Source organism: Telmatherina bonti, assembly GCF_933228915.1.
Source record: "Telmatherina bonti genome assembly, chromosome: 9".
In the NCBI taxonomy this organism is placed as follows: domain Eukaryota; kingdom Metazoa; phylum Chordata; class Actinopteri; order Atheriniformes; family Telmatherinidae; genus Telmatherina; species Telmatherina bonti.
Window position 1 is genome coordinate 33,889,562 of NC_136627.1, and position 127,837 is coordinate 34,017,398.

The window sequence follows — 127,837 nt, forward strand, 5'->3', positions numbered from 1 at the left end:
AGAATATAGAGAAACTTTATGGCGGATTCAGCTAAAGCTCACAGCAGCATATCCTTTGTAATGATTTCAGTTACTGTTTGATCAACTATTCTTATGAACTAATTACTGATAATTTGCTTTATAGACATAAAACAGGGAAATAAGTAAAATCAACTAGAATTACATGACGTTCTGTTTTATAAAGTAAATCCAAGAAATTAGTTTTATAATGTAAAACAGTGGAAACATAGCAAATTGATTGGGAAGTTGTGGATTTTAAAGTTAAAATGATATAATAAATAACAAACGCATTATAAAACAACCCATCTCAGCTTGGCTTTGCACCAAGCATGGATATCATGAAGATTAAAACAATATCAGATCAGACAGCTAATCCTGAAAAGTCGAGCTGCTTTTTTATCATTTAATTTGGATCTGACGTCCCTCAGCTGGATCTCCAACACCACTGACCATCTGGCCTCAGCTCTGCAACAGGCCGGCGTCCTGAGTGCAAAGAAAATATTGCATAAAGTTTCAATGCTACCATGGACATCATCATCAACCACATAAATCCCTGAACACATCCTCATACAATCCTCACAAGTTAGACTCAATATTACTGCATACTACTGAGTGGTTTTGGCGTATAAGATGCAACATGTCAACACCAGGAAACTGCAGTGTCTTTATGTCAGTGGCTGAATGGTAATGCTTCAGTGTTTCCCTCTGCCTTAATTTGAAGTAGGTCTTTCAAAAGCAAACTTTGTCTTTCTGGTTTCCACGCAGGTTTTATTACCTTGGATGTGTTTAAAGAACCGTCTTCAAAGCAGAAGAAATGCTGATCAAATCTGAAACATTTCCAGCAACAAAGCTCTACATTAATTTCCGGTGAGGAAAGAAAACTGTAAAGACAGGAAAGACAAACCCAAAGGTGTTTTTATTCATTTCATCTGGGCTGACAGGCTGAGGCTGATGTCAACAGACACACACACAGACAGGCAGGGCACCTGAACACTAATCCTAACGATCAAGTTTTAGGTTTTTCTACCCAAATCTGAAAACGGAGGCTCCCTTGGTTCAGATGTCAACACTGTAAAATGGTTTAGTTCGGCCATCAGTTAGGTTTACCCTGCTGTTGTCTTTTGTGTATTGAAACAGGAGGAAAAAGTGTTTGTTTATTATGCTGTTTGACTAATCCACCCATAGAGTTCTGCTCTGTGTCACTTTCTATATTAAATTTAAGCTCATTCAGAATTCAGGCTGTGTTTGTGTCCAGCATGCATGGAAACGATTGCATTGATCTGGCATTCGCACCCAAGCAGATGCATAAAATGGCATTTAAAAAAGGGAAATAAACCAATAAAAAGTTCTAAATACATTTTCCGTGATAGAGATTTAAAGAAAGAATTTTAAAATGTTAATAGCCAACAGTGTTAGCTGATAACTGTATTATTGCAATAATAAACTTTCCATTTCCAAGAAGAGTTACTTGTGAAATTCTGAGAGAGATTTGGGCTCCATAGATTTAGATCAGAAAGTGAAAATTGAATATCATAAATAATACATTTAAATTAAAATGGAAATCATGTTTTGGGTTGCAACTGAAAATAATTTCTGTATGTTATGATTCACAGATGTGTGAATTTTCACCCTGTTCCTGTCAGCAGGACAACGAAGGGAACAGAAACATCACAGAGCTGTGATTGTTTTACTTAAAATCACATTGAACCATAAAAAGGATTCATTCTGATGCTCTATGAAGCAGCTGGGCCTTGTGGTTAAATAGAAGTAGACGTTTTAACGGTTAACCCCTTACTAAGAGGATACAGGAGCCCAGTTTCCCAGAACTTCCTAAAACTCTCTCCGGGACTTTGTGGACTGCCTCCCATGCGCCACATGAGACTGCAAATAAATACAAAGCTACTACAAAATTAAAAAATTCATGTCCAACCATTTTGTTTTCTGATTATTTTACAAAATAGTGAAAAAAGGAGATATTGAGAGCAGACATTTATGCAAACCAATTCATTTATGTTGGATGTTAACGGGGGAAAAAAATCCAAAATACCAGAACTGCAATGATCACACAGCAGCTGCAAGCTTTCATTCCTGAAATGTAATAAAAATCTATTTTTAATGTCGTAGGAGCAGATTAGACCACAGCTTCACAATATTCCCCAACACAATGTACCTGCTGAGACTCAGACAGTTCTTTTTCATGTTGCTTATGGCTTTGTGACGAGTAAACAGGAAATGAAACATAAGCTGGCGCGTAGATGCAGAATCAGTGGGCTGCAAAGACAAGCTTCAAGTCAAGTGATTCCTCTCCAAGCAAGACATGCAATCTCACAACTTACAGCTTTACCCAAATATTTCATCTTTCTGGCTTTTTTTTTTTTTTTTAAATTAAATTATGACCCTTTCCACTCATTTAGCATGTTTAAAACCTCCAACATCTTAAACCGGATGAGTTTTGTGTTAGTTTGTGTTAAACTGTATGTTTATCTTGTTTTGTTTAGGACAGACCCTCAAGGAGCTGTCTGAAGGTTGGGATTTGGTTTTAGGGTTTCTGTAAGAATCAGTTTAAAAGTCGAGATAAGAGCATTTATTCAAAATGTTTATGGGGTACAATAATGATGTTCAAAAAGATAAAGGTAAAAATGAGACACCTGTGTGTTATGGACTGAATGCATCTGGAAGACTGAGGTGACATCTGAGGGGACAAACATTATATGTGCAGCACATGATAAGCACACACCAACATAAATAACCTGAGAGCTATGGAGACCCTGGGAGCAGAGAGCAGCAGCGCACACACTCACACACTCGTATCCACATTCACAAGGTTTTCTGGATTCTGTAGAAAACACAGATGCAACAGATTTGTGTGAATAAATCAAAGAGAATATCCAACCAGTAGTTTGATGTTGCAAGAGAATAAAAGAGTAGAGGAGGCCTGTTTCCAGCCCCGAAGGCCTCATTCATTAAAAGCATGCCAGATGCTGATTTTGTGCTTATGACCAAAGCCAAACATGATTAATGCTAAACTGATTTTATGGTAAAATAAGCAGGTGATGTTATTTCAAGTACTTAGTTCGTGATATCGAGTGTAAATCTTCGTGTTTAGTTTCTTAATCAAAGAAAAACAAACAATTTAATGAATAAGGCCCTGGGAACTAGAGTTTTTATCTCTTATCACTGATCCATAAGCACAGCTGTCACAGACATCTGCTACAAGAACGGAACATCTGTCTCACATAGAAATCACCAACCTGCAGAAATCTACTAAATACGTCCTACAGAAAGGAAGGAAAGCCACTCTGTTTGCATGAATTTCAACATAAAATGCATTTAAATGTCAGATTTATCATGGTTCCTTATAAAGTTTAGATGCTGAACTTTTAAATTTGACAATTTCCTCATTTGCATTGAATTCAGAAGCTCCTCTTCTCCTCTCCTCTTATTAAACCATCAACTTCCAAGATCGATTCAACCACAGACTTTAAATGAATGCATTGATGGTGCTGCTTGGCAATGTTGGAAATAAAGGTTAAATTCCACATTTTTTCATGGCAGGACCTCAAGACAGATGGGGTAAAGTGGAGAGAACAGTTAGAAAAAATGGTACATTTTCTGTAAAACATTTTGGCATTTTTCCTTCTCTTTTGATTTCTGATGAGTAATAACACATAGTGCAGGATGTCTCGACTTACAGACAGACAGATAAATACAGCTGATAGGACAGACAGACAAGAATTACATACAGATATAGCTCATCTCATAGAAAACCCCCCCCAACATGGAACAGTATGAGCTACGGTTTATCGCGCTACCAGCAATCAGTAACAGCCTTTGAATTAACATGAAACGCGTCCCTCTGGCGTCAACGCTGCTTCAAGTTCAGCAGCACTAAACTCCACCCTCTGCTGTTGTCTGGAGGGGGCGGGAGGGTCGCCAATGTGTTGTAACAGAGACACATAAGAGAGAGGAAGAATGATGTCTCCGGCTCCAAAACCCAACCCGTCCTGTGAGAAAGCCAGGGTCAGTCCGTTGCATCTTATCCAAACACAGCCAGCTGTTTGGTTGATGGTGTTGGAGGGGGCTGTTCACCACTTGTCTGCAGCCCCGCCTCCCGTCCAGAGTTCCAGCGCTTCAGTTCCAACCAATCCATCAATTGGCTCACTTTTTCTTGCTGGATTTTTCAGAGCGTTTTGCGTCCGATTTTCCACCCTTGTCTGATTTCTCTGACCGTTCTCCCCTCTCTTTTTCCTTCTCCTTATCTGCACGCTCGATTCGATCAGCTCTGTCTGAGCGTTCGCCACCTCGTTCTGACCTGTTGTCTGCCTTGCTGCCGTCTCGCCGCGTCCCATCGTCAGTGGATGAGGTAGTTGGTTGGGGTTGACCCCATTTGGCAATCTCCTCGTGCTCTGAAATACTTGTGGTGATGCTGGTCACCCACGCTTTGAGGTCCTCCTGAGAAAAGTCACGTGTGTTATAAAGTCATTAATACGTGCTGTTGCATCGAAAATAACTACCTCAAGCTATGATTTGGAACAAAAAGTGTCTCACCTCGTCTTTTGCATGAAATAGAAACTCACTGCCATCCTTCGTTCTGCAAAGGTAGAAAAGAAGTTTCTCTTTTTTAATAGTGTGATGCCAAATGTGACCAAACGGCACATGGGGTAACTTTTGGTCAGATTTGACTCAACACTTTATTTCCCATTTCTACTAGTAAACACTGCACTCATCCTTTGAATGATGCTTCCAACAATTCTGACTTCTTTTGGTGAAATGCAGTAGAGCTTTTTAAACCCTGAACAGAGCATCTCTGACTCATGTCAATGTGATTTAAATACTTCCTGGTTGCGTTTACACCCACATGTCCACTTATAATTAGATCACTAACGAAAGATGATAAAAGTAGGTGTGAAATTAATCTGGTTGTCCCCATCAGTCCATAAAGATCCAACTGGTCCCTTCGAAGCTGATGACTATGCATGCTCCTAAAAATGTCTCCATTTAAACAAACATAGCAGATAAAGAAGACAAAGAGAAATATAATGACTTTTCACACCTTCACAAAGCACTGCAGACTGATTACATACCCATACATGAGAAGCGTCAGCACAACTGACCCAAAAGGTAGTCCAAATGCCAGTCTGCAATTATTTCCAGAGCTAGAAAACCACACCAGAAGCCATGTTGCAAGCCAGACAATTAACCCCTGCAAATTCTGTCAGATTGCAAGCTACACCACAAGACTTAACATCACACGGCTCTTACTGTTGCTGGTTTATATCAGTTCAAGAGTTAAAGATCACACACGTTAACTACACATGATCTGGGTTTGGGGTCATGAACAAATAAAGTAAATTCAAACTAAAACTGGCACCAAATTATGTTCCATTGCTGTGAAAAAAAGATGCCAAAACATTTCTAAAATCTTAAACCAAACATTTAAAAGTTAATGTGAACATGACGCCAGCTTCTCACTTCAGTGTGAAGACATTCTTCTTCTTCTTGTAGCCATTGGTGACGTCGCAGTGGCAGTGGGAGAGGTTGAGCAGCGGTTCGTTGTTGTAGGGCGTGGTGGTGTTCTTGGCGTCCTTGTAGAAACCCAGCTCCCCTTTGTTCAGCACGCAGTACAGGTTGACCCATGACCTGCTGTGGTGTGGGTAGGCAGGAGGGGGCACGGAGAGTGGAAATGGAAGAGAGGGGGGTGAAAGTGGGGATCAGGGGGAAGGTGGGGAAGTGGAGGTTGGGGAGGGGAGATTGGGGGGAGTCAGGAAAAGCTGCAGAGACACTGCTGCTAAGCTAACACCTCACTCACCTGACCAGAGCAGACAGGTAGGTAGGCGGGATGGACCAGCCCCAAGAAGGGAGGAGGAAACACACTGCTGAACAAACACAGATGATCGGACGAACACATGGATGACCAGACGGAGGAGGTGGAGATGGAGGGATGGGAAGGGACTCTACGCTCTATGTACGGTTTGTGTGCTTCTGTGTGCGTCTTATGTGTGACTTACCTTGGAGGAGAGACAAGAAGAGCAGCCGGAAGCACAGAGGAAGAGAGAAAAGAAGGAGAATAGTTTGGTTAAAGGCCATTTTAGCACCAACACTCGTTTAAGTCTAATCATGCAGTTTTTCTCTCTGTGAGCGACTGCATGCACACAACATCTCACTTAGCAGTGTGCAAAACTTTCAGACATCCCATATGTTTACATTTTCAGCCATTAGGCCCTGAATTTATTCTACAGCATCACATGAAATATGTGCAAGTAACTGCACATTTTCTACAGCCAGCTGCAGTTACATAACTTCTTCCAGGATAAGAACAAGGAGCTCTGCAGTAGATGGTGTGTCCCACAGAACTCATCTCAACATTATGGAGTCAGTCTGAGGCAGAATAAAGACAGAAGACATTGAAGCAATTTGTCAAACAAACGGAGCAGGTTATTCAGTAACTTCCTTCAAAGAAAACTATGTGCTTCTGTTTATGAGAGAAACAAACTGTGTTCTTTCTTTCCCATATATCTGAGAAATCAACACATTCAGCTAATTACTTTTGAAGCATCCTCAGTTTTTATGTAGAGCCTGAAACATTTGCACAATACTGCTGGTATAATTCAGGGAGATCCATGTGTGCACTTTAATACTCTGGTTAAAAAAACATTAGTACAAACTCTGCAGAAGAACAGTGCATGTCATAAAGCGTCTACACTGTGAACGTTGCATTTATGTCTTCTTAGTGAGAGATGGATCTAGTTAAGAGCTGCAGGGTATTGATTTGTCGATCACAGACTAACCCCGCCCCAAAGCAGCAACTCCTTATTCTTTTATCTACTATTAGTCTAAATTTGAGCCTGATTTGTCAGTGTGAGCTTCCTTTTTTTGATGCTCTATAATGTATCTTACAGCATAGAAAGAAAGCTTCAGAATTATTCCTGAGCTTTTGAAAATACAAGACTGCAAAAACAAACTAAAATGGGTAAACATAATCAGCTTTCACTATATCCAAATGTTTGGATGCAAGTGCGACCAGAATATTAATGTGCACAACAGCTTACTCAGTCTTGTCAGGAAGATGCAACAGAGATGGTTGAATCTCAGTTTTTCCCTAAACGGCGAACTGTACGAGATCACACCATCAGCCTGACAAGGAGCAGTCTGGAGATTCACACCTTTCAAGCCATTCAGGATCAAGCTTTACCTTGCTATGTACATAACAGGACATGTACATATGACACACTCATCCATTGCCTTGAGTGGGCGCGTGTGCGTGGGACTCATCCATTGCTGGACCTGGATGAGCTTTTAGCTGTGCGTGGTCAGCCCAGCCACCGGAGGGCAGTGAAGAGAGACTTTGTTCCTGACATCTCTCTGCGGGAAGCGGGGTGTTCATCTGTGGAGGTCAAGTGGTGTGTGTGTCTGTGTGTGTGTGTCTGTGTGTGTGTGTGTGTGTGTGTGTGTGTGTGTGAGTGAGTGAGTGAGACAGAAAATGACCAGCAGCTCAGCTTTCACACCCACTGCATTCATCAGCCAGCCAGCCAGTCTGCAAGTGAGCCAACCACCTCTGCAGTGTTTATTTTGTGGGACTGTGTTAGATCAGGAGGAATCATGCACAAAGACTTCTCATGCGGTGGGGTTCCCACATTCAGATAATAATAATAATAATAATAATAATAATAATAATAATAATAATAATAAAGAAATGACTACTGTAAAATAATCCCTGGTTGTTCTAAGTAAATATTCTGAGTGCTGCTGTAAAATGGAAACTGCTCATGTTTTTGCATCATTAAGAAACTGCTTAGATAAAAAGAAAAGTATTGAACAGCCAGATTAGGGCTGTCCTGCCTAATAAGCAATATACTGAGGAAGTTTGAAAGACAGTTACAAGGGATTAGAATGAATCAATATGTCTAATTACTAGTTGCCAAACATGGTTGCTTAACTTTATTTCGATAGCAACTGTAAAGGATTGTGTATTAACGGGATCAGTGTCTGTCATGCATCACTTCAGCAGACAGTCTCAGTTCAGTGTGTTAGCTTCATAGTTTAGCATGCTAAAATCATGCCCCTGCTTCCATTTCCTTATTGATAAATGGAACGGGCAATGATGTCATGAGATACAGACAGCACTGGGAAACTCCAACCATGTAGTAAACAATAAGTTTCCCATAAACGTAACTCCAAATTAAACTTTAACCATGCACTTTTTGTTCTATTCTATCATTTTGATACACATGACACCAGGGTCCATTCTCTTTCCCATCTCCAGTTAACCATTATGACCCTGAACACCCACCTATTAGTGCTCTTCTTCAGGCTCTCGATGTCCAGCTTGCGGAAAAGGAAGCCCTCGTGGTGTGCCGTATGTGTTGGTGGCTGCGGGACTGCCGGGCTGCTCTGGGCTGGGGCAGATCTGGACCTGCGCGTGGTCTCTCCTGGTTCTTTGGGACGTGGCCTGCGTCGTGGTTTGGGTCTGTCTCGAGCTCGAGGTCGGTCGGGACGGGAAGACTTTTCAGGTAACCCATTGGGCAGACGGGGGACCTCACCATGAGCCTAAGAGGGGGAAGGGTTGATGGTTCCCGTTTTAAAACTGGTAGGTCTTTGTTTTCCTTTGCATTCGTCAGCAGGCTGTCATGGATTAATTCCAACTATTTAAACCCTTTAACTGGGCTAACTTACACACCAGTCAAGTTCATATACAGTCTACATCTATCAGCCATCACACTACGAACCCCTGCCTAATATGGAGTAGTTTAGCAGCAACACAGCCCTCATCTGTTCAGACATGGATTATACTGGACCGCTGAAGGTCTGGTGTGCTGTCAGACCCTTCAAGTCCTACAACCTGCATGTGGATCTTCATACAAATTGTAGGCAGTTTTAGCAGTGGACACAGTTCAGCATGTGCACACTGATCAGTGTATGGCTGCAGATTCCCATGCATGACAAACTGTGACGCACAGTATGATTTGATACCTTATAATGGGAACCAGCATTAACTCTGTGACATCCCACAAGGTCTGCATTTGTAAAGATGCAGATGAATGCCAGTAAGATTATCCATGTTTTCACTCACCTGTCAGTGGTCGTAATGTTATGTTTGTTTTATTCATCTGAAAACAAAAAAATATTTGCAAACTCTGAATGTCCACACCTGTGCTGCTTCTCTTTCCCGCAGCTGCTCTACAATATCTGCCATGGTGGCTCTTTTTTCTCTGTAAAAGAAAATCAGAATAAGAGTGGACAAACAAAGTTTTTATTCTCAAGTTATTTCTTATGCGTGTAAAATAAAAAAAGTCTCACCCTCCTGCAGAGCGTCGGTCTGATTGCTCCCTCCCAGTGTCGTGCTCACTGGACTCTTGTCTCTCCAGCCGGTGTCTGTCCCTCTCTCTCCGCCGGCCTTCGTGACCCCCATGGCCCTCCTGTTCGCTAGACGTTTGCCTCTCCAATGTCCGTCTCTCCCGCCTCTCTGCCTGTTCCTTCCACACCTCCTGAGGCAGCTCATCCCTGCGTGCCTGGATCAGCTGCTCACTGGACAGCTGCCGTTCTATCCTGTGGTCCCGGTGATGTGTGTGTGTCTGGACCTGAGGCTCAGCATGGCCCAACATGTCAGTCCTGGATCCTCGAGGCCCTCTGGTGGGCTCGCTGTGAAGACGCTCCCGGCCCGGCTCCTGGAGCACCACCTCAGCCATCACAGCTACCTCTGCTCTCTCTGTTCCTATCTCCCCCATCAATGTGTCCCTGTCCCTCCCCTTCTCCCTCACCTTCTCTAGCCGGCTGGCCACAAGCAACGGCGTCACAGCATCATCCAAGTGTTTGATTTTGGGCTGCCGTAGATACGGAGATGATTTCACCTCCAGTTCCCTGACTGCTTGGACTGGTTGGAGGTGACTCATAGCTTTTGTGGCCTGTTCTCTCGCTGTGCTGGCACTTTCTCGCATTTGGTTGGCTGATACTAACATGGCTGCCGTGGCAATAGATGCAATTGATGAAGGTGCAGGCTGGCCAAGCCCTGCAGCCACACCCACAACACCCCCATGCCGCGCCTCCAGGGTGTGACGATAACTGGAGCCGTTCATCACAGGGGTGTAGTTGGCAACTGTTGAGCCCAGCCGCCGAGTCACAGATGATGGAGATGGTGTCGGTGTGACGGGGGATGGAGAGGGAGGAGAGCTGGCTTCATTCTGTTCATAGATAGTTTGTCTTATGACAGGAGAGATCGGGAGGCGGGGGAGAGTAGCTGCAGTGTTAGCGGCATCTAAGGGATCCAGGAAGACTTTACGACCGAGGAGAGGAGTTGGGGGTAGTTTACTTTGCTCAGCTCTTAACTTTTCCACCTGCACAAAATAAAAAGTTTGATCTCAGGCATCACTTACAATCATCCACTGTGTAAATCAGCAGCTTTTACTATATATATATATATATATATATATATGTATATATGTATATATATATATGTATATATGTATATATATATATATATATATATATATATATATATATATATATATATATATATATTACCGTGCATATATATTACCGTGGTGAGCCGTCGCAGCGAGCTGAATCGCTCTTCCCAGGTAGCAGCAGCTTTCCGAAAGGCTTCGTGTCGACGAATGAGTTGCTCCACCTCGTCTACGCTCCCGCCCAGCTCCTGGCTGCTGAGGAAGGGCTCCTGGGCAGTTAACCATGCCTCTGCCACCACCGCCTCCTGAGCAAACTGATGAACCTCCAACACTAACAGGCAGGACAGCAGAGAGTCGAGGTGCTTTCAGTAGGAGTCATGTTACCTCTTTTCTCAATAACCTTCCGCCATTTGGGTCATATCTGTATTTATGTATAGCTCAATGCAGATTTTTTGATTAATCATTTCTTTTGGCTTCTTTCAGGGCTTCACTAAATTTAGATGTTTATGTTTTTATGTAATAAATTAATTAAACCTATAACGTATTTGATAACATATTCATGTATTTATTTCAGTTTCAATAAATGAAGAACTCATTTGATTCATTATTTAATGATGTAGTTATGTATTTCATTGCTACACTTTTCTCCCCATAATAAGCAACCAGACTTTCTTGTCATTAGCAATAGTTCTTCAGCTTTCTGAAAGATATTCAGCATCTTATAGGACATTGGCTGCTTTTTCAATAATTCTTTCAACCTGGTCATTTGTGTGTTTGATTAACCACTTTACTCCAAGGGATGAACTTGTGTTGTGTCAACACTGAACAGACAACTTAGTGAATAAGTCATGTTAAACTGCATCTTTAGGCTCTATGTTCTGAGCAGCCTGTTGCAAAGACACGACACAAGAGGAAGAAGAAGCGGAAACATGTCTGATGGAGGGATGGATCCTTCCCAGAGCTTTGCAAGGTTCTTCAAAAAGCCTGAAGGATTCCTGTAGACCACTTACAGAGAAGACTAGAGCTTGTCTAACAGGGTTCAGACTGTAGCAGAATAAAGCTGCTCAGACCAGTATGAACTTTCAGGCTCATTTCTGGAAACTCTTTTTGCTGTATCTGCTGTATTTCTGTTTATATTCGCACATTTTAATGAACTCTGCCTCCACTTCCTGCTTATTTCCCAATATTTACATAAAAAGTAGTGATTTAAGACTTTTTCTCAGTGGTGTACATGTATATTTACTAGTGAAAGATGGCAGACTTTGGGGATATGTGCGTACTCACGTTGTTGTAGGACTTCCCAGTGTTTATCCCACTTCTCAGAAAGCTCATGTTGCTTAGCAATCACCTTGTCCAGCTTCACTTTTATCTAAGATTCACAACCAGCAACCACAGACTCAGAACAGAACAGAAATCCTTCTTCCCACTTTAAAAGGTTCAACTAAGAAAATCTTATGTAATTGCTGTTGCCATTACAATGCAAGGATGTAAGTTTAGAGTTTTGGTTTTATTCCCTCAACTAACCTCCTCAAAGGCAGGGTTTCTAGCAGCCAGCAGAGTTTTTCCCGTCTCGATACACTCCCGTGTGCTCCGACTGCGAGCCTCCACTTCGCTCTTCAGGCTCTGGTGATAGTTCATCAACACCTCAACCGAGGACACGTCCCTGCAGGCGACAATGAAAGTTAGTCCTCCATGGACAAACACTGACAAGTCACTGGCCTCAAAACATAAAACAACATATGGGAGATTTTCCTCCTTTAAATGAAAGAAAAACGTTTTGAAATCTCATCTCAGGAATAAATTAGATTCATTATGCTTCATATTGGCAGGAGAAACCTCAGTCCCAGTGGTCAATATCACATTGAAACAGCTGTACGCACTGACACATATTCTGTGTGTTCATTCTTGCAGAGTAACTACCTGGGTTTTTCTCCTGTGCCTATCTGACAGATGATGGAGTCCATCCACATGATCTGATCTCGGACCATGCTGAAGAACCTCAGCTTGTCTGTCTCCGTGGTAATCTGTACTCGGCACTCCTCGCAGGATGTCAGCAGCTCTTTCCAGCACTGCATCACCTCGTGTTCCCGACACGCGATGGCTTCAGCCTTCTCACCAGCATACACCGTCCTCAGCTGGGCCGCGCTTTCCTGCAGCTGACGCACCTGGCACAGCAGAAGAAGAGATTTTCAGGAAAAAGCTACTCAAAGCAGAAGCTAAATATTTAAAAAAAAAAAAAAAGACCAAAGGTTTGTGCTCCCAGTGACGCACAAAACACAGCTGCTCGGGCTGCAGTGTTTACTCCGAGCAGAATGACACAGGCCCCACCACCACAGCGACACAGTGAACAGCTATGGCTTTGCATCACTTTTCGATAAAAATGTACAACTTCTTCTGTTTTCCAGGTGCATCACAGTCTAGATAAAGCAACATATGAGGCAGCAGTTCTGCCATGATAGTGATAAACTTAGTTTCACACTATCTCTACTGACAGAAGTGCTTCAGAGTTTTCTGGATGCACATGTGGCTGTTAACCCCGAGTTTATCCTTCAGCAGACCTGAGTTTATCCTACAGCAGACCTGAGTTTAGTCTTCAGCAGACCTGAGTTTAGCCTTCAGCAGACCTGAGTTTATCCTTCAGCTGACCTGAGTTTAGCCTTCAGCAGACCTGAGTTTAGCCTTCAGCAGACCTGAGTTTATCCTTCAGCAGACCTGAGTTTATCTTTCAGCAGACCTGAGTTTAGCCTTCAGCAGACCTGAGTTTAGTCTTCAGCAGACCTGAGTTTATCTTTCAGCAGACCTGAGTTTAGCCTACAGCAGACCTGAGTTTACCCTTCAGCAGACCTGAGTTTAGCCTTCAGCAGACCTGAGTTTAGCCTTCAGCTGACCTGAGTTTAGTCTTCAGCAGACCTGAGTTTAGTCTTCAGCAGACCTGAGTTTAGTCTTCAGCAGACCTGAGTTTAGCCTACAGCAGACCTGAGTTTAGTCTTCAGCAGACCTGAGTTTAGTCTTCAGCAGACCTGAGTTTAGTCTTCAGCTGACCTGAGTTTAGCCTTCAGCAGACCTGAGTTTAGTCTTCAGCAGACCTGAGTTTAGTCTTCAGCAGACCTGAGTTTAGTCTTCAGCTGACCTGAGTTTAGCCTTCAGCAGACCTGAGTTTAGCCTTCAGCAGACCTGAGTTTAGTCTTCAGCAGACCTGAGTTTAGTCTTCAGCAGACCTGAGTTTAGCCTTCAGCAGACCTGAGTTTAGTCTTCAGCTGACCTGAGTTTATCCTTCAGCAGACCTGAGTTTAGCCTTCAGCAGACCTGAGTTTAGTCTTCAGCAGACCTGAGTTTAGCCTTCAGCAGACCTGAGTTTAGTCTTCAGCAGACCTGAGTTTAGTCTTCAGCTGACCTGAGTTTAGCCTTCAGCAGACCTGAGTTTAGCCTTCAGCAGACCTGAGTTTAGTCTTCAGCAGACCTGAGTTTAGTCTTCAGCTGACCTGAGTTTAGTCTTCAGCTGACCTGAGTTTAGTCTTCAGCAGACCTGAGTTTAGTCTTCAGCAGACCTGAGTTTAGTCTTCAGCTGACCTGAGTTTATCCTTCAGCAGACCTGAGTTTAGCCTTCAGCAGACCTGAGTTTAGTCTTCAGCAGACCTGAGTTTAGTCTTCAGCTGACCTGAGTTTAGTCTTCAGCTGACCTGAGTTTAGTCTTCAGCAGACCTGAGTTTAGTCTTCAGCAGACCTGAGTTTAGTCTTCAGCTGACCTGAGTTTAGTCTTCAGCTGACCTGAGTTTAGTCTTCAGCAGACCTGAGTTTAGCCTTCAGCAGACCTGAGTTTAGTCTTCAGCAGACCTGAGTTTAGTCTTCAGCTGACCTGAGTTTAGTCTTCAGCTGACCTGAGTTTATCCTTCAGCAGACCTGAGTTTAGCCTTCAGCAGACCTGAGTTTAGTCTTCAGCTGACCTGAGTTTAGCCTTCAGCAGACCTGAGTTTAGCCTTCAGCAGACCTGAGTTTAGCCTTCAGCAGACCTGAGTTTAGTCTTCAGCTGACCTGAGTTTAGCCTTCAGCAGACCTGAGTTTAGCCTACAGCAGACCTGAGTTTAGTCTTCAGCTGACCTGAGTTTAGTCATCAGCAGACCTGAGTTTAGCCTTCAGCAGACCTGAGTTTATCCTTCAGCAGACCTGAGTTTAGTCTTCAGCAGACCTGAGTTTAGTCTTCAGCTGACCTGAGTTTATCCTTCAGCAGACCTGAGTTTATCCTACAGCAGACCTGAGTTTAGCCTTCAGCAGACCTGAGTTTATCCTTCAGCAGACCTGAGTTTATCCTTCAGCAGACCTGAGTTTAGTCTTCAGCTGACCTGAGTTTAGCCTTCAGCAGACCTGAGTTTAGCCTTCAGCAGACCTGAGTTTAGCCTTCAGCAGACCTGAGTTTAGCCTTCAGCAGACCTGAGTTTAGTCTTCAGCTGACCTGAGTTTAGCCTTCAGCAGACCTGAGTTTATCTTTCAGCAGACCTGAGTTTAGCCTTCAGCAGACCTGAGTTTATCCTTCAGCAGACCTGAGTTTAGCCTTCAGCTGACCTGAGTTTAGCCTTCAGCAGACCTGAGTTTAGTCTTCAGCTGACCTGAGTTTATCCTTCAGCAGACCTGAGTTTAGCCTTCAGCTGACCTGAGTTTAGCCTTCAGCAGACCTGAGTTTAGCCTTCAGCTGACCTGAGTTTAGCCTTCAGCAGACCTGAGTTTAGCCTTCAGCAGACCTGAGTTTAGCCTTCAGCAGACCTGAGTTTAGTCTTCAGCTGACCTGAGTTTAGCCTTCAGCAGACCTGAGTTTATCCTTCAGCAGACCTGAGTTTAGTCTTCAGCAGACCTGAGTTTAGTCTTCAGCTGACCTGAGTTTAGCCTTCAGCAGACCTGAGTTTATCCTTCAGCAGACCTGAGTTTAGCCTTCAGCAGACCTGAGTTTAGTCTTCAGCTGACCTGAGTTTAGCCTTCAGCAGACCTGAGTTTATCTTTCAGCAGACCTGAGTTTAGCCTTCAGCAGACCTGAGTTTATCCTTCAGCTGACCTGAGTTTAGCCTTCAGCAGACCTGAGTTTAGCCTTCAGCAGACCTGAGTTTAGCCTTCAGCAGACCTGAGTTTAGTCTTCAGCTGACCTGAGTTTATCCTTCAGCAGACCTGAGTTTATCTTTCAGCAGACCTGAGTTTAGCCTTCAGCAGACCTGAGTTTAGCCTTCAGCTGACCTGAGTTTAGCCTTCAGCAGACCTGAGTTTAGCCTTCAGCAGACCTGAGTTTAGCCTTCAGCAGACCTGAGTTTAGTCTTCAGCTGACCTGAGTTTAGCCTTCAGCAGACCTGAGTTTATCCTTCAGCAGACCTGAGTTTAGCCTTCAGCAGACCTGAGTTTAGCCTTCAGCAGACCTGAGTTTAGCCTTCAGCAGACCTGAGTTTAGTCTTCAGCTGACCTGAGTTTAGCCTTCAGCAGACCTGAGTTTATCTTTCAGCAGACCTGAGTTTAGCCTTCAGCAGACCTGAGTTTAGCCTTCAGCTGACCTGAGTTTAGCCTTCAGCAGACCTGAGTTTAGCCTTCAGCAGACCTGAGTTTAGCCTTCAGCAGACCTGAGTTTAGTCTTCAGCTGACCTGAGTTTAGCCTTCAGCAGACCTGAGTTTATCCTTCAGCAGACCTGAGTTTAGTCTTCAGCAGACCTGAGTTTAGTCTTCAGCTGACCTGAGTTTAGTCTTCAGCAGACCTGAGTTTATCCTTCAGCAGACCTGAGTTTAGCCTTCAGCAGACCTGAGTTTAGTCTTCAGCAGACCTGAGTTTATCCTTCAGCAGACCTGAGTTTAGCCTTCAGCAGACCTGAGTTTAGCCTTCAGCAGACCTGAGTTTAGTCTTCAGCAGACCTGAGTTTATCCTTCAGCAGACCTGAGTTTATCCTTCAGCAGACCTGAGTTTAGCCTTCAGCAGACCTGAGTTTAGTCTTCAGCAGACCTGAGTTTAGCCTTCAGCTGACCTGAGTTTAGTCTTCAGCTGACCTGAGTTTAGCCTTCAGCAGACCTGAGTTTAGTCTTCAGCAGACCTGAGTTTAGTCTTCAGCAGACCTGAGTTTAGTCTTCAGCAGACCTGAGTTTAGTCTTCACCAGACCTGAGTTTAGTCTTCAGCAGACCTGAGTTTAGTCTTCAGCAGACCTGAGTTTAGTCTTCAGCAGACCTGAGTTTAGTCTTCACCAGACCTGAGTTTAGTCTTCAGCAGACCTGAGTTTAGTCTTCAGCAGACCTGAGTTTAATCTTCAGCTGACCTGAGTTTAGCCTTCAGCAGACCTGAGTTTAGCCTTCAGCAGACCTGAGTTTATCCTTCAGCAGACCTGAGTTTATCCTTCAGCAGACCTGAGTTTAGTCTTCAGCTGACCTGAGTTTAGCCTACAGCAGACCTGAGTTTAGTCTTCAGCAGACCTGAGTTTAGTCTTCAGCAGACCTGAGTTTAGCCTTCAGCAGACCTGAGTTTAGCCTTCAGCAGACCTGAGTTTAGTCTTCAGCAGACCTGAGTTTAGTCTTCAGCAGACCTGAGTTTAGCCTTCAGCAGACCTGAGTTTAGCCTACAGCAGACCTGAGTTTAGCCTACAGCAGACCTGAGTTTAGCCTACAGCAGACCTGAGTTTAGTCTTCAGCAGACATGAGTTTAGTCTTCAGCAGACCTGAGTTTAGCCTTCAGCAGACCTGAGTTTAGCCTTCAGCAGACCTGAGTTTAGCCTTCAGCAGACCTGAGTTTAGTCTTCAGCAGACCTGAGTTTAGTCTTCAGCAGACCTGAGTTTAGCCTTCAGCAGACCTGAGTTTAGCCTACAGCAGACCTGAGTTTAGCCTACAGCAGACCTGAGTTTAGTCTTCAGCAGACATGAGTTTAGCCTACAGCAGACCTGAGTTTAGCCTTCAGCAGACCTGAGTTTAGTCTTCAGCAGACCTGAGTTTAGTCTTCAGCTGACCTGAGTTTAGTCTTCAGCTGACCTGAGTTTAGCCTACAGCAGACCTGAGTTTAGTCTTCAGCAGACCTGAGTTTAGTTGCCACCGTTTGCTGCAACACAGGTAATTTCACAGATGATTTTTAATGCGAGTATTACTCTACCTGTGTAACAAGCAGCTGTATGTCCTGTTCGAAGCTGTGGAGGAGTCTCTGCAGGGTGCTGGTGTTGGCGGTGCTGCCTTGCCGAGCCCGTACTTCTGGCAACCTTCGATGTTTGTCTTCAATCTGGGCCAAAACCTGAAACGAAAGCAAGGCAGTACAGACGTTTTATGTGGATCTGCTGAGAGGGAAAACATAGGAAGCAAACATATTGTTTTATAAAATGTCTGAGTGATTTACAAGAGAGAGTCTTTCATGCACACATAACATCATAACTTCTATTTTATTATATTCATCCATCATAATTCTGCATTTTATTGTGTCACCAGCTGTGCTCTGCAGCTCACCTCTCTGCAGTCGGAGAAGAACTTGTGCAGCTGGTGGGAAGCAGCAAGCATCTGGCCTCGTGTCTCCATGAGCTCCAGCAGGTCAGCCCATGCCTCATTCACCCCATCCTTCCATTCAGCTATGGTGGCGGCCTCTGAGTGCCCGTAGTCTATGAGTTCATCCACCATCTGATTGACGGCTGTCACACGTTCCTGTCCCACACTTCCTGTCTCGGATGCAAACTCTGTAAACTTCTCCTGCAGGATCTGGAGGAGTAGCAGGAGTTGATGTAGAACTAGTTTCCGAGGCATTTTACATTTTGTTAGTTAACTTTTTTTCCTAACAGAGATAATTTGACATTAAAATAATTTTAAAGTGGTGTTGTAATATTAATATGTGACCTTAAAGAACAAAAATATCCCCTTTAGGTGTTTCTACCATCTGTCAGTCAGAACACTTACAGTGACATGCTCAAAGTCTTGACCCAGTTCTGGTGAGCTGGCGACCACTTCCCTCTGAGCGATCCACTGCTCCAGTTCATCCACCTCCCTGTTAAGCTGATAGAGCCAGTACTGCTGCTCCAGGCGGCTCTTTCTCTCCTCCACCAGGTCCTTCAGAGACACGTACAGACGGTCTATCTGCGACTGTCGCTTGCTAATGTGTTCACTGTGGAGGAGAAGATAAAGAAAGGCGGATGAAGAAGAAAAAATGGGTGTATTTGATTCTGACAAATGTAGAGCTGATGTGATGCTGTTGACTCATTTATTGACATAAAGGTTAAAAAATGGCTTACTCAGATTTTAATATAACAAAAAAGCATTTTTACTGATAATTTTGCTGATGGACTTAAAAAAAAGTGTGATCATAATGGAGAAAATGAAGTGAATCTCTGTTAGATCGGGTGTGTTTGCATACTTACCAGTCTGGATGGCCCATCTCCAGCAGCTGTCGGCACTGCTGCGACAACAGGCCGATGGTCTCGGCGTAGTCCTCAATCGTTTGTTCCAGGACCAGGTGCTTCTTCAGTAACTGCAGTGTGCTGGGCTCGTCCTGGTGGCAGGAGGAAACAACATCCATGGAGGAGTTACGCTTTACCTGCCGTATATTGCAGAGAAGTTCTTATAATAGCATGTCCTTTAGCGAAAACTAAAATGACCTTTCCCTTCTCCTCATTCATCATGTGCAGCTCCTGCTCGCTCAGCCAGGCTTCAACCTCAGCTGTGTCGAAGTAGTACTGCTGGGCCTGGTACATGGCATCCAGGACCAGTTGCCTCCTCTCTGTTTCAGTCCAGAGAAGAGCCCACAGCTGGGCCAGCTGGTCATGACCAGCTCTGACGCAGTCTGCCTCGGGGCTGCGTATGGAAGCAATGATCCCTGCCCTCTCCAGGACATCTTCGATTCTGCTCCTGTGGCCCTGCAGCTCCCTCTGAAGCGTCTGCAAGCAAAGAAACAGGAAAGACCAGGTTACGGGTCACTGGCCATGTAAAACAGTACAATGTTTATTGTTTCATGTCAAGAAGAAGAGATAGAAGGAGAGGACATGTGAAGAGATTAAAACCTAGACATTTAGCTTGTCAAGTATTATTTGCATTTTTTTATGCCTCCAAGATAAAAAAAAAAAAAAGATTTATTCTGTTAACAGTAGCCAGCTTTTAGTTTTGTTTTGTTTAACCTGGTCTCATTTGCTTACCTGGTTTTTCTTCATGAGCTGTTGTACAGCCTGCAGAGTGGAGCCGTGCTCCTGAGACATCGCCAACGGAAGGCGTTCCTGCACCCACAGCTACAACACGACAGGACGACACGTGGAAGTAAACATTTTCAGCTTCATGAATCATTCTTCATTTTTATATTTAACTCAGTTGATATTTAGCATCCTCTTCAGCAGCTGTCTGCCTCTGTTTCCTGGTTAGTTCTCTACATAGTGAACATTTCATAGCAAGAACCCATTCAACTCACGATCTCGTCCTCCAGGTCTCGTCCAACTTGGTGAACTTCCTTAGACGCCAGAAGAATGCGTCGTCTTTCTTTCAGCGGCTCGATCAAACGCACCATCCTGGCCTCCACAGCAGTCTGTCGCTCGGCAACCGTCTCCTTGACCTGTGTCTGCTGCGGGATGGAGGCTGCCTGCACCTGGAGTTGTCCAACCTCCTTATACCACTCCTCCATCTGGGTTTCCATGGTCTAAGATGAGGAGGAGCAGGGCAGTGGCATAAAAAGTGGAAGTTATCAAAACTCAAAGGCAGGGATCGAGGCAGGTGAGTGGTAGTAAGGCATAAACAGGGTGAAGGCAAAGAAATTTGTTCAGGGACAGGATTTAGGAAAACGGCATCATGAAAGATTTATTACTGAGATCTATTACTGAGATTTATTTTTGTTTAAGAATATTTTGATAAATTATTCACCATTTGGTTCACCCCCACCCCCCTTTTCTTTTAAAAGCTGAAAATAACTAAAAAACAACACATTTTTAAAACTTACAATAAGAATATTATGTATACATCAATAAAGCATTATTGATTAAGGAATAGTTTTTTTTTTTTTTTTTAGAATATATTCAATAAATCTTTTAAATTTAAAGTTTAGTATTTTTTAACCAAAAGATGGACATGGAAGCAAAAAAAAAAGAAAAAAAAGAAACAGAAAACAACCAAAAACTGCAAAATAATATCTGTCTGACAAACATGAAGTGTAGTAAAGGTTACTGTATCCCTGAAAGCCAAGATGGATGCTGGTTAGTGGCGTTTGGAGTTAGGATGATGTGGTAAAGCAGTGCTAATGGCGGCCTGTTAAAGGAAGCAGTAAGCAGCATGCTGTGGGAGAGGAGAGCGAAAGATGTCTGGTGAAAGGATGAAGTAATGAAAGGATAAAGCTGTGTGCCAACTCAGCTTAAATCTGAGTCTTCCAAACCATCACTGTGTGAGGAAAAGAGTTTCATCCCAGCATCACATGGAAAAACACCAAACTGCGCCAAAACTACAAAAATACTTTAAAGCTAAAGCATCTGTACTGGAAAATATATTATCTGTACCATTGTAACACATATGGCTGTTGTTTGTAATAATGTACGCATCATGGTGTGTTAGCAAACAGTAGCGAGGTCAAATAGCAGAAATGCTTTTTGAGTAACTGAGCACCACATGATTCAGCAGCTTGTTGAAGCATCTTTAGCAACAATGAACTGAAATATTAATTCTCTGTGTGATGAAATCAGTATTTTCCAAAGGTTGTGGAGGAATTTTAGTTCACTCTTCTTTCCAGCTTTGGTTCAGTTCATGGAGGCGTGCAACTTTTCTTATGCACAGCCCTTTTGGTCTCACCACAGCTTATCAGTCAGATGCTGCTGTATATTCTGATAAAATATCTATTTTAGGTAGGCTTGTGCAAAGGAGATTGTTCCAGAAAACATGTAGTTTATTCAGGTGTAGCATTGGAAACTTAAGCCACGCTCCATGAAGAGATTTACTCCTGCAACCGTTCCAGTCAGGCCATACTTGTTCAGTCTATTTCCAGTTGAATTAACTTAAGCATTTATCATACCAAGTGAGGCCTGGAAACCAGCTGGCTGGGTTGGCGTGAAAGCTGACGACTGCAACACAAACTGTCAACACAACTTAAAAATGAATGTTTGTGTGAAGAAAGAAGAGCCTGGTTGAAGTGAGATGAGATGAAAAGCTGAACAGAAAGCTTTAGGCACACAGCCATGGCAGAGAGGTGATAATAATGCAAACAGTTGATCAATGTGAGACAAACCTCAGAGTCATACTTTAATATCAAATTGTAGGTTTTATGTTTAAAATGCTCAAAAATTCTTTCCAGTACACTTACAATTAAATATTTATGTTTATTTTAGTAAAAAAAAAAAAAGTCTGAACTAAATATTAAATCATAGCATAACTGCTTAAGTGATATTTCAGGGCTTTTTTGGTAACGATGCACAATCAGTCATCCATATTATGAGAGCACAAGCATGCAGATATTAGCCCAAATATGACTTAAGCAATCATACTGTGAGGCCATCGACATGAGAGGGAAATCCGATCCTTACATAAGACATCACAGCTCACAACGTTTCTGATGTCAGAGAAGCAGCATCTTTAAGCAGAGTTTCTGGGTCAAAAGGCTGCAGGAAGTTTCAAACTCTACACACCTGCAGTTTTTTGAGCTGCTTGTTAACAGTGGTGAGGTCCTGTCCCGGGTCCACGTAGACCAGCTGACCCTCCAGCTGGCCCAGTCTCTGGTCAAGGCTTTCATAACTCTGCACCAGTAGGTCTGCCTTGTTGGCTTCAAAAAGCTGGCGGGCTCTGGCCTGAGTGGTACTCTCAAGATCCTGCCAGCACTCCCGGATCTCCTCCAGCTTCTTCCGGACCACCGGGCTGAGCTCTGGCTTCTCCTGTATGAGCTGCTGGCCCTCCTGGATGGACAAGACAAGAGAAGTAACATGTCAACTGTGTACAATCAGAGAAGAGTTCAATTTGTAACATAAAAAGTCGCTAAACGTCACTTTCCTAACCTCTGGTTCAGTTTCAGCATAAAGAACATTTGGTAAAATACTAAAAAAAATAATGAAAAATAAATAAAATCCTCATACTGTGATCACTTCCCACAGTAACAATGAGTACCAGTAGTAACCGTCACATATAAGAAACCGCATCAGTGAAACATTTTGGGTTTGTTTACATATAAAAAAAATGAATGAACACCAAAATATTTAACTTAATGTGCAGAAAAGGAATCACAGCAACACACACAAACATAAAATTGTCATTTTAGACAAAAATATTTTCTTATGTTTCAGATCATGAATGTAAATTTAGCTTAAATCAATCCTAATTAGGATTTTAGAGAAAGTCATATGTTTGGGGGGTTTTGGGGGTTGGGGGTTTACTCTGCCATGACCAGCTGAGGTCGAGTCATAAAGGAAGCATAAACCAGAGAAATTTCAGTTTCACCTCATCAACAAAAATTCCCTGGATGTCATTTTGGTGTAAAGATGTGCAGATGTGGAATTGTATTACAATGTGTGTGTGAGTGTGTGATGGAAGAGAATAAACCATACCAACTCAAACAGCCCCATAAATTACCTCCCACTCCCCTCCTCCCTCTCTATGCTCCCCACCCATTTCAACAAACACACATGAGCCACCATTCTCCCCCTCTCTTCTCCCCCCCATCCCCAACAGTGAAGTCCTTCTTTTGTCTTGTTGTGGTATTTCATATTGATTTAGCTTAGCTTGCATGTTTGTATATGAGGCGCGAGAAAAATATTAAATCCAAAGAAAAGAGATGAAAACTATTAAAACCAGGAATAAAAGACGTCTCTATTCTCCCAGCAAACATCTGAGACTGGTCTTAGAAAACAAGATCTTAAAACCAGTCTGTTCAACACACTTACATGCTAATAACATACGATAAATCATTCATTCATTTTCTGAACCGCTTAATCCAATTCAGGGTTGCGGGGAAGCTGGAGCCTATCACAGCTGGCTTTGGGCGACAGGCAGGGTACACCCTGGACAGCTCGCCAGTCCATCGCAGGGCCACACAGAGAGACGAACAACCACTCACGCTCACACTCATTCCTAGGGGCAATTTAGAGTAACCAATTAACCTAGCATGCATGTCTTTGGATGGTGGGAGGAAGCCGGAGAACCCAGAGAGAACCCACGCATGCACGGGGAGAACATGCAAACTCCACACAGAAAGGCCACTGACCAAACCCCTCCCCAGCCAAGGATCAAACCAGTGACCCTCTTGCTGTGAGGCCACAGTGCTAACCACTGTGCCACCGTGCAGCTCATTACGATAAATCAATCAATTCTAAATATTTTCACGTGTGGCCCAGAACCAGCCTCTATGTGGCCCAGCTTATGTAAAAGAATAAAGATATTAATCAAGAGTCATCCCTTCGCTGATTAAGTAGCCTACGATCCTACAGTTGTGCAGACCATCAATGCAACACCTGGTTGCCTAGCAACCTCACAGCTGCATGTTGTGTTTTGAAGTTGTAAGAGTAGCGCTAGCAAGCATGTCGCTCTCTGTCCCAAAATGCAAAATTGACAACGAAAACTGCAGATTTAACCCCGCCTGGGCTGATAAGTATTTGTTTATTTTGCCGTCACATTCGAGCACCAAACCGATGTGTTTAATATGCAATGAGTGTGTGGCGGTGTTTATAGATTATGATGTGAGGAGGCACCACATCGAGAAGTTTAGTTTAAAATGACCTTTTTATGTTAAAAGTTAGAAAAAAAGGCTCTCACTGGAATTTTCATTATTTTATTTTGTGAATTTGCTCTTGTCATGTGGGACTGAATTTGAAATAGAAAAATGTATAAACTACTTATTTTTCAAATGTAAATGTGTCTGTTTTTATTTATTTATTTTTACTTATTTATTATCCCTTACTTTATTTACTGGCTCTGATCACTTTTTCATTTGAAAATCTGGCCCACCTGAATATATAATTGAGTAGCCCTGACCTATACCAGGCAGCTGATAATAACATTCTAGCTAGCCGCTGTATTACCCGATGCTAGCGACTATTCAAAGAGCACGTTTTACTCTGACACATTTCACCAAGACAATGTGTGTCTTCCCACTTATTCAAGTATATGCTGTTTGTGTTTCAACCACTTTAAATGCATGACTTTATAGTTTGTTTTCTCCATGACTTATATGAACAATTAACAATGTCATTCTATTGATGAGTTCAATCATAAAGAGTAAAAGTAGCCAAGCTCGCTCGTGCTAAGATGCTAACATATTTATGTCCTTCCTGCATCATCTGGAAAAGCCAGATGATGCATGTTGCTGTAATGTTATTTTCTTATATGTTTTTAATGACTATTGAAGGCTTTTTTTTTTCATGTACTTGTGACATTATTGTACTTTGACAGTTCACCTTGTTGACTGAGATATATCCAGGAAAACTTACGGTTGGACCAACTTCATGCTAGATTAAACAGAAAAGTAAATTCAAGATTACAGAAATCGGACATAATTTTTAAGTGTGGATGTTGAGGATTTATTGACCAGTAAGATCACCGTTTGTGGAGCCACACTGTTTGCATGGCAAAAACATTAAATAGAGTAATTTTTAAGAAGAAGGATGAAACTGGACTAATAGATAACAATGTATAAACCGTTTACTTTTTAACGGACTACACTGTATAACAGAATTTGACATTTTAGAGATTTTAAGCAAATAAATCAGACTGTACACTGAATGTCTGTTTTATTGCCAAAGACAAAGATTTTCCGACATTTGGTGCGTGGCAGGGGGTAATTTTAGACACTATGAGGACATTTTACCAGGAAAGCAAAGGATCTAAGAGCAATGAGTCATCGTTTATACAGGACAACAACCAACCTGAATCAGTCTGGTTTTAAAATCTACATGCATGAGGCGCTGACTCATGACTGGAAAGCGGATGGGACTGATATTGGTTCTAATACCAATATGGGTCAAAAATACTCTGGTTCCAAAAATTAGCTTCACAATGTAAATGTTTGTTAGACTAGAAAAGTTTAGCTATTTTTCCCAATTTTTCGCAAATATTACTGCACAAACGGAGAGAAAAAAGGACAATAAATTGTTGCTTTTTGTCTAAAATTAGAGCATAAATATCCACACAGACCTTCAGTGACATTATGTGAGCACACACACTCAGAGTGGAACTACGAGCAGCCCACTCTTGCTGTAATTTCCAGTGCGAGAGGGTCACGTCAGCTTTCATTCTGGTGCTGTGCTGATGCGCACAATCCTTTGCGGGAGTGGGAGGGCTGCGTGGGCCCAGGCGGATTCACCCACCAGCTCTTAGCTGCTTCTCCCTACACATATACTCAGTCTGCACTTCAAAGAGGACCGTGATCATCCACTACTCATACAAATAGCATCTGCAGAAATCCCACAGCAGACAGGAAAACCCATGTCCCACTTTCTTTTTAAATTCAAAGTGCCTATCGAGCCCTGGAGAAGTAATCAAGCTTTTTCTTCCATATGTTATCTAAGCTTGGAAAGATTTTAAGGAGAAAGCTTAATGGATTTAAACAGACACAAGTATTCAACAGAAAGGAGGATCACATGAAAGATGTGTCATTATTGAATAAAAAGATTTTTTTTTTTATAATTAAGATGGATGATTTAGTGAAGTAAACGTTCAGAGACATGTATCCACAATAATTAGCCCATTTTAGTGTTGGGATGCAAAGTTTGCATTAAATATGTAAGTTCAGTGAGTGACCTTTAATGTTCGTAACAGAAGCAACAAATAAAAACTAAGAGCATGTATGAACCAAAATAAAAGGTAAAATGTGGAAGGTGACGATGAAAAGGAGGAAGAAGAGTCATGAAGGACAAAGAGAGACGGCTCCTGACAGAGTGCTGATGCTAACAGTACCAGATGGGTTGTCCTCATTCTGCTGTCTGGTGTGTATTTCACAGCGGACATCTGCTCCTCAGCGTCGCTGCTGACACTCTACTGGTCAGTGGGTCTGTCACGATCAGGCCGCAGCAGCTACTGTGTCAATATTTACTCCATGTGTAAAAAATCTGCTTCTTTGCCCAAACAACAACAACAAAACTGTATATTCTGGGAAAAAATGGGCAGTTTTTATGTAAATAACTAAGTATCCTTAAGATTAATATAATATTTTCATACTTTACGAATCTTTGAAAACAACAAAAAGAAAAGGAGGATTTCTTTCTTTCTTTTCTTTCTAAACATTTTAAAGTTTTCGATGCTTGAAAGCTGCAGTTTGATTGTTGTTGTTTAGTGCAGAAATTTCTTAAAAGGTTTACATCAGTGAATCATGTCTGTAATATGTACTGTCTTAATTTGCATATTGTAAGGAACTGGTACGCATATAAACAAAATCATCCTTGTGTTTAACTTGTAATGTGATATGTAGCTTAACTTTTTTTACGTGCAATTTCTATATTTTTGAAAACAGAATCGATAATGGAAACAAGAGAAGGAGCAAATTATGTGATAAACTTTGGGAAATGAGTAATCAAAATATGTGGTCACATTCAACTAAAACTGTTTTTATGTAGTGGACAAATTTTTTTTTTAAATTTAAAAAAAAAAAATCTAAATACATAGTAACAATAGTGAACTTCAAACACATGCACATCTCAGTGCTAACTGTCTGCTTCTAACTTTATGCCCAGAAAGACTAAAATAAACATTCATTAGCTGCTACCCACAGGTGTGTTGTCATGTAAGAGTTAAGTTAGAAAGACGGGCAGGTATTGGCCAAAACTCCTTAAAATTGACATATTTTCTAGAAAGTACCAAACCACAAGCAGAGAGGACAGCAGTTGCCCCATCTACCTTTAAAGTCCCCCCCTCTCCTCCTCTGTGCTGTAAAAACACAGCTTTCACTACAGGGAAAGCAAAATTGAGTCCTTGTTTTTTCCTAAATCCTGAGTGTATCTTTTACAACTAAAAGCTTTGAAAGCTTGGAGTGCCACAGGATTGGCAGGCTAAAACCTCTGATGGGCTTCTATGATGCCACTGAACTTCCATTCAATATCTTAGCATAAGTAAATATCCCCAAGTATAGACAAACAAATCATCGAGAAGTGGAATGTTAAAAGCAAAGACGAGGCTACATACTGTTACATTAAAAGCTAAGAATCAGAGGTTTGCAGATCATTTAGGGAACAACTGCTTGGAATTGCAGTTAAAACGTGCAGATACCAGTAATATAGAGACTGATCTGCAGAAATAAAGAGTTAAACTATGAGTGTATAAAGCAGGAATGTCCCGTCCTGGTCCCTGAGGGCCGATGTCATGTAGGTTTTAACAGTGTCCCTGCTTTAACAGACCTGATAGAAACTAATGCAGCTTGTGCAGAACTTGACGAGCTTTATGGAAGCTGAATTTCCTTTGTATCAGGCATGTTGAAGAAGTGAAACATTTGTATTTCGGTTTATTTGTATGTCCTACATGTGCAGTGAATTGACAATAAAAGTCTTTAGAGTCTTAAATCTTAAAATCTGCAGGAGAGCAGCCCTTCAGGGGTTTAATGAGTCATCCTTGGAGTAAAATACATTATTGTTTTGCAAAAGCAGTAACACACCTACTTTAGAAACAATATGAACAGTAAAGTGTGTATAAAATGGTGAATGGATTGTGGAATAAAGATCCACAGTTTGAGACGTCAGGAGATGAATTTTATGATTGACTCGAAATGCGTGTAAAATACAACAATATGAAAAAGTCTGCAGCATCCCAGTCACCTGACCTCAAACATTTAAAGAAGTGATGCTGGCAACGACCTTTTAAACACATCAATGGTAAAGATTTTCAGCGAAGTGTGAAGACCCTGCAACTCTTATCAAAGTTAGAGCCAGTAAATGTTCAACCAGATTTAATATTAAATTTAAAAATCACATTTCTCTGCAATCTTCTAAAACTTTCAATGACAAGCTGGCGAGAACATTTCCACAAGAGGTTTAGAGATAATGTCGGGAACATCTGCGTTCTGAAATATCATCCCTCTGCAAAATCTCAGGAAAACTTAAGAACCGGATCATATTTGAGAACAGCTCATTAATACATGACATTCATGAATATCGACTGGTATCAAAATACCCGGAACAAAGGTCACAATAACACTGCCAAACATAAAACACAAAAAGTGAACAAAGATGGAAAAAGCACAAAAGATAACCTGGATTAATTAGATGCACGATGAAGGTTAATAATTACCTGATTTATTTCATGTAAAGACCTAAAATTACAAAAAATATAGTGAAAAGTGGGTCAGTGAAGGGTGTAGAAAACATTCAGCTGAGGTGTTTTTCAGGAGGTGACAACTAGAGCGGTCAAAACAGAGCGCAGCAGCACACCCATAACTCTTTGTTAGGAATGGGGAAGTCACATGGGTCATGGAGCTGCTGCTACTTCCAAACAGCAGCAGTTCCAGAGCTGAAGTTTCCACAATAAGTTGATGAAACGAAGTCCTTTTTGGGCATTGTGAGCCATTATCTGACTGTTCTGTAACAAATGAAGTCAACTGTGTTATTTTATGTAGCCAGTTTAATTTAATTCTATTTTCCAGTTAACCAGCTAGTTGTAGATTAACTTCGGTTAGCCGACATGGTCTCACTAGCTGGGTTTTCCACTACTCAGAAAATAAAAGCAACATTTGTATTTTTCAACAAACAACAATTGCGATTTGCAGGTTTTTTCATTGAACGGTGTTTAGCGAATAAGCCTCAACTCTCATAAGACCTCGTTTTTCTCATGAGATTTTATGAGAACTGGTACCCTCATAATGTTATTTTGGGGTTTTCTGTTTGCTGCAAAGAATTTGCTAGAGCTTTTCAAAACGTTTCTCTCCCATTTTCTTTTCAAAAACTCTGAAATTCGCTGTTGTTTGTTCCCCACCGCGCCATCTTTACTGGAAAAGAACTGGTCATGACCTTCCACGTCATGTCCGGGACATGTAACTGCAAAACGAATGTTTCCATTAGACTTTTGCAATATATTTTTTATATCAAAACGTCTGAAAAACCACCTCATGAGAGCGTAAAAACCTTTCAGTAATATTTGAGACTTTTTTTTTTTTTTTTTTAAATGTAGGTGTTTCCATTATTGTTTTTTATTGTGATATTTTTGTACATTTCTAGGTGTAATGGGAATACAACTATTGTAGATATTGTCAGTGAGTTTGTTTTCATTTAAAATGAATTGCAATTATTTTCATGTAAAGATTTTCTGATTTCTATTTTAGATGGAATCAAAATCCCTGGTACTCAACTATCTCAACAAGAAAATATTTAGCCTTTGTTCTGCACAATTCATAAGTTTATTTAATTCAGAAAACACCAGTTAATCCCATCAAAGCAGGACAGATCTTCCACGTTTTCCCCATCAATTTGTGGTCACTGTAATGCTGCCAAAAGATGAACCCTCATTAGGACTTCAACACATTTCCACAATCTCCAAACCCTTTCATTTGGTCAAGTACACTTCATTGTTACTAATAAAGCTATTTAAACAGAGTATTAGTTAAAGTAGTTCTTTATTATGGCTTAAACTCACATTATCATCTAATATTGTTTTCAGCAACAGTAACAGAAAACCAAGCTAAGAAGTAGGCCAGAATCAAGACTGCACAGCACACAAAACACATCAGAGAAATGTTCAACAAGAACTGAAGTACAGAAGTACGAGCCGACCAAAAAACTTTACAGCAAAAACTGCTGTACTTCAAAAGAAATACCAAAGAACCAGCTCCAAATCTTATTATATCAGCTGAAAAGTAAGTAAGAAAACTCCGGTTCCTTCCTTCCATATGATTCCTGACTTTCACCATTTCAGTAATCACTAAAATGCACCACTTAACCTGCCCTGGCCCATTGTACGCACAGCACTCATAGTACTTACTGGACATTTCTGGAAGAAGCAAAGGCTTAATTTAGTGCAGCTCTGTAGGATTTACTGACTCCTCAAACACTTCTGCTGCAGAATCTAAATAAAAGTAAAGTGATGGAAAAGAATGAGAATATAACAACAGATCTATCTCGTCTCATTTGCTATGAGAGAGAGAGAGAACCCCTTTGATGGTCTCTCTGCACCAGCCTACTCACCCACCTACATACATACACCCCTCGTTCACATGCAGACTTCTAACATCCTGCAGCAACAGCACAAAACCGCAGGTCAAAGCTTAATGCACATGGGCATTTGTCTGGAATGCCGTTGCACTCAGTATGTACAGAAAGGGAGAGGAAACGGGTGCATTAACGTGCGTGAAATTTTGGTTCTGGTTGTGCTTTCTACAGATTTACTGACTGGGTGCAAATAACTCAAGTTGTCAGTAATGAGAGCGGCAAATCTGCAACTTTTACAAACACAAAACTACACAATCGCAACACTTGTGGAAAAAACATTCTGGGTTAACATAAAATATTTGTTTTATTATTTTTATTCACTGTAGACTGCTCACATTCTCAGTAAGTGATGATATGACAGAGAAAGTGTGTGACAGTGGGATCAGCAGGCTGAGACTGACCTTCTTAAAGCGTTAATGAGGTCAATTAATTATCAAGCATAATGGGAATAAAGGAGGCTGGAATCAAAAGCTCAGTGGATTTCACAGAGATGAAGCTACGTCCACTGTGCTCACACACTCCTCATGCTCACACACTGCTCATGCTCACACACTCCTCATGCTCACACACTGCTCATGCTCACACACTCCTCATGCTCACACACTCCTCATGCTCACACACTTCTCATGCTCACACACTCCTCATGCTCACACACTTCTCATGCTCACACACTCCTCATGCTCACACACTCCTCATGCTCACACACTCCTCATGCTCACACACTTCTCATGCTCACACACTCCTCATGCTCACACACTCCTCATGCTCACACACTCCTCATGCTCACACACTTTTCATGCTCACACACTCCTCATGCTCACACACTCCTCATGCTCACACACTCCTCATGCTCACACACTTCTCATGCTCACACACTTCTCATGCTCACACACTCCTCATGCTCACACACTTCTCATGCTCACACACTCCTCATGCTCACACACTCCTCATGCTCACACACTCCTCATGCTCACACACTCCTCATGCTCACACACTTCTCATGCTCACACACTCCTCATGCTCACACACTCCTCATGCTCACACACTCCTCATGCTCACACACTCCTCATGCTCACACACTTTTCATGCTCACACACTCCTCATGCTCACACACTTCTCATGCTCACACACTCCTCATGCTCACACACTCCTCATGCTCACACACTTCTCATACTCACACACTTCTCATGCTCACACACTTCTCATGCTCACACACTCCTCATGCTCACACACTTCTCATGCTCACACACTTCTCATGCTCACACACTCCTCATGCTCACACACTCCTCATGCTCACACACTTTTCATGCTCACACACTCCTCATGCTCACACACTCCTCATGCTCACACACTTTTCATGCTCACACACTCCTCATGCTCACACACTTTTCATGCTCACACACTTCTCATGCTCACACACTCCTCATGCTCACACACTCCTCATGCTCACACACTTTTCATGCTCACACACTCCTCATGCTCACACACTCCTCATGCTCACACACTCCTCATGCTCACACACTTTTCATGCTCACACACTCCTCATGCTCACACACTTTTCATGCTCACACACTTCTCATGCTCACACACTCCTCATGCTCACACACTTTTCATGCTCACACACTCCTCATGCTCACACACTCCTCATGCTCACACACTCCTCATGCTCACACACTTCTCATGCTCACACACTTCTCATGCTCACACACTCCTCATGCTCACACACTTCTCATGCTCACACACTTCTCATGCTCACACACTCCTCATGCTCACACACTTTTCATGCTCACACACTTCTCATGCTCACACACTCCTCATGCTCACACACTCCTCATGCTCACACACTTTTCATGCTCACACACTTCTCATGCTCACACACTTTTCATGCTCACACACTCCTCATGCTCACACACTCCTCATGCTCACACACTCCTCATGCTCACACACTTTTCATGCTCACACACTCCTCATGCTCACACACTTTTCATGCTCACACACTCCTCATGCTCACACACTTTTCATGCTCACACACTCCTCATGCTCACACACTTTTCATGCTCACACACTCCTCATGCTCACACACTTTTCATGCTCACACACTCCTCATGCTCACACACTCCTCATGCTCACACACTTTTCATGCTCACACACTCCTCATGCTCACACACTTTTCATGCTCACACACTCCTCATGCTCACACACTTTTCATGCTCACACACTCCTCATGCTCACACACTTCTCATGCTCACACACTCCTCATGCTCACACACTCCTCATGCTCACACACTCCTCATGCTCACACACTCCTCATGCTCACACACTTTTCATGCTCACACACTCCTCATGCTCACACACTCCTCATGCTCACACACTCCTCATGCTCACACACTTCTCATGCTCACACACTCCTCATGCTCACACACTCCTCATGCTCACACACTTTTCATGCTCACACACTCCTCATGCTCACACACTCCTCATGCTCACACACTTCTCATGCTCACACACTCCTCATGCTCACACACTGCTCATGCTCACACACTTGTCATGCTCACACACTCCTCATGCTCACACACTTCTCATGCTCACACACTCCTCATGCTCACACACTCCTCATGCTCACACACTTTTCATGCTCACACACTCCTCATGCTCACACACTCCTCATGCTCACACACTTCTCATGCTCACACACTCCTCATGCTCACACACTGCTCATGCTCACACACTTGTCATGCTCACACACTCCTCATGCTCACACACTCCTCATGCTCACACACTCCTCATGCTGAGACACTTCTCATGCTCACACACTCCTCATTCTCACACACTCCTCATGCTCACACACTCCTCATGCTCACACACTCCTCATGCTCACACACTCCTCATGCTCACACACTCCTCATGCTCACACACTCCTCATGCTCACACACTTCTCATGCTCACACACTCCTCATGCTCACACACTCCTCATGCTCACACACTTCTCATGCTCACACACTTTTCATGCTCACACACTCCTCATGCTCACACACTCCTCATGCTCACACACTCCTCATGCTCACACACTTCTCATGCTCACACACTTCTCATGCTCACACACTCCTCATGCTCACACACTTCTCATGCTCACACACTCCTCATGCTCACACACTCCTCATGCTCACACACTCCTCATGCTCACACACTTTTCATCCTCACACACTCCTCATGCTCACACACTCCTCATGCTCACACACTCCTCATGCTCACACACTTTTCATGCTCACACACTCCTCATGCTCACACACTCCTCATGCTCACACACTTCTCATGCTCACACACTCCTCATGCTCACACACTGCTCATGCTCACACACTCCTCATGCTCACACACTTTTCATGCTCACACACTCCTCATGCTCACACACTCCTCATGCTCACACACTCCTTCATGCTCACACACTTTTCATGCTCACACACTCCTCATGCTCACACACTCCTCATGCTCACACACTTCTCATGCTCACACACTCCTCATGCTCACACACTTCTCATGCTCACACACTCCTCATGTTCACACACTCCTCATGCTCACACACTCTTCATGTTCACACACTCCTCATGTTCACACACTCCTCATGCTCACACACTTCTCATGCTCACACACTCTTCATGTTCACACACTCCTCATGTTCACACACTCCTCATGCTCACACACTTCTCATGCTCACACACTTCTCATGCTCACACACTCTTCATGTTCACACACTCCTCATGTTCACACACTCCTCATGCTCACACACTTCTCATGCTCACACACAAACCAACAAACTTCTGACTATAATGAAATGAAAAAATACTTTATTAATCCCCAAAGGGAAATTACTATGACAGCAGAAGCTTCTTCTTGTCATCTGTCATCACCACCTCATCTTAAAGATGTGAAACCTTTATGACCTTCCCCTGATGTAGAAACATTTAGACAACTGTAAACTTTTAGCTCTGCAAACATGAAACTTTGATTTTTTTGTTGGACTTGCACCAGTGGCTCAACAAACATTTGAGCAAAAGGTTTTATTTGACTCTTTCACTGAAGTCCTTTGTGCATAAACTGTCCCACTTCACACTGGAGACGTGATTCTGGTTTGTTTGACTGGCTAGTAAAGGAAGGAAGTCATTTTGCAGCGACAGCATCGTTATTGATTAAACATTACATTACACATTGTGAACAGTGCAAACCTCAGCACATTAGATTCAGACTTCTGTATTGCTCCACATTAACAGCCACAGCTGTTAATGTTAATGTTAGTTTAACATTCTTCTCTTCCTTTCCTGCATCTAAACTCTTTCCAGCTGATGTGTGAGAGCGATCCAGAAATACTGTACATATAAGGATGAAGAAAACATGACACTAAGCATAAATATATGCAACAATATAAGGAATGATGCATTAAAGATAAACTGATATTTCCTGATTATCCTACTTTTCACTGCTTTGACTGAGATAAATTCTGGTTGTTTGTAAAGAGCACAGAAAGTTTCAGGTTGACGTTATCGGACTACTAATAATGACCGTGACTATTTTAACCTGAACTAGCATGGGATGAACAAGAGAAGAAGAAGAAGAAAGAAAAGCATTTTGGATCATGGAGAAAAAAAGGACAAAGTTGCACAACTCATCCACTGCTTGTGTGCTGCAAAGATTTACCACAGCTGATTTCAGCTGACACTGTGAAGAGACAGGATTCTCCCAGGACAGGCTGCCAGTCCAATACGGGGCTAAAACAGAGGCACACATCCCTCAGGCTGACAGCGTAACTCAACAAGCATGTTTCCACATAGTTTATCAAACATACCTTATAGAATATTATGCAGCATCAACTTACAGTAAATATGTTTCCACATCAACTGAACAATCAATAAAATGAATAAACGTTTATTACTGTCTGGTGAAAGACTTCTTCCAATGATGCACTAAAAGCTCCTCCTTTGCACTCAAGGAGATTGGAAAATATGATGGTGGATCTTGATCAGTTTCTGAGTCACAGGGCAGAACAGGAGAGCAGGAGGCAGCAGAATGGGAAGAAAGAGAGTAACATGGAACAGGAGGGGATGGAGGAATGACCTTCACACATGAGCCGAACGAGGAGAGGAAGGAGGACAAGGAGGAGGGAGAGACGGTTGGGCAGCTGTTGCCTGGCAACCAATACAAGCATAAGAACCAGGAGACACTTTGCTCCAGTTGCGGCCGGTTGGTTGACGTCATGACATGCAGACACAGCGAACAAGGTGCATCATGATCATCAACTCTGCAGGAGTGTCCTCCAACTTCTTTAGCATGCTTTTCTTGCACACAGTTACATGCTTTGATACCACCACAATGTGCACAGATGAGCTCAACTGGCTGAACCGGTGCAGCTAAGGATGCCTTGCTCAAGGGCAAATGCTGCAGAGCAAAGAGAGCTTGAATCTGGGATTTCCCAGAATCTCCGAGGACCAGTTACTTTTACAGACCATGAAATGGAACTGGTTTATCTTATATATGTTCTTAATGGAAATCTCTTTTAGCCAACAGAATTCTGTGATAAATCTTTATGTGGTGCTTATTTGGAGAAAATCCTCCTTGTGCAGGAATGATTCTCCCAGCTGGAGTCAGAGAACACAGAAATCTTCAGCACAGCGTTGTGTTTCACAAAGGATTAGAAAATGCTTCCAGAAATTAAACCTAAATCCTAAGTTAAAAGTCTTCATTTTCAGTCAGATGCCAAGTAGTTTAACTATGTGTGTTTTTCCAGGCTTTAGGAGTGTTGGGGATTTATTCTGCAGTGCAAGCAACTACTAATATTATGTATCAATACTTAATAATGTATGAGATGTCTGTAATATTGTATGAGAGACAAATAATTGGATTAAACTTTTAATTTATTATCTGCATTTATTTTGAAAACAAACCATTTTATTAAATGTTGAATCTAATATGTTTGAAAAGAAGGATTTCAGAAAACATCTTTCACTTTAACTTGATGCTTGTGGGTGTAAAAACTGCATAAAAACAACTGACTTGTTTATAGGCAAGCATACATGCAACATGCACTGAGAAACCCACACAACATAAAAACAATTACACATGAAGGACACCAGTGGGTGGACATGCTAATCTATAACAAACCGCACTGTTATAGTGATCGGAAAGTTGTTTAAACAGACAGAAAGAAGATGATTGGGTAACTTGAAGCTGACAGGAAATGTTCAGTGTGTAGGAAAAGTTAGTTTGGCTATTAAAAATATAACTTCAAGTTTATTTAATAAATAATTCCAGCTGTAAGGACTTGCACTCAGCCATTTACAAACAAACACTTAATAGTACTAACTGCTTTATTATACTGAACCATGAAAACTGTAAAGATATAATCTACTCTGTTTAATCGCTTCAGATTATTGGTTAGAGTTTTTTTTGCTATTGTAGTTATGTCTTTATAACTACAACTATATGTGTAAGTTTATCACAAAATTTTCAACTATGTCTACAATTATTTATCAGCACAGTTATATTCATAGATGTTCAGTCTTAAAAACAAATACAGAACAATGTAAATAAATAAATGATAAACAAATGAATAAAAATAAATAAATCAATGTAAACAACATTTTAGGAAAGGAAAACATCTAATTCAATCACATTCATACATATTAATAAAATGAGCTGAGCTAAAGAAAAATATTTGAAGAAAAATTATAAAATGATGAAAGATTAATTTCAAATGACCATCAGAGGTCATAAGTGCTGTTAAAATTCAGTAAAAATATTTATATCTTGACATTTCTGTTAGCAAATTACATAAAGAGGCTTTAAATGCAGATAGCTGCATCCGCTTCTTGCAGCTTATTCAAAGTACAGGCTGTAACATCCTTAACATCCTTTTCCCTGTTCAGTAGACGATCCGGGAGGTCAGAAATAAACCCTGAGAGAGAACAAGGTAACTTCCTTTACTTTCAGCTAATCACTCAACAATAATTTTAGCTACAACTTGACACTGCAGCTGAATGAGCAACTAAAGAACAGTTTGGCTGGACGTAGTAGTGTGTACAGTACTCAGAGATTGAATATCTGAAATAATAAGACTTTAATGCAGCATCACTGGGATGTTGCTTGATTATAAACATTTATTTGTATCATTCCCTCCATCACACAGACCGGAAACCTGCTAACTAAACAGTCACATGTTTGATTCTCAATCCATACATGTCCATTGTGTTCTGTCAAAACTAAATAACCTCTCGGTGTTACCTTGGCAAGTCAGCACATTCTATATCTGCCCATTAAGGCTGCTGAATATAGTACATGATCTGCTGATGCAGATTTACTTCATCATAAATTCATAAATCTGCATAAGAATTACGTTTAGCTTTAATGTCAGTTAGCCTCTCCTAGCTTCATGAACATGTCAACCATGGAAACATCATTTCTGTCTCGTGTCTTTTCATGCATTTAAGCAATCTGCTGGGAGGAAAACACGTGCACTACGGAACATGCAACGTTTAAAAAAGGTCTCAGGCAAGTGAAAAGCATGTATCAGGGTGGATTTAAAGATACCTGATGACATAAGGCGTTGCACTACATTTCTGCTGACCAGTGATGATTTTACACATCCAGCGTCCACTCAGAGGTATGAGTGAAACTGCCCACAATCAGGCTTATGCAAGCTGGGGAAACACTGGCTAATCCAGTTACATATGTACTGACTGCAGCTTTAAATAAATCTCTTTCATAGGAAACCGATCAAATCAGGATGCAGCACTTCAGTGGGGGTTTACAGTCGATCTTCCCCCATTTAAAAGGCTGTTCTTATGTTTTCTGCCTTTGTAATTGGCTTCGTTGTGTTTTAGCATGTTCAGTACTTGATTATTTCTGCAAAAACTTGTGTATATAAATAAAAATTGAGCTCTAATGGTCTTAGTGTAGCATATACTTGACTGATTTACTGCTCTCCGCCTCTGTAAATGGCCATTTTTCCCTTTAGGTGGATAGACGTGCAGTCTTACAGTCATAACATTGAAGATGGAAGTACATAAAACCATAAACAGCAAAGAATCTGAGATATAAAATATGTTTTGCTCCATCTTAAAGCAGATTTTTCTAAAGCAAAGCGAAGCTAAAGCACCAACATCAGAACCAACAGCACATATTCCACATATTCCTGATGCTGCCTCCAAAGTGGCGCAAAATGCTAAAACATAGGAAGGCGCATGTGCTTGAGTTGTATGTCTAGCAGTATGATTGCAAGAATAAAGTTTGATCAGCACTTGTTATATCTATTATTTTATTTAGAGTGCAGTTAACTAGCTGGCATCAAACACATTTCTATCAACATGAACACAGACATCTCTACATCTGTTCACCTTTCATTCTTGTCATGAGAAACTCCAGTGGAAAATAATAATATTCACTTTTATACCTGAGCTTATAAAGAATGATGCTAAATGACAAGAGAATATAAACAAACTGAGGCAACAACAGTTTTTACTGCCATCATCACATCAAATAAAATCATTTTAGATCCATGAGATTGTACTTTGTTGACTAAGAACGGTCTGTCATATCATCAAACAACATTTGATGGGTTTCTCTAATAAAACACAGAACCAAACGCCAAATATAAAACTCCTCAACAAAATGTAATATTACTCAATCACGACTCCTGTCAAGAATCACACACTTCATTAAACATTTAGCAAAGATTTCTCTGCAGTCCAGAGTTAAATCTCATCTTCTTTCAATGAGCTACAAATTCTGAGGACCTACTTGAAAAGCAGAATGACCCAGTAAAGCTCCACGCCAGAGAAATGCATCTGCAAGGCAGGAAAACGTCCTGCAGCGCTCACCTTTTCAATCTTGTCCAGCCATTCCTTATTCTGGGCCAACTCAGCCATGAAAGCCTGGTGCTTCAGCCATTTCTTGTGAAGCTTCTGGGTCTCGTCTCTGCTGCTGTCCCTCGCCATCAGCATCTTCTCATACACCCAGTCCCCCAGCTGACAGAGAAAGGCAGGGAGGCTTGTTATTGTTGGACAAATACTGTACAAAGCTGTTGCTGTTGGGTTCAGAAAGTGACTCTAAAACATTAAGATGCACAAATACAGACTCTCACACCTCAATGTGGAAGCATTATCTACATTTATGTACATTTACACGATCATAATTCAAATATGTGCTCTAAGTATAACTTATGCGAAAAAACTAAAACATAAGAGTTTTATGTTGATAATCAGACAACATATATATATATGTATATATATATATATATATATATATATATATATATATATATATATATATATATATATATGTGTGTGTGTGTGTGTGTGTGTGTGTGTGTGTGTGTGTGTGTGTGTGTGTATATACACAGTGGGAAATACAAGGTCAAACACACAGATTTTAATGGTTATGATGACGCACAACAGTCACATGTAGACAGACACACGTGTACCAACAAGCATGGCACCAGATATTCACATGTACACATAACATACTGCATCCACTACCTCCACACACACCCACACACCGAGCAACCCCGACACAAACACTCCTCCACTTGCCATCAGAGTAAATTCTGCATCTTTTCCACGCCAGTCGCCTGTGTGAAGCAAGCACACGCCAAAACATTTCACGCCTGCGCTATGAGGGGCACCAAAATATATTTAGGTCAGCGTCAGCACCCTCCTTCACCAACATAACCGTGCCTGCATGCAGTTTCTCCACCTGCACCTCCATCCCCCTTCTCCCAACCCAAACAGTGGAGTTAATGACTCATTTACCGGCTGAATTTAATGGGAGCCCGCGGGGTTGTGGCAGCTGCACGCTGCCGCTGATGTCCGCATCCTCGCTTATCTGCCGTCACACACATGCAAAGATGCTCTTCACCGCAGAGCCAGAAGGGGAGGAAATTAGAAGAAAAGAGGGAAAACAAAAAAAGATACGACTTTTGGAGAGCCAAGCGGGAGCCAGGGATGCAAAGGTGAAAGGAAAATATCAGGCCGAAAGGTAAATAACAATACTGGAGGGAAGAGACAGACTGAGGACTTCAGAGTGAGGCTGCGCTCGCCGCTCTCCTCTTCCCTTCCTCGGTCTGTTGCTGAGGATTCACTGTAAGCTCAACCAGGAGAGGAAGGAGGGGCGTGGGTGGACCAGTGACGAGTGCGAGGGAGAGAAGGCTAAGAGAGGAGGAAGAAAAAAATCCTTCTGCCCAAAACAATAAAATGGCAGGCAGCCCAGCCGGTGCACAGCTTCCCTCCCCTGCCTCGCACCTTCAATGACTGAACATGCCCAGCTGATTGGAGCAGAGATGGAGAGGGGGAGGAAGAGAAGGAAAAGGAGGAGCGAAAGCCTCTTTGACTGGGATTTTTGGGGGGCAGGGATGTAGGCAACGCCTACAGGCTCACCGGTCATGGCTAATGATGCTGAGCTGAGGAGGGTGGAGGGGGAGGTCGGCTTTAAATGCTGCCAAAGCAGGAGTACGGAAGAATGTGAGGAGATGAAAGACTTCAAAAACAAATGATTTTCTCTCTTTGTTTTACAAGCTTTCTTCTTCTTAAAGACCAGCTGAAAACTCGCCTACATCTGTTTCTGCTTCATCTTTCCCCTCCTGCTCCCGTCCTCTCTGCAGCAGCACCCGGCAGCGGCGCTCTGTCTCCAGCTCGCCTGATGCTGCTGCAGTGGTGAAGCAGAGAGAGAAGAGAGAGAGAACAGCAGAGGTTTGGACGGTTCACAGTGAGACGAGACGAGCTGGATAGAACGGCAATTTATCCCGCAGGACGGATGTGCAGTTTGACAGATTTCTGTCCTTTTATAGATCAGGGCTGGATTTCAGGGAAGCACTCGTAATGAGGAGTAAACACGTCTCACACGGTGAAAAGCAGACATGTAAGAGCGTCACACGTAAAGATTACACACATATGGCCGGGCTTCATGACTGCTGAGGTCATGGAGGTTCACAGTCTTCATGCCGCCCCCAAGACTGGAAATGAATGAGGGGAGAGGAGGCGGAGCGAGGAGGCGCGCGTGGCTGGATGAATGAGAATGAACAGCGATGTGGAGGAGCAGAATCTGCTCTCTTCTTAAACCTAGATCATGTTTCAGTTCATTTTTGTCCTGAAAAAAGAATTTTTAAAATAAATAGATGCTTTATTTTTTTCAGGCTTTTCCTCGCAGAATCTAAAACTGTATTTATAAGCTTTAACTCGACTAACAGCGTGATGTCTTGCCATCATTTGGTTTGTTTGCTACACACCTGAGTCCCAGTTCAGCCACTTCTCTGTCCTCCTAAAGCCTCTTATTCATTTATCCATTCAATGTGTGTGTCCAGCCCTCCCGTCATGCCTCTTCACATGGAGAAATAGTCCTTTAACCTTATTGTCCCCCGAGTCTCACGGCACACATCAAAACAATTGTTTTTATTTAGAAACAACTCCATGTCACTTTAGTTGGCTGAGTCTACTTTAGTTTTTAATGCTAACAATCATCTGAATTTTTCTTTTTTTTGCCCTTGACTTTCTGAAACCATTTGCCTTTTAAAAAGACTATAAAAAGATCAAATCAGCTCATGGTTACAGGGAGAAAAGAAAAGAACCACAGAGGCTCCTGGAGGACAAAATGTGTTGGGTGGCACATGTTATTGATGCAAACAGACGCAAAGAAAACATAAAACTATTCTGTCTGGGATAAAATATCAAGGTCAGAACTGTTAGTATACCCAACCACCGCATGCCCAGATAATAATCCACTTCAGGTTCCACAGAGGCAGCCAGATTTACGGCAACTGAAGAACGAATAAAATGAATAATCTGTGAATCTTTTTTCTGCTATTAAACTTAAACTTATATGAATGATAATGAGACTTTTCTTTAAAAATGTTGTTACCCTACCAATAACCAATATCTGAATGAATATAGAAATTATTGAGTTTTTTATATGCATCTTGGCTATTTTACAAATTTCATTGAAATTTATGGATATCACTTAATTCTAAAATAAAATAACACAAAAAGCCTGTTCCCTTTCTGACATTTAAGACACCACATGCTTTATCTTTATCTTCCTCTGTGACTGACAGATATATTCAATCATTAACTTTTTAGGCAGCTTTGAAAAAACTGTAAAAGACCCTCAAAAACAGTTATTTAGTGATGAATGTGTATATGATAATGCTTGCACTCCTTGCTTGCACCATCTTTTGTATTGTGTTCCTACACTTTAACACCAGTTCTCTTTGCTCTTCTGTGCTTCTGTGGCAAATACACTCCCGAAAAATCTATCAAAAGTTTTTTTTTCCATATGTATTTTAAAATTTTACAGAAGAAACATAAATGGAAACAATTCAATGTGGGAAAACCTCCTCAGATTAGCAAATGGAATTTTAAAACTTTATTTATGTGCTCTTCAGGGTTTATATACATACGTATATATATATATATATATATATATATATATATATAAATTAATTAATTTAATCTAAATTTAATCTAAAAACTCACAAAGTGAGAACAACACTAAGGGGATTTTGTGTTTCAATACAGGGAGTAAAGTTATGGAATAGGTTAGCACAAGGGCTGACGCAATGTCCAAATATCATACCATTTTAAAAATTGTATAAAAACATGATATTCACCAGGTACAGGGTTGCAGAAGAGATTTAATCTTCAGTAAGAGTCACTAAACGCGCTTTATTCTTTTCTTTAAATCTGTATCCTTATATATAGATATAAGAACATTTCTGAATTTGGAAATATTGTTTAATGCACATGTGTGTCTGGGTATATGAATATGCACAGTTTATGTATGTGTGTATAATATGTGTATATATGTGTGTATATATATATATATATATATATATATATATATATATATATATATATATATATATATGTGTGTATACGTGTTCTCTAGAATCATATTGAATTCTATGTATTTGAACAAAGGAAGAGTTGTGCTATATCATGAGCTGATGGCAAGGGGTGGGGTTTAATAATAATACTTTTACCCACTCCTTTTAGAGTATGTCTGGTTTTGTTTTTTTGTTTTTTCTTTATTACTTTTTTTGTGGCATGTCCTTTATTGGTAATATAACAAAATAAACTTAAATCAACCAATCAAATGGAATAGCTTGGCCTTTGGAGCACATACACACCCACTCTCACTTCACTTGATTGATAACTTTGTTTTAAATATCTGTTCAGCAAAAACGAAACTAATTTTCTGAGAAAAAAAGAAGCTATGAGACTTGTCTCACACTGGACCAAGGAGGATATATAAACTGTAGTTTTTAGATTGCTGATAACAGAAACATCTGAACAGGGTGTTGACATGTTTGTGGATAGCGAGCAGCAGTGAATAGCAGGAGACACAAGAGTGCAGTCTTGCCTGAACAGGGTAACACACCCTGCCAGCTGAGAGCTCAGGTTCCAGAAAACTGACGCAGTCTCACACACCCACTATGCAACACACACACACACACACAATCATATACAAACATAAAGAATAAAAGACTCCTCATGCGTGTAATTCTTCTGATCTGCCCAAAAAGAAAGGCAGATACATTCAGTTTGGTTGATGCACACTCGTGTACACGCGCACACACCCTCGTGTACGCAGTGAGATACACTCTTCCTCCTTTGAATTAGTGATGAGCTACTGTGCTGCTGAATTATTCAAGACAGCCAAAGAGAGAAAGTTGCTGAAACTAAACAAGGTTTTAGCCCAGAGAAGTCAATGACTCTGCAGGCTGAGAGAGCGAAAGCTGCAGGGCAGAGCAGAGGTGAGCTGCGTGCCGCGCACTGGACACGCATCGGTGACACAGAAAAAGTAACATTATGATTAAAACGATTGGATAAAAGATCCAGTTTTAGCTTTTCCTGTGTACTAGCACGGTCTAACTTTGATTACAGAGTAGAAATAAAACTGATATCACTACATAACATATCAATTTAGTGCTAAAGTGGTAAAAACATAAAGTTATTCTCAAGCTTACACACAAAAATTGTCATACTGTGAAGAAAAATGATTCTCTGTTAGATAGAAGTCAGTCAGCTTTATATTGTAACATCATAAGCAACGTTGATGTGCATGGAGCTGTGTGGTCCGTCTTTCAGCAGGGTGCGTCCTTCACCACTTTGAGACCAGCTACTTCCAGTTTTCCTTGTAGGAACTATAACCGGTATAAAATTATTTTAACTTTATTCACTTTAATATTTCTAATTTTGTTGTTATCTCATTTTAAACTATAGAAATGATGTAGAAGTTTAGCATCATCAGGAAATAAAAGAAAGTTAAATAATCCAGGTCCCTGGATAGGGGTCTTTGTCTAAAATCTACCAAAAGGAGACACAGTGCATCGCCAAGGTCCCAAAAAAAGACCAAATCACAGACATAAAGAGCGCAGAAGATGGGAAAATGCTTTGTTTGCTTAGAGGATAGACTTCTTGTTTTTTTGGTGTTAATAATCCCTTTGTTTCTCTACTGGAAAAAACATAAATAAATCAAATTCTTCACTGCCGTACATATGCTAGTTAACTAGAACAGAAAGAGCTACCTAGCTAGAGTGGGAAAAGGAGGAAGAAAACAAAAATCTTTCTCTTTCCTTGCTTTTAAGCTACCTGTTAAATCCCATCCTGTCTCAACGTTAGCATCCTACCTCATGACAGTCCTGAAGAAACGTCTGAAGTTCCCACTGGTCATTCAGCTTTTCCAGCCACTGCTGGGCCAGCTCCCGGTTCTGGTTTCCCCTGAGACAGCAAGGGAATGATGGTTCAGTTATAAAGTACAATATCTTTAACTCTGATAAGATGTTGTACAAGTTAATGGTGTTTTCTGACTAAATTTGGCTTCAGAACAACGATTATAGAAACATGAATATGAGCAAAGACTCTCCTGTTCTCTTTATTGCTACAAATCAGAGAACGCACATCGGTGCCGACTTTTAAAACTAAAGACCCATTTTTATTATCAGGCATTTTATCCAGTTTGAGATTCTGCTTTTTATTCTCTCTTATGTACTACTTTATTGTTTTTGTTTTAATGTTTTTATTTCTTTTACTTTTGATTGCTTTTATTGTTTTATCTTTTATTCCTTTAACTTCTATTGTTATAATCTCACTGCATGTCTTTAATGTTCAGCCCTTTGTTGCAGCTGGCGTTGTATGAAAGTGCTATATAAATAAAGTTGAGTTGAGACAAGATGAGCTGGAAAAGCATGTTCTCAGAAAACACACCACTAACGGTAAACACTGGTTAAGTACATGTAAAGACTGTGTAATACTTTCATCAGTACAAGTACAACACTATCCTTTGTTTACTGAAGACATTAAGCTAAAATATTTTGAAGTTTCACTCGCAAAAATGTTACAAATATAGAATTTAATTTCATATAAATACACAAATATATTCAACAAACATAAAAACAAACTAATGATGAAAAAAATCTAATGAATTAAGTTTCACGTTGTTCATTTATCAGTTTCTATGAGAGAAAAACAAACACGCAGAGTGTTAATTCATGCTAATTTGATACAAAAACCATATGGATGCTCCTCCCCCACATCCCTGTTCACAGAGAACACACCACGTCTGCCATCACACTGATTTCATGGTCAGGTGTCAGTTCTGATCAGGATCTCCTCTTTGTCTTTTGTTTCTCTCATACTTGTGAGGCTCGATGTCTTCAACGCTTCACTGCTATTTTTTTTCTCCTTTGTTGCTGTAATATTGTGTTTGGACAGCTGCTATAATCAGCTCACAGCTGGGACACTGGGAAAACCATCTCATCTTAAATAAAAAGCTCCGATATTTAATAATATCAGACTCTTCCAGCCTGTAAGGGTCAGAAAAGGTCCATGAGCAATAAGCCTCATATGTTGTATCAAATGCTCTTCTAACTTGTGTCCATACATTACATATATGTATGGTTTTTCTGTACATGTTCATATATCTCTAATACAATATCCCTTCAATGTGTGTATAGCTTTATGTTTGTATACATATTTACTATACACTTGTACATATATCAATTTACTTAAATTTCTAAACTACATTAACACACATATTCATTATATTCATTATATACTATATAATAAACATGAAATGCACATATTCATGTTTACAGCCAGTGTGGAAATGAAAGTGCAATATTCCTGATGCCTCTTTAAGGTGTGGACATATATTCCTGTATATGTCTTTTATTACACCTTTTATTTTGTTCATATTGTATTTTATTATGATTGAATTTTACTTTATTAGATTTTTATATCATTATTAAATTTTCTTACTAACACTAAAGGATCTGCCCCTTATATTTTTAATGTGCAGTACTGCATGGCAACAATAACAATAAAGATTCTGATTCTGAATAAAGGTTATGAAAAACTTGCCATTTTAAAACTTACTTCAGGTACATACAGTTGTAAGATGTGTATTTGTACTCATAACAGCTTTTTACTGAGCACTAACCTCTTAAAACCTGACCAGAAAGATAATGGGCAGACAGTTCTATCTTTTTTATGTACTTATCGGCCCCATTAACAAATTGTAAACTAAATAAACAGATTAATAATTCTTATTTGGGTTTGGTTTCCTCCACCAAAGCAAAGGTAACATAGTCAGCTTTGCTCTGTGTTTTTGTCAGAAACATAACTCAAAAAGGTTTGGATAAATTTAGATGATTTTTTTTAGGGAATCTGAGAAATGGAATGAGGAAAAAGTAATCAGATTTTAGGAGTAATCCAGATCACCACCTGGATCCTTTACTATAGGAATATAGAAATAATGTTGCATTTAGAGCAAAGGTGCCTAGGGTTGGTCCTCGAGGGCCGCTGTCCTGCAGGACTTCGATGCATACCTGCTTCAACACACCTGGCTTACATTGATTAAATTGATCCAGCAGCCTGTGAGGCTCTGCACAATGACTGATTAGAGTCAGCTGTGCTGGAGTAGGGAAACATAGACAACCTGCAGGACTGTGGCCCTAGAGGACCAGAGCTGGACATAATAAGACGTAAGAGCTTCTAGCTAAAAAAATAATGTAGAGAAATACTGGCAAAAAGCTCTCTGAGTGCCTCTGGCTCAATGTCAGAGTTATTTTTGCTGTGCAAAAGGTATCAGTCAGGGGGTAGAGGACAGCATGAGGTTGTTACCAACAAGGTTTTAAATAAAGTTTTCACTATGAGGTGATGTAACAGCTCTCTGAATATGTTGCACAATAGCTTAAAAACCTGCTTGTATACCTGTTAGCGAGGCTGTCGATACGTTCTCTGATGCGTTCAGAGTAGATGTTGTTCTGGCTGATCAGGCTTTCTCCTGCCTCTATCACAGCTTTGATCCGGTGCAGGTTCAGCTCCATGGTGGTGGTGAAGTCTTTGTGTTTCTTTATGGCTGCTTCCACTGTTTCCACTGTGGTGGGCAGCTCCACGTGAGCAAGGGCCGACTCCTGGAACACAAAGATGGGAGCCTTGAAGAGACTTTTCTGCTTCAAATGATAATCCATAACAAGCACAGCATCATGTGAAGCTTTCACAACACAGAAAATAAAAGAAGTGCTTCAAGATTCTTGTGATTCTTGGAATTTACGACCAGGAATCAGTCAGAAAAATACAGATGGGAAGGACATAAATCAGGCTATACAGCTGCCTCACCATTTTTAATACTTTAATAAGAATAAAAAATGTTGACAGTTATTAAAGAAAATTATTCTGCTGTCACATAATTGGCCACAAAGCCAGGAGAGACCGCTGACCTGTCTAAACCAAATCTAAAAGATCTAAAAGATCACCTGATGGCAAAAAAATGTCCCTGCCCTGCAAAAACTGAAATCTAAGTAAGATTAAAAATCTTAAATTGAGTACACATATGCTTATTTTTTTAAAGGTTAGATAATTCTTAGTTTTTATGCCAGAGAATTCCTCTTGTTTTAAAAGTATTTTTACTTGTTTTGGGAAGTCTTGACAAGCCAAATTTTCTTGTTCTGTTGGCAGATAATTTATCTTATTTTAAGCAACATTTACCTAGTTTTTGTATATTTTTTTCTTGTTTTTTAAGGCTGAGTTTTTGCACTGTAGAGATGCAAATGTGCAAAAATAAAGTAAAAAGATCTAAAAAAGGAAAACTGTGCTCAGAGAAACTTACACAAATCCATTAATACAAGCACAGAATTTCAAAACAGACATATTAATACATATTACAGCTTTAAAAGTCTCATAAACCTCGAGAAGCCAAATTCTAGAAGAGGAATCATGAGAAGCTGCAGCAACACATTCTTTTCACAAATTTCTTTCAGCAGATCTATAAATTAACATCCAGTCGATACCATAAGAAGAGTTTAAAACCAGAGTTAATATAATTTACTTTTTTACTTACTTTAGTAAGCTATAATAGACTCTTAATACGACATTTAATAGACACCCCTATTTTATATATAAATACACACTATTTTTGGATGGTGGTGTCTATCCATCTGACTTTAGAACACCTCTGATGTTTTAGCATCACTACAACTTGCACTATAGAGCAGATGCTCCCTCTGATATCATCGTTTGCTGCTGAATAATGACAAGAAATATCTCTTCTATTGCATCATAAGTCCTGCTGTAGCTGACTGTGCTGAACAGCAGGCAATCAGAAAATACTGAACATCCAACACTAAGGCTTTAATACGTGGAGCCCCTCTGCCTCACGTGGAAGCAAGCAGGCGTGAAAAAGCTGGAGGCTTTTATTTCCTATTAGACTGATAAGTTACATGTCGCCATGTTAACCAGGAGACCCAGGAGGGGATTTCCTGTTGTTGAGCATCGTTGTGTCTCACCTGGTTGTTCAGAAAGGATTCTGCCTGTTTGACGTCTCGTAGGAACAGATGAAAAATGTGAGCCTGCACCAGAACTTCCCTCCTACTTTCCCACATCTCGAGGAGCTTGTTCCAGCCCACATCCAGCTTCTGGAGCCACTGCTGCAGGGCGGCCTGAGGCAGAGGAGCCTCCTCGGACTCTAGCAGCTCATTCATGGCTTGTAGGCGCTCGTAGTCTTCTTCATACCTGCATCGCCCACATCAGAGACAGCAGTAGTTATGTTCTGGTGAACTGATGTGTTTTTATAGAAAGGCAATAAATAAAAGCAAAAAGAGTGGAAGAAATGTGTTCATCTTAAGGTACCTACCGTCCAATCTCCTCCTTAAGAGCAGCATGTTTGTTGATGAGTTTCTCTGCCTCTTCCAGATCGTTGGGCAGCTGGTCTGAAGCAGCCGCCGTCTGCGTCTGGACCAGCCAGGTGAGGAACGAGTCCAGGTCCTGAAGGGCAAAGAGATGAACATGAGCTACTGCTTTATTTAAGAGTCTAAGATGTGGAAACTAATTCCATCTCTTATCTGTGTATAAATGTCACTTGTATTATTGTATTATTGTATTTACCAGTGTGACAACCTGTTTCTGCACCCTTTCAATGTCTGTTTCTTGATACATAATTAGGATTTCTGCTTCCATGCAACATCAAAAAGTATGAAACACCCCGAGTCTTCATGGGTTGCTGATCAATACAGGTACCAACATTTCAGAGTTTCAGCCAGGAATGAAAAATGCCTCGTCTTTTCACAGTGATGGCTGAGGGTGGTCTAACTCATGTCACATAAAAGTGAAAAATACTTTTATCGACTCATCAGTATGAGTCGATAAAAGTGGATTTGTGTCTGATGTGTACCTGAATGAAGCTCTGCAGCCTGCTTGCTACCATCAGTGAGTCTTCACATCCCTGCAGGGTCCGCTTCAGCTCCTCCCACTCGACACTGATGCCATCAAACGGCACCAGAATCTCCATGGCTTGACCCGGGTGAGCCGTGGCAAGATGCTCCGCCTCCTCCTACATCACCAAACAGATGAAATTCTGATCATTCGGTCCCATCACATTGCTACATAACAAGGTTTCTTAAACATGCATTTTTAGAGGTCACATTCAGGGAAATTTTTAAAAGATCATTTCCCATCTAAATGAAGAGGAAAAAGGTGAAACCGATGAAGTTACAGTTTCTGTTTTGCACCTGTAGATGTAGGAGTTTGGGCTCCAGGACAGATAGGGCCCCCTCCATGGTAGAGAGGCGTCTCTGCAGAGCGAGGACTCCTCCCAAATCACTGCCCATGTACTGGGTGGCGTCAATGGCCTTCCTCTTCTCCTGGATCTGGGACTTGATCTCAGCACACTCCAGCAGGTAATTCTGCAGGCGCAACATGGAGTCGAGCTGATCTTTCTTCTGTTCCACCAGCTCTACGATGCTGTTCCACCTGGAACAGAGACATTAAAAACACAATACGATTAGAAGGGACATTTATTTCAGAAGTAAAATTTCCATAACAGTCGATTTGGATGACAGCCTTAATTAAGCATTAATTTTTCTTTTCTTTTTCAAAGTGTGAGACGTTGATTTAAAGAAAATGCAGATGATATGTCAAAGACAAAAACTTCAAGTATTCCATCACTGGCCGGATTTATTGTAAGAGACATAGAAACATATTGAAACATTTAGATCTGATTATTGTAATTCATTTCAACTTTAAACACAAACAAGTCTAAAGAGATTATTTTCAGCATCTTCACTGATCAATTCATTGTATTTAGAAAGTATAAAATCTATAATGTGATGACAGTGAAAATAAAAAACAAAAAACAACATACAAAGAAAAATAAATTTCTTGAACATACAGTTAAATTATTCTGGAATATTTTTCAATCAGCAGATTAACTGGTGAAAGGTGAGGGTGTCAGGATCGGGTATAAAAACAGCAACTTTTCAAAAGCTAGAATTTTCATAAACTATTCAAGGAATCTAGGAAAATCTCAGCACGCTGAGATGACAGACTTTCTTATTTTCCAGCACTGCAGGAAAAACCATAATGACATCATGATCAGTGCAACCACATGAGCTTGGGAAGTTCTTAGAAAACCATTTTTACCTCAGCAAACTCAACTGCTGCATTACTAAATAAAACCTGAAACCTTTATTACCCAATGAGGAATCCATATGTCAACTGTTGACTGAAGCAGTGCCAAGTTCATCTCAGATTAACAGAAAAACATTTAAGCTGTTTTTTTTAAAAAAGATGTAAGTTTTTACGTGTTTTTAGAGGAAGCTGAAATAGTACGAGGGGGGAGAATAGTGTTTCTGGTCATGATTTCAGATGCGTGAAGGCGCCAATCAGGCAAAAGTGGATGCTGGAATTTTGGAGAGATACATCCTTCCATCAGGATGACATCTTGTTATGGGAGGTCTGCAGATTTCTTTTAGCAGGACAATGTTAAACCTCATTCTGGACACATTTTGAATAACATGGCTTCATACACACAAAGTGTGTGTTTGACTGGCATGCCTGCAGTCCACATCTGTCACCTACTGGTGAAATAACTAAAATAAACACAGATTCTGTTGAAAAACACTAACTGAGTCACCAAACAATTAAAAAGTCTAAATAAAGAAAAGGACTTACTTAAAAATTAAAGGTAAACGTGCTGAAATCATTACAATCGTCACTGTGTAAAGACAAACAGGTATGTTGGACTTGTTTGTGTGATGTCCTGTTATCAAACGGCGGAGTATAAGAGACAGTTGCTGTCTCTCTGTTCTGGTTTCAGGCCTCGTCTGCTTAGCATTTCGTCATACAATATGTTCTCCTGAATCTGCTCCAGACCAGCAGGCCTCAATACAGACCCTCCCGCCAAGAAACCCACACTCACCCATACAAACACAGATCCTTGTGACTGAGGTAATGGCGGCGGAGCCAGGAGGCGGACTGAGGACTGGCAGGAAAACAGGTCCGAGACACTGACCTCAGAGCTCCAATAGTTTTCTAATGAGCCAATAGTTGATTGTAAAATTTCTGTCATGTAATCATTCTGCATTACTGTTGTGGATACAAGCTATTAGCTTAGTTTTCTAAATTTTTTAAATGATTTTAAGTGAGAAAAAGGTAACAAAAGTACATCAGAAGTCAATAATATTTAAAAATGGGAATAAAACCAGGTGAGCGCCTCGATCTTACATATAGGCAACATGTGCTAACGAATGGATGTATTTACCAAGTAAGAATCGAGTTTTAATCTTTATCTGACTGATTTTCTTTCCTCCTTCTTCAGGGATCATGAGATGCTTGTAAGGTTCTACAGTTTCTGCGAGAAGTTCATGTGTTTGTTTTATATTTTAGCACAAGCTCTCTCAGCTGGCCTCGTCTTGAGGGAGGAAGGTAGCACATATGGTCACCCTGAGACCGACTGCATGTGCCAAGGTCACATGACACTGCTGCCAGACATAATGGCAGTCAATGAACGACTGGGATTTTATTTATTCTTTTATTAAAAACATCTATTTATGATAAGGTCCTATGGAGGTGTCAGAGATACAGGCTGTAAGATTAACTGTTTTTTTTTTTTTTTAATTATTAATTTTTATTTAAAAAAAAAAAAACAAAACATGAACATATTTAAACAAGATAAAAATGTAGGAAAACGTTAAACTTTTTACTAAGATGATACTTAAAATCACTAAAGAAATATAAGAAAAAGAAATTTAAAAAAAAGAGTCCCATTAAAAGAAGTCCCATTCATTCAGTATAGTTGTCCAGCTACCTTTCCTCCGCCCTACCCACCAGCCAGGCAAACAATATTAAAATAAATGTATTTTTATTGTCTGTTAGTTGCTCTATTTTCAAGTGCATTTTATCAAAATTAAGTTTGAAAATATGCAGAAAATCATAACTCATGTATTTACAATGGTAAATAATTTATCTTTAAGTATTTATGTTTTACTTCCAAGAATTTTTATTATTTTATGGCTAAATTTTCAAGTAGTATTTTAATATTACTGTATGTAATATTTTAATATTTAACATTTTAGTTTTATTTTCATTTTATTTCATATTATTAATATTATTATTTTATTTAATTATAATTTTGTTTAATTTAATATTTTAATATCACTGTATGTTACAGCCTCAGTCAAGTTATCTATGTGATGACATGCAGAGGATTTATAAATTCTGTACAATCCAGCCGGCAGATGGAAGAAGGAAGAGAGACAATCATGGACATGGAACCATACACTCTGACCCGCAAAATACTCATCTGGAATCATGCAGAAATTCTGTGAAAAACAGGAAAAATATGCTGCAATACTACATGAGTCCGTATTAATGTGCAATTTTTTGCTGACATTATTATCAGCAACGGAGGTTGATATTAACTCTATGTAGAAAAATTAAGTACCGTATTGAATTCCACCTTTTTGAAACTTTGTCCTGTTTATTTCTCCCTTATCAAAGAAATCTCTCTTGTTTCAGACTTGAATGGAAGCTGAATGTGGTTAAAAAGTGCAATGCAGAAAACGTAAACAAGCCTGGCCTTGCATGGAAGTACTACTAACATCAGAAGTATTTGAGATGTGTTGAGAAGTTTAATTTAATTCCAGTTTTGTCCTTTATTAGAACGCGACTAAGCAGCATTGTTTTCATTACCTGGAGTTGAGGTGGTCCTGACAGCCCCTAACTTCTGTGGAAGATGGATGACCTCCATCCAGGAGCTGCTGGACTATCTGGTTGACATCCAGGATCCGTCCCATCAGGCTGTTCATCTCCTGGTCCAGGCTCTCAAACCTACAAGGCGCAGCGTGCGTTACTGTGTGAACGGCCAATCAGAGCTTTTTCACTTCTTGGCTACACTGGTCTCTTTTCCTTTCTCCCACCTGTGTGCTACCACCTCCACATCCTCCAGCTTTTCAGGGATCTCCATCTTGTCCAGCCACTGCTCTTTCTCATCAATCCACAACTCGCATGCATTGACCTCGCTGAACATACGGTAAACAGCGAGTGCATCGTGAAGCCACTGTTGCCGTAGCACCGCAACTTCAGCAACCTCTGTGTACAGCTGCTCCACTTCTCCCATTCGCACCTGCACCTCCTGCAGATAAAGGGACAGGACTGAGATCAGGGGTTTTAATCAAACAAACAATAAAAAAAACTATGGTAGGAAAGTTTCTTTTCATTGCTAAACTTTCCTGCCTGCACCCACCTCCTGCTCACGGTACCGCAGCGGCAGCGCCACCACGTGCTTTCGCAGCGCCACCACATGTAGACGATGCTTGTCAATGGCCTCAGTAACTCCTTTATGCTTTTTCAACAGGGACTGAGTGGAGTACTCATCGTGACCGAAGTCTTCGCTGGAGACCAGGCGGTAAGCGTCCTGTAGCCAGGCCGCCACATCATCCGTTTCCGTGGAGAACTGGAAGAAGTTGAGGGCCTCCTGCAGGTGGCCGAGATGCTGCGCAGCCTGGTCCTCCAGCCTCTTCCACTCCCCTTTAACCTCCATGATGCGCTCCTGGATTCCTGCTGTACCAAAGCTCTTCTCACTCAGGATCTGCTTCCCTCGCTTCATGGTGTTCTGGAGAAAAGTCAAAGTAGAGGAAGTAGCTAAATAAGTTCAAAGAAACCAAGTTTTTAGTATAAATTTTAATTTCTGCCATGATCTGTGGGTTTTTGCTTTAATTCTTGTTGATTTAATATCTTATTAGTTGTCACTGTATCTGTCTTGTCTAATTTCCTGGTTTATTTTGTAGGTTTTTCCCATTCTGTGTTCTCTTCCTGTTCACGCCTGGTTTCATTTGCTAGTTTACCCCAGGGTATATATGCCCCCGCTTTATGTTATCAATAAACCTTTATCTCTGCACCTGTCTGCCTCCTGACTCTTCACCCTGCATTTGGACCAGGGAAAATTTTGGAGAATGTCGTTCTGTGAGGAACAAAAGCAACTTTTGCAAAGATCAGCTGGAACAAAGAGTCATTCATGAATGTTAATGCAGAACTTAAGTAAAGTACAAAAAGTTCAGAACAGAAACTCCTGGTACCATCAGTCTTACAGGGGCTGGTTTTAACACACACACACACACACACACACACACACACATTCACACACACACACACACACACACACACACACACACACACACACACACACACACACACACACACACACACACACACACACACCTGCAGCAGTGACCTATGAGCCAGCAGCTCTCCGGCCAGAATTTTGTGCTTCTGGAGTAATCTCAGCACACTGCTCAGGTCCTTCCCAAAACCCTGAGCTGCCAGGATGGAGCTTTTTTCCCGGATCCAGGCTTCTGATTCTTCCAGCTCCTAATAGGTCAAGAAACAGGGAGATAAGATAACAAGGTTTAGTTTCTTACAGTTTTATTCTGCTTTTCACACAATCCAGACTTTGATCCTAGAAATAAAAGAAGAGGTGGAGAAAGGAAAACAGAAAAATGAAAAACGTTAAAGTGAGAAAAGATCCAGAGGAAAAACAAACTTAATGTAGGATAATTATTTCTTCAGTAATGTGAATAAATTACTGTAGAGACAACATAAATTCTGGTGATATGACAGACACATGGAGGTCACCTGCTCTGTTAGCGAATTATCAGAGGTATATGGATCTTTACAACATCCATGTCAGGTCATCACATTTAGTTACAACAGTTGCAGACTGTATATAATATGCTATGAAACACCAAGATGAAGCTTAAGTAAAAAGTAACCAGGTCTGACAAAATGTCCCGATTATTACCGTGCAGCTGTGATCAGAATGTGATCTGCTTTATTCATCTCCATGACAACATGGCACAGCTGTTGCAATCCAAAAAAAAACCCAACCTTAATTTGATCAATTAAAATCCCAAACGTAATAACAGATATGTACTAAAGACCTACTGATCTGTGGACTTTCAGAAAAACATCTTCAAATCTGTCTTTGAGAGAGATAAGATATAGATTCAAATCTTTGGAAAGTAAAACATGAATCACAAAAGTCTTTATGAAATGCAGGAAACAGGAAGTGCTTCAACATACATGTTTACTATGAAGCAGTGGTTCCCAAACTTTTTCTGCAGGGCTTCCTTTCATGGACGACAGTAATATGAAGCCCCTCCCGTCACTGAACCAAAGAAACACACTAAGAAACGTGTCATTAGTTTAGTGCCTGCAGTGTAGTGACTTTAGCTAAGACCGTGTCAGGATTACGATCCATTCTCCTCCTTTAGTTTGAAACGTTTTAAACCAGGAATCTTTGCAAACTACTTCAGATGAGAAGAGTTTTTCATGAAACGATGCTGGTTTAGTAAAAACAATTCTGTTATATATGATAGTTAGGTAGTTTATTTCTAAGGCAACCAGCATTTCTTTGTATTCAGGATAAAATGTCCTCAAGTGGTGTCGTAACTTGTTTGGCTTCATACTTCATAATGTTAGATGATGATATTTTAAAACAAACAAATTACTGTGATCGATTATTACTATTGCTTAACCATCACCGGGTCAAGCAGGAGCACATATTTCATCATATTTTATTCTCTCTTTTTTAGTACTTGAACGCTTACCTGATGATTCATCATAATTTTCCATAGTATTTTTATGAATTTGTCCAGTGCCACAACTCCCAGGTTTTATTTAGCATTGTTGTCCTCTCTTGTGATAACCCTGACCCCCCCAGTTTCAGTTTATAAATGTCCATATTTAAAACTCTCTTACAAGCAGTTTTAGGCACTTCACAAGTATCTCAAATGAAATATTCTTTGCTCTTAATCCTCGCCCTCTGGCTCGAGCCATCCTACCTGGAAGAAGGCCCACAGTTGTCTCGACTCCTCCAGCTCAGAATGCCTTTTAGCTGCCAGTTGTTTCAGCTCCTCCAGACAGGAGGACACGTGGTTGACACGGTTACAGATCACCTGGGGGTCACATGGTTGGTAACCTGAGAGAAGAAGGTTGAAGGCCGTTACTGGAGTTAAAAAAACGAAGGATAAAGATCCTGCATCCTGCGAGCCTCCATCTCGCCAGCATCAAATTTAAAAAAAATTAATTTCCTTTTTCATCCAGGTTGAACATATAAATAATGACGGAAAACAAGCAGCGGGGAGGATTTCAGACGTTATGCTTCCTCTACAACCCCTTCCACTCTTGTATCTTGATATGAATAATTATTCATCAATGACCCAGATCAATTAAAAACTGTATTTTAAGACCTTTTTAATGTTGAATACATTGCTGCTGGTGACCAGAGCAAGCCACCACACTGCTGTGGTTCCTTCCATATCAGTAAATACAAATAAGGCCTAATGTGCTGAAATATAAAGAAATTAAAGACAGTTTGAACTCTGGCAACTACCTGTAGTCATGGCAGCATTATGCCCATCCCAGTTTCTGATGAAGTTCATACAATACAGAATGTAGTGAGAGTGTTAACTTGTTTATCATCACATTATGTAGCATTCAACAAAAATATTAGAAAAAGTTCAGCATGAAGAAAATGGCAGCTAATATCAGCGTTATTGTCTAAAGTTCCAGATCATATTAGATTTCCATTGGGAAACCAAAAGTACTGTGTACTGGCCCAACATTTCTTCTCCTGGCATTCTAAATAAACCCACATGAGTGGAAAATCTCCCTGTTTTACACTCTAAACGGGAAACTTCCTCAGATTCATCATCAGCAGAGAAAGCTGCAAGTGTCAGCTGCAAATTTCTCTGCACATCTGCAGCAACATCTGGCTTCACATATCATATAATCTCAGATTATTTGTGCATAACTGCGTGTGTGTGTGTGTTTGTACCCTCTATTGTGGTGAACTTGAGTGCAGCAGCGTTGAGTGTCTCCACCCTCTCGGCCTGAACAGTAATGTCGGCTTCCTGCAGGCTGTGCTTCTGCAACAGGTCATCCACCTGCAGAAGATGCTTCCCGAAGTCCTTTGACAGCAGCTGAACCTGAAAGAACAGAAGAAAGGAAGGAGGGAGGATGAGAATCATGGAAGGATAACAGAAAAGCATTGGATCGTGATATTTAAGTTACCAAAGACACACGGAGTTCTCTATCTCCTTCTAGATCACATTTCTCTGTTTAGTTCACACACATTCTGTCTTACCTGTGTGTCCTCCATCCAGTCAATCATGTACACCATGTCCTGAAAAGTCTTCTGCAGTGCCAGATTTTTCTCCAGTCGGGTCCTCCTGCCGGCCACCAGCTCCTTCAGCAGAGTCCACTGGCCCAGGATGTTTTCTTTACGTGCCAAGATCCGCCGGTTGTCATAGTATCCTTCAGCCTCCATCTCGCCAGCAAGTTCCACTACCACACCAATCCGCTCTTCATATGAAGCTATGTCCGCCTCAATGGCCTCGTGTTTCTTCATGGCTGCCTCCACTGCTGGCAGGTCGTAGCCAAAGTTGTCCTGAAGGCAGACAGAAGAAAAAAACAAGATGTGCTCTGAAGCAAAAGGAGACTAGACGGATGACTTGGCAATGAAAGGATGAAAGCAGGAATAAGAGGAGACTTTCTGCAGCCACAGTCAGTCTGCAGTGACTGATTTCACCCTCATGCAAAAGATTAGTTAAATGTTTTCATGAAAAAATCATTTCTGAAGGATTTCTAGTCTTAATGGAGCTGAAATTTCCAGCCGAACCAAAGTGATGGAAAGGATCCGCAGACATACAAACATACAGCCTGTAGCTGCATAAAGTTTTCATTTCCATACCTGAGAAACAAGTCTCTGGTTCTCGTTGAGCCACGCTTGTCTCATGGTGGTTTTATGGTCGAAGCGCTGTGCTAAGAGCTCGAGCTTCTCCTGACGAATCAGCTCCTTGCGTAGAGCCACACCCCTCTCATGCTCTGCTTTTTCCAGCCTCTCCCAGGCCTGAAGAGTGACCAGAAGCGAGTGTTACGTAACGTTAACAAGGCATCCAGAGGTGCTACAGTTCGGATACATGACAGCTGATGGATGGATGGATGACCTTATTGATGTCTGAGATGAGCTTCCCGTCATGAGGCACGTAGGGTTTCTGGTTATTGGCTCTGAGTTTGCTTTGGATGGTGAAGAGAAGGACTTCAAGATTCCCCTTCTCCTGAAACCTGGGAGAAGAAAAGAATAACAGTGATCCATCCCCTCACATCTGCAGTGTTTTACATGATCGAAGCTCTTTCAACTTCATTTAGAGAGAAAGTGAGACTGAAAGACACACCAGCAGGATGCTACAAAGTTAGACTGATGTTCAGAATCTTGATTAGGAACATTAAACAGCACGAGCGCTTGCTGACAGACAGATCTGTTAGCAAAGGATGACTTATCAGATGTCACTGCTGTCCAGCAGCTTGGTTATTAATCATGGTGACACAACGGCGTCCATCTCTGCTTTTACTTATAAATGGACCAATACGAAGACAGAAACTCATGCAGAAAAGCCAGTTTGACCTTTATCTTTGCTTTTGTTAAATACAGACTGTCATAAACGCCAAAAATGAAGCAGCTTTCAGGAAAATGTGAGTTTTAAGAACAAGCTTGATGCTGCCAGCTGCATGTCACACTACTTGTGCTCGTGGATTTGATTATGACAACACATGAGCTTAAAGTATATTTTTAAGTCAGATGAGATCTGCTGGTTATGAGAGATTCAAGTTTGGACACATACACTTAACTCACCCACAATCGGTCCACTGAACACTAATACACACTAAAACAGGACCAATCACATCACAGTCTGTGTGTGTTGGTGTGTGTTTGTGCGTCGGAGTGTATCATCGTAGCTGCCTGCAGACCTGAGTGTACTTCTGGCTTTTTGTACCGTTGATCCTGATGATGGTGGACAAAAAGCTCAAGGCTCAGTGACTCTGAACTCGAGCACAATTCACAAATGTTTATGTACACACAAAACCAGACATGGTGGACTTCTACGGGGTCTTGTTTTACTCGTAATAACCGCTTCATCTGACAAATACAAAGCTGGACAAGAAGTCTGTGTTTGATAGATTAGATTAGATTAGATTAGATTAGATTAGATTAGATTAGATTAGATTAGATTAGATTAGATTAATAGATAGATAGATAGATAGATAGACAGACAGACAGACAGATAGATAGATAGATAGATAGATAGATAGACAGACAGACAGAAAGATAGATAGATAGATAGATAGATAGATAGATAGATAGATAGATAGATAGATAGATAGACAGACAGAAAGATAGATAGATAGATAGATAGACAGACAGACAGAAAGATAGATAGATAGATAGATAGATAGATAGATAGACAGACAGACAGAGACAGATAGATAGATAGATAGATAGATAGATAGATAGATAGACAGACAGACAGACAGAAAGATAGATAGATAGATAGATAGACAGACAGACAGACAGACAGACAGACACAAAGATAGATAGATAGATAGATAGATAGATAGATAGATAGATAGATAGATAGATAGATAGATAGATAGATAGATAGATAGATAGATAGATAGATAGATACAGACAGATAGATAAATTTTACTGTCATTGTAACATTTTCATGTACAACGAAGTTTAAAAGTGCTGATCGGTTCAAGGTGTAAAGTCATACGATCATAAGAGAAGTAATAAAACAAGTATAAAGGATAAAAATAAAAATGTTACTAATAAAGTAATGATAAAGAACTAAAATAAAATACATAAAACCTTTAGTAGATCATTTAAAACGGGTTATCATGACCTCGTCCACTCACATAGTGGTCGCACCCGTGAGCAGCTTCTAGTGTTTATGGTTATAATTATTGAGTACATTTATGATTGTGGAAGAAAAACTTTCTTTGTGTTAACAGCAACTGCCAGGTAAACACATGGCAGGTAAGGCAACGGCAACTCTTCAGCGGTTAGCACAGAAACAAACTAAACGGTCTGGTTTTTATTGCTGAGATCACTGAGAAGAGAGTGCTGGCTGACAGTCACACTAACTGCTGCCGCTGAGACTTCCTGCAATGAACTAAACCACAAATGTGTCGACCTGATGTCTTTCTTTTTGGCAAATTCTACGTCAAAGAGTACAACTGTTACCTCAACAGGAAGGAAAAAACTTAAAAGAAACTTGAGTTTTCTTTTGTCTAAATGCCATCATGTGGTCATTTACCATGTGTTACCTGGTGCTTTAGTTTTTGTGCCGTCGCCTTTCAAGCCTGGACTGATGCACAAGTAGCACCAACATTTTGAAGAAAAACAGGGTACATTTCTCTAAAACATAACGAAACATGACAGAAAGTCTCTCTTCATGCGTGCATGTGTGAAGGAGATTATTAGTGTGATTGTTGGTGTGTGAAGGCTTCATTTTAAAATTTAGAAATAGTTACTATAATGTAAAGCACTTTGTGTTGGTTGCATTAAAAGTGCTTTATTAATAAAGTTTAACTGCTTGATTGATTAATTGATAAATCAAAAGCTCACATTTCAGATTTTGCAATCATAACATTTGAAGCTGCATCCCATCAGATTTTAACAACAGTCCCAGCATGCCAGCAGTTTTTACCATGCACTCTTTGTCTGGATGCCGTGCACGTGACGGGTATGTCTGTGTGTTATTGATCTGCAATGACTCAAAAGTGGCTCCAAAATGTTGACCCGCCTCTCTAGAACTGATTAAACGTACTTGATGGGCTTCTCTATAGTGCAGTAGGTTGTAAAAGCCTGCAGCTGCTGCTGAACTCCAGTCAGAGAGTTTGCAAACTTCTGGTTGCTGATGACCGCTATGGTCTTCTCGATCCACTCCAGCAGGTCAGACGCCAGAGCTTCATAGCGGTTGATTATTTTCTCGGCTTCTATACAATTGTCTAGCACCTGAGTGAGAGAGGAACAGAACGAGACATGAAGATGCACAATGCGATGAAGAGAAACATCCTTCCTTCCACCATGCTGATGACGTTTTACCTTGCCAACTCTCTTCCCCTCCACAATAAGAGCCTTCATCTTGGAGAAGTAGTGGTAGTAGGAGACCACATACGTAATGATGGACTTCTCATCTGGATTCTCTGTGTTCACATCTGGATGTGAGGATATGAAGGGGACAAAGAAAAGCAGCTCATGCCACAGTATTTTAGAGCAGCTGGTGATGTGATGTGGTCTGCATGATCTCAACCCAGTGTTCAGTCTCACCCTCAGGGTCCAGAAGTTTGGTGAGGCCCAGGCGCTGCTCAGCGATGTTGAACGCTTGCTGGAGGTTGTGGGTTGCATTGGACCGTGTCAGCTTGTGGAACTCTATTAGGTCTGGCCTGAAAGGCGCGAGATCATGCAATAAAAATTGGTAATGTGTGTAAAACAGTAAAACTGTCTTAGTGGGTGTTTCAGCCATAACTTTGAATCCTTAACAACGTGTGTGTCATACCTGTGTCTGTGTATGAGGGCGTTGAAGGCAAGGCCGTCTCTCCAACAGGTGGTGAAGTTCTGGATGTTGACTTCAGGGTACCTGGAGGACAATCAGATGTTTTTCTGACATGAAATACCTGACATGAAGCTCACACTTCATCTGCAAATGCTAACATCCTTCTTTTTAATTCCTAAATACTCCTGAAACTTCCCGCTGCAGCTTGCAGTCATTGTGTCTGAGTTTCATTGCTCACCCTGCAGTCTTCATCTGGCACCAAAGCAGCAGAGCATCCTTGGCAGAGCGAGTTTCCCTGTTGTCCTCCGTCTCAATTTTGATCACCTGGATCTGAGCATGAACACAGCAAAGCAGCAGCTCAGAGTTTCTGTGAGACACATCATCTGTTTCTGAGACTGAAAGAAAATAAACAGCATCTCTGAACACGTTTAATCTGACTGACGATGTTACCTTCTGGTATGTTTAGCCAGCAGTAAGCTTCTTATTTCCCAGTTGTAGCTGTTAGTTTGTGTAACAAACAAATAACGTAACCATTTAATAAATAACAAGCTGCAATTAGATAAACTAAAGATATGAGAAGTAAAAGAATCAGTTGTCACTTTGGCAGTTCTTCTAAACACCAAGAAAGCTCTTAAAGAAGAGACATGGGCAGCATTGGCAGATATACAAAAGACCACCGTGAGCCTCCTGAGAGCAAGAGCAGCGCCGCCACGACGCCTGATGATCGCTGACAGTGACAAGCATTCAACCAATCATATCAGAGCGACATGATACAAGGTAATTGGGGACATGACACCCTGGGATCAGCTGCTGCTTCCGTTGCTAGGCACAACACTGCACACACACACACACACACACACACACACGCACGCACACACACACACACACACACACACACACACACACACACACACACACACACACACTCACACACACACACACACACTTCTATTTGAAAAGACAAACACAAACGCGAAGCATTTGAAAAACATTTATAAGTGATATAAAGTAAGAACCTGAAAATAAAGTGCATCATGCTTATTATCTTGTTTGAATTGTAAAGACAGAAAAAAATCCTAAACAGAGATTTTCTTGTGGCGATTTATACATTTTTTATGCCAACAGTTTTTCTTTGCTGTGAATCTGCCAACAATATGAAATCCTATGACATTATTAAGACACTGAGTCACAGGGAATGTATAAAACATGAGGAACATCTGGCGGATATGAAATATAAAATACAGGTTTATTGTGTCAGGAAGCTGCAAGATCATCTTCCTTTAATGTGCAATAAATAAATCTTTTCAGAAATCCAGTAAGGCTTGATCAGTGTGCTGCCGTTCAGATGCACTGTAAGCAGCAGGAGAGCAAGCACTTTGTTAAGTAAGCAGATGCAAGCAGACCTGCACAAGGACACTCAGCCAGCCATGTGCAACCCTCTGATAGAAGCTTCTGCAAATAATAACTGAATGTTATTATTTGTGCATGGTTCTGTAAATACTTTGGATTTACCTCTTCCTGTCATTCCTCTCTCCCACTCTCTCTCTCTTATTCTCTGTCTCTTTCTGTCCCTCCCTCTTCCTGCCGGTGAGCTGTTACTGCAGTGGTTTGGCCCTATCTGCTGACCTGGCAAAGCAAACTCTCACTTTCACCTCAGAGGAAAGGAGGAAAGAGGAAAAGAGGTGGAGATGAGGAGTGACGAAGCACAGGAGGAAAAGACAGAAACCCAGCCAACCAGGAAGTTTCACACACAACTACATTCAACCAAAAGGAGGGTTTTTTGTTTAATTTTTCTACATGAAACAAAGTGTTTTGTTTTTATTTATATCTTGTAATTTACCTGGAAAGGTTTCTTGGTTCTAAAAAAGCTTTTATCTTCTGTAGATGTACATTTAAGTAAAGGCAGCTAAAGCAGGTGTGAAGTAAGGCTGACATAATGAAGACGAGGTGAAAAAGCTTGGAGATGTATAAAGGCCAGCATGTGACGAGGAACAGCTGGGAAGACCGAGGCACTTCAGCCACCTTTTACTTGCAACATGTCTGCCTACTGTTCCCCATCAGTCTCCATCCTCATCTTCCTCTGTATCACTCAGACTGTTCTCATTAAAACCCTCCAATAAATCCCTGATGTGAATAAGCTGCTCATCTCTTCACTAAACTACAACACACACATTAACTTAACCCAAATAAAACCATATTTAAAGTGAGCCGTAGTCAAATCATGTTATGTTTTTACTATGTTCACTGCATGCAGTGATACATACCGCTCCCAGCACACACCACGGAGTTGTGAGCTGTACTTAATGACAGCAGTGTTTGGACTTTCTGTTGCTTGCTTTGACTGTGTTTTTATAATGTTTCTTTAAAAAGATGCAACACCAGATTTACGACTTGCACTAAAGGACTGCAAGTAAAAAGACAAAATCTCTGAAGCAACTCTGTGTTTTAAAGAACATGCATTTAAGTTGATCATTTAGATAATAACACATGCTACAGGGGAGTCGGGGAGTGTAAAGATAAGTGTAAGATACTGTCTCATTCATAAAAATATGATAACTGGAATGTGGTTCTACTCAGAATAAGCTAAAAACTAAGAAGGGTGTCGTACTCGTACACAAATCTAGATTTTCTACCTAAAAATGTCTCATTAAGGTAGCAAAAACATGGACACACACACACAGCTGAAAGTCCACATGTACACATGCAACAACAAGGTCCTGCACAGCTCTCCTTCCTCAGGACATGAAAAATTGAAGAAGCCATCAAACGGTTGGATCTGGGAGCAGGAGAACAGCCCAGCCTACATGTAATGGTGGCATATCCAGCAGTCTGCTAAAGCTGCAGTAAACTAAACTGAACACTTACAGGTTAGAAGAAATACATTAACTGGATTTAAATGGATTTTTTTTTTTACTCCATCACATAATGTTAACACAATAATTAAGATAAATCTGGTTTTTATGATTAAATTACCACAAACTTGTCAATCAAGCTCCTTGCAGACATTACTGACCAATCAGAATGCACTTTGACATTTCCCTCGCATACACATCCATGCATTTAATCTGATTAAAGAAGTTCAGCGATACAACCCGCACAGCCCATTTTTGTCTGACTTGATTTGTCTGCTGAGGTTTACACATATTATACCGAATCATTGTGTTAGCAGTGCTGTTTAACGTGCTTCATTGTAGGTAGCCAGGCTGAGCATGACAATACTGAGTCCCAGGAGACGGCAATGTTCCAGAGGTGTCTGAATAATGCCATATAAGCACTGCGCACCAAGGCAACGCTGTAGCACTGAAGCAAAATAAAGAGCAGCCGTGGGCTTATGTTGTACTTACATGAAAAAAAAGATCCTGTATCACTGCTGCTAAGACTGGAAAACTGTACGTGTGAGCATGAACATGTGAGCACATTGGCGTGTGTGACTCCGCTGACAGGCAAGCGGACAGACTATGTAGGTAAGACAGTGCATGCAGTGGGTATTTGTGTGTGTGAATGTCCTTGTTGGAGAGCAGACTGGATGGCGACCGCGCTCTCTGGGCCTCTGCGTGACATTCAAGCTTTATCCAACGAGCGCAGCTGTGGCTGTCGCACGCTGGTGACGTGGAAGCTGTGACAGCCTTCCCCAAACTGAGAGCTCATCCTAAAGGATGCCACTGCTGATTACAGCTAACCTGTTCTTCAGAGCGTAGCATGGCGTCCTGGCAAGCACCTCAGTGCACCATGACTCACAAACTAATGTAACATAACAGCAACATGAAACCAGGCGACTCTGTTATTCCTGCCTCACCACAATGCCTCACTTCTTCATATGCAGTTTGGATTTACCTGGAAGCGTAGGATGATAGTCCAGATAAGGCCCAGGGTGAGGCGATGGTTCCCATCCACAATGTCATGGGAACCGACATTTTCGAGGTGAACCCGCTGTTCTTTAAGGAACTGCAGGGCTTTGTCGACATTCTCCAGGCAGTGGATCCTCATGCGACCCCTCGTGGGTCTCGGCTTGGGAAAAGAGAGGGAATAATCACAGCTTGTCGACCAACATCTGCCAGTCTTGTAGCATCGCCGACATATTACTTCATCAAAGGTCCCATTTAATACCATTTTCAAGCAATTTATATGTTTAAATTTTTTTTTAATTTTTTAAAAATCTTGTTAAAGTCTTTTTATCCTTTTTCTAATGTAATAAGTGCTGCATAATACAGGAAACTACACAATACAATATAATGTTGTATTATTAAAAAAGACAATGTAAGTGTAGGATATAAAGATCAAACATTCAAACATCCAATGGTCCAACTCTCAGGAATATCAAAGATTCACCTGTGCATGCATGCAAAGTAAAACTTCTAGTTGGAATGCTGCCCATATTTACACCTTCCCTCATACCTCTCCAACTTCACATATTCCAGTTATCTGATTAATAAATACAATTGCAGAAACAAGAACTTTAGAGCAGCTCTGACAGCGAGTATCACAGAAAAACTATGCATTGTGTCTTCTTTTCTTTCCAAAAACTGAAAGGAAGTCTGTTTACCTGCTAATGTGTGTAAAAGTGGGTTTTCTTACCAGCAGTTCTCCACTGAGGACCTCCAGCAGTCTGGTGAGCATGTAGCCATCCCTCAGGTCATTGTAAAGGTCAGATATGCGACAGGAGACTCGGGCCAGATGGGAGTTCACCCACTTTGTAAAAGTCTTCTTCTGAACTGCATCTCTTTCATCTGGAGCAAGACAAATGGAGGATTTAACTTCACGCCAGCAGGACAGAGAAAAGAAAGAAGGCAAAAGTCGCAGCTTCACATCAGAGCTTGGACTTCCGTTTTCTAAATAAATCCTGACAAAACTGTTAAAAAGAGGAAGAATATTTAGGCTGTCAGATCAGGCTAATCAACAGGGGTAAACATTACAAGTGCAGATGTATTTTGTGTGTCCATGCAGGTGCATGATCTGTGTGTGTGTGTGACTTCCCACCTGCCAGAGCTTTGATGCGGGAGCACTCGAACAGCTTGGAACTTGTACACTCTGTCTCCCAGAACCCAGAGCCTATTGGTCGGTTGTTGTTGTTGAGCTGGCGCTGGGCTTCCACATTGTCCAGGTCTGGGGAGGCATTAGCCATCGCGCCCAACACCCTGCAACACACACACACACACCAAAAACTCTTGTTTACGTCGCCGACTCCATCCCCACAGCTGAGAGGCTGTTCACAGCTGATAATTAAACTTACTGACTTCACACATCACCTTTTAACCCAAAATTCATCTGAAGCAGTCACAACAAGATTCAGTTTAATTAACTGTCTTAAAATCGTACAAATGGTGACTTTGTTTAGTGGCTGATTCTTGTTAATTAATAATACAGCATCTATGCTTGGACTTAAATACATTTTACAATAGCAAGGCTAAAAATAGTGTCTCTGGTGTTGTGTGAAAGGATGGTGGGACGCTCACAGTGGAAAGATAAAAGAAATAAAGAGAATTAAATGATCTCATGTCCTGTTTGTCCCTTTGAAAGCTGCATGTGAGATGATAAAAATAACTCCAGATTTTCTGAGAGGGTGAAAGGAAACAAAAACTCCAATCTAAGATTCCTGCTTAGTTTTTAGTTTTTCAGCAGCTTCCGATGCATCCTTGTGAAGACATGACAGACCAGTTAAATATCTATATGACGGCAGTAAATCCAGCTGAAACATCTCAAGACAGATCTGATTCTATATAAGTGTGATTTATTTTCCATCCGTTTATAAAATATGTTACCCAACAGTCCCTTTTTATTCATACAGTAGATGTAAAATGTCCACATCCAGCTTTGTGTTCCAGGTTTTTATAATGTTAAAAATTAAACTATTATAAATAAAATCCAAACTTTTCCACCTTTAATGTGACTCAAAACCTGTATAAAAGATTAAAAAACAAACCAAGCTTTTAAAGAAAAACAATTAAAGAAAATACAGCTGTAATATTCCTGTAGACAGACAAATACTGAGACAAAGCATGAAAAGATACATCATAATTTTCCAGTAAAATTTCCTGATAAAAATACAATCTACATCCTTTTAATTGGATATTTTGTTTTATTTAATGAAAGATTGCGGCACATGCAATAATTAAATAGGCAATAAATATGGTCAAGAGCTTTGCTCTTTAACCTGTAGGTAAACAATATATATATACATATATAACCTAAAATTATATGTAGATTCATGGTAAAATAGAGTATTGAAAGTATGAAACTATACTTTAAGTGTTTAACTATATTTCGAAATTACATTTGAGTTCAATTATTATAAGATTATTATATTCATGTAAAGATAAATCAGATTTTATATTAAAAATGTATATATTTTTATGTATTATATATTATATATATACAGTATGTGGGTATCTGTTGTGCAAAGCCATCTTCAGTTCATCCAGCAGGTTTTCTCTGGAATTTACTGCCTGGAAACTCTAAAACTTTCATTTTCTTCTGGTGGAGTGTTTGTTTTGTTGATGCCGATGTGTTTCTGGTGTTATTGTTGTATTGCAAGCTAAAACCTTCTCTTTATCTAGCCTCTTTTTGTTCTATGTTTTCTTGAACACCTACATTGCAGCTGCTATTTATTGTTAAATACAAGTGAAAACAGTGCAAAACACTGTATATTCATCTACTTTTTAAAGATATTTGTTTGGAAAAAATGTAAATTATTATGACAGGAAAAAAATACTATTGTGTCTTTTGTTTATTTGTGCTAAATATATCCCCTGTAAATATAAACATGGATTAAATGGACATGTTAATAAATACACATTGAAATTAAAGGAGTAGCCATGTTAGCTTTCTGTAGTTCTCCCTTTAGTTTGGTTTGAATAGATGGAAACAGCCAGAAGAGCAGATGTGCCCACAGGACATAAAATATGCCATTTGGTGCTCCCCTCCTAAGCTTTTTATAACGGGGGAAGAAGTTATCATGCATGACTGATCCCACTGGGAATCATATCCTCACCAATCTTCTCTTTTGTGGGTCAAAGGAGCTAAATGGATGATTTTACATGAGATGACGTCAATAAGAAGCAACTCCTCATTTAGTGTTAAGTGTTTCTCGTCATTTAGCCAACAGAAACAAATCAAGTTAAAGTGACATTTTTCATTCATTAGAACAAAGCTGTTTATGTTTAAACAAAAAAAAAAAAAAACAGGCAAAAACAATCAGAGCATCCCAATGAAGGCTTTTGATTCAAAATATAGGAGATGGAGTAGTAATCTCTCCCTCCAGATGTCTGATGCAACCTTTTTGTGTTGCAAAGCCACTGGTCAGATCACCATTCTCCTCCTTCAGCATCAAATGAAGCCCTGTCCTTGAAATGCCTCAAAAAATGTTTTCACACATCCATCCTTTAAACACTGTTATCACATCAAATCATGTTGATAAACTATGTTTCAATCTGCAGCTGATTACACTGAGGAAGATTTAGAGCAGAAAGTTCAGGTTTTTGTCTTTTTCTGTCATAAATTTACCCTTTTTCTGCTCCCTCCCTCCCCACCACAAAGGTCCGAGTTGTCACTAAACCTGAAACACTGAAAAACCACGTTGCTATATCGAGTAAATGTCAATGTGCCCTGCAAGACGGAGAAAGAAGTAGTTGTGCACATGCACTTAAGCCATCTTCCCTGGAGAAAATAACAGCGAAGCATTACGGAGCTTTCTATCTGATGATGAAGCAGACAGAAGACTGCAGTGCAGCCCAACATCACTATGGAAAACCAGCTTCTGCATGAATGTTCTGCATGTGTCACAGTCACTGAGTCATCCAGCAAGTTTATTCACTAACAGCAGGTAGCTCTCTTTCTGTCTTTTTGACTTAACTTGCTAGTTTCTGGTCCTCATGATTGTCAACGGTTTTGTTCTCCACGAATCTAGAGTTGGCTTGTGTGGGTGTATATATTTATGTGTGTGGGTGGGTATGTGTGTGTACTTATGTGTATGTGTATGTATGTATGTGTATGGATATGTATATATGTATGCATATGTGTGAGTGTATGTGTATGTATGTATATGTATGTGTATGTGTGTGTATGTGTATGTGTATATGTATGTGTATGTATATCTATCTTTATGTATGCATGTATGTGTACATGTGTGTGTATGCATGTGTATGTATGTATATATGTATATATATAATGTATGTGCGAGTGTATATACATATATATGTAGGTGGGTATGTATGTGCATATACATGTATGCATTGATCTCTTTCTTTTGTTTTTTTTTTTGTTTTTTTATGTTCTCTTTTCTGTTCTCTTTCTGCCCCTTTCCTGTCCTTTCCGGTCGGGTCCAGCAGCATAAACTCTGTAATACAAGCTATTATCCAAAACAAATTGAAAAATAAAATAAGAATCAAGAAATACAAGGGGATCATTACATCTACAAAAGTTCCCCTTGGCAAAATAAATTTGCTCAGCAGAACACAGCATCCAGAACATCAGTCTGCTTGCTTAAATGCTGGACAAGACAAAAAAAAGAAAAAAAAAAAAAAGGAAAACCAGCTCAATTCATACTAGCGTGCGTGACCTTTACTCTTGAACAACATTGGTCTGTTTATTTGTAACTCCACCTCAACATGTCAGTGGATTTTGTAATTAAGTTTCAGATGAGTGGCAGCAGACGGTGTTTCCTCAGATGCTGAAAATGAGACAGCCCCATGCCCGATATCCCTAAATCCCAGTCCAGTTTTCACTCTAATCCTCAGTGTGGTGACAGCACTTCCCTCCAGGACGTGTGAGAGCAAAATCACACCTAAAGTCAGACCCGCAAACTCTCAGCCAGCAGGTTAGCATGAAGGTTTAAAATCAGACTTCCTGCCTGTTGTTCACCAACAACGTCTCTGTTGTCGCAAAATAACAACAACAGACAGGAGACGGCATCTGTATAATATCAGTGTAGAGCAGGAAGTGACTGGACAACGAGAGTGAAACAATAGCTGAGCCCTGACAGAAATAAACATCAGTCAAACTGTTACTCTGTCAAGTCAGTAAATACATGCATGTGACTGCTGTGTGTGTGTGTGTGTGTGTGTGTGTGTGTGTGTGTGTGTATCTCCATTCTCCTTGCCGTGTTCCTTGCCAAACCTCAACCACCTGATGTCTATCAATCAATATGATTTACAGCTTACAGGACTGCTCAGTGTGTGTGTGTGTGTGTGTGTGTGTGTGTGTTATCCCCTTTAATTATTAGACTCAGCTGTTGAAGAATCGGTCAGCTGCAGGCGAGTCTTAAAACCACAAACACATTATATATGTGTGTGTGTGTGTGTGTGTGTGTGTGTGTGTGTGTGTGTGTGAGCAACTCTTCTTATTAGGATTTTGTATTGATTTCCATTAACTGTGAATCGCCAAAAACAAACGTTAACCTTTAACCTTAAAGATATCAGCTAACATCCATTCTAAACACACCTCACCTCCAAACCGATGCCTGATCCCAGAAATGACATTAACCATCATTAAACCAGGGCTTCGATCCCCATGAGGGCTTTAGATTATCAATAAAGGATAGATCTAGATGAAAACTAACACACTCATTTACACACACACGTGTCCACACATGTAAAGACTCCTGGCTTTCCATTTCTCTGCAGCAGAGAGATGATTTGTCTCGTTGGACTGAACGCAGTGTGCAGCTCACCTCAGATGTGGAAGATACATTCTACTATGTAGAGTAAAAGTGACACTTGGAGATAACGCAGTCTAATCCATCTTATTACTGCTTGTGAAAGCCAATAAAACACACAATACAGAACATATTCATCGTCTTGAGGAGTTCTGCAACATCACAACATTTATTTCCTTCCGGGATTTCTTTCATTGTTGATGGAAGACGCCGACTACGGTGCAAACTCTTCTCCTGCAAACCCCAAAGACTGTCCATGGGGTTCAGGTCTGGACTCTGCAGAGACAAGTCCATGTGGGGAAAAGTGTGTCATCTCCTCCTCCCTGAGCCAGTCTGAATCCTGACATTCCTATGTCTGACATTATATGTCTGTGCCATCAGGGAAGATGGGTGTCATGATTTGGGTTTTCCCCTTTGCTTTGTTTTCGGGCTTCCTGTTTTATTTTGTAGTTTTTCCTGTTTAGTTCCCTTGGTTTTTGTTCAGCTTCATAGATTTCCTATTGAGTTAGTTCACCTGGGTTCATTTAGTTAATTTGTTTCACCTGTGTCTCGTTTTGTTCTGTGTATTTATATCCCTCAGTTTTTTGTCTTGTTGCTGGATCATTTCGTTAGGTTTGTTAGTGTCCTTGGTTTGTATCTTGGTTGCTGTAGTCCCCAATAAATCTGGAAATCTGCATCCCTGTTCCATCTTCTCTGCGTTTGGGTCCACTCCTTCACCATCTCCACTGCCCACCGTGACAATGGGAAAACCTGCTCATTCAGTATCTTCAGGTAGATGAGCTCATTATGTTGCTGAAACTAGACCTGAACCTCCACCTGACCAGCTCCCCCCAGATCATAGACCTACTCCAACAGGCTGGTCCAGTATGCATCCAGCACTCTGTACTCAGACCACATGACTTTCTTCAAGCTCCAGATTCCAATCTTTACGCTCACTAGCAAACTGAAGCCTGTTCTTTATGATTATTGGTTTCACACAGATGTCCAGTTCCAGTCCCGAGAGTTCCCTTCACGTTGTTCACGAGAAAATGCTCGCGTTGTTCACGTGGAAATGTTATGTTGTTCACGAGGAAATGCTCGCGTTGTTCACGAGGAAATGCTCGCGTTGTTCACGAGGAAATGCTCGCGTTGTTCACGAGGAAATGCTCGCGTTGTTCACGTGGAAATGTTCTTGTTGTTCACGTGGAAATGTTCTTGTTGTTCACGAGGAAATGCTGGCGTTGTTCACGTGGAAATGCTGGCGTAGTTCACGTGGAAATGTTCTTGTTGTTCACGAGGAAATGCTGGCGTTGTTCACGTGGAAATGTTCTTGTTGTTCACGTGGAAATGTTATGTTGTTCACGAGGAAATGCTGGCGTTGTTCACGTGGAAATGTTCTTGTTGTTCACGTGGAAATGTTCTTGTTGTTCACGAGGAAATGCTGGCGTTGTTCACGAGGAAATGCTCGCGTTGTTCACGAGGAAATGCTGGCGTTGTTCACGAGGAAATGCTCGCGTTGTTCACGAGGAAATGCTCGCGTTGTTCACGTGGAAATGCTGGCGTTGTTCACGTGGAAATGCTGGCGTTGTTCACGAGGAAATGCTCGCGTTGTTCACGTGGAAATGTTCTTGTTCACGTGGAAATGTTCTTGTTGTTCACGAGGAAATGCTGGCGTTGTTCACGTGGAAATGCTGGCGTAGTTCACGTGGAAATGTTCTTGTTGTTCACGAGGAAATGCTGGCGTTGTTCACGTGGAAATGTTCTTGTTGTTCACGTGGAAATGTTCTTGTTGTTCACGAGGAAATGCTGGCGTTGTTCACGTGGAAATGTTCTTGTTGTTCACGTGGAAATGTTCTTGTTGTTCACGAGGAAATGTTCTTGTTGTTCACGTGGAAATGTTCTTGTTGTTCACGTGGAAATGTTTCACTGTCAAACATTGTCCTGATTTCTACTTGTGTTTGTACCATATGATTTAACAAAATGACTACGTTATCATCCAAAAACATTGTATAAGATTTAGTTCCCCGCTAGTCCTCTGGCTTCAAATGATACTTTACAGACTTCACTCACTTTCAGCATCTCCTCAGGTGTTTTCTCTGCATGATGCCAGTGATCTGGTTCTTCTTAAACAGACTAAAATCTTTTACACAACCACAGGTTGTGTCTTTCCACACAGTTGTTTAAAAAGTTAAAAGTTGCTCACTGCATTGTTAGGGTGAAATCACTTGTTGCTGGCTGAAACATCACGGTCCATGCAGCAGTTAACCAATGGCGGGTTCGAATTGAAAAATCGGAAATCAGGATTTTTTGCTTCACAATTTTAAAGTCAATTTTTTGTTAAAAAATCTATTTTTTTCTAACAAATATTATCCATAATCAAATTTTTGTCATTTTTGTTGTTTTTATTGATCTTTTTACATGTCTCCTTGGGCGTTATAGCAGCAGAATGATGATCTGGCTACTGTGTTTTTTCCTCATTTAAATCAAGAAAAATGACGAACAAAAAAAGTTTTGTACATTTATTTTGTTTTTAATCTGCAAAAATGAGCAATATCGAAGAATTGTGAGAATCACAATTTAAATTGAATCGGCACCCCAAAAATCGAATCGGGACAAAAGCACATCATCACAGCCCTATTAAATACAAGTACTGATTTTTTTGTCATTGCTTGTAAAGAGGTTTTATATTCAACATATAGTTAAATTTATATGCTTTACATCTAAATAACCTCTTTGCTGTCCTGGAATTAGTGACACAAGATTCCAGGTAGGGTGGAACGTACAGGTAAGAAGGATGTAAAGCCTGCTGGGTTGTTACCAATCACTTCTGACATTGGTACAGCAATACTATAGACAAGCTGAAATCCTATTAACTGACAGTAGGGTGTATCCTCATCTTCCAAAGTCCTAGTTTATTTAACACTTTTATTATTTATTCATCTAAAAGCTCAGACAAAGCTGCTTTTTGTACTTTATGAGGTTGATCCCCTGCAGAACCTGTGCTGCACATGCTGACCAACAATCCGAGCTGCAGACTTTTTATCTTGCTGCTGGATGTTTCTTATCATACTTGTGCTGTTTACGAAAAGAAACTAATTATTCTGACGTCAAACATCAAGCCTGGGCAAGGTCAATATGAAAAAAAAAACACTGCTTGAACTAAAAATAGCTGGCAGAACCCTGAAAGTTAAACTTAGCATGTTAAGCATCTAAAAAGGAGGAACGATTCGGTTGTGATTCTGTTGTTTGTTCTGATAAACTCTGCATGTTTCAGGCAGTCCAGGATTCAGACTGCTGCTGAAACACGGAGAGATCAAACATTAAAGCAGCAGCTCCCCGTCTGATCCCCCCATGAAGCCAGAGAAAAGAGCAGGAATCAACTTGTCTGTGTGTGTTGGCGGATCTCTGTGACATCCCACATACATGACTTAAAGCTATAGCAGGTAATGTTGCTGAGAGACATTTTATATGTACTCTGGGTGAAGTGGTTCCTTGTCCTGATAGTAGTCTATACATTCTGTAATCATGAACAATAAGAAATATAGTTAGACCCCTCAGTTTACTGTAAATCTGTAAAAACTCTGACCAATCCAAACATTCCCACCCAAATGAAGTTGTTCATTTCTTATATTTCGTAGGTTCTTCTCCCGCCTCCCCTCCTGGCTCCCCTCCTCCCCCTCCTGCATACCTGATCGCCACACCCTGCATATAAACAGCGTGTTAGGATGAAAATACAAAGTAGTGAAGAAGAAACTTGGAAGGCAAACATGGCTGAGAAAATGCAGGAAGAATTTCCCGACCCGGCTCGGTTTATTTGCCTCCTCCTGCTAAAGAGCCGAGAAAGAGAAAATCGTTGGTGGAAAAAGCTGCGAATAAAAAAGCCTTGGATCACGTAAGGAGCAGAACTAGAGGGGGAGGAGCCAAGACCATAGGGGGAGTGGCCAAGTCATGGGGTGGAGCCAAAACAGGGCGCCACTTTCACATCATGCTGGTTCCCCAACATGACCTACCACAGCTTTAAGCACAGTCTTTATTAGCTGGACTGGTGTCTTCACTAAAAAACTGGGACGACAGAGAAATATTATTATTTCTGGAAAGCATAAAAAGGGATTTTTCAAAAAGCACAAAAATTTCATTTGAAGCCATTTAAAAAGCTGTGAGAAGTTCATTATGCACAGATCCAAGTCAGACCTACTGACAGGACATCAAGCACTTTGGGCTCCTTCAACCAAACAGTCCTACGAATCGTCTTCAAGTAGAGTGGTGGATACCAATGTAAGTTGGAAGGCCGTACTATCTGGTCCTACTTTAAACCCCAAAAATACCCATAAAACATCAGAATGTTTGAACGCTGGCAAACAGATGCAGACAGATGTGAAACAGACAAAGAAAAAGAACAAAAAAATGAATAAAAACCAACAGTAATAATAAAGAAACCTCCTTGTCATTACTGTCATAGTGATGCACATGATTATAAACAACCACACAATGAACAGTAAATCATATAAAAACATCTTTATCTACAAAGTGGCCATTAGCTACATCTGCATTCAAACAGCAAACCTGCAGTCTGGTAGGATGAGCGTGTCAGGATGCACATACTCACGGTGTAGAGGCTAAAGGGGCGGAATAAAAGGGCTAAAATAAATCTTTACATACTGAACCTTCCCCTGTTCCTCACGCAAAGAGTCACCTATTGTCACATCACGTTAAGATGCGGTGCAGAGATGGAGTGAGGGGGGCATCTGATGAAATAAAACCTCCAGGTGTGTCTGAAGGCTGGTCAGTCGTGCTATTAACCAAGCCATAACCTGGATTAACCAATAAAAATAATCACTGTAGTAAAAAGACATTGTTGTAGTAAATTTTAATGATTAAAGACCACATTAGCATGTAGATCTTGAAGTCGCAGGTCATGGAATAATATTCTTGTGGCTTTGGGAACAGCTCTGGTGAAAATATTTTTTATTCCACAAATTCTAATTATTATTAATTATCTTTATTCCAGACACATCGGTCCATATCAGCAATTAAAAAACATGACAACACCACCATCATTGTAAAAAAAAAAAAAAAAAGTTCTGATAACAAGCAACAGAATAAAATCCCATGTTTACTGAGAAATTTACATGTTTCTGCTTAAATTAATGAAAAAATTTCCCCTGAGAGAATTTATAAGATTAGGATAAGATCTGCAATATCCTGTTACTTATTTTAAAGTGACTAAATTAAATCAAATTAAATTAAATTAAATTAAATAAAAAGGCGCTGCATGGTGGAACAGTTAGCACTGTGGCCTCACAGCAAGAAGGTCACTGGTTCGATCCTTGGCTGGGGAGGGGTTTGGTCAGTGGCCTTTCTGTGTGGAGTTTGCATGTTCTCCATGTGTATGCGTGGGTTCTCTCTGGGTACTCTGGCTTCCTCCCACCATCCAAAGACATGCATGTTAGGTTAATTGGTTACTCTAAATTTCCCCTACGAATGAGTGTGAGCGTGAGTGGTTGTTTGTCTCTCTGTGTGGCCCTGCGATGGACTGGCGAGCTGTCCAGGGTGTATCCTGCCTGTCGCCCAAAGCCAGCTGGGATAGGCTCCAGCTTCCCCGCGACCCTGAATTGGATTAAGCGGTTCAGAAAATGAATAAATTAAATGTGAATTATTAAAAATTGTTTTAAAACAACTGACCAAAAACCAATTGTTTCATTATTCTAGTCTAATGTGCAGAACAGCAGAAAACAACAGAAACAGATCAAACATGTCAAATGATAAGATGATCTGTACGTAGAACTAAATCCAAGAGACACAGACAACTGCGGATGCAACAAGCTTAGTAAAAATTTAGTTATTAACACTAAAGAACAGATAAGTTTATAAGAACAGCTGGTGAATGAGGCCTTTTGTTCTTTAGAGGTTTTTTCCGTATTTAAGCTGATAGGAGCCACTCATACGTCCTCGTGTCTCCAGGTGGACATGAGCTCTAACCTCAGAGTGATTTACAGGACTGCATCTAGAAAGAGGATTTCTGTACTTGGAATGGCCATCGCAGTTTTCCCTCAAGCTGCTTTGAGTTCATTTGAGCGACCGCCCTTCAGCGTCAGCACTATACTTCCCTGTACTTCTGAACTTAGTAAGTACTAGTTCTCTGTGTTTATTTCTGATACAACTGAAGGAAGCCGAGCCAAATAGTTTCTCACACGAGATCTAAAAGAAAAGGTTTTGTTCACTTGACAGCTGCGTGTTCAGCTCCTTCCTTGTGTTTTCCATCAGCAGATGGAAACAGAGAAGAGCAGCAACAGGAAGTGTTGTAGTGGCATCAGAATTACTGTGTTGCTGTAAATGTACACACACCTGACAGTTCTTCTGCTTTCTCCTCTAAACTACTCAGCATTATCATCATCATCCTCTCTTTCTGCAGGGATGCTGTTGCCGTTGGTAACCACAATAAATCACTGCTACGCCGTGAAAACATCAAACCTCTCCCTCGACACACACACACACACCTTTCTGCTCTCTCCTTTTATTATCCTTCACACTTTTTGTCCTCACCTGCCATCCTCGTTGTCTGGTTCGTGTTGTGGACGCTGGCATGACGCCACCACAACCCCAGAAAGTGACACGATGAGGAACCTTTAAGGAGAAAACTTAACTTCTCTCTGTGGCTTTTAGTTCTAGTTAGGCACCTTGGAACCTTTTTATTGTTTAGCTTTTAGATTTTATTTAGTTCTTTCTAGCTTTTTATATTTGTTTTATTGTTGTCTGATGTTTTTATCACCCATCTTCATCCGTTCATTATGCATACCGCTTAGTCCAGGTCAGGGTTGCAGGGCAGCTGGAGCCTAGCGAGAGGCGAGGTACACCCTGGACAGGTCGCCAGTCCACCGCAGGATCACTCGTCTTATTTAAGGAATTATTTAGCAGGATTATTTAGTTTCCAAAACATCCTCACTGGCCAGAGATGTTCATCTGACAACACAGCTGGATATATCTGAAATGATCAAGATTACAAACACAAACACTCCATGTTGCCAGGTCCAAAGCTTTCTGCTTGTGGGACAAAAACGTCACTCAGCATCCAACACGGGTAAATATAAGATGGTAAAGATGTGCAGCTCTTCTTCTCTTTCTGCTTTTGCATGTCAGAAGATGAAAGATGGTTCTATTAAACTCACCACAAAACAGATGTTTATTTAACCCCTCGGTACCTGATGTCTTGTGGGTGGAATATTACGAAAAAATAGGTATTTTATTCAGTCTTTCCTCCCTGTATGTACACTGTTACACACTACTGGAGAGCTAATGTTACTGAGACATTAATGATGGATAAAAATCCAGGCTATGATCATAACTGCAGATTGAATAAACACTTCTATCAGATCAGTCGCGTTATCCACTCTGTAACGTCGTGTAGCAGACGACACTGCAACAGAAACATTCCTGTTACATCAGCAAGGGTCCAGAACAGTTGCTTCACAACAACATTTTTATCCATAAAAACAGTTTTAGGCAAAAACTGAAGGATTCTAAGGGATGAAACTCAACTTGCTGCTTTCCCTGGATCAAGTGTCACCCACTCTGGTCCTTGTGAGCGACCATCCTGCATGTTTTAGCGTTTCTCTGCTACGACACACTTAATTCAGATGAAAAGGTTCTCCAACCTCTTCTGCACCTTCTGTGTGTTAATGAGCCATTGTTTTAGGTCAGCTGTGTTGTACCAGAGAAACACTAAAACCTGCAGGATGGCAGCTCAATGGACCAGAGTTGGTGACCCCTGATCCAGGGTCATGTTGTCGCCGAAACATGTTGACTCGAACATTAAACTACATAAGAACCATTAAACTACATAAGAATCATTAAACTACATGACATTAAAGTGGAACTATTATTTGCATTTCAGGCTAATTCATTTTTATTTCTGAGACCAGAAGGGCTGGGATTGATGGAGTTATTGTCACAAATGGCTTTATTTACTTCAGACCGACCCTCTCCGTAGGCTGTCAGATCAGCCTGCGGGCAAAACGAGTGGATTGAGACTCTTCCGCATTAAGCCCCGCCTCCCGCCACTGCACTACATCGGGAGCGCGCACCGCACCTGCTTTCACCGTCATTGTAACATCTCATAAACAGAAGGATTAGGCTCATATGAACTCAATAAAAAAAAAAAAACTACAATGTCAACACATAGCATCCAGCCCTACATGTTGGAACCTGAATCAGAGCCTGAAAACGAAGTGGAAAACAGCAACCCACAGCAACGAATGCAGCAGGATGTCTCTCTTTGGTAAACTCACCAGCCATCGTTGGAAATAACTTTATCCCACGTTTTCCACCCGCCTGATGTATTTGTACATGCCCTTGTTAACCAGTAGCAGGTAACCAATCACCGAACCTTATCCCCCGGGACGTCACAAGGATTTCCAAGTAGAAAAAACTCTCTAAAACGCGTTTTTCGTCGCCATGGAAACCGAACGGAGAGCGTGCTGGAACTCAAACTCAAAGTCAAACATGTGTTTAGGTGATAGAAAACAGTGTCGTTCACATGTCTGATGAGGATTCAACACTGTAACACTGTAGAAAGCTCAGAAAACTTAAAATACCATCATAGGAACCCTTTAAACTACATAAGAAACATTAAACTACATAAGAAACATTAAACTACATGCTTAAGTTGTTTTTGCTTCATCAGCATATTTGTAGCTTTTAACCTGACGCGACACGTTGCATCCACATGTCTACATCAGAGCTCATGATAACGACGACCTGACACGATAAGGACTGACGCAACTTCCTGCAGCCATAATACAGCAGGAGCGATCCGGGAATAGCTTACAGCGTGTAAGTCAGACTATCCATCGCTTTTCATATAGAGGTGAAATTTAAAGATAGAGGGCATGAGAGTGGGTGAGATAGAGAGGAAGAGAGGCAGACATGATTAAAAGAGATAGAGTGAAGGGTGAGATGGGAGGCTACGGAGTGTAACAAAAACAGGGTTGGTGTTATAGAGAAAAGTTGTTACACAGATAGAAGAGAGCAAAGATGGAAAAAAAAGAGTTAAAGTAGAGAGATTTAGTGAAAGACAGAAAAAAGGGCATATCACCAGGAACAAAAAAAGATGAAGAAAGAGAGACAGCTGCCACTGTTAATCAGTCAGAGGCAGAAGATCTGTGTCTGTAAGGCTTAAGGGGGACCAGGCGCTCGGTTTCCTTCCTCTTTTTTTATCTTCATCATCAAATCAGACACATTAGATGAGAACTCAGTGATATTAATGTTATGTTATATCTCTACTGAGAGTTATGAGCATGCTCAGTTTCTGGAAATCCTGCTGATTAATCCAGTCATCACGTATCACGAGTGTAAGAAACATGAAAGGAGATAAAAATGGTCGGAAACAAGCTTGAAAACAAATGTTTGTTCAACATAAATTTAAAACAGAAGAAAATGAATCCTAGAATTTGACTTTAGTCTCTTTGATCTGATAATGTGGCTTTCAGATCTGCATTATAAAGTTACGCCACAGTTACTCACCCTCCTTCACAACACCTTCCTCATCTTCAGCTTCATGTGACGCTGCACTCGCTGTACCATCCAAACGGGAAGTTTAAACCCTTTTAAAAGTGTTTTTTACATCAAACCTCAACATTAGTTATTAGTTCCCTTAACTGAAGAAAAAAGAGGTAAAAGCTTTACGCCAGTTCAGTGTTTTATGAAAGAATGAAATCTGGCTTTTAACTGGTTAGAAATTAAAATGTTCAATTTTCCATTTGTCATTGAGAGCAGCACCCTTAGCAGAAAAAACCCGGGGGGGAAATATAAGCAACATTTCTGATACTCTACATCTAGAAACTGAAACCTCCCCCGGCGGAGCCATTGTTGCGGTGGCAACAACACTGACAGCAGATATCTGGACTGGCAACGTTACACAGCAGCCCACAGTCACCCATTAAAGTATCTTATCTGCCAAGTTAATCTTTTTTTCATGTTAGTTAGGCATCAGTCACGAGTTTAACCAGAACAGAGAAACACAGGGTGGAAAAAATCAGAATAAAAGTATTTATGTGACCAGCTGGGAGAATAAAGTTACCAACATGTCTGATTGAATGATCCGATGTCAACATTATCACCGTACCATCCAAAGTGTAAGAGCAGAACGTCTCCATGTCTCAGCCCAGAATGTTCCAATAATAAAATGTGTCACAAATTTGACACTTTTCCAAAAGTTCGACAGGTTAAAACTAAAGTCCAGATGTTTTTTCCTGTGTGGCAGGTCTACACTCAGTCACATTTCACAATGTTCCCTACATGAGTCCTTTACTCTCAGCAACCATCGCCTCTTAGTTCATTAGCAATAACCAGCATAACAGCATGTTAGGATGACAGCAACATGGAAACACAAAGTTTAGAGTCGAACTGACAACTTTTCACCTAAACCTACTGAGCTGCTTGTGTTGGGAATAAAATCTTTCTGTTAATATGTTTGACCTGCTTCTGCCAAACGCCCCTGTCCTCTGCTCACCCAGTGTAAACCTGGACGTCTCAAATGGGGGCAATCTTCATGAATTAAAGATTTTAATATTATTCCACAGCAAAAGTTTTCCACGGCTGTCAGAACAGCCAAGAACAGCAACGTCCTCCCAGATTTCCTCCACATCGTTCAGCAATAAGCAAAACATGACCCGGTTCTCTTCAGATTTACAGGTTTCAGACAAATAAATAGCCTCGTTCATCGGGTTAGTCTACGTATCTATGGAAGAAACTGCCAAACAAAAAGCACCTGAAGAAGTTAAAGAAGGTTTTATTTTTCTACTTTTTAAGGTTGTAAACAACTTTACAGTGGTGAATTACCGCTACCAACCTGTGTCAGAACTCTGAACTCACTTAGACATGGCAGTGTAAAACATGCATGGAGGTGTGAGGGTGGAGACGTACGACTACGTTCGAAACACATTTCCCTGTTTACGTATGTTTATGTTCGTATGTTTACATTTGTATGTTTATGTATGCATGTTTACGTACATTAGGGAGCAGAAACGGCTTTGCATGACTGAAGCTTGTCCCTCCTCTGCAAGGACAGACAACTTTCCTCTTTATTCTCGAGGTACTTTGGGAGTTCTTGACGCTTGTTCTCGACACATCGTCTGGACAGAACTTTTTTCTCCTGTGCGATCCGAGAACTGTTCTATTATTGGTTGAAAATTTGAACCGGGTGCGTTCAGTGTGGAAAAGATCGAGATAGAAGTTTTTATGTCTACTTTCCCACTGATGAGAAAAAAGTTCGAGAGAAGAGTTTTAAGGATCGGCTGGTCGAAGTGTGATGGAAGGGAGGAAGTATAAAAGTCTCCACAACACGTGGCAGATAAAAACACTCCACAAAACCCCACCTGGCCACAAATTACGTTTGTTTTGAGGCATGAAAGTACACATAAAGTACATAACATGAAGAACCCATGTCAAAATGAACTTTGCTCTTTTTCACCTCAAAAAGGAACAAAGTTCTCTGTTCTTGCAGAGTCATTCTGGGACAGCACACTTCACCCGCCTGTTCAGAAAGTGGAAGTATTTCTCTGAGCTAACCTGAAAGCTAAACTTAGCTGTTACTTTTAGCATGTTAAGCATCTAAATGGAAGAAATGAAAGAACATAGTTTTTGGCTTTATAAGTTAAAGAAGCAGGTTATTTTTGGGGTGAACAGGACGAGCCTCGATGTCTGTGGATTCAAGTCGTCTGTTTGCTGGTGTTGAAATCATAGTTATAAATATTATGTTCTATTTCTGCTCATTGTTGTAAACTTTAGAAGTTTGTTTTGAGGCAAACTTCTAAAGTTTGCCTCAAAAAAAAAAAACACTTTTATACAACTAATGGCCGACTTGGAAAAACAATCCCCTCTTCAGCAAAAAACACATCTTTTTCTGGTGACTTTGTTCCTCGAGCCGATGAACTGCTTTGTTTTGTGTAAACATATAAAACAGTTATGCTTGCAAGGTTAGCACCGGTGCTATTTTGACTAGTTCTGCCATTACCATGGAAACAAAGGGGACAATGGTACGTGTTTGTGATGTTAAATCAAGGAGACAGTGGTGCATGATCTGAAGTCCCAAACCAAAAAGTCCTTCAGCTAAATGTCTGTTTGTTAACACTGCGTTTGCAAAAGGTTGATGGAGCAAGCTTAAAAAATTCCCAGACTGCTGCAGATTGGACTTCACATGAAGTCATTTCACACAAAGTTCATCGATAAATCTACGTTCATTGTCTGCCGTTGCTTCATGACAAATGCCCTGCAGAGTTTATGCTACAATGTGACATATTTTGGGAAAATATGGAAGCAAAGAATTGATAAAGATGACTTTTATTAGCCTTTCACTTATTATCTTTAAGTTTTTGTCTTTGTGCTTCATCCAGCATGATGTCACTTTGCAAAAATAACTCAAATCCAGATCATTCTTGCAGCCACACAGGCTCTCTCTCTCGCTCTTCCTCACACGCAAGATCCTTCAGCTTGACGTCACACAGTACGCATTTTACACACTGCACTGAGTCACTTTCTCTCATTTCACCTCAGCAGGGTAAAACAACATCTGTAAGCAAGAGCAGCGGCCCACGCCCAGTTCTGACTCGGCAAGACTGCAAATCTTAATCAAAACTGTCACCTTGTGGTCCGAAACATAACGGAGCACCAACAGAGAGCTTCGGCCTCCCAGGGAGACTCTTAACATCCAGCCAGAGGAGGAGAATGCAGCAAGTCTAAACTTCATCACGTTACTGTACACTGTGTAAAAAATATTCAACTTAAGTTAACACACAAGTTATTTTAAGGACGCATCTGACTAATCCAGAGTACTCTGAAGAATTACTGACTCCACATGAAATAGTACAAAGTCACAAAGAACTAGATGAAACATAGATGGCATGACCCCTGCAGGACCCTGATCACAACTAGTCTGTGTCAGTCCTGGAATATATGAGGAGATAGAGCATACAACCACATCCTCAACTACAGCAGGTTACTGCCAGCATGCTGTCACCTGAGGAGGTGAGATTATTTTAAATCAAAGGCTTCATTCAGTTTGTGCAACACATGCAAACAAGTACATGGTGCAATTTAGGCCCAGTGGAGATTACTAAATTATTCAGCTCTATGCCATAACTGCCTTCAGATATTAGCTTTAGACTGAAAGGGAAAAATAAAAAAAAAGAATAAACATCTAAACATAACAGAGGCTCAGGTTTGTCCTTTAGAAATGTTACAATACATCCTGAAATATGATGAATCAGTCAACCGCTGAACACCAAATATGCATTGCAAGTTAAAAAGAAGTTAAAAAGTTACACTAGATCTATTTTATTTATCTTTTGCTGTTATGAATCATAAAAACTAGGAGATTAAACTAGCCTAAACTAACCTAAACTACCATTAGCTCTTTAATCCAGGCACTAACACAAACACTGACTGCACATTATTTCTTAAAGTGGCCTTAACACTTTTTTTGGCCATTTTATTCTTTACACTGTAAAGTATTGTAAAATAAAACACCAGTTAACCAACTTATCCACACTTCAAGATAACTGCACTAAACTATCTGTTCCAAAACTATAAGGCAAAACATGATGCAGTTGTAGCTAAATTAAACTTGTACATCTGATAATATCTTTAGATTAGAGCCCTTACATATCTAAATGATCCTCCCTGCAAAAATGAAACATGTCATCAGAATAAGAGCAGAAATGCTAAAGTGATGCCAGGTCACATGTAACAGATTCTAACTTCACTTTCTAATCTAGCATAGCATTATTCATCTCCAGTCAGCTCTGATGCTGTTTACATTAAAGCTATCATTTCTCTGAATCCCATAAAAACCATGTGGATCGTCTGTAAATCAGAATAAATGTTGAACACAAGCCACAGCGGAGTGGCAGGAACATGCACCAGCATGGCAGTCCACCCGCTAGGCCGCTCTTCTGCTTCCCAGGCAAAGTCCTCTTTATCAGGACTCAAATCTGGCGAGCACCTTGGGAAGACTTCACACATCACGTTACACATGTGTGTGTGTGTGTGCGAGAGAGAGGCGGGGGGGAAAGAGAAAGGACATGAAACAGTGCGTCCCTTCCCCGGATCACTGCGGTATCCTGCACCCAAATGCAGGCCGGCTTCCCTGCAAAAAGCCAAGATAAAAAACACACACATGCACCTCGACACCTTGTTCCCACACAAGAAATGACCAAACAAAACGACATCCCGCGGAGAAAACACCCATCTTCTAGTGTTTTATAGGCCTTACTTTCAGATTCAGCCCGTTTTTTGACTGAATGTTTCCTCCTCCAAGACGCAGCTGCTTGAATCGATGAGGTTATCAATGGAGGATACTGACGCTCCGCTTCTATTCCTGCAGGGTCTTTCCTCGATTGGTCCCTTTCACACGAGGAAGCGGTTTATCTGGGTAACAGAGGCAGGCTGGGGACGGTGCACCCTGGAAATGAAACGTCTTGATGCATAAAAAGGGCGCCGTGTGCCTGAGCGGTGTCCGCCGGCCGGGAGACGCAGTCGGTGCTGAGGTTGCCAGCCGGTGGAGGGTGATGATGATATCCATAGAGGTCCCCGTTTCCACCTGACACAACCTCTCCTTCCTCCTCCTCCTCCCTCTCCTCTCCGCTGGTGATGCTGGAGAGAAATACCAGCATCAGTGCGGAGGGCAGAGAGAGAGAGAGAGAGAGAGAGAGAGAGAGACGCTGCCAATGGCAACCACCAGAGGACGTGACTTCCACAGACCTGAAGAAAAACAAATCTTTTTGAAAGTTTGGATATTAATCAATATAAATATCAAAATTACACAAATAGGTAATTAAATATAATACCAGTTGTAATTATGATCCATTATGATGTAGTCTAATATATATTCCAGTAGGACTGCATCCCAGTTGCTTTACAAACAACGGATTTATTTGATCAAAACTTCAGGATTACAGGTGGAAAGTGTGAACTTGCATTTATAGCTGCTCCAACATGTCCTTCCAGGCGTGTTTCATAAGAAAATATGCAGAGTTATATATATATATTTTTAAAAAAGGTCTATATTCAGATGGAGGGATTCCACATATTCTTCAACAAACATCCCAAAAATAAAAATAAAACTCGAGCTTCATTTAGAAAAAAAAAAAAAGCATCATTACATTAGAACAAGTGAGTAACTAAACTACACTGAAAGTGGAATAAAATATTAATATGATTTGGATTTTGTTCCCTTGTGTTTATTTGGGTGATAGTACACAGTGTTTCATTGCTCAAAGTGTGTGTCACTGTAACATCTCAAACAGAGAATCATTAATGCCTGGAGGGGAAAACACACATTTGGTTAGTTTTGCATTTGATGCGTCACAAAGGGAACATGATTTATTAGCACAAGCTAATAGCTCCATTGCTAAAACAAATAAAGTTGGGGATCCATTCCTAACTCCGGACTTTATATTAATGGGTGCTGAAAGTGTACCATTAACTTACTTTACTAATCCATCCATTATATAAAATACCTATCCATTATTCACAGTTTTTCCAAACTGTAATTTATCATGGATAATTTTTATATATTTATGACTTACACAATCAAAAGCTTTTCCCAAGTCTAAGCCTAGTATGCAAAGAGGAAGCTTCCTTTCCTGACAGAAGAAGGAATCCTTCACTAGAGCTATCTGTTCCTGCATCCAGATGTGGCACAGGTTTGTTCTTTTACTAATTCATGAATCGTAGATTGTCGTAAAAAATAATGCTTTTGATAATATCTTAGTAACTAATCCAAGTAATGTTGAAGGTCTCCAGTTTTTAAAATAACTTTTTTTTTTGCCTCTTTTGAACAATAAAGAAATTGCTCCAGTCTGCAAAGACGATGGAGTCGTTCCCTTATAGTAAAGGACTCATCGTACACTTGCAATAGAGTCTTTATGTTGGTCCCAAAAGGTGAAATAATACTCTTTTGGGAGTCTGTCTTATCCTGGTGCTTTTTTATTTTCCATGCTATGCATGACTGTAGTTAATTCCTCCGTAGTTATTTCTATTTAATATTGTTTTCTGATTCTCTTAATTTGGGTCTTAGTTTATTAAGAAAAAAATAATCTCGTGACTATTTAAATCTTTATCCTCATGTAATCTTGCATAGAAGAAATTAACTCCTCCATGAATTTTTGGGGTCAGTCTCCTCATTTTCTTCTGTCGCTTATATCTGTTTTGACTGGGACATTTTTCATTTTCCTCAGATTGTTTCTCTTTGCGCCTCTTCTTTTGTTAAGTGCAACCATTACTTACATTTTTAGTTTTACTGTATCTTCTACAACTGGAAAACTAAACTGTAAGATCTTATCATTTCTCTTCAGTTTAGCTTTTCTGTTTAACCATTCTTGCTTATTTGTGCCATTTTCTTCCCCTCGCTCATAAAAAATGTTTTTATCCTGTGTTGGACATCTTCCCACTGCTCCCCCACTGATTCGTAGAGTGGCTGGAGGGTCATCTACTGCTGTAATCAAACTTTATATTTAGTAACAGTGTGCTAGTTTGTTGATAAGGATGTATTTAATTTCCATGGACCTGATGTAAAATTAGGTAACCCTTGTAAGGTCACTGTGCATGATAATTTATTATGGTCAGAAAAAGGCCATTTGCACCACTTAATGGTGTAACTCCACTGGTTACAAATACATAATATGAGAAAAATTTCTCCTACTGGACCAAGTACAGCCAGGATTATCTGGGTTCATTATCTTGAGTGTTAACTTGCTGCTTTCTATGATTTTCTAAGTAAATGAGAGCTTGCATCTACACAAGTTATAGACCTTGTAAAAGTAGATCTGTCAGTTTTGAAACTTCAAACGGAAGGAGACCAAACCATCTTTGAAGACCATCACACTGACACTGCTGTCAGACAGAGAAGCAAAAGCTGTAACTGTCATCATGTATATGGAGCAGGTGAGAACTGAAGTTCTTGCTGCTTCCTATTGTCTGGTTCATGATCAGATTTTGAATTAAGATATATGAAAACAGAAACTTGGCATTTTTTAAAAACTAAATTGGCATAAAAATGATTTAACATCCCATGTCAACCATTAAAAAAGATTATTGTTCTCCTGACCGAAAAACTACAACAGCTGAAGATGTTCTGCCGCCATCTATCGGTGAATAATTGCAGCTGCAGCTGCCAACCACATAATATAATCTGAATCTAAACAGACATTTAACTCTGATTTGATATCATACAAAAAAAACTACAATAATAATCTGAACTACTCACTTTTTTTATTCGAGTGTATCTGTGGAAGAGCTTTTCATTGACTGCAGAAAGACATTTTAACAAGACAGGACTTCGAAAATTGTATAAAACGAATCTGATTTAGTTCAGGAATTCCTTAAACTTTACCTGTGTGAAGTTGCCTTCCCCCTCATACCCCATCCTCAATAACACCTTATGAAAATAGTCTCAATCGTTTGTGCTGAAAAAGATCTTTTGTATTGCTTTAACTTTTGAGATATTAAAGATTCTTAATGTGCCCAAGTTAGTTTATTTATTGTATATAATTCTGTTGAAAAGCGATGTCTGACTCTGGTTAAATTTAAATTTTACTACTTTTTTCAGATTCAAGTCATTTCTGTGACCTTTGTGAGTTTCTTTCATTGACCGAAGGGTAACAAAGATTTTGTCCACGTCTGTATTTGTTATATTGTTGACTGGTAGGGAGGGCTTCAGACTGTAGGCAAAGCAACTCAGACATGGTAAAAGCTGTTCTGGCTGCTCTGTTCTGTTCGTTACGAGTGTATTGCTCAAGGAAATGCAGTCTGTCCTTTCTACTGTCTGTCTGCTCTTCTAATCTGTGTTCAAACGCTTTCACGAAGAAACCAAAACTCTATAAAGGGTTTCCATCAAAGATGGACACAAACCTTTTTTTGTTTGTTTGTTTTTAAGCTCGCTAGACATAATAGATTTTTTGATATGACAAACTTAAAACCAAATCTGTCACCTGATAAAATAACTATTGTTTTGGGTTTTTTTCCCCCTCTAGAGCTGACGGAGACAAGTATAGCACCAATATATCTTTATTTTCACAAAGAACATAAAAACGATTGAATTACAATTATATCAGTACAAATTAGGACATCTGCAAATTACAAAACAAATTCCAGCTGTATTTATTTTCCCCTTGATGCTACATACATACATATAAAAATGTATGTGTGTGTGTGTGTTACACAGTCATTTCAGTCAATTTCTTCATATCCAGAATGGCAACAATCCAACATTTTGAGCTTCTGTTGAAACCATTGAAAAAATTCCTCCAGCTTGACAGACATTTTCAATGTTGGACTCTGAACATCATAAAACATCTGAGCAGTGAAGCGGTCTGCTCCTGCATTGGCTGCAACCATCTCATCAACTTTAGCTAGCAACACTTCAACTTGCTGCCTGTTTGCTTTCTGCGAGTTGTTAAACACACAGTATCTCTGACCACACATTTTGACCAGTTTGGATAAAGACTCTTGGGTCTCGATCAAGTCACCAATCGACTGGTCTCCCAACTGATCTCCATATGTGAAGAGGATCATTGTGTAATTTACAGAATTCTTGCCAAAGATCCTGGGCAGCATCTCAAACAGTATAATGTTGGCCTCAGAGAATCGGCCAATTCGGACCACAATGACAAAGGCATGTGGGCCCGGATTGGCCTCTTGCACTGCTTTCACTATCTCGTTATACAGCTGTTTGGGAGCCAGAACCTTCTGAGAAAACCCTGGAGTGTCGACCACTGTGACATTTCGACCCCCCACTCGGGCTGATTTAGATGCACAGTCTTTAGTGACTGCTGCAAAGCCACCACCTGACGTGAAGCGATCTGATCCTACAATGGTGTTTCCTGATGCACTTTTCCCATCCCCTGGAAGACCGAGCAAGATGATCGTTCTCTCTACCACCTGGACATCTAATGGAATGAAAAAGAAAAGTTTAAAGTGAACATGCATGTGCTTTGTCACATCATTATTGGAGTCACGATGATGATCATTACTTACGAGAGTCAAGGTGTCCTGATTTCAGCAGAAGTTGTCTGACTTGCTCTTGTCCTCCATTTTCATTGTTGAACAGATGTATTCCTGCAAACCTATCGACAAGCTGTACCAGATGACCGTTTGGTTCTTTATAGATGAAATCTTCCAGTTTGTCATGAAGGTAATCACCGCATGTGAAGAGCATGTAGCTGTTCTTCATCTCCTCTTCACCGATAATTCTCAGAGTTTTTTTCTACAGCAACTTTCTGCTCACCTGTGAATCGATCAATTTTAACCACCACCAGGAACAAGCGTGAACTGTCTTCTTTGCACAGACTGTGACAGAGAGTTTCTATCTGCTTCACTGCTTCCACTGGATCTAGAATACCAGGAGTGTCAATCACTTCGATTGTTTTGCCAAAAACTTGTCCTGATTTCCTAGAGATCTCAGTGGTGATGGAGTTAAAGGATCTTTCAGACTTAAAAGCTTTTCCCCCTAAAATTGTATTTCCGGAAGCACTTTTGCCCACTCCAGTATTCCCCAGAAGTACTATGGTGAGAGATGGAGCCATGATCTGCGGGACAAAAGAAAGATGAGAAAAAAATCTTGAAGACTGGTACAAACTTAGGTCAGAGAAATGTTGCTGCCATCAAACTCAAAATATTTTCCATGAAACTCGAAAATATCACAGATTTTAACGTCTGACAAGTGTAAAAATGAGGAAGACAATTCAGGTTTCTGAGATTTGTGAATAAAATCAAAGCAAACTTTATTTGTAAAGCGCATACAAAAGAAACAAATTGCTTTATATAATATAAACATTAAAATAGTGGACTGTGTGTAAATGAATGAGAACAGTACGACTGGACCTACAGTTTGCTGCCACCACGCAGAGGTGTTATGGAGTGGAATGTTTTAAAGTAATGCAGGAATCACCCACTCTGGTCCTTAAGGGCCCATGTCCTGTAGGTATTGGATATTTCCTTATGGCAACACCTGATTCTAATAAAACAGATTTCCAACAGCTTGTTGTTGAGCTCTGAACAAGTCTATGAATTGTAGCATCCCCGATAAGATTGTCTCTCAAACTGATGGTTCACAACCTTTATTGAGCAGCCATGTCTGTAAACACACCGTAAGAGCAACAAAAGTAAATAAAATACAATTAGCACCCTTATTTGTATGTTTTTTTTTTTTACCTTATTTGTTACAACTTGTGAATTTTCTTTCCTTAAATCCACTTTAATAATCTATTCTGAGTTCTATTACCATTTATATCTTTTAAACATTTTAACTTTTTTTTTTTTTTAAATTCGTTTTATATCAAAATCACCCACATGTTGCAACTGTATTTAAATTTACATTGCTAAAACAGCTGATTTAGTAAAACTGTACTTCCTGACTAAGCATGGTCTTCGTCAAATAGCGTGAGCACCATCTAGTTGCCAAAAACTGTTCAACTTTACACAAATCACAACACGATAAACTTCAGTAAAATGTAACAAAATTACATCCACATAACAAAACAGAAATACTGACCTTGTTCCCTCATCAACCAGGAGCTAAGAGACCGTAAGTAGCTTTTCTTTATGTATTCATTTGAACGATTTTCCTTTGTAACCGCGCGGGACCTTCTCTTCCGCTGCACACCTTCTAAACAATTTCAATTTACTACACCTGAACGTCCCGAATCCTTTCAAAATAAAAGCTTTAGCTGTATCAATAATACAACAGAACATAAACACGAACTGATTTGTACAATAAAGCGAGTATTGGCAAGGTCATTTACATGAATGATCCATTCATTTGAATCAGTTTCTTGCTGCAAGAGACAGTCTCCCTTGGGAGACAGTTTCTTGCTGCAAGAGACAGTCTCCCTTGGGAGACAGTTTCTTGCTGCAAGAGACAGTCTCCCTTGGGAGACAGTTTCTTGCTGCAAGAGACAGTCTCCCTTGGGAGACAGTTTCTTGCTGCAAGAGACAGTCTCCCTTGGGAGACAGTTTCTTGCTGCAAGAGACAGTCTCCCTTGGGAGACAGTTTCTTGCTGCAAGAGACAGTCTCCCTTGGGAGACAGTTTCTTGCTGCAAGAGACAGTCTCCCTTGGGAGACAGTTTCTTGCTGCAAGAGACAGTCTCCCTTGGGAGACAGTTTCTTGCTGCAAGAGACTGTCTCCCTTGGGAGACAGTTTCTTGCTGCAAGAGACAGTCTCCCTTGGGAGACAGTTTCTTGCTGCAAGAGACTGTCTCCCTTGGGAGACAGTTTCTTGCTGCAAGAGACTGTCTCCCTTGGGAGACAGTTTCTTGCTGCAAGAGACAGTCTCCCTTGGGAGACAGTTTCTTGCTGCAAGAGACAGTCTCCCTTGGGAGACAGTTTCTTGCTGCAAGAGACAGTCTCCCTTGGGAGACAGTTTCTTGCTGCAAGAGACAGTCTCCCTTGGGAGACAGTTTCTTGCTGCAAGAGACAGTCTCCCTTGGGAGACAGTTTCTTGCTGCAAGAGACAGTCTCCCTTGGGAGACAGTTTCTTGCTGCAAGAGACAGTCTCCCTTGGGAGACAGTTTCTTGCTGCAAGAGACAGTCTCCCTCAAGTGCCACAGTCCTCCAAATGTTAGGTGTTTCCCTGCTGCAACACACCTGATTCAAATCAATTGCTAATTAGCAGACTTGTGAAGAGTTTGATGTCAAGCGCTGCACAAGTCTGCTAATTAGGTCTGATGTGTGCCAGGTGTGTTGTAGAAGAGAAACTCCTAACATTTGCAGGACTGTGGCACTCAAGGACCGGAGTTCCCAACCCTGCCATAGGGGTTACTGTCAGAGATAAGTCCCTTGGCACGAAACCCGTCCTCATGAGTCACCAATGGTGACCCTCATGTAATGGAATATGGATTTGTCATTTTTGACTTGCTCAAAAAATTCTGAGCACAAAACTGATGAAAAACAGATTAACCGTCCAGCTCCACAGTTGTTCTTGTTGTTTTAATGAAAATCTGACTTGGTTCCTCACCGTATGCTCGACAAACCCCTGCATTAGAAAACATAGTAAACACCTTGAGAGGTCATTTTACCAACATAATCTCCCACTGTCATCAGAAACCAATTTGCAAATGGCTTCTGTTTAAAATTGGGGGTTGAAGAAACCACACTTTCTTGCATGAGGGAGAAAACTTGCTTTTAGATTCATCTGATTATTTGATTAGTGATGAAAAATGATAGGAGATAAATTATTTTCATCTTAGCGCTTGGAAAAGCTGTTTTTAAAACTGTTTTTCATAACCTAATTTTTCACAGTTTTCATATATTAGATTTACATTAGATTATAAATATATATAGTAAAGCAAACTTGTATCCATCTCCATATTGATTAAAATAGCTGCATTTATGTTTTAGATTTGTGATGCCATCAATTGAGCAAAAGTCAGGTTCTCCTTCAGCATCCTCTCTGTGCTACACCTCTACAGGCAGACAGATTCCAGGAGGACAGCAGCCAGTTCCCTGAAGCCGACTGAACACCACGGTGGAGGCTTACACCCAGCTGAACAAAAGCTGAAAACTGAACTGGCCTTCATCTATAGCAATGATGAGTTTAAGAGTTGCACTGGTGCTGTGGCTCTAGACCAGGGAACAATCTTCAAGACACCTCCTCAGAGAGTGTAGGAGATCATCATCACAACTCCGATGACTACAGTTAAATCTGAGAGTTGCTTCTCAACACTGAAGAGAATCCAGACCTTCCTCAGGAAAACAATGGATCAGGATTGTCTGAATGCACTGGCTTTACTCTCTATGGAGAAGAAACGTATAAAAAACATTCCTGATTTTAACCAGAGTCAGCCAGAAATGTGTTTCTCTGAAGGACAGGAGGGCAGAATTTCCATACAAAACGTAAAACACAAAGTTCCTGTTATGTTCATTTGGGTAAATAAATAAACTGATGTGATACTTTAGTATATTATGCTTGCTTTTTTATACATGTCCGTTTATCGCCCGCCCTGCACAAACCGCTAAAGATGAACGGATTCATTGGGAATCCAGGTGGGATTTGTTCTATGGTATCTTTTGTTTTATTTTCTATTCAGGAAGTGGACTGATATGACTAAATCCAACTTGTCTTGTCATAAGTGAAAAAAGTTAGGGGAGAATAATGGCAGACAGCCAGGGAAGCGGTAAGAGTTTTGCTTTTCTGCAAAAACAGCTGCATCATTTCTCTTGTTTCTGTGTTTAGTGTTGTTAAATTCTCTAATCTTTTTACACAAACCTCTGTTTCTTCATTCTTTCACTTTCAGTTCAACACTGAAGACGAGAACAGCCACTGATCCGTTTCTTGTTTAAAAAAAAAAAAAGAAAGAAAAAACAAACGCATAGCTGTGATCACAGTTATAGATGCCTGAAATGGTTTTCCATATTAATTAAGTTAAGATTGTTGGATGATGTAGTAACAAAAAAGGATTAAAGCAGATGAGTATGACTGAGATGAACATTGTGTGCTTCCTGGCATGCCTTTTCGGAAGGCTCAAAAAATCAATGTCCGAACAGTCAAAACCCAACGGGCCGTGTACTCCTGACAACAATTCGGTGAAATAAATCCTCTCCAGTGAAGTTAACCCACGGAACTGACGCATGCGCACCTTTTCATCTCAATCATACTCATCTGGTTTGATCGTTTTTGTTACTACATCCTCCAACAATCTTAACATTCATAATCCACATCGTTCTGGTTTCCTTTGGGCTGTTTTTGGAGAAGTTCTTTGTAAAGATCTATTGGCAGCATTTTGATCTGGAGTATGTAAGTCTGCCTGGAATCAGTCTGGATTAAATAGGGCTGAGCTGCATTTGTGGAACAAATTGAGGCTTGATTTGGAGATGGCTTTCAGTCAGACTTTCTTTTTTAGAGACTAATAAGTCATTTGTTTGGTAATGGTCAGTGGCGTTATAGAGTTTATATTGAGAACGTTACAAACTCACACTTTAAAATAACCATGGTTCTTTGTGTCTGTTCAAATTTATAAATTTATAACTAGAATACAACAACAAACTGTAATGCAAGTATGTTAACTTCAGTCAAACAATTATTTTAATACGGAGAAGTCCAAGTCCAATTTAAAGTAATTTATATCAACATAATCTTCATCTTTTTTTGCAACTCTCCTTCATGATAAAAGTAACATGTATTGAAAACATTTATGGTGGAAGAGAATACGTATCTTACAAGATCAACATTTGATCATTTATAGAATAAGACCACAACATGTAGATTGTTTTGTTTTCTTTTTGTTTAGGCATTGATGCTTCAATATGAACTAAAAATCTTGTAATCTGTGTTTTTACTGTTAACAGCAGCACCGAGTCAACGAAGACAAAGCATACATCAACCTCCAGGTACAAAACTATTTATTATCATCAGCCAAAAGATTTTGGATCAAACACATCTGTTACTTAATATTTTCAGGGAAATAATTTATGAGATGTCTCACCACTGTATAGCGCTGGAACAATATCATTTAAGGAACTTTTTACATGTTCTGATCCAACAATATTGACCTCACTCCATGTCCTCGAGGGCCAGTGTCCTGAAAGTTTTATAAGTTCTCTGCTGTAACACACATGACTCAGATGAATGGCAGACCTCTGAAGAATTTGAGGTCCCTTGTATGGACTTAAACATGGATACTAGAAGGAGAAGCTGGACGTTTTCAGAAACTTATGATCAGGAAGTGAAAGGGCAACATGGTGGCGTATTGGAGTTTGCATGTTCTCGCCAGATTCGTGGCTTCTCTGGGGGTACTCTGGCTTCCTCAGCAATACATGCATGTTAAGTTCATTACTATGGTTAATTAATCACTTATCCCATGTAAATCACTTTGGATAAAATGGTCTGCCACATGACTGTAGAACAGAATGGAAGGACAACAGCTGATGGTGTGCAGTTTGATGAAGAAGCCATTTTTCAATAAGCAGGTTTGATACAACTGCAGGATGCCATAAACTGTGCTGCAGCTGGTTTTCTTGTTCATGAAAGGCTTCTGGAAACATTGAGCTCCTCCTCTCTACCCACACTCAGCTGAAAGCGTAAGCAGAACAGGAAACTGCATCAATTCAACATGAATGTTTTGTGCTACGTAATTTAAGGTCTTCAGTCCTGCAGGTTTTGAATATGTCCCTGCATATCCCTGTTATGTGATATGCAGACGAACAAGTTGGAAATCACTGAACTACTTCTCTAAACTCCAAGTGGGATATACTGGAAATAAATTTCTACCAAGAAGAAAACTTTGGGAGTTGTTATGAATGTGCAGCATAGAGCACATTCATGTCTGTACCCCTTGTTGTCCTGAATCTCTCTGTGATCTCTTCATATCAACAGCTGCAGAGTTAGCAGAAATGGCAGGTGTTTAGTAAAGTTTTCAATCTTCTTCATCCTTTATTCATGTGTCAGAATTCAGGCTGGTTCTTGTTGGGAAGACTGGAGCAGGGAAAAGTTCCAGTGGGAACACCATCCTGGGAAGAAATGCCTTCATTGCAGACATCAGTCAGTGTTCAGGTAACATCAGAAACTGGTATTTTTCAGATTTATCGAACAGCTGGACATTAAAATGTGAATCTGTCTGAGAAACAGATCCAAATAGATGTGATGCAGTTTTCTGAAGAAATGTCTGCTTCTTGTGAAGCTGTGTTGCACACTGAACAGTGTGTGTTCTCTCCACAGTCACCAGACACTGCAGTAAACGGGAAGAAACAGTGTTTGGCAGGGAAGTGACCATCGTTGACACCCCCGGCTTCTTTGACACATCATTATCTAAGCATGATGTACAGAGGGAGATATCTGTATGTATCAACATGTCAGCCCCAGGTCCCCATGCCATCTTACTGGTCATCAAGGTGGGACGATTCACCAGTGAGGAGCAAAATGCTGTGAGGCAGGTGGAGGAGATCTTTGGAGATGATGCCTGGAGGTACACCATCATCATCTTCACCCATGATAATCAAAATGAGGCAGACATCAATATGCAGCTGCAGGAACCTGGACCAAAGCTGCAGGAGGTCCTCAGGAAGGTGGAAAACCGATACCATCTTCTGAACATCAGCAAGACCAACAATCGCAGTCAGGTGCTGGAGCTGCTGGAAAAGGTGGAGAAGATGGTGCATGCCAATGAAGGACAGTGTTATACCAACTATACCTACTTACAGGTGGTGGAAATGTTGGATAAGAGAGAGTCCCAACTTAGAGAGTTTTACCAAAAGAAGCTGGAGGAGGAAATCGACACCATTAAGTCAAAGTATGAGAAGAAACTTCTGGAGGCTCAGCGGGAGAAACAGCAGGTGGAGAAACGACTGCAGTCTGAGGTGGACGAATTAAAGCGTTACTATAAAGCTTTAGAGAGTGGAGTCCGTCTGGTTGTGGAGCAGACTACAAAAACTGACTCCATGGATGACATAGTCAAGTTCCACGAGACCCTTAAACTGGAACTGACTTCATAAAGTTCAGCAGGAAAACAAGTCTGATTAAATGTCAGTGTTCAGCAGAAGTTCTGGTCTTTCAGCAGAAAAGTGGATCTGAAGACATTTTGTGGCAGAAACATGAAACATCAGTACAGCAGGATCAAATACACACAGCCTCAGTTATATGCAATCAAACAGAGACAGCAGGACACATTCCTGTATTACTGACACAATCAAATACTGAAGAATAAAAAGTTAAGAAATAAGAAATGATCATGTGCTGCGTTTCATTTAGAAGATACAGTAATAAGCCTTTTACTACAACATTTACAGGCTGCTTTACCTACGAATCTGGATCCACATTAGTATGTAGACCAAACAGACCGACAGATCATGCCTTTTCCGTAGCTGTCCACACCAAACTGTCTGACCAAGATAAACCAGCAACACCTGCCAGGCTACTTTTTATGGATTACATTTTAGGATTTTACACCATCCTCCCCTGCAGACTGTTTCAGAACATGTCAAACCTCGCCATCATAACATCTGCTTATGGACACGAGACTTTCCGTTTTTACTCACTGTACACACAAGCCTGCACATCGTCCTACAATCCCAACGTCATTGGTCAGCTGTGATGGAGCTGCTGGTCAGCTGTGATGCAGATGTGCGACATCTGCATCACAGCTGACCAGAAAACTAATGTGAAGGAAAAGGTCTTTGTGGAGTAACTGTGTCATTTGTAGAAACTGAAAATGATTTAGAGGAAAATGCAGGAAACAAAACAATTTGATGGATGAAACGAGTTTAAATCAGACTGATCAAAGCTAGAAGCAGATTGGAACAATGGAACAAGATTTTCAGTAGTTAAAGCTGGGGTATCTCATGTGTTTATTACACCCCTTATATGCTTAAAAATAAACGTTGATCTTAATAAAATAAACTGCAATGATAAGCTGTGACTGCTCTTTTTTTCTTCATTTCTTTTTACACTATTAGGACGTCAGATGACACATGTCACATGACACAAAGTTAGTGACGTGGCTGCTGGCAACGCAGACGGGTATGATGGGAACCAGTGTTACATCTGGAACAACTCCAATATATTGTACAAAAACAAGACTTTATCATTTCAGACATGGTTTAGCTACGGTAATACTGAAGTTCATCAGCTATTAAATAATAAAGGTTTTCTTTACAGCTACGGAGAATTTTTTACTTGATACAAAGTTTTTGTCACCCCAAAGGAATTTAGCATTGTATTTGTTGCGATTCCATCTGGTCTGCTCATTTTGTTTAAAGCTGACTTTTCTTCTATCCAGCCTCTGAGTCCTCCTGACCCCAAACAGACCACCATTGGTGACCTTTGATTCTCAACACAACCAAAGGCCTCCAATTCCAAGATCTGTTCTTTATTCCAAGACAATCTGGTTTCATCCCCATCTTGTCTTGTCTCGCCTATGGAAGCTACTCACGACAGCTGTCTGGCGGAAAATGGTTAACGGAAAAGAAATAAACAGAAAATAAACTTGATACCTTATCAAATATCTGCATGTTAGTCGTCACCATAATTAATTTAGCTGCGTCAATAGTGAAAACAAGCTAGTAGCAAAAAATCAACACATTTCTGCATAGTTTCTATTTAATGTATTTAATAGATATGAAGTGATTAAAATACATACAAAATTTTGAATTGAACAATTTCATCAATAAATTTTGATTATTAATCTACATTTGACAATTTATTATAAGGCAAGGCAAGTTTATTTATGATGCACTGTTCAACTTGAGGTTTATTCAAAGTGCTTTACAGAGACATTAAAACAAAAAAGAAGCATCATTTACTATTAAAAAGGTAAAGGAAGAGAAAAGAACATCAGATAAAAATAATATTTTAAATTTGATCAAGTTTAAAAATATAAGATTTCAAAATCAGCTGAGAGATATAATAGATTATAAATCAAAATATATAAATGAATAAAATAAAATACCGTAAGTTAATGATATATGTAAGAAATATTGTTGAATTTTTTATTTTCACAAATTATTTTAAACATATTTTCATTGAATGTAAACATCTTAACAATAAACTTGTGCTTCTTTGAAACAAAACGTGTAGTTTTCATTATTTATTGCTTATTATGCTGTTATGTTACTGGCCTGATCAAGGTGTGCTAAACATGGAACCTAAACTAAAATGTGTATTGGGGGTATTGATAATATAAAAGAAATAAAAACCAGAGAACCACTGTCCTGCTTACGTTTATGTTCAAATGTATAAATAAATATGTCTGTCTATATAAACTGTTTACATGTGACAGGATGAAAAGAACTGGTTTATGTCTTGTCAACACCTGATTGGTTTGGCAGTAGCGATGCATCACCGTGGCTATACAATCTTTCTGTATTGTTTAATGCAATTTTAATTCATATTATTCTATTCTAACAACAATTATTATGCTATCTTAATGAAAAGTCCATTATTTTAATCTGTATTAAGCCTCATAAATGATTAGGTTAACGCTGCCATTCACTGAAGAATAAAAAGTTAAAATATAAAATATCATTACATATACATTCATTGTATTAATAATTATAAATTAATACCAAATTTTCATCAGCGATAAACAGGACAAGAAAATGATGCATCTACATTTTTCAAAGAATATTTATATAATCATTATAACATATTATCATATAACATATTTTTTTAAACAATATCTTTAAGATTAAAATAAAGGGAAAAAATTAACTAAGATTGAAATAAAATAAAATAAAACTCCAATAAGATTAAAATGAAAGTATTACTGTAAATATCTGCAGAAGTGAAATATAAGAAAAAAATGCAGCTTTCTTGTTTTTGTTTTTTGTTTCAAGCAGCAGAGTTTAAACGCAACATGAAAACAGAATCTTTGATGTGAAACTGAAAGAATGAAAGGAGAAATAACGAAACTTTAAAACCAGACTCACTTTAAGAAGAAAAATTTAATGGATATTCAAAAGATGAAGTTATGGTTGAAAAAAAATCTATATTTATTTGATATCAGCTGTAAAAAGCAGTTTCATTGTCACACACTGACGTAGATTCAAGTCTCACTCCGGCGATGTTTTAATGATCATTTAATCAGATTGTAATATCATGTATTGCAATGTCCCCATAAGTTACATAGGTTTTACTTTTTTGTTGATGTGTCTTCGTGCTAACGTTTCAATTTGCTTTCTCATTGTTATAATCATTATAAATTCAAGGTGACTAGTTGCAGCTTTTCCAAACAATCCTACACACACACATATTAAAGGTGTTGCGGAAGTCTACAAGGTGTGGAAAATGCTCACCAGGCATGTGAAGCAACAGATGTAAAACAATTGGCATGTTTGTAATAATAATAACAGTTATTCCTGTAGGAACGATAATAATTGCCATAAGAATAGTAATCCTTGTTGGGTAATCTCGGAGACTGCTTATTGTAGTAGTCTTGGAGACAGATCTGTTTATCACCCAACACAGCTTTAGCGGTGGTGTAGTACTTCAGGTGTCTCCAGTTCACTGCATTGCCGGGACAGAAATTTTGATAATCCATGTATTTCAGGATCTCACAGGGATCGAGGACGTAGTTCCACATGTGTACATCACATATCTCACCAATAAAGGACTGATGAGGGTCAAAACCACCCCCGATAACATCCTGTTCCTGTAGAGGATGCATAAAGAAAATCATTCTCACAAGTCTTTATATTTACATAAACAAATTTTATGAAACTGCAAGTTTTTTAGAATATTATTTGAAAACCAGAACTGTACCTGTCCTAAGAGGACACACGGGTGATATATGTGTGATTTAGTGGCGAACTTCAAAGCTGTATAATGACCATCAAGCCACGCCTGCACCAGTCCAGTTTCAGAGTCCCATGTGGCACAAATGGAGTGCCACTTATTCAGCTTATACTTCAGCCCTTTGAATTCAATCTTGCGACCATTTACATAAACTTCTAATTCTTCCTCGCTTTGGTCCCAAAATATGAGAAAAGCATTGTCATGGCTGGATGTAGCTCCGGAAAAAAGGGCGTGATCTCTGCAGAGGTCAGTTTTTGACCTGTGGGAATAATAATTGTAAAAAAAGAAAAAAAACCCCACAGTTATTTTACATTTCCTGTAAGATCATGATAAATTATAAAGTAAATGTCATTTACAGGCGGATATAATGTGCGTTTTGTTCTACCTGAGACAAACAGTGACTGCACTGAAAGTATCTATGCATGGGATGATCTTCATGTAGTCTTCTACAGATTGTCGTGGAAAGATGACACAATCATCCGATAGATCTGAAAGAAAAACACACATACACACACACATAAAGAAAGTATGACAGATAGAAAGAAGAAAGAAAAAATACAAAAAACTTTTCTCTTTAAATCACATCTTCAGTGAATACTTTTGGGCGAAGAAAACTTGTTTTACTAAAGAATAAAAATAGTTTATAAGAGCTTAGCTCTTTTTTTTTAAAATGATATTGATTGTAAAATACTTGTTCCAAAAACACCAACCTAATTTTTTTTACTAAACAAAAACATCTTACCGTCTGTAGATATATCAGCAGATGCATCACATGCCGTTACCATCAGCAGGAGAAGAAACCACACCATCTGAACCAAAGTACATAAAACATGTTATACATTCAGTACATATACATTTCAATTCAGTAAATCTAGTTGAGTTTATTGAGAGAAAATAAAGACATATAAAATACTTACCTTCGTGTGTTCCTCTCGGAGAATCTCCAGCCGTCAGCAGGAGTCTGCAGAGAGAGAGATGCTGAGCGACGTCCAGGCGGTGATTTATAATCACATCCTTCTGCTCTCTTACGCTGTCAGAGAGTTTCTTATCACGTGTGGCGCCTGCAGTCGCCTTTCCTCATGCATGTTGCTGCTAATGAGACACAAGTTTATCTCAGAGCAGCTGTGCAGACATCAGAGATTACAGAAAGACCCTGGTTAGGTCAGAGGAACATCAGGTACAATGTCAAACAAGGAAAAACATCTTTCCATAACGCGCCTTCCTGCTGATTAGTTTCATATGTAATAAATGCTTTTTCAGATGTGCAGAATTCCACTCCATCATGGATGAAAAGAGCTTTACACAGACAGCACAACTCAGAGTCAGCTGGCACCATAACTTTTCTCCATGAGACGCCGATAACGTCTTCATATCATCTTGCATTTTTTTCTACTCGCAAACAGCACAACAACAACAACTAAAACAATATAAAATGTACTGCAGAAGTGTTTTGTTATTTCGGGCTTTTCAAGCAAAACTTGCCTTTTTTGAGAAACATTTTTGTTGGCAGCAAACACACATGGAAGACATGCACTAGATTACTGGTTAGAGTCAAGACTCCTATGGGGGTTGCCAGATTTTTGGAAAACAAAATAGCCAATATTAAATTAACAGTATCAAACCATTTATGTATAGATAAACCTGTGACATTAGCACCAAAACTGTGAACACATTAAGTCCTAAACAACAAAGTGAGCTGTTAAAAATCTGAATTTGGGATCATCTCTGCAAAGGAAACTGTTTTGAGGCATGCAGATTAACTGAATCCACCAAAAACCTTTTTTTCTTCTTTATTTATGAAAATTCTGACATTTCCTGCTCTACTTTTGCATGATGACTGCAGGAGGATCCAGCTAATACGTCACACAATGAATCACCCAGCCATCGCGGTGGCATCGAGAACGCCGGCGTATGGTATCTTGTGGATTGTGGCTCAAAAGATTTGAAAACCACTTTGAGATTTTTGTCATTGCAGTGCGAACAGGCAGTGTCTCATGGAATCCAATATATTAAAATCCCACCTGAGGCCACCTTTGTACCTGGTTTTAATCTGATACAGGTCTGGAATTGGACTCAGTCTTAACAACTAAGTCACAGGTGTCACACTCCAGTCCTTGAGGGATTCTGTCCAGCAGGTTTTCTATATATTCCTGTTCCAACATGCTCCCATTAAACGGATCAAAAAGCCAAAAGATGTGCACGACTGATTAAGTTCTTCTACTGATTGTTTGAGTCAGATGTGTCTGAGCAAGGATTAACAAAACTCAGAGCCAAACCTGGAAAACCTGCAGGATTCTGGCCCTAGAGGACCGGAGCTGGACACCTCTGACCCAAGTGATCCATGTCAGATATCATGCTATGAGTACGTTACTCTGTATTCATGCATTAACAGATGAAATGGTAGAATTAGCAGGAGAATAACTACAGAACAAAAATGAAGGGCAGCATAGACGGGGACAGTGAAGGGACAACAAAACGTTAGAATGAATGAGTATTTGTGGGAGATACGGCAATCCAAAAGAGATTTGAAGAGTCGTACCGAAACTGCTCAATGTATGAACGTATTTGACATGAAATGGCTGAAAGGGGAGCGTAAAAGCCAGCTTTAATGTTTATGCTGCATGTGACACGTCTTGCTTCTGATCTTCTGTGCATGGAGAATAATAATGGTCATGTTGACAGGCACGCAAAAAACCTGAACCTGACAAACAATGAGAACTGATCAGTAACACGTGCAATGTGACTCTACATCTTCCAGGCTGATGAGGAAGTAGCACCCAGTTCCACCACCCACACACTGCATCATATCTCACCTGTTTGTGTTTTCAGTCTGCGACTCCACAGGGAGGTCGTTAGCCCGAAAGAAAAGTGCTCTGTTGGAAACATATTTGATATACAGTGGAGCTTGGTTTTGGAAAGCTTCATCGGGAAGCTAATAAAAAGAAGCTGAAACTGGAGAAATAAGATCTTTCCTGGCAGTTTTCATCATTGCTAAGCATTGTGGAGCAGCTGAATGGAGCCAAACCGCTGTCCATTGTAAACATAAGAACAGCTTTACATTGAATAAATCAAGTTATATAAACTAATAGGTTATAATAATATAACTTAAAGGGTTGTCATGAGCCTCAAACAGCCTGCCATGAAAGAGATGAAGGTTGACTCCTAAATCAGGGACAGATGAGTATCAGATATCTGTTGTCTGAAGCTTTGATTGGTATTTAGGTCAAACTGACCTGCTTTCAATTGAATAGATTCAGCATATTATCGTTCTTCAGCATAAACACTACTCTGTTCCACACGTTGACATCCCTCATATAATCTATAGGTCAATTTGACCTGCATGCATACAGACACACAGAAACACACAGACACACACACACACACACACACACACACACACAGATAATATCGCATTATAATTTATGTCAGGCATGCCGTGTGCACGGCTTCTTGGTAAAGTTGCATTAAGGGGGTCTTTAAAGAAAATAATTTGGGGAGATCTAAGCAACATTAACAATAAGTGTGATGTTAGACTCCTGCACTGTGCACCCTCTGTCATGTGTCCACCAGCAGACCACCAGGTAATAAAGTTTTTCTGTAACTTCCTGAACAGCAGACATGTTCTCACACTTCCCCTCATCAAGGTTCAGGGACAAAAGAGACAAATATCTCCACAGCAAAGTAGAGAATCCAATACCAAGATGAGCAGCCAAAGCTTGAGCTGTCAGAGGGCTTTTATTATTTTATTTATCTGTTTATTTGATAGGGACAAGTATGCTTCATGAATACGTCACTACAGCATTTTAGCCAAGGCGAATTCTCAATGCCCGTCTCTTGTTGCAATTTGAAGAGCTGCTCAAGGAGAGGATATCTCAGGGTATGAGGAGCACATAAAAAAACTTCTGATGCTAAAACTGAATTAGAAGATAGATTTCACTCACAAATATCAGTTTAAAACACCAGTATATATTTTATCTGTATTGTTTTATGGATTGTGAAGCAACATTTTATTTTTTAAATTGTTTTTAAAATTGCAAATATGTCAGAGTTTGGGAGTTTAGCTGTCTTTAGGCATAAAGTATGATCATAAAATATGATTGTGCCTCGCCTTGCCCAGCATGTTTATATACAAATGTGGACATTTTACAAATTTTCTTTAAAGAATTCAGGATATTGTTTGGTTTCATTAAAGTCACTATTTTAATTTATTGCCTTTATGAATGTTCTTATGCTGGGGATGGGGGTGGAATTGGCTGAAGAGGATTTTAACTAGCTTTTTGTTGGACAGGTCTGTCTTACAGAAGATCAGCGGCTTTCTGCTCCATATACCATGATGATGTGTTTTGGATAATATGAAATGAGCTGCTGGGTCAGATGTTACATGGGGGTCACTGGACGTGTTTGATTAGGTCCTAATCAGCAAGGAGTTTTATCATATCTACCAAGTGCATAAAATGTCAACTGCATTATTGTTATTACTGAAGGTATCTGACCTCCAAGCTTCCTGTGACAGCAGCAGAGAAGCAAGAAGAGATGAGTTAAGCATCAGGAGACATGAGGCGGACAGCCACGATAACAGTCAAGGTTAAAGTTCAGAAGGCCCAGACTTCTAGTAATTTACTTATTATGATTCAAGGTCTCATGCTTTATTAAAACTTTCTTTGTTCCACGACAAAACAAACCCTAAACACTCTTTTTCTACATATTTATTTAAGTGAAATCCACGTCAGCAGGAGCTCTACTCATCTATGATAGGGTGATATACTGTATAGCATAGAAATAACAATAATTACATCAGAAGAATCAGCAGGAAGGCGCGTTATGGAAAGATGTTTTTCTTTGTTTGACATTGTACCTGATGTTCCTCTGACCTAACCAGGGTCTTTCTGTAATCTCTGATGTCTGCACAGCTGCTCTGAGATAAACTTGTGTCACATTAGCCGCAACATGCATGAGGAAAGGCGACTGCACGTGATAAGAAACTCTCTGACAGCGTAAGAGAGCAGAAGGATGTGATTATAAATCACCGCCTGGACGTCGCTCAGCATCTCTCTCTCTGCAGACTCCTGCTGACGGCTGGAGATTCTCCCTGCCAGGAATTTGCAAAGGTAATTACTTTTACGTCTTTATTTTATTCTAAACTTGTAATGTGTTAGAATGAAAGTGCTAAATAGTAAGGTGTTTGTTGGACTTTGGCTCAGATGGTGTGGTTTCTTCTCCTGCTGATGGCAACAGCATGTGCTGCATGTATAGAAAGTAAGACACGTATATTTTTCTCTTGTTTGTGGGTTGTGGTGCAGCTTTTCTGCGCTATGGGACTTTTGTGAAAAAAGAGGTCTGTGATCTCAATGGGACTTTCCTGGTTAAACATCGGCTAAGAAGACAAATGAAATAAATGTGACATTTTTTTTTGTAAAAGCTGACTTGTTATTAACCATTTTTGTTCTTAACAAGTTGAGTTTTGATGTAGTAATAACACAAATAATTCCTTTCTTTTTCTTTTGAGCCTTCATGCTTTGTGTTATTTTTCCCTTTGATTTTAGATCTGGACAATAAAATGCTTGTCTGTTCAAGAACGTCCGACGTGGATCATGTGAAAGTGGATACATCCATAAATACTTTCGAAGCACTGTCTATCTGTATCAGGTAGTGTTACAAGTACATCATGCATGTTATGTCAACCTGTATATGACTATGAAAGCACTGTATGACAATTTCATGATGATTTCACTGTACATTTAAAGTAATTGTGTTTATTTTGTGACCATTCCTTTAGGTTCAAGTCTGACCTCTGCAGATATCACTGCTTTCTTTCCATTAGTGTAGCCCATCAACCTGATGCTTTTACTATTTGCTGGAATGAGAACGAGAAATTATTTGAAATTGAAATCAATGGCCACACCATTGATTTCAAAGGGTTTGACTATGAACGAAACAAATGGCAATCACTTTGTGTCACATGGAGTGCCTCAACTGGATTTGTGCAACTATGGTTAAATGGATGCTCTTCAGGAAGAAAACATGCTCCTGTGGTGGAAATCAGTTACCCAAAAGTCATCTTGTGTCAGGTACAGTTCCAGGTTCACATATTATTCCAGAAAATACCAGATTCATGAGTTTTTTTTCTGTAAATGACTTTTTTTTTTTCATCTTTACAGGAGCAGGATAGTTTTGGTGGTAATTTTGACCAACATCAGTCCTTTGTTGGCTTGATTACTGACTTCCACATGTGGGACTACGTCCTTAACACCTGTGAGATCCAGAGCTACATGAATTATGGGAAATTCTGTCATGGAAATGCAGTGAAGTGGTATCACCTGTCATTTCACTTGAATGGAAAGACGTACTTAGTTCATAAGTTTTTGTGCCCCAAAGACTGTTTTAATAACCATATCCTGCCAACTAATCCCCCCTCACATCCCCACATTCCTGGCCCACATCCACATTCAGCGTGATAAGAAAGTCATCTCAATAGCCCTTTAGCAGACACCTTTACAGTTTAAGAGGCATTTTACACACTTCAACATCAGCTTGGCTCTAAGTGTGTGTTGATTGCATGTATTGGAAAACTTGTGACTAATCAGCTTTAATTTCTAACAATAACAAAAAAGAAATTGTAAACTTTTCCACTAAATAGCATCATCAAGAAAAACTGTAATTAGCAGATGAGATGTTATCTGAACTGAATTAGAATTATATATATCTGCAGAATAGGTGTTAAATCTACATCAATGTCTGAAAAAAAGAATAAAAAGTGATTTTAATGACTGATATTAAATAAAAGTTGATTTTTAAACAACTGCTATTTTGTTGATATTCATTTGTTTTTCATCCAAAAAGATATCTAAGGAGTATTGTTGTTTATTTTACATTAAAATGATGTTTGCAAAATATTATATTATTGTAACAAGGTTATTTAACTTTACCTCACTTATGATTTATTTCTGAAAATAATTTGTAGAAACCATGACAGACATTTGAATAAATCCTCCTAGGTGTAATTTTATTTATTTCAAATTAAAACATTACATTATTTTTTTAATTATTTTGTTACTCTACTGACAATATATAGCCTTTATAATTATATATTATTTTCAAAATCAAATTTAAAACAAGGTTTGGCTTCAACCTTAAACTTTCCCAGAATTATGATTCATTTGGTTAAACTATTATCAGACTAAATAATAATTTAATGCAACAAAAATGACCAAAGAGAGATTTTTTTTAACAGCTGCTGCAGCTGAACAAGTAAACATAGACAGTGGATAAATAGATGAGCCTTTCTACTTAGTTGATACATACATACATACATACATACATACATACATACATACATACATACATACATACATACATGCATACATACATGCATGCATACATACATACATGCATACATACATGCATGCATACATACATACATACATACATACATACATACATGCATGCATACATACATACATACATACATACATGCATGCATGCATGCATACATACATACATACATACATACATACATGCATGCATGCATGCATGCATGCATGCATGCATGCATACATACATACATACATACATACATGCATACATACATACATACATACATACATACATACATACATACATACATACATACATACATACATACATACATACATGCATGCATACATACATGCATAGATTGTTAAAAAATTGTAAAGCCGCCTAACACTGATATATAAATAATTTGAGCATAAAATGGTAGGCGCCAGAAATGTTTGGTGGATTAAATGCTGAATTATTTTTAGACTGCTTATTGATTGCTTTAGCATGTGTTTATGCATGAGTATAGATCACATGACTAGTCTACCTACACACACTCCAGCGCAGTGGTTATCAACTCCGGTCCTCAGGATCTCCTATCCTGCAGGTTTCAGTGTTTTCCTGGAACAACCAAACTCAAATGAAAAGGTTCCGGTTCTGTGACAGCCTGCTAAAGAGCCATTGCTTTATATCAGGTGTGTTGCAGCAGGGAAACACTGAAGACGGTAGATTTTGAGGACAAGCTGTTGGTGAACACTGTGTGTGGTGAATGAGTCACTGTATTTTCTGTTGATCACCGACATTAGAGTGGGGGACCAGGCTGGGGGCACAATCATGGGAAAAACTTCCATTTCTTGTATCTAAACGTTGTTTCATCAGGGTCTGGGGTTTTAGGAGGGTTACATTTTTCCAGCAGTCCAGATGCTTTTAGGATTCAAGCCAGTTGTGACCATGTTGCCTCAAAACTTCTACTGCAGAAAGATTTTCAGTTTTGGCTTCACTGGTAGGTCCTTCCTTGTTTTCCTGATATCTGAAATTGATCTTAATCATTAAAAAAAAAAAAAAAACAAGACAAAAAAAATAAATAAACAATGTGATTTATGTCTTTTGTTTTGGATTAAGCTGAGGTATGTTGTACACGTTGACTTCTCAGCAGATTTATTAACTCTTTAGAGAAAGGAAAGGAGCACCTCAGCCTCTTTTATGCTTTCCAAAGTCACTACAACCAGAAATCTGAGCAGAAAACACCTTTGTTTCTCCTCAATTTTCTTTATGTGCATCAATGAAACTATCAAAACAGTTTGAAAGACAAAAAATAGTATTTTAGAGATACTAAAAACTTTTCATATAAGCGTTTAAGAGAGCAATAAATTTGGTCTTTCTTCGAAAAAAAAAGTAATAAGATGAACTAAAAAATCTATATACAGAACTAACAAACTCTTTGTTCCTCAATCAAAAATATATTTTAATTTGATGAGCTGGAAATCTCAAAATGGTTTAAATCATGTACAGAGTCATCAAGTGTCAAACTGCATCCAAAAACGAGTGGAGAGCAAATTCAGTGTGTAATAGACAGCTGTTTGAACAAACACTAAACTTCACTGTGTCTCTTGTGTTATTATATTTTGTTGTTATTATTAAAATATATGAAGCAATTTCTTCAACTTACTGAAGGTAATGTTTATTGTGTAGTATTACTGGGTGTTATCATTGTGTATTATGGTTTTCTATTGGGCTTAAATCCTGATAAAATGTCGTGAAAGTCTTAATTTTTAAGATATCGACAAAAAGATTTTCAGACTTTGAAAGCTTCAATTTGTGAATTAAATGTTCACTTTTTTCTTAAAATTTTACTTTTTATTAAACTAAAAGAAGAAGCAACAGGACAACTGTCTACAGCAGGTAAACAGGATCTGAATGCGACGCCTGAATGTTACAGTTTTTCTCTTCTCTCTGCTGCTCTTCTTGCTACGTGGTGGATTCTAAGTACCGTAAAGCATCAGGACAGTGGTTTGTCTTTAGCCTTCCCTTGGCATATTTATTTGAACTGCATGAAATGAATTACATTTGTCTATGTCGGCTCTGTCCATCCAGCACATTGCCAGTACTTTCAAGATCTGCACACGTTGCAAAAGTGACATCATCAGTCAGCGACAGATGTGACTTATAACAATTTACAAATTAAGAGTAAGAGTGTAATAATGACATTTAGGATATGACAGTTAACACGGAGACATAGAAATACATCCAGAAAAGCCCTGAAACAGGACCTGAGAGGCGACTCTGCAGCCGATCTGTCTACTATTGCGCAAAATGGTCCCCAAGCTGGGGGGGTTGTCAAAAAGCCATTTTATTTTTTGTAATGTAATTTTTATTAACATTTTCATTTTTAACAATGGAACAGAGGGAGTTCAATAGTACAACAAATGACACCCAGTTTCCTTTGGAACACAATCTACCCAACCAATCCCCCCCCAACCAACCAACACATTACACATTTACATTTTTAGTGTCAAGGAGATGAGCCAACAAGGAAGGAATGAATAGTATGCAGGTCAGACTAGTTAAGAAGCCTCTTAACCCCATCTAGTCCTTTTAACCAGGTTTGAATAGTAGACGAACTAGCATGGTTAAGTCTAGCTGAAGATAATTCCAGGTACAAAATATCCAACAGGGTGTACAACAGATGTTTTATTGAGAGGTCATGGGGGGGCAGCCACCTCTGGATTATTATTTAGCTGCAATCATGCAAGCCAACCACAATTTACATTGTTTCTGCTTGATTGGGAATCTTGAATTGTCCAAGAAAAGAAGCAATGCAGGGTCCGTGGGAAGTCAGCACCTGTTAGTTGGGAAACAATGTCTACTACCTTACTCCAAAACAAAAGTACCTCTGGGCAGCCCCATAGAGAATGCAATAAAGTGCCAAAAGAGCGAAAAAGCCATTTTAATGGAAGGCAAACAGGGAGAAAAGGCTGAGGCATGTCAAATAACACAAGGCCTGATGAAGTGATGATCCTGAACATGAATGAAGAATCGTGGAATCATCTTGAAAAGAAGAAAAAAAAAGACAGAAACATATAAAAAAAAATTAAAAAAAAAAAGCTTTGGAAAGTTCTTAAAGAAGTGCTGAGAACTACTACTGAAGATATGACAGAAAAGTTTGCTAGAGGGTTTAGCAAGGCTGGATTATCCAATGGGCATTATGGGCACAGGCCCAGGGGCCCACACCCATTGGGGGTCCATGTGGGGCCCACGTAGGGTAAACACCAGCAGTTTGGTCATGAAACAAAATGAGTATAAAAGCCAGATAGTTTCACCACAGTGTCCAGTGTGTTGCTATTGGTACCACTGGCTGAGAGATGTTAGAAATGTAATTTCACAGTGTATCATTCAAAATTTTTACAATGTTATGGTGTGGATCGGGGCCCCTGGAACACTCTGGGCCCAGGGGCCTGTGCACTGTTTATCCGGCCCTGCAGGGTTCGGGCAGTGATGTAGGACAAAGCTGCAGACTTTCCAGTCTACAAACTGCTTTTCGCGCATTTTCAGCATTTACATTCATGGTTTTACGTGTTTCCATGAAGTGCTGCATTATTTCCAGTTCATTTCAGTAATGCCTGAGGAAACAGGCAGACATTGAAGCGTGCGCGCCACCTCGTCAATCAGAGCCGCGCGGCTCCTTTAAATCCAGCGGGAGGAGTTTGACGCGCGGAAGCGTCTCCGCGACGTAAAGGGACGTTTCTTCTTCATGTCACATGAGAATTTTAAGCGCACCCCGTCTCCTGCCTCGGTCTCAGCACACAAACAGTTGCGTTTGGATTTTGCTTCCTACAAAGAATGTCTGATTCCATAAAAAACGTCGCGATATTTGGAGCCACCGGCATGACGGGACAGGCGACCCTGCCGCTCGCGGCGGCCGCAGGTGAGCTTCACCTTTTTGCGATACAGCTGTGCTTTTGAAACTTTTTTTGGTAATAAATAAGTCTACAGTTTTCAGCACAGATGCAATAAGCTCCAGAACAGTTTTTAATCCCCTGCAGGGCACGTGACAGCTTCGTAATTTGTTCACTTGCAGAATAAATATAGTTACAAAAAATAAAACTAAAAACTTGCAATGAATAATGTTGTACTAAAGCTGTTAGATATTTGATTCCCCCTTAATTAAATATACAGTTTCTATTATAATAATAAAATAGTTATAATAAAAAACAATTTCTAATTTTCCGTTGTTAAATAATATTTCATCTAATTTAGTCAAACTTAATTTCAGATTTATTCACTGAAAAATGATACTATTGAAGGTGTAATGTGATGTTTTCTTAAATTTTCATTATGTCATAATCACATTGAGAAATTAGACATAATAACAATCAAGCTCATTGTGTCATATGATTAATGTGATTTTGCAGCATTTTCATTTCCTCTCTTCCCGCTTTATACAAAGCATAAAATCTGTTGAGTCATGTTAGACGTTGCAGGTCAGTGTTTTGCTGAGTCACCGCAGTCTGTCCTACTGCTGATAGTAAAAGGCTGTTAACTATCATGTCTGCACATTAAGATCTCTGTCGAGTAAGTGGTGATAAATGACTTTAAACAGCTTCAGTTTAAAGGAGTTAAAACTGAAAACAAATGCCGTTTATTACACGTGTCAGCAAAACAAATCCCTCAAGTCTTCATCCACTTTTACAGTTACAGTTTATTTTCCTAATTGTTAAATGTGTAGATCTGTTTAATTTCCTTCAACCTTTTCCAGGATACAATGTGACGGTGCTGGTGCGTGACCCTGCCAAGCTTCCTCCTGACCACAAGGCAGCCAGAGTAGTCGTGGGTGACGTACTGAACAAGGAGGATGTGAAAAAGACTATGGAGGGCCAGGATGCAGTTATCATCATCCTAGGAACCAGGAACGACCTTAGTAAGGTTTTACAGTTTGAATAAAGATGAGAAAGGATTGTTAAGAGACTTAAGTCTGTTTAATCACACAATAAGATTACAATACTAATGGCGCTGCATTTAACTTCTCCTTTCTTAAGGATGGAGCTTGAACCTTCCTACATTTTTTGGACAAAATTCTTGACTCTACAGCTTTCTATTGGGTCACCGGATGTTTTTATTTGCAAACTTTCCCGCACTGAGTGATAAAGTTTAGTTCCAGCAAACGCAGCTAATCTTCCACTTACACAAGATTTGATAATGTAATAACACAAGTCATTCACTAGAGGTCAACATGGTGTACCATGTACAAGTGAAGAGTGTGTTCCCTGCCTCAGGACTTCTATTAGCTGGGATAAGCTTCACCTTCCCCATGACACTCAATTACACTAAGCAGTACAGAAAATGAATGAATGAGCTGCCCCTAGATTCATTTCTGAGCCAACAAACACACCATCTTCATGTGAAGTTTAATATTTCATTTTACAGTATTATATGTTATCATCATCATTATTATCAATAAACATTACAAATCCTAAATTATTTCTTCTAAGTGTAAGAGGCTTATTGCAACTGTTCTATAATACCTGATTAGTGCAAATCATCTTTAACACTCACGTAAAATGTCACATAAAGAGATAAATCTGAAGAAGGTGAGGAAAAGAGAATTATTAGAGATTTCCAAACGTTATTTTGAAACGCTAAAGCAACTTTAGTCATGATTCAGTTGTTCAGCAGTCCGTGGTTGTTGCTGTCTGAGTCTCTTCTTTACGGAGAAGACAGATGTGAACTGCTGGCAGGCCAATCACAAACCATCTTTACTTACCATGACAACCTTTTGTAGAGGCACCTTTTATACCCAGTCTTGACACCCTCACCTGTCACCAATCAACTTGTCGATTTGTAAATGTTATGGACTTAGTCTTCTATAAACATTTCGGTCTTTATTTTCCTCCAACAACTTTCATGGTTTTGTTGTTGCAGTACATTTTAAAACTGATTTTTTTTTTAATTTACTCAATACAGTTATCAGTGAAGACAGTGATCATAATTTCTTTTGACTCTTATGTTAAATACATGTTCAAACTGATTTAAAATGACAGATTCAAGTATTTCATTTCTTTTTTACTACATTTGAGAAATTTTTTTTCTTTTTTCTTTAACAAATGTTTGTATGCAATTAACTTGGTACTAAATCCCTAAAACACAGTAAATCTAACATACCATGAAAATACTGTACTTGAGTAAGCCTTGTTTTTTTTTTACAGTGGTAATGACCTCTGATCTGTTTTTTTGTTGCCGTTGTTCTTATCAGGTCCAACAACCATGATGTCAGAAGGTACCAAGAACATTGTGGAAGCCATGAAGGCACGAGGAATCCGCAAAGTGGTCGGCTGCATGTCAGGTAGATGAATGAAGGACGAGCTTCTTATTTAGTGTAGGGGGTAATTTAATTTATTTAATTTAATTTAACTTAATTGTGACTTTTTAAAATTGTGACTTTTAAAAAAATGACTTTTTTAATGTTAGTTGAAGGAAACAAATGAAACTTCATGAGTCTGAATAGTTCAAATCTGCACTGATCCTGATAAAACAAAGAATTGCTTCTTAAGTTTTGTTTTGTTTCTTGATTCACATGTTCCATAACAGGTGGGATTTCTCTTGCAGTGAATCTCATCTGAAGCATTAAATGGAAATGAGCAATATGTTTTTGAAGCAACAGAAACATATTAATCCAATCATTGTGCATCATTATTTATCTAAGGATTGCTTAAATATATGATTTGCAGATATTACTGTGAAGTGTTGCATAAGAAGTGCTGGAATGGCAGAGCATCAACATGATCGTAACCACTTTTAAGACTTGAGGTGATTCACTGCAGTATTCAGTATCCACTGATAAATCACAGGGAAACAGACGGTGGAAAACATGCAAGGTTCATAGAAGTGAAGAAAAGTTGCATCATTTTGACTGAGTTGCACAGTGAAAACATCTTGAAACATATATATTAGTGTTTCTAAGTTTCTGTCTCCTCCTGAATGATGTGTGTTAAATGTGCTTTTTTTTATCTTCTGTCCGACATTTATGAAAAAGCAAATAAGCGTTTCTTTTTCTTCTCATATTTTTGTCATCTCACCTCATTTTCTTACATTATTTCTTCTCTTCCAGCTTTCCTTTTGTGGGATCGCTCCAAAGTGCCACCCCGTCTGGTTCCTGTGACGGAGGACCACGACAGGATGTACAGCGTGCTGAAAACCTCAGGGCTGGACTACGTGGCTGTTATGCCTCCTCACATTGCTGGTCAGTAGAGAGTGGAGACAGATATAATAACTTGATCAACTTCATTTGTGGAGCACTGAACTGAACAAATGTTACAAAAAGTGATTAAAAGAGCCACAATAAAATGAAGTAAAACAAGTTAAATAACACAGTGGAACAGTGGAAGTAAAACAGTAGTCCAGCTTTTTTATTTAGTAAATAAAGTCAAGTGGGAGATAAAGTCAGGACAGAAGAGACTGAAACGACTCTCCTGACATGTTTTCTTTTGGCAGCTCATTCCAAAGTTTTAGCAGTTTTCACGCATATACTAGAAGTCAAAAGTTTGGACACATTTTTTTTCCCATTAAATCCAATGGTGAAAGTGTGTCTAAACTGGTACTATAGCTTCTGTAACGACAATAAGTCTTCTGCCAGAGGATGTAAGACTTTAATAAGCTCATATGGTTCTAAGAAAACTGATAAATAAAAGGTTGAAAGGTCACACAAGTCAAAGTCTTCAAAATAGCAAGATTCTGTATTAAAATCTTATTAAAACATACTGGGAACCAGTGCAGGGATGCTAAAACCGGCGTAATATGATCTTTTCTTGGTTAATGTTCAAAGTTGGGCACCTGAGTTCTGAACATCTGTCATAAGCTCTTTACAGATATGAGGAGATAACAGTCTGTAAATTGGTCTGTGTCTTAATAGGTAAACTGATTGGGATTAAGAAACATTTCTTTCTTTTTTTTAAAGGAACATGTCTTACAAAGAGGACAACATGACAGCCATGATCTACTGTCAGGCCCCTGGGCTGAGAAGCTGTGCATAGACCCTGTCCCGTACTCCAAATGTTCCAAGTCTTATGATAGAAAATAATATTCAGATTTACAGTTTTCTTTATTTAATTGTACTGACATATTAATAACATGATCATAATAAAAATACAGAATTCAATAATGAAATAATAAATATCCGCAGCAACAGATCATGCTTCCTAAACAGAAATAGCTTGTCAACATGACTTTTCCGATGCTTCAGCTGCAGCATGTGAAAACCTGCAGATGCTGTCACTAAACACTGCACTGTCCTTTTTAGAAGCGCTTTCTTCTGGTCTCTTTTGCACAGAAAGCTGCGATTATGTCCTTACAATCCAAATTATGACGAATTTCATGCTCAGTGGAGGAGTTTAAATATCTTGGGGTCTTGTTCACCAAAGGGAAGGATGGAGCGTGAGATCGACAGACGGATCGGTGCGGCGCCTTCAGTAATGCGGACTCTGCGCCGTCTGTCGTAATGAAGAAGGAGCTGAGCCAGAAGGCGAAGCTCTCCATTTACCAGTCGATCTACGTTCCTACCCTCACCTATGGTCATGAGCTGTGGGTCGTGACCAAAAGAACGAGATCTCACTAACAGGCGGCTGAAATGAAATGTACTATTGCGCATCCATGTCAAAGAGCTGGGATTTGCATCTTGAGTTTGCTCTGGGCCTTGCACATGGGGGGCAGGATTTGGCACAGTGGCAACAGGTTCATTTAGATCAATCAGCAGGCTCAAATGTGCATAAGTTGTTTATTGACCGCAGAACCTGCAAGTTACAAAACAACGGCACTTTTTAGGTTATTTTATGCCAATGCTGATCGGCCCCTAAACTCCGTGGGCCCCTGGGCTTCAGCCGTGCATTGAAGAAGCCTTGATGACAAGCAAGATTTATGATGCCTTCAGAAACCAAACACAGAAACGCGTTCATGGTTTCATCCAGGAAACCAGCAGACAGTAGAATGCTTTGCTAAAATGAAGTTGCAGACAATTTAGATTCAACATTGTGAATGAAGACATGCAGTGTGCTCAGCATGCAAGAATCAGAGGATCTAACTGTGAGTCTGCAGCATAAACATGAAAAAAAAAACCCAAGAGGAAACATGAAAATACGAAATAAAAGTGGCCCTAAAACTGACGCCATATTTCACCAAAGAGAAACTGGACTTGCAGGAAATCCACTGAAATTTTTTAATAGTATTTTGACAACTGAGTTGCTTTCTTGTCTCTGTCTGGACACTTTCAGGCGATCTTCCTCTGACGGAGAGTTACATGGCCACAGAGAATATGCTAAGAGGGCGAGCCATCTCCAAACATGACCTCGGCCATTTCTTCGTCAAATGTCTGTCCACCTCAGAGTGGGATGGCAAGACTGTGGGAGTGTGGGGAGAGTACAAATAGACCCACAGAACGCACTGTTGATGCGTCTTTAAATTCTTCCTCTTACAGAATGCCATTTTTTTATTTTCCACAAAAATACACAGAAAAAAGGAGCGAAATAAACTAAATATTTGTAGATTCATATTACTATTTTTTCAAAGATAAACCAGATATGTTGCTGTTTTTCATTCATAATTACCAAGCAGCTTCTTTCTGACGTTGAACATGTAAGTTTCTTTGTTTTTAAAGAAGTGCTTCTTCTTGGCTCTGCTGCTTCATCTGCAGGTGCTGAGATTTAGTCTGATTTTATGGTGTTTTCTCTCAAACATTAAACCATGTGATCCTACTCACTTTTCTGCTCCCAATTTATTTTTATATCACCATCAAAAGTTTTTATTATCAGATGAAAAAGTGAAATGTGTGATATACTGCAGCATTTACCTTCTGGCTACTAAACAAGAAGAAACATCGTCCAGACTTGTGGTAATGGACGGTAAATGTGTACTTTGTAAAATAAGAGGGTAGAAATAATTAACTCAACATGAATTATTTTATTTATTTAGAAATTACTTAGATTGAATGAATAATAATAATATAAATCAGCAAACCCTCATTTATTTACACATTGCCAGAAAAACACAATTACAACAAGCTTTAAAATCAATATTTGGTTTGAGCAGCTTTTTACTTAAAATTACTCTTAATGTGACATGTAGCAATTTCCATTCAAATAGCATATTATTGATGTTAGTAATTGGTTAAGATACACATTCTGGTTTGTTTTAGATATTAAATGAGCGGATTAGTGATAACATTTTATACACACATACAGGGAGTGGAAAATGCTCACAAAAAAACCCCAATACATACAATTATTAAACATTAGTCATATAATGCAGTTTTAATTTGCACACTGACAGAATCGGGAGTCATTCATGGGAGGTTTTAATAATCATTTATTTAGATCTTATAATTGTTTGAAACGATTTTTTTGTAACTCACTATTTGCTTTTTATTTTTTCATTTTAGAAATTAAAGATTGAGTGGTCACAGCTTTTAGTGTTTCTTGCCATAGTATCTCAAATAGTATTTATTATAACTTGTGGGATACTTATATCTGTAATAGTTTTTTTCTAAAGGAGAGTCATCACCATAGTAACCATCGTCAATACCGTAGTACTTATAGCCATAGCTTCCGGGTAATTGTGGACACACATAATCCAAGTTTTCTTGGGTACAGATTTGTTTATCAGCCACCACCACGGCATCTCCAACGATGTAGTACTTCAGGTTTCTCCAGTTCACTGCATTTCCAGGACAGAAATTTTCATAATCCAAGTAGTGCTGGATTTCACAGGCCTCAAGGACGTAGTCCCACACGTGTACATCACATATCTCACCAACAAAAGACTGACGTTGCTCAAAACTACCCTCGACAGCATCTTGTTCCTGTAAAGAATGCATTCAGGTGACATTTAATAAACTTATTAATCTTTACATAAATACTCGTGAAACTGCAGAATTTTCTAGAATAATATGTGGAAATCCGAACTGTACCTGTCCCAGGATGAAACACGGGTCATGAATGAGTTCCACACTAGTGTGCAGCTGAACTGTTCGATGTCCATCAATCCACAGCTGCACCGCTCCAGTTCTATAGTCCCATGTGACACAAATGGAGTGCCACTTATTCAGCTTATACTTCAGCCCCTTGAATTCAATCTTGTGACCATTTACATAAACTTCTAATTCTTCCTTGCTTTCGTCCCAGTATATGAGGCAAGCATTATCATGGCTGGATGTAGCTCCGGAAAAAAGGGCGTGATCTCTGCAGAGGTCAGTTTTTGCTCTGTGGGAATTGTCACAAAATAAATCGATCATTCTATTAATTATCAGATTATCATGAAGGAAATTATGCTTTTACAGTCATGTACAGCCTTATATAGCGTGCATTTGGTGCTTGTAGCTACCTGAGACAGACAGTCAATGCAGTGAAATAAGATACGGATGAAAACAGCTTTGCATAGTCTGTGTCAGTTGGTTTTAAAAAGACCATGACACTGTCACCCAAATCTGAAAGAAACACACACACACACACACACACACACACACACACACACACACACACACACACACACACACACACACACACACACACACACACACGACACATGTAAGATTGTTTGGTGAAAAAGCGAGACTAAAAAAAAAAAACTAAATAACTAAAAACTGGAAGTATCTTGTAAAAAGCTATCACATGTACTTTGATGTAAAAATGTGTTCCATAAACATAAGTAAAAGCTTGTAAATTTCCCCTTTTAACTAAACAAAAACATCTTACCTTCTGTGAGTGGATCCGCAGATGCATCACATGCCGTCACCATCAGCAGGAGAAGAAACCACACCATCTGACCCAAAGTACATAAAACATTTCATACATTCTATTTTTCAATTCAGTAAATCCAGTTGAGTTTATTGAGAGAAAATAAAGACATATAAAATACTTACCTTCGTGTGTTCCTCTCGGAGAATCTCCAGCCGTCAGCAGGAGTCTGCAGAGAGAGAGATGCTGAGCGACGTCCAGGCGGTGATTTATAATCACATCCTTCTGCTCTCTTACGCTGTCAGAGAGTTTCTTATCACGTGTGGCGCCTGCAGTCGCCTTTCCTCATGCATGTTGCTGCTAATGAGACACAAGTTTATCTCAGAGCAGCTGTGCAGACATCAGAGATTACAGAAAGACCCTGGTTAGGTCAGAGGAACATCAGGTACAATGTCAAACAAGGAAAAACATCTTTCCATCTTTCTTCCTGCTGATTATTACTACTTAAACAGTATACCACCCCATCACGATGGAGTAGAGCTACACACACACACACACACACACACACACACACACAACACACTCACTGCACCACTTATTACTTTGATAAAAAGAATTTTACCTCTGATGTATTTTCTAATGTTTCTTCCCTTTGGCACTTCAGCCGACCCCCGTGCTTTCAGCAGCAGTGGCTGCTGCCTCCTCTCATTGTGTCCTTGTGCAGGACACCTCACCTCCTTTGCTCCTGGTGTGTGTGAATGTTCTAGGAGTTTTGAGAGGCCGCAGGTTGGTTGGTGTGCTCCCATCAGTATTTTCAGCGATAAAGAAGCAAAGAAAAGATAATCAATAATCTGTGCTTCAACCTCCTCCTGCATGTTTACATACTTCATGCAATCTTCAGGTTAACTTGACCTGCATCCACAGAGTCACACAAAGCACACACACAGATAATGTTATTATAAATGTTCATCTGAGCCACAAGAAGAAGAGTTTAAGGGTGTATGTGTCATTTTGGGACGGTAATTATGGATTTACAGTTTTTGTAGCTGTTTCCTGTCTTTTCTACCTACTTTTTACTTCCTTCATTCCCTTTTATGTCTTCCCCACATCAGGTCCAGCATTAATATGTAAAACAAAAATGAAAATAAAGAATAATGCTTTATAAAGAGCAGCCTTGTGTCCAGACAGCTTTATTTTTCTTATGGCCATAAAACTGCTCCTGTTCTGGAGATGAATGCATTGATGAGTTTCTCCTGGTCTCTCTGGGAGACTAAACTCTTCATTCTGTTCGTGTTTCTGATGGGAAAAAACTTCTTAGTGAAGCTTTGATATGGCTTCTGACAGTCAGATCTGAGTCTTTCAACACTCCAAGGTTACAGACTTGGTTCAAAGTTTTAGGAACCCGAGTGTCCAGTTGTTTACCAATGCTGATGCTCTTTTCTTTGACAACAGAATAATCTCAGTGTCGTCCTCATTTAATGCTAGAAATCAAGTAAAGCAACATAAAAACCATACAATAGAAATGTAAATATCTAACTTGTGTCAGATATAATCAGGGAAAGCTCCCAGTAACAGTGTGTTTTTAGAGGAGATGTAAATGAACCGATCTCCTCAGGTAACTTGTTTCAGAGTTTATGGGTTGAACCACATGCTCTCTCACCTCTGGTCTTAAACCGAATCTCTGGGGCAATGATAAGACCTCTGCAGAAACCTCTGACTTTAACAGGCTTATATTGTTCTAAAAGTGGTGCTGAATGTGAGGGTAGACTTCACAGTTCAGGAGTAAGATCCTAAAAGATGCTACTGGAACATACTGGGAGCCAGAGCAGAAAGGCTAAAACCAGAGCAATGTGCTCTCTGGCAGCTTTGTGCCATCTGAAGACAGATAGATTTTGTTGGAGACAAAAAGACTTGCTATACTCGAGACATGAAGAGTTAAAAGTGTTTAAAAAGCTCTTTATCAGTAAAACTGGTTGCAATACAGAAATATTTCATGACTATGAGTTTTGTGATGTGACGTTCAACCCTCAGAGCTTCAAGTTTTCCCCCAAGAAGCCAGCAGATGGCAGTATAGGCTTACTGTCACAGTGTCAGCCAAATCTAAACTGTTTTGAAAAAAGGTAAGCTTAAAAACTCTCCCTGAGCCGTCACCTTATCGTGGTGGAGGGGTTTGTGCGTCCCGAAGATCCTAGCAGCTATGTTGTCGGGGGCTTTATGCCCCTGGTAGGGTCACCCATGGCAAACAGGTGTCTAGGGGAGGGACCAGACCAAGCACGGCTCATAGACCCCTATGATGACGACCAACCTGGGCATGAATGTTCCCTTGCCCGGACGCGGGTTACCGGGACCCCCCTCTGGAGCCAGGCCTGGAGGCGGGGTACGAGAGCGAGCGTCTGGTGGCCGGGCCTTCGCCCATGGGGCCCGGTCGGGCTCAGCCCGAAAGGGTTACATGGGCCCCACCTCCCATGGGCTCACCATCTGCGGGAGGAGCCGTAGGGGTCGGGTGCAATGTGAGCTGGGCGGCAGCAAGGGGCGGGGACCCTGGCGGTCCGATCCCCGGCTGCAGAAGCTGGCTCTAGGGACGTGGAACGTCACCTCTCTGGTGGGGAAGGAGCCTGAGCTTATGCGCGAGGTTGAGCAGTTCCGACTAGATATAGTTGGACTCACCTCGACGCATGGCTTGGGCTCTGGAACCAGTACCCTCGAGAGGGGCTGGACCTTCTTCCACTCTGGAGTTGCTCATGGTGAGAGGCGCCGAGCAGGTGTGGGCATTCTCATCAGCCCCCAGCTTGGTGTCTGCACGTTGGGGTTTACCCCGGTGGATGAAAGGGTAGTTTCCCTCCGCCTCCGGGTGGGGGGACGGGTCCTGACTGTTGTCTGTGCTTATGCACCAAACAGCAGTTCAGAGTACCCACCCTTTCTGGGGTCCTTGGAGGGAGTGCTGGAGGGTGCTCCTTCTGGGGACTCCATTGTTCTGCTGGGGGACTTCAATGCTCACGTGGGCAATGACAGTGAGACCTGGAGGGGAGTGATTGGGAGGCATGGTCCCCCCCTCTGAACCCAAATGGTGTTTTGTTATTGGACTTCTGTGCTCGTCATGGATTGTCTATAACGAACACCATGTTCCAGCATAAGAGTGTCCATATGTACACCTGGCATCAGGATTCCCTGGGCCGCAGTTCGATGATCGACTTTGTAGTCGTATCGTCGGACCTGCGGCCACATGCCTTGGACACTCGGGTGAAGAGGGGGGCGGAGCTGTCAACTGATCACCACCTGGTGGTGAGTTGGCTCAGATGGTTGGGGAGGAAGCCGGTCAGAGCTGGCAGGCCCAAACGTGTTGTGAGGGTCTGCTGGGAACGTCTGGCTGAGTCCCCTGTCAGAGCGAGCTTCAACTCCCACCTTCAGCAGAGCTTCGAACATGTCCCGAGTGAGGCGGGGGACATTGAGTCCGAATGGGCTGTGTTCCGTGCCTCTATTGCTGAGGCGGCCAACCGGAGCTGTGGCTGTAAGGTCGTTGGTGCCTGTCATGGCGGTAATCCCAGGACTCGTTGGTGGACACCAGCAGTGAGGGATGCCGTCAAGCTGAAGAAGGAGTCCTATCGGGCCTTCTTGGCCTGTGGGACTCTGGAGGCAGCTGATGGGTACCGACGGGCTAAGCGGCATGCGGCTTCGGCTGTTCGGCTGTTGCCGAGGCAAAAACTCGGGCATGGGAGGAGTTCGGCGAGGCCATGGAGAAAGACTTCCGGACGGCTTCGAGGAGATTCTGGTCCACCATCCGGCGGCTCAGGGGGGGGAAGCAGTGCTCCATCAATACTGTGTACAGTGGAGGTGGGGAGCTGCTGACCTCAACTCGGGACGTTGTGGGTCGGTGGAGGGAATACTTCGAAGACCTCCTCAATCCTACCAACACGTCTTCCCATGAGGGAGCAGAGCTGGTGGACTCAGGGGTGGACTCTCCTATCTCTGGGGCTGAAGTCGCTGAGGTGGTCAAAAAGCTCCTTGGCGGCAAGGCCCCGGGGGTGGATGAGATCCGCCTGGAGTTCCTTAAGGCTCTGGATGCTATGGGGCTGTCCTGGCTGACACGCCTCTGCAGCATCGCGTGGACATCGGGGGCAGTACCGCTGGATTGGCAGACTGGGGTAGTGGTCCCCCTTTTTAAGAAGGGGGACCGGAGGGTGTGTTCCAATTACAGGGGAATCACACTCCTCAGCCTCCCTGGTAAGGTCTATTCAGGGGTCCTGGAGAGGAGGGTCCGCCGGATAGTCGAATCCCGGATTGAGGAGGAGCAGTGTGGTTTTCGTCCTGGTCGCGGAACAGTGGACCAGCTCTATACCCTCTCTGGGGTCCTGGAGGGGGCATGGGAGTTTGCCCAACCAGTCTACATGTGCTTTGTGGACCTGGAGAAGGCATTCGACCGTGTCCCCCGGGGGCTCCGACTTGGTGGCCTCAGGATTGGGTCCCTGCTTTTTGCGGATGACGTGGTCCTGTTGGCTTCATCTGGTCGTGATCTCCAGCTCTCGCTTGAGCGATTCGCGGCCGAGTGTGAAGCGGCTGGGATGAGAATCAGCACCTCCAAATCTGAGACCATGGTCCTCAGCCGGAATAGGGTGGATTGCCCTCTCCGGGTCGGGAGTCAGGTCCTGCCTCAAGTGGAGGAGTTTAAATATCTCGGGGTCTTGTTCACGAGTGAGGGAAGGATGGAGCGTCAGATCGACAGACGGATCGGTGCGGCGTCTGCAGTAATGCGGGCTCTGCGCCGGTCTGTCGTCGTGAAGAAGGAGCTGAGCCAGAAGGTGAAGCTCTCGATTTACCAGTAGATCTACGTTCCTACCCTCACCTATGGTCATGAGCTGTGGGTCATGACCGAAAGAACGTGATCTCGTATACAGGCGGCTGAAATGGGTTTCCTCCGCAGGGTGGCCGGGCTCTCCCTTCGAGATAGGGTGAGGAGCTCGGTCATCCGGGAGGGGCTCAGAGTAGAGCCGCTGCTCCTTCGCATCGAGAGGAACCAGTTGAGGTGGCTCAGGCATCTGGTCAGGATGCCTCCTGGACCTCCCTGGTGAGGTGTTCCAGGCACGTCCCTCTGGGAGGAGACCCTGGGGAAGACCCAGGACACGCTGGAGGGATTATATCTCTCGGCTGGCCTGGGAACGCCTCGGGATCCCCCCCGCAGAGTTGGCAAATGTGGCTGGGGAGAGGGAAGTCTGGGCTTCCCTGCTTAGGCTGCTGCCCCCGCGACCCAACCCCGGATAAGCGGCAGAAGATGGATGGATGGATGGTAAGCTTAAAAATAAGAGTTTAGGACCTCCTCGCACCTCCTGGTATCACCTTTTAGGATCTTACTCCTGGTCAATCTCTGGAGTCGTTGCTGTGGAGATCACCCATGTCAGCGTGGTCCTGCAAGGACCTGGCTGTCATATGGGATGTTATGGTGCCAAATCTCACATTGTCAGAAATGAATCTATTTAAAAATAAAGGAATAGTTTAGTATCCAGAGACGCCTGATATCCACAGAACTGCTATTAGCAAAGCAAATTAGTTTGGCACAACACAGCAGGCAGATCTTTGTTGTGCTGTCATGATGCTGGACGGGGAAATAAATAAAACCTCTTATTTCTGCCAATTTCTGTGTTTAGATACATGATGAGAACAGTTTCAGTAAAATCCTGACTGACAAAAGCAAATCGGTTGTTGGGTAGATTTATAAAGTTGTTGGAAAAACAGCTTTTCTATTAAAATAGAAAGTTTGAGATAAACCTGTAGAGATTCATTACAGAACTGCTCAGTAGTTTTCAGGCTTAGTGGGAAACTAAGTGGCAAAAGTCACGCGCTGATTGTATGCAGCGTCATGTGACATGCAGCTGAAAACAGGTTATTATGGAGATTTCTTTAGCTTGTCAGACCAGAGGTCAACATCGACGTTACTGGTGATCACCTGACGATCAAAATCAACACAAATTAATCCAGCAAATTTGTTGTATGTAGAATCATAAACGTTCATGTGCTTGACCTTATTCAGTATGTTTAAACTGCTCGAAACTGTCAAGATCGACTTGAAACTCATGAAACCAGGTAGAAACTACTGAAACTGGCTTCAAACCTTCAAAGCTGGTTAAAAATATAGAATCAAGTTTATGCCTCATAATACATTTGTTAATGAAATAGTAATTTACCTGCCAGTGACATGAAATTTAATAAAGTTATATTAAGAGTTTTTCAGGGAGGAGGAGATGGTGGATGGAGAATTTTCTCTTAC

General features: G+C 40.4%; 3 protein-coding genes across 3 annotated transcripts; 2 read left to right on the top strand and 1 right to left on the bottom strand.

The window, feature by feature from the left end:
- Nucleotides 1–4,158: 4,158 nt before the first annotated feature.
- On the bottom strand, nt 4,159–67,784 carry sptbn4b (spectrin, beta, non-erythrocytic 4b; the record flags this gene model as incomplete). Its single annotated transcript, XM_079245866.1, has 42 exons — nt 4,159–4,452; nt 4,549–4,591; nt 5,473–5,643; nt 8,291–8,547; nt 9,149–9,209; nt 9,298–10,331; nt 10,535–10,731; nt 11,685–11,769; nt 11,925–12,063; nt 12,321–12,565; nt 17,499–17,633; nt 17,843–18,088; nt 18,284–18,488; nt 18,742–18,872; nt 18,979–19,257; nt 19,513–19,602; nt 19,779–20,003; nt 21,970–22,233; nt 39,315–39,461; nt 45,116–45,206; nt 47,700–47,902; nt 49,274–49,499; nt 49,621–49,751; nt 50,158–50,316; nt 50,495–50,735; nt 53,955–54,092; nt 54,182–54,396; nt 54,508–54,876; nt 55,482–55,631; nt 57,104–57,240; nt 58,099–58,249; nt 58,408–58,710; nt 59,014–59,172; nt 59,270–59,387; nt 61,934–62,121; nt 62,212–62,324; nt 62,437–62,552; nt 62,666–62,746; nt 62,901–62,992; nt 66,497–66,670; nt 67,238–67,389; nt 67,640–67,784. The coding sequence occupies 42 exons, from the start codon at nt 67,782–67,784 to the stop codon at nt 4,159–4,161; spliced, it is 8,100 nt and encodes a 2,699-aa protein (XP_079101992.1).
- Nucleotides 67,785–95,434: 27,650 nt separating this feature from the next.
- Nucleotides 95,435–99,264, top strand: LOC306760275 (GTPase IMAP family member 4-like; the record flags this gene model as incomplete). The annotated part of the gene is made up of 4 exons (XM_079246075.1): nt 95,435–95,456; nt 96,628–96,669; nt 97,727–97,831; nt 97,997–99,264. The coding sequence occupies 4 exons, from the start codon at nt 95,435–95,437 to the stop codon at nt 98,767–98,769; spliced, it is 942 nt and encodes a 313-aa protein (XP_079102201.1). The 3' UTR covers nt 98,770–99,264.
- Nucleotides 99,265–113,641: 14,377 nt separating this feature from the next.
- blvrb (biliverdin reductase B) lies at nt 113,642–119,595 on the top strand. Its single transcript, XM_079245873.1, has 5 exons — nt 113,642–113,786; nt 114,618–114,779; nt 116,112–116,201; nt 116,967–117,098; nt 119,122–119,595. The coding sequence occupies exons 1-5, from the start codon at nt 113,702–113,704 to the stop codon at nt 119,274–119,276; spliced, it is 624 nt and encodes a 207-aa protein (XP_079101999.1). The 5' UTR covers nt 113,642–113,701; the 3' UTR covers nt 119,277–119,595.
- The last annotated feature ends 8,242 nt before the right edge of the window (nt 119,596–127,837 follow it).

What these genes read in the sequence shown, in the direction of transcription:
- blvrb (XM_079245873.1), top strand. Translation starts at nt 113,702, where the DNA reads ATGTCTGATTCCATAAAAAACGTCGCGATATTTGGAGCCACCGGCATG. An exon ending in AGGAACCAGGAACGACCTTA is followed by an intron (nt 114,780 to 116,111) that starts GTAAGGTTTTAC and finishes TGTTCTTATCAG; the next exon opens with GTCCAACAACCATGATGTCA. An exon ending in AGTGGTCGGCTGCATGTCAG is followed by an intron (nt 116,202 to 116,966) that starts GTAGATGAATGA and finishes CTTCTCTTCCAG; the next exon opens with CTTTCCTTTTGTGGGATCGC.